General features: G+C 38.7%; 1 protein-coding gene across 1 annotated transcript; it reads left to right on the top strand.

The window, feature by feature from the left end:
* The first annotated feature begins 34382 nt into the window (after positions 1-34382).
* On the top strand, positions 34383-133414 carry LOC146318455 (disks large-associated protein 1-like). Its single transcript, XM_084732732.1, has 14 exons — positions 34383-35916; positions 56072-56286; positions 65651-65846; positions 73324-73606; positions 104667-104791; positions 110519-110644; positions 110735-110890; positions 111300-111382; positions 119049-119094; positions 121088-121369; positions 124418-124550; positions 125673-125764; positions 128343-128495; positions 132243-133414. Exons 1-14 carry the CDS (start codon positions 34492-34494, stop codon positions 132465-132467), a joined length of 3540 nt encoding a protein of 1179 aa, XP_084588858.1. The 5' UTR covers positions 34383-34491; the 3' UTR covers positions 132468-133414.
* The last annotated feature ends 10765 nt before the right edge of the window (positions 133415-144179 follow it).

Genomic DNA, 144179 nt, shown 5'->3' with positions numbered 1-144179 from the left:
TGAGTGCATCTATATAAATATATATTTTATCACAGCTGTAAAGAGCTGGAAAAGCTTGGAAATGCACTCACCAAAAAAAGCTCCTGTTCATAACATTTATTTGCATGATGTTTTGAGCTATAGGCTGTTTCTCAGATTGCTACTCGTACATACAGAGTCACCATCTTAAATACCCATAATGCATTATATTACTACACCACGTGATTCACAAAAAAAACAAAACAGAAAAACTTTTTTTTTGAAGGAGAACCTTTCAAATGTCTACAAATTCAGAAGATCAATAAATAACAATCATAGAATGTAACCATGTTCTGACAGAGTGGCTGAGATTTATGAGGTATTAAAGATCTAGACTTGAATATGGGAGTTTGAAATACATATATTAGATCTGTATTAAATTTGATCTCATGCAGAATTCATGGTACAAATTCTCCAGTGATTGGAACAGTATACAACTACAGTAAATATAGATATATATAGAAAAAAATATAGAAAAATATATTATAGATCTATAAAGAATATGACCTTGTATGAAGCACATGGTGGATATCCATCAGCCTTTTGAGGATAGGTCTGCAGTAAATAGACATGTATACAAAGCTGTGTGATCCAGCACCTGAGCCACTCCACTCAGGGAGGTTTTTCACAAAGCTCTAAAATGCACCTCGAAGATTCTTGAAAAGTGCTTGAATTTGACTTTGGAAAAGGTGAAGACACCCTGATAATTAAACCGCAGTACCATCTGGTTGACTGAAGGAGAACGTACATGCATGGATAAGCTCAATAATAAGCCTCTTATATTTTCATATAGGATGTGCTGATGATGTGCATGTAAATAAAGCTTAACCTCTCCACACACAACACTCATGCGTTGCCTGAGATCTTGACTTGTGTTGCAGCCCTCTGCTGTGACTTCACATGTTCCATACACTGATGTTACCAGTGTCAGCAGTGCTGTTGTCAACAGTAATTGTTGACAAGACTGTAGTGAAAGCCTTGTAGGCCTGTAGGAGGTTTAACTGTGCCACTGACTGACGTCACAATCCATCACTGGAAATCAGAAGTCAACTCGGCTGCTGCAGCCCTGCACAGAGCGCTGACAGATCCAGTAGGCGTTGTACGAATACCAAACGGCTCACACATGGAAATAAGCTTTAGAAAGGAATTCTCTGTTTTACTATTTAAATGAGGATGGTGGTGAAATGAAAATACTAGTCACTCTTCTACAGTGTTGCTTTTAAGCCCACAATGGGAATTCTACACAGTCTAAGTTGCCAGCATTTTGGAATATGATTAAAATAATTGTACACTCCATCAAATACCTACAATAGCAGTTTTCTTGTGATGTTTCAGTCCCTATTGCAAAAACCTGATGCTGCAGTGCCTCTTTAGCATACAACCAACAACTGTAAACATCAAGTTTGCATGTTAAAAGAAACAGTTCACCCCAGAATCAATATACAATACATATATACAGTATCTCACAAAAGTGAGTACACCCCTCACATTTCTGAAAATATTTAATTATATCTTTTCATGGGACAACACTGAAGAAATGACACTTTGATACAATGTAAAGTAGTCAGTGTACAGCTTGTATAACAGTGTAAATTTACTGTCCCCTCAAAGTAACTCAACACACAGCCATTAATGTCTAAACTGCTGGCAACAAAAGTAAGTGAAAATGTCCAAATTGAGCCCAATTAGCCATTTTCCCTCCCCACTGTCATGTGACTTGTTAGTGTTACAAGGTCTCAGGTGTGAATGGGGAGCAGGTGTGTTCATACTGGTCACTGGAAGTTCAACATGGCACCTCATGGCACCTCGTAGAAAGAAAGCTGTTCTTGTAGATTCTACATGAAATTGCTCACAACAAGGTCTGTGGATTATCTTGAATAACTGGGTCATGATTTTTGGAAAGAGACACTGGTTTTGGATTTTAAAAATGTATTTTTGGTGCTTTGAGCACCACAAGCTGAGGGCCAATTATCAATTAAAATGATAATAATAATAAAAAATAATAATAAAAACAATAAAGACAAATACCACCCACCCCATCAGAGGCAGGATAAAACCTCAAACTATAATAGAATCAGTGGCTACAATAAATTGATATGCCAGCTAGGAAAACAGATGATGAATTAAATAAATAAATGAAAAGATAAATACACAATAAATAAAAAGATAAAGTAAAGAAAGCCAAGCTAAAAAGGTAGATCTTGAGTTTGCTTTTATCAGCACACTCTGCGGCCCTCAGGTCTTCAGGCAGGCTGTTCCACTTCTGTTGTATCAGAAGACCTGGAGGTTCTAGAGGGTTCATAGGATAAAAGAAAATCTAATAAATAGGTAGGACGCATTTAGTCCAGTTATATAGGAGAGAAGGCGGACATCTCTACAGCTGATTACACCAAAAGAATCTAGATGGATAAATAGCACCACAGTGGTAAAATATGTATTGACAGTTGAACATGATACATATAATCCATTCACAGACGTGGCGGTGTGTGTATGCAGGTGATCACGTTTCCGGTAGAAGGAAAGCAGGCCGCTGTACATGAACAGCGATCAGCACCACAGTCAGCTGGACGGCTCCCCCTCAGACTAACCAGGGTTTAATATAAAGCCAGGATTAATAGAAACAGAAGCAAACATGGTGGAGATTAGGCAGGGTTATACTCAGCCAGGATTATTATGAGCCAGTTAATTCAAGTGGATGAAAAGACATGTTCTTTGATATTAGCCTCTACTGTAAACATGTGGTTGGACCATAGGGGTTTGAACTTCATGCAGCATATTGCACTGCAGCAACATCTCTACATCATATTTCTAATATTATGTTATTAAGGTGAGCATCACATGTTATTCTTTATTTACTCAATGACTCACACAACATAAGGACTACTGGTACCACTGTGAAAGGTTACAGTATTTTGTTATTTAAGTATTAAAAAAAAACACTGTGGCAGTTTAGGCGCAGAAGAGATTTTTCTGACACTCGACTGTTGTTAATGTTTCCAGAATAATGACAGTATTGGTCATTTATTGAAAGAACACATTTACCTTCAGTCACCTCAAATGGAGCAGGTTGATGTAAAGCAGCAGCGTTAATCAATAATCGATAATTGATTAGTCAATTGACAGAAAATTTTTTGCCAACTATTATGATAATTGATTGATAGTTTCATTCATTTTTCAAGAAAAAATGTAAAACATTTGCTGGTTCCAGCTTCCTAAAGGGACAGTTCACCCCCAAAATCAAACACACCTATTTTGTTAGTTTTGGAGATATCGGCCATGTGCCTTTTCTCGAGGATAATGGAACTAAATGGCACTCTTTCTAGTAAAGAGAAAGAAGTTCTGATAATTTCTGAAGTCATTGTGGCAGATTCTACTGCAGAAAGGAAATTTTTTTAAATGCATTTTTGGTGCACCACAAGCCGACTGCCATCTAGTCCCATTATATTGAAGAGAAGGCAGACATCTCTATGGCCAATATCTCCAAAACTCTGCAAATCACATCAAAACCATCTAGATGGATAAAGAACACTACAGGTAAGGGGAAAAATATGTACTTTTGATTTTGGGGTGAACTGTCCCTTTAAGTGTGAGGAGTCTGTGCTTTTCTTTGTGATTTATGATTGGACAAAAAGAGCAGTTTGTGTTGAGAATTTTCCACAATTTCTTTGACATTTTACAGACTAAAGAATTGATGGTAACAATAATCCGCTGATTAACTGATATGAAAAATAATTGTTAGTTGGAAGACTTTGACACTCAAGACCTCTGATCTCACTTCATCTCTAATCACTGTTGGTTTGTTGTTTCCCTGAACAAAAGGTGTGCCATACCTCACCTGTGACCATCATGAGAAAATCACATTACTATTCTGTGGTACAGTTACATGGCTTGTTAGACAACTGATTTTGTCCACCAGGATGTGTTGAAAAGCCACTACACAGATGATAACCAGTCGAGTCAAATTGGACATTTTAAATCTTGGACCATTTAAAAATCTTTATATTTCTTTTATCTTGGTGTTTTCTTCACGCCTGAGCCTGAGCTGGCAGATCTGGTTATATGAGAGTAAAGGGACTGATGCAGAACCAATATTTCACATATGTAACTGTTGTAACTGTGTGTCTGTGTGTGTTTGTGTTGTTTGTGTGTGTGCACATTGTCTTTTCCTAGACAACTGGAGTTAATGTGAGACCAGTTATACAGAGATGTCAATCCCTTCCAGTTAGCGACAACTCTACAATGATGGGGATTTAAAGGAGGTGAGTGAGCATGGACCTAAACTCACTATCTAACTCATCACTACATTTGATTTCACTGTCGCTGCCTTCATCATGTTTTGAATGTTTTAATCCATACAAATACGCTTCAACACTACCCACATTTGACTTGGCCCTGCTCCTCCATTTTGTGTGTGTCCATGTAGGCTAGACTGGGGTATGGTGTGCCATTTCTTTTTTTGAATCAAGGCCTAGTGATTATTTTACCCTCTAAGGGCCTTTTTCCACCTACATGGAACCAGCCCCATTTTTAGTTCAAGAACCTAATTTTGAATCGTTCTGAGCATTTGCACCAAAAATGAACTAGTTTGGAACTATGTACTTCAAACTCAATAGAAAAGGTTATTTAACATCTGTGACAGGTTTCACCCACCTCACCCACCACCTGTGAGAGGTTCTACAGAGAACCAGTCTGACAATTTGCACCAAAAATGAATTAGTTTGGAACCTGTTGGTTCCCTGTTAGAACCAGAAAAACAGCAGGTTCTCCTTGGAAATCAAAATTGCCACATCTTATTCTACAGGTCCTTGTGGATTGTGCAGCACCCTCTGTTGATAGTGTTCTTGATTACAATAGTTCCACTGAAAAATAACAGAATCATGGCTGGTTCACTAGAGTTCTGAGGATCTCGAATGGAACCAGTTCAAGAACCAGAGCTAATTTGGTGGAAAAGTGCCTCAAGAGAGCTCCATCTAGAACCCAATAGAGAAGATTCTTTGTGTAACTGTCTGTGACAGGTTTCACTCAGAACCACCTATGAGAGGTTCTATGGAGAATCCTTCTGTGGTATAATGGTTCCACCTAGAACTCTCTAAGGCTTTTTCACCAACATGAAACCGACCCTGCTCTGGTTCTTTCACCTAATTTTGAACTGTTCTGAGCATTGCTACCAAAAATAAAGTGGTTCGAAAAGTTGGTCCCCAGCTGGCACCAAGAATATTGGTTCCTAGGGATTTGAAGTGGGTTCCACTCCAAATAGGTGTAAACACAAGCTAAATGGTCCTTCAAACAGAGCATTTTCATTCACACTCCACAGGGAGTGAGGAAGAAAATTCCCAGCACATTTTCCAAACTGAAGCAGTTGACATGAATCATGCATACAAAGAAAGAAATCCATATCCTCTCAAATATTCATTCTAAAATATAAAAATCCATTGCAGTATATAATATAGATGCAAAGCAATATGTCATTCAATTGTTATGACAAGCATTTAAGAACAATCACTATTCACCATGTATATTAATAATGTTACACTTATTTCTATTTCTTACATATGAAAAATTGCTTTTCTTTGCTCATCTGATATTAGTGCAGGAGAGATGTTTCTATTGGCAGGACACTGACACAGCTGATGTGTACACATGCTGTTGTCAGTATGATTCTGTCTTGTTCTGTCCTGTAAAATTGGTATAATAGTTTATAATGTTACTCAAATGTTATACTCAACATTACTACTCAGATCAATGAATTGATTATCAGAATAGCTGGCAGTTAATTTAATTATCAATAAATTGTTGCAGCTTTAGTAAGATTTCTTGTGGAAACCTGTCTGGATTGGTATTGTCTACTGCCTCGTCAGTTCCTTGTGCTGACCTGACGAGTGGTGTCCCATTTCCTAGGTAAAGACAAGGTCCTGAAACCGGTGTGTAAAGGACAAGAAAACTTCTGGCACTGATGGAATTGGAAACTGAATAATTAAGAACCGTGCTGAAAAGTTGGCAGATATATTGTTTCATTTTTACGTGGTCACTCCAACTCCATAGGGTTCCCTTCCTTTGGAAGGATTCTATAATTTTACCGGTGCCAAAAGTGAAAGCTCCAAAGTGACTTAATGACTACAGGCCTGTGGCATGTACTTCTCTCATCATGAGGTTGTTTGAGAAGATTGTGAAGGATGCTCCTCTGAACACAGTTTAAGCAAATTTGGACCTGCTCCAATGTGCCTATGTGTCAGGCAGGGGTGTTGACGTTTTAACAGGGACACTTTTAATATGGTCCAGACACATCTAGAGGGCACCAAAGCCTTTGTGTATCTGATCGGCCTGATTGGTCTGATATGTTAGCTGATGGATGTATTTTAACTGGGGTGAAGGTTAATGGTTTCAGTCTTCTTTCCTTCACTGGCTCACCCTAGCCATGTGTTCTCTTGCTTCTTTTATTCGTGTTGTGCACTAATGCATGTCAAAGTCAACATGCAAGGTGTGACATCATGAAGCTGGCCAATGATTCTGTTACTGTGTCTCCTTTAAGCAGTGGTGACCCTGACCATGGCCCTGTAGAGGCAGATTTCACAATCATTAAATAGACATTAAATGAATGAATGAAAAGAGTTTAGATCTTTAAAAAAATACTCAAACCAATTAATCAGTTATCAGAATAGTTGGTGTTTAACTAAACAATTAACAATTGTATAATTCTTGCAGCTCTATTTTAAATACTACACTGTGATTGTATATATTGCCTAAATTCTCAAAGTGGTGGCATTCAAGCTCCCTCTGGTGGTACTTGGAGGAATGTCAGAAGTCTTTTTTTTTTTAAGTTATATTTTTGGGCTTTTCTTGCCTTTATTAGATAGGACAGCTGAAGAGTAGACAGGAAAGGGGGGTGAAGAGAGAGAAGATGACATGCAGCAAAGGGCCACAGGCAGGAGTCAAACCAGCAACTACTGCAGAGGACTGACAGCCTCCATACATGGGGCGGACGCTCTACCAACTGAGCTAAACAGCTGCCCCAGAAGTATTCTTTAAAAAAGAAATGACCTAAGAATGACTAAAAAATGACTTTATTTTTGTTTTAATATGAGCCTGTTAAGGCAGTCACAATCATGCATAAAGGATGCAAATACATCATCATGATTACTGGTAGTTACAAGATAAACGAAGTGGTGAGACAGAAAGCTGAGGTGCAGTACAGATACTGAAAATGAATGATTCAAAAATACTGCAATTGTGGCTCCAAACTGGAACTATTATGAAGAGAAGTGCAGATCAGGGGGAGAATATTTCAGGCATCTGTGTTGAAAATGAAGTGGATCACAGTGAACTGAGCAAAAGTTAGTAGCGTCAGTGAAGAGTCCTCAGCAGCTCATGGCACCAAACGGCATAAAACAGTAAGGAGATATGACTCGAGTTGCCTCAGATTTGGATTCAGTTCAGCTCATTTTATTGTTAGTTATAATGATGCTACTTGAACCTTGAACCTTGAAAGATTTCAAGCTCCATTCTAAAGAGCCCCTGGCCAGTAGAGGGCACTCCAGATCTATGGGTAGGGCTGAGAGGGTTGGTGTTGTTAGGCTAGCAAGTGTCTTCATGGTCTTTATAGTGACTCTTAAAGTTAGTCAGCAGTTTTAACCTACAGGAGTTTTTGCACTAACTTCTTTTATTTAAATATTTTCCACTCTACACAAACATATAACTTGACATATAGATATGTGTGTGTTTTCTTGAAACTACACACATTTCTCCCCCCATTTCTCTGTCCCAGGTAACACACACTTAAAATACAAGTCATGGCAAGAAAGACAATGATGGTAGTAATAAACATACAAAAAGTTGGGTAACTAGCGGGGTGGCTAGCTTTCCAATTATGCAGAATAACTCCCCAGCAAGGAGTCAAACACAGTTGTGTTCCTTTGGTGACCTTGAAAGCCCTCCTTTGGAGGGACTGTCCCAAGAATATCAGAGAGCAGGTTAGGCTTTACCGTTTTGTTGCATAGTGATGTAAAGCAATCAAAAGTTGAAGGACCAAGAAGCTGGTGAAGGCTGGACAGGACCAGAACATGTGTCACAGAGAGACTGTGGTGCAGTGAACCCTACAGGTTCATGTAACGTTTTTTGATGAAATTAATTCATGTTGAGTGAAAATGCATCGAAAGTACGTCTTTGGTGCAGAAACTGACTTGACGGATCCAATTTGTCTAGTTGTGAGGGCACTGTGAATCATCAGAACTGTTAAACTGCATGACGCAGGCCACTGACTGACCAAACCAAAGTGGACAATGGTCATCAGACTCATCATGATTAACGCAATGTGTACTAGTTTAATTTGGTGTGCCGAAGCTGGGACGTTAACTGGACCTGTTGTTCTGTCTTATCATTTTGGATGTGGATCCAAGACTGAAGTCATTGTTTAACCCTCATCTCAGACACAAAGCTTGCTCTGATATGAATAATTGATAGCTGCAGAAATGCTGTAAAAATAAGCCAAAGACATGCAGTCCTCAGTAATCAGTCTATCATAGTTAGTGGGGAATATGACAGGAGAAGATAGGCGTTAAGATATGATTCACGCTTCTTTCACAGTCAGCTGGTCGTTTTGGTCCCCACCTCCTTCACACATCCCACCACTGAGCTGTTCCTTTCTATCTGTCTGTAGATTGTAGGCTTCTTCACAGGCGTGCACAAACCCAGGATTTAATTTCTGAGTAAGAGAGAGAGAGTGGCTCTGCAGCTCTGTACAGAAGGGAAGCAGGTACTGAGATACAGAGAGAGAGACAGGGAGAAGCAGGTTAAGCCCACGCTCTTCTCTTCTTCTCTTCTCAACACTGCTCTAAAGGCTGAGTTGAATCATAACAGTCAGTGGGCGAAAAGAAAGAAAAAAAATCCTTTCCACGCAGATTCTGACGTACTTCTCTAGTCGATTGGGGGTCGTATGGAAGGGATGATGGGAGAGAGGAGAAGAGAGGGGAAGGATGAAGAGGGAGTTGTTGATAGCCTCCAGCAGTGCTTAGTCTTCTCCCTCTCCCTCTCTCTATGGGATTTTAATGGCTGTTTTGTTTCTTCATCAAATCTATCCAGCTGGATGAGATCCTCACAGCTTCCTTCACTACTCAAGTAGACTCAGAAATAACTTACGTCAACCAATCGACTGTTTATAGCAAATTGCTCTACAGTTAGATTTGTCTGTAAAGGCTCTTCTCTGCGAGGGAGCTCTCAAAGAATCCAAGCTTCAAGAGTGATGAACTAATCCCTTGGCATTAACACCGTGTTCCTGTAGAATCCAGAGAGAGCTGGTTTCACAAGTGACATTTAATGCTAACACCATGACATTCTGTAAAACATCCTCACCTGTCTACTACTGCCTTATCTGATAAATTCTCTACAGAAACGGTGAGTGCATTTAATGGACCAGTGTGTGGGATTTAGTGGCATCTAGTGATGAGTTTGTAGAACACATCACCCCCACTCACCTTCCAAGCCCATATGTGGAACTATGGTGGCCGCAAAATTTGCAAGAAACATGAAGAGCCCTCTCTAGAGCCAGTGTTTGGTTTGTCTGTTCCGGGCTACAGTAGAAACATGGCGGTCCAACATGGCAGCCTTCATAGAAGAGCACCTGCTCCATCTGTAGATAAAAAGGGCTCATTCTAAGGTAATGACAACACACTGGGCCTCGTACAAGAACCACTCAAGCTCAAACTTGTCACATTCACCACTTCTCTCGTATTTTGAATTTTCTTTCAGATACGGACACAATTCACGAGGTACAGACCTCGTAGAGTCATGTGCAGACAGTCTGCCAAACCAAAATCTGTTACTAATGACTGAATATTTCATTATTTTGAAGACATTTTGAGTTTGAATTATGTCAACATTATCTTGTTTGACTACATTTCAAATTATGATCTAATAGTAAATTTACACATAAATCCTATCAACATTAATTTAATAATATATTATTACCTGCTGTCAGGTGTATTGACTGTATATCTGCAAATGCAGGTTTATGAACTTGTTCTTCATGGGAACATTCTTACTTATGCTGTTCTTGATCTCCATGTTGCCATTAACAGCATTCATTTCCCTGTTTCTTGGCATTAGCAGGTATTTTAATTCCACTGCTGAAGATGTCAAAATGACAGATTTTTCTTCATGGATCTCTGAAAGCAGGACGTCAAACTCTGAACTTATAAAGTTCTCCTTTTTTCTCTTTGATGCCATTTTCATGAATGAACACCTTCTGACATGAGGGGCAGGAAGCACAGCCTTATATGGTATTATTGGGGTGTTTATTATGCTAATTTACAAGTCTCATTCATGTGCAATCAAATACACACAGGTGGAACAGTTGTTGAATCTGACATGACATGTTTGTATGAGACCATTGTATGAAAAAAGTAAGAGAAATTGAAGATAAGAATACCAAAATGTTCTTGCATGAGGCTCAAATATTTTTATTTTCAGCTATTAAAATCTCCCTCCTGTGGTGGATGTTCACTTTGACCTCCACTGAGGATGTTAAATATCTTGACATTGAAAACCGGTACGCTGATGCTGAGTTGATGTCATATCAGACTTATTGTGATTACCAGTTTATTCATGTTCCTCTCACAGCTTTGGTGATCCTTTCACTTTGATCTAGTGTCATCATCATCATTGAGTCAAATTTTAATTTGTCCAATACTTTATGTCCAAATGCCTGCAAAACTGATGACATTACATTTGGCCACAGTTGTACTTTGGCTATATGCCAAATCCATACTCATAATTCTGTACAATATATAGCACATACTAATCACCAGTCTGTTTTAGATGGAATACAATGCTATCAATATACATAAACATTTTATATCAGCAGCTAATGATACAATATAATACAATAACAACAATGTAGAGTTAATCAAACTGCATCTTTGAAATGTCTCTGGAATGACCAGACCACTAGCTTCATTTTTTTTCCAGCTGTGACAAGTTCCACCATTTCCTTTGTGCATTGCATTGTGAGAGAATAGTGTGCATCAACAGCATGCTCAAAAATCTATGGTGTTTTTAGTCAGCATGCTGGTTCGAGCATACTTTATTTAGTTACTTTTCTAGTTTGAACACATAGGGCTGTCCCAAACTAAGGTTTATGTCCATTTTTTGTCAAATCAGTTTTGGACATCCAATATGAATATTTGCTGATTCATTCTTTTATTTTATTTTTTCAGTTCAGTGCGCTGCACTAAACTCCCATATCAGCCTACATCAGTAGGTTTCAGCAGTTCGACTCATGTTTTAATGCCTTTCTCCATCATCTGTGGTGTGAGAACATCAGATTTTCACACAGTCAGAGGAAATATTGTGTGTCTGCCAATAGTTCAGGTCTAAAATCAGCGCACTGGCAAAAAAGCAAGTGTTACCTGCCCTGCAAGTTTTGCTGGTGCGTGCAGGTGAAGTGGCTGCTGCAGCGCATCACCTGCACTCTGTTTCTATCAACTTTTGCTTTCATCACAGTTAGTTTTTGTGGTGATTCAGACACTCAATTTGTAAAGTTTACAGCCTGTCATGCTGTTGCATTGCTTTGTGTACAATGACGCAGCTAAAAATCAGGAGCTGAAACTTATTAACCGACCACGTTTCATCTTCTCTGATCAGTCACCCTCCAGCGCATGTTGACATGTGGATTTTGTGCGACGGCTAATATAAAAATATAATTATGATTCTCCTTAAGTCCTTATTGAAGTGTTCTCCCTGTGAAATTTTTAAAAGCTTCTCTCTGTTTTATCGTATTACTGTAATGCACACGATGCACATGCACATGACTGACAATGGAAAAAGTCATCAGTCATCAGTGGGCAACCCTACAGTACAAACTAAAACCCTGCTTAGAATCGGTGATTTGTTTAGATTTGGGACACAGCTGTGGAGTTCAGTTCTAATTAGCAAATGTTAGCATGCTAAACTAAGTTGTTGAACATGGGAAAAGATAAACCTACCAACCAGCTTCAGGTCCTAGTGTGGAACAAAAAAGCTTTGTGTCTTTTCTGACACACTGGGGAAGAGAGGACATGTTTCATGGAGTATTGGGTCACAGCTTAATTTCCAGCTTGTCATTTCTTAGGCAAAGATTCCCTACCAAGAGAAATCTAATTTTGGACTCCCTGATTCCAATTAGGCATGTTTTTGTCTGTGAAGCCCCAGCATGTGATTTCAGTCTGGGTTTTATATTCCTGCAGGTTAATGAACTACAGCGAAGAGATACCAGGTCTTTATTAGACAACTAGATTGACCAGTATGGTACTGAGACCTGGAGACTGAGATTGAGAGTAACTGATTGAGGCTCAGTGTATTTTTAATAGAAGTGTTGCATAATGCAGAGTAACTCATCTCCTCTCCAAGAAGTGAAAGCACTAAGCAACCATGGCTTCTCCCTGGATTCACTTCACCGTGGTCTGCCTTCTTCATATAAAGCTCCAGCATTCATAATGTTGTGCTCACTCCATGTTGAGACCTTGTGAGAGATGCAGTGATATAAATATCTGAGAGCAGTTGAAGAGGTTTCAGTCAGCACCAGCACTCCTCAACTAAGGCAGGTTACAATGGCTTTAGAGGCAGTGATTATGTCCTCCATTCAGTCTGACACAAGTCACGCACAAAAGATCAATAATGGGTGTAGTATTTGTCACAATCTAGTTCCAGTTGATCTTCATCATAGAGGGAAGTCAGAGTCAAAGGGAAAGGCACAAAGGCTTACTTAGATCCAGTGAATCAGCTGTCAGTCACACCACGTCTGTCTCAGTTGAAAGTGAGGTGGGTTTCTTAAGTCCTAAAGTTCCCGAGGGAATTTTTCCCGCAGTGAGGGGCTTCTGTGGACGCAGTGTTAAGAAAGAACAGAGAAATCTCAGGCAGGCTGAGTCAAAGAGGAATCCTGCAGGAGGGTAGATGAGTGTACAGTAGCTGCAGTGATTAATCCACTCAAGTGCTCAAACTGAAGGTGCAGTCAGACCAAACAACCTGGACTTTTCAATCTGTGTATAAAAACACCTCTTAATACTTTTAAATTGAGCACAGTGCGTACCCTAAAACCTAGGGCTGCAACTAACCATTAGTTTCATGATTCATTTATCTGCCAGTTATTTATTGACTAATCGATGAGTTAGTTGGACTATAAAATGTCATAAAATAGTGAAAAATCTTGCCAGTGATTCCCAAAGCCCAAGGTGCCGTCCTCAAATGTCTTATTTTGTTCACAAACCAAGGAAATTCAGTTTACTGTCAGAGAGATGCTGTGCCTTGGATGTCATGAAAGTAAAGGTACTGTTTATGTTGACACTTTGCAATGGACAAAATATATTTTATTCCTCAGCAGCAGTATCCAAAATACTCATGGGTTAAGCTTATTCCAGGCAATAAGAATGGGAGTATAATAATTAAAAGTTGTATTAAATTCAAGTACTCGGTATATAATTCTTTCCTAGGGCTTAAAATCCATACATATTTTCTATTATACCCTTAATGCTTTTGCCAGCATGGCTATGAAGTCGGAGTCATAAAGTGGTATTCAAAAAGTCTCAAAAGTCATAATTTTAGCTTGGAGAGCCCTGGGGGTTTCCTGATCACGTTTCACAAATGTCACCAAATTATGGTTAGAAGAAACTTGGAAGCAGTTTGCCCCCTGTGTACAATGCTTTGGCTTAGCTAAAATAAAGTGATGATATGTCAGTGTAGCGGTTGGCCAAAAGCATCCTGGGCCAAATGTGGTGCTTCACAGAAATGATTTATCATTAGTCATTGCAGATAAACAATACCATCTATAATTCAAGCACATATTTTTTCCTCAGTATTAAACCTAAACCGATTTGTTTGTCAGAAAATATGTCTAATGACCCTGGATCAGTCCCAGCTATAAGTCAAGGTATAACACAACAATGATGCAGTATATAACAGCTGAGCTTACGGACAACCCCGACTATAAGTCAGCGCATTTGAACAAGCATTTGATTTACTTATTTATTTCTATTGAAGAAGAGTATTTCCTCTATCAGTGGCACTACCAGCAAAAGTGTGAAAAATGCATCAATTCACAAAAAAATGTTGTATTTAGGAACTCAAGTCTCAAATGTCTTGTAAATCCAGAATATTGAAGTTCATATAAAAGCCCATGAAACATTCTTTGCTAAACATTTCAGGGTTTTCTATTCTGACAGCACAACCTCAAAATTTCAAGAAATCCTTCCCATTGCCTGTAACTTATATTTATATTTGACATATATTTAACATATTGTTCATGTATAATGTGTAAAGGAATTTTTCTGTCTATTTTACAGCCACCAGTGTTTTTACGATATGTTAATATCATGTTATTCTGTAAAATAGTCTGAATATTATTTCTATGCAGATGATCCAACTTTGTAAGTAGTAGGCTTTATGACCTCTACTTATACTGTAGCTAACCACCAGGGGGCAATGTTAAGTTCTAGCTTCACTTTTATGTAGCTGTAATGTTGTTCATCTTTATATATGTGGATATTATTTACATGCATTCTCCACCATCTACATTTTTCACCTTTATTAATTCAGGGGCATTTCACAAAGAGCAGGAACTGATGATGTTATGACCGCAATCTTGCGTCTCAAACCTTTAGACCACCGCTGCCCCCAACACAGCACTTTTTAGATGTGTTTTTAATCACACCACTCTGGCTTTAGAAGTCATCACTGTGACTTGTATAGGAATGTATGTTGGCACTCTCTGTCTGTTAGAAGAGACTTGTGCACCTTAACTTGCATTTATTCTGCAATATAGACAAATTGAGCATCACTATATCCCAGGAGGGTCACATGTTGGAGGTTTCAGAATTAAAAAAACAGCTTGCTAAAAAGTCATTTAAATCCTGCTTACTGTACATTTATTCCATCTGAATGGAGCAAAAACATTTAGAGTTGTATCACCTGATTTCTCCTGCATCACTATCACGGCTCATTTTCAAACACATCCTGTCTCTGTTCGGAAAAGCCACCTGCCTTTCCTGTCTATAGACAATTTCTATGGTTTCTATGGTACTGACTGAATATATATTTTTAGCAACCAAAGGACTATACATTCAGTGTGTGTGTTTGTGTGTGTGTGTGTCCATGTAGGTGTAACTGGAAGGACAGCGCTGAAAGATGTGGAATGCAGGAGGTATTTTGAGTGTTTTCCATTTTAAATTTCTGTTCACTCATTTCTGTTTCACATACTGCTGCCGTTACCATGGTGACACATCCTTTCTCTTTTTGGTAATGTGTAAGGCAAGCAGAGACAGAGAGAGACAAGTGAAAGGGACACACATACACACACACACACACACACACACACACACAGAGAGAGAGTCACATATGTGGTGTGTTGTTTAAATGTATTTCCTTCGCAGTGGATGGTCACATGGTGGCCATGTTAGATTTATGATGCAACTGGAGTGGGAAACCCTGAAGATGACAAAGCCCACTGAAATTCAAACAGTGTTATATTCACTATAATATTCACTCTAAAATAAATCTCAGAGAGACAGGGAATTTGAGCTAGAGGAGCTCCACATTTCAGACTGTAGGATAATTTGTGGTGCACTGGTAGCACGGGAACCAGACGAATCTGTGAGCTCATGTTTTATTTCCCCTGGCAGATACATCTGCACCCCTTGGAAATAGAAAATGAAGCGAGAGGTTGCAGACTAATTTGCATTTGCGAAGTGGTCTAGCGATGCCAGGCCAGGCATTTCTTCTTTGCAGCCAACAGTGCTGAGGAATGGCAAAGTTGGTCAGTCCAACCATCAGACACCAGGGTGACAGAATTTGTGCATGACCAACACTTTGACTAAAGACATATTATCCAGACAACAGTGGGCTTTCTATGAAATGTGCTGTGCATGCATCAAGTGTTTTTGGTGACTCTGAATCTTTCCTCTAGTGACACTATCCATACAAAATACCCAGTATTAAATAAGGTTCACCCACTGAGCTGGGGCCTCATTGCAGAAACTTCCAAAGTCTGAAATCCTGTTCTGTCTCAGTTAAGGAAGAAGTTTAGGATCCGTTTTTTATTACTGCATTTATGTAAGAATGCTATCTTATCTTGGGATAAGAATTTAGCTATTACAGAGCTGTCTGAAGAGTTTCCTAAGTTAGGAATCCTAAATTAGGATCTTAAAGACCCTTCCCTAAATTGAGTATAACTCCCAAAACAGGCAAGCAGCACAGTTATTGAGCAGGTGACAATGAAGATGAGGAAATATTAGGACTGAAAGGATACTCAAACTATATGATGCTTTATATTTCCCAGACCATGTATTATTGCAGTGGGTCCTAAACTGGGGGGCACAGAGCCACTACAGGGGGGCTCAGATGACCAGGGGGAAATATACAGTGAAACAACACATGAATATTATGTAGGCATAATACACAAACAAGAGTAGACATGCAATGTTTTATTTATTATTATTATATTATACATTCACTGTGAATGATGCAGGCCGTCTGACATGCATTCTACACACAGATACAAGCAGAGACAGAGCATCAACGCATCATTCTCTGAAAACCATCAGGGGGAAAAAGATGGGTGCTGCATTATGGAACCAAATGCTTAAACGCCAACAAAGTGAATGTAGCTCACTAAAAATATTAGCTTTCAGCATGTCAGCAGATTATTTTAGTGCTCTGTGTCTACCAGAGAAGAAAAGTTACACTGACAAACTTTCCAGTAAATATCAGTGTCTCTTCTCCATACCTTACTATTCTGTGAGAAAAGATCCCACTGAATGGCCAGAGGTGAAATACTTCAATGTTGAACAACTATTTGATCGCATCACCAGGTAAGATCATCATTTAACCTGACAAAGATCAAAACCAGGCCTTTTGTAGCTTTGTAGTTTGTCAGGTCAAATTTAATTTAGGCAGAAGATTACTGGGTGTTTCACATCTGGTTCCACTTTTGTCTCCTTAAAGACTCTTTTTTTTTTTTTTTTTTTTTTCGGTTTGGCTGTTTGTAAAAACTTCTTTAACTTACTGGTAGTGCATCCCAGTGCATAACAGCTTTTAGACATTTTTCTGTTGCTTGCTAGACAAGAAGCACCGTCACACAATACAAGTCAACGGAGAGCCATGGATCTTTTTCCCCTCCGGTGTGGGTGGGGATTAAATGTGCTCTGTGTCTATGGCAGGACCACTGCTAATTAAAGCAATATTGTATTTTATATTGTAATATTGCCATTAACAAGTTACCAACACAATAAAAGATATAACCAAAATATATTTGTATTGTGGAGCCATTCGCTCTGAAAATATAAAACTTTTTCCTAGTGATACCTCAGTTTTCCTGAAAACACACAGTGTTTGACTAATAACTGGAAAACAAATAGTCATGTCAATAGAATTCCTATGTAATGAAATCTAGTTCACTCCAGCAAGCAGGTTAGTAACAACCGAGCAACAGAGACTATTTCTAGTCCTTTTTGAATCAGTAGTCAGCTTGAGCTAACGTGAATGCTTTATGGAGATTCTACTGAATAAATACCAGACATATAAACATTAAACTGCTTTATTAGCTCAGTCTTGCTGTAACTAAGACATCCATTGGAAAAAAAAAACAACAAAAGCCACATTTTACATGGAGAGATTCCGCTACTACATACACAAATCTGACATGTATTTTTAGGCTGGTAGTGCTGTGCCACAGACTCAGTGTGGCTCAGCTGATGGAGGATTTCCAGTAACTCAAAATGTATTGAATTCTCAAAATCCTCATATTTCATATTTGTTGGCATTTAGCCTTTCAGAAACATGTTTACTGTGGTCACAGAAATGTTTGCTCTCTGAGAGGAAGCGCCTGTATTAAAGGGCTGGTGTAACAGAAATGTAATGGCACCATAAATTATATTCATTAAAGAAAGTTGATTTAATTGTTCTGTAAATGTTACTTAAACAGCTGCAAGAAATAGCCCAGTAGGAGGTAATATTCTATACAGGCCCAGTCTGGTTTGTGATTTATTTTCATGAATAAAAACATTTCAAAACTGCCCCCTCGGGGTGGAGAAATATTGCCAGTGATTTGCACGATGTGCTATTATGCTGATTTGAGCACATTCTAAATGTCTAGTTGACCAATCAGAATGCTTGGCCGGAACTACCTATTGTATAAAAAAGAATGGACTTTCCAGTTCTAGTTAGGATTTTGTAAGCTAGGATTTGTGGTCTGAGATGGGACATGACACAGCCATGAGGTCAGGAATTGTTTCTGTTACAAGAAGAGAGGATTTTTCCTATCTTTAAAACATAGATTTTTTTTTTCTGTAATGAGGCCCCTGGTCATTAAAATTTCTGAGGGTGTTGAAGCTCCTCAGAGCATCAACCTTCCTCCTTTATTACAAACTTTCCATTTTTAGCCCCACAGCTGACAAGGCTTCTGTTACTTCCAGCACTTTCACATTGTGGGCATTGCAGCCCACAACATGGAAGTGTTACTGCAGCAAGACTAGAGCCCTCAGTCTTATTAGCTTCTGTTTGTCTTACAGTATAATGATATGTTCAATATTGCTGCAGTCTAAGTAAAACATGCCTTTCCATTGGCCAGAAGCTAAACTGTTCCCTGGCCAATGACAAACACTGATACACAAGACAATGAGATAACAAAGACAAAAGCCATCACTGTAGGGTTTTTGGGAAAAGAGCATCAAACCAGAAGAGAGACAGAGAAAATCAATGTATTGTATCAGAGCCCCCCTCTGTGCTTCCCAATGACTTTACCGGGGGTCCCATTTTGTATTGACTTTCCTCCCCTTGCACAGGGATGTCTGAACGGTGACTGGTTGACAATAGCAGTCGTCTAAGCGTAGTCCATCACTACAGACCATTATACCTGCCATTAAACCCCATCCTGCTCAATTAAAGCCTGAATCACACTGAGACGTGTTCTAATCTGGGCTGTGTGTGTGTGTGTGTGTGTGTGTATGTGTGTGTGTGTGTGTCCGAACCAGGTCATTCAGACTGCTATTATAGTTAAATACAGCGGTGGCAAGAGAACTGAAAATCTGTACTCAAGTACGATACTGATACATTGCTAACTCAATTACAAGTAAAAATACTGGTGTTAGAAAAATACTTGATTAAAAGTACAAAGTATTTGTTACTTTTTAACTGTTGATATTTAATACATTATCAATAGGGGTTTGTGTTTCTCTAAATCCAAATTGTTCTCAGTGTTCTGCTCAGTCACATCTTCAAACTAGGGTTAAAAACTGTGTGCATTTTCCTTAACCGATGGCTGAAAACGTTTGCAGTCGATCAGTAATCATTTATAAGATACAGAACATGTTTCTCATTTTAACATTTTGGTCATTTTTTCTCATTTTAAAGTTTCGTTTCTTTATTCAACACATGGCTCAGCCAGACAAAACAGTGTTAAATGAGGTGCAGTTACTCAGTCCCTACAGAGTTTCGTGGGCTGTTTCTGACATTGTTACGGTTTATAGAGCCTGATTTCATGGCAGCTTTTCTAAAAAATTGTGATGCATGTTGTGATGCTTATAGACTTTTTTTTTGCAATGAAATTGCAAAATTAAGTGAAAATAGCTAAATAAAGCTGTAATTTTTTCCCCATATAGAATTCATTACAATCAAAGCAACTTGTTCCAGGGAGAACAAAACCACACTCTGTTCTGAGTGTTCTAAGTAGGGATGTTCCTGGCGACTAATTTCCCTAATGATTAAAAGCAAAATTCATTTAGACTAGTCGACTAGTCTGTTACTAATAAAACACTCAGAAAGCAGTTAAAATTGAGCACATTTTATTAATTTATAATGTTAAACACAGTTTGAAAACAACCCTGTGTATTAAGAACCATTTGAAGCTGTTAATCACAGTCTACAATCGCCAAATTGTACTTTAAATGCTGCTGAAATGTGTGATTAAAATTACACAGAAAATTAGTATTATATACAACACGCGGTTTTTGTTGTCAGAATTAAGAGCCAATTGGAGCCTGTCAGCTCATTGATCAGGTGACAACCAGGCGTTTGTAGTCGGTGCAGAGCATTGCAGCGCCTGGCTCTAAAAACTGCGGCCGCCTTGATCTCATGAGGTTATTGTTGCCCACGTGTGCATGACATCAGAGCAAGTTGAGATCAAGTCGGACACAAATCTAACTGGCATGCACTGTGCAGCGATCGCTGCTGATCAATTCTGCGCAGGCCTGGCTCATCTTGAATGCACCTAGTGTCTGTGGGTAAATAACCCGGAGCTAATGTTAGCTACCAGCCCGACACACAGCGTGGCTAATGTTAGCAGGGTTAGCAGCAGCAGCAGCTGTTCTGCTTACAAGGCACTGTCCATGTCTGTGCTGAATGTGGTCACATGTTGCTCCAGTCGAACGGTTATATACCAGTTTATTTTGTCACAGTCTACATTCAACATTAATTCTATTTTTTTAAATTAAAACACTGCCAAACCACACTGGTTTTATGAGCTGTCATCTGTCCAACTTTGCTGATATAAACATTTGTGGCACATGCGCATATGGCGGGAGGGGCTGCTGTCTGATAGGGCCACAGCCCTGACTAGTAGTGGGTGGCTGCTTTAACAATTAGTATTTCTCGTGCTGACTAGTGAGGGTGGCAACGTTTAATCGTATAGTACCCTCATCGAAAAGACTCACAAGTACAAAAACTCTAACAAAATCTGCTTTATTTGTAGATGAAGAAGTGCACAGAGTGTTGATAAATGTCAATAACAATGATAAACTTTGTGTTCTTTTCAGTACCTGTGACAAAATAGAAAAAATATGACGGCAAAACATTAGTATATAATAAAACAAAACACTGACTGGGCTCACTGAGATGAACATGTAGGATGTCAAATTTGCATAGAAGTTGCATAGCTTGGATGAAATTGCAAGGTCACACAGAGGTCATGGGGATTGGTTGAATTTGCGTGAATTGTCCTGAACTTCCTGGAGGGATTGATTACTGTGATTAATTAATGATTTATTTGTAACATCCTTACCCCAGACCTGTGCTGCTGCATTGTTTAGTTTTATTTTTCATATGTATGTCACTGTTTTCATCGATCCATTGTCAATCAGATCATCTTATTGGCTACAAAAATGCAGATAAATAGTTTATATATTAATTCAAACTGTACTCAGTACTCAATTATAATTTTAAAAGCAACTTAAGTAGATTATGTACTGAAATGCACACTTAAGTATAAGTAAAAGTACAGGCTTGAAAATGTATTAATAAAAGAACAAGTACCCCAAAACAAAAATACCTACTGAATTACTGTAATTTGAGTATTTGTAATTCGTTACTTCCACCCCAGGTTATATAGATGCATTGATCGGTCTGCCATTAATACATTGATGTACTGAACAGTATACGGAGTGTGTAACTCACAAGTGAACATTGAATTAGTGAGCTGACAAATTTCTTGTCTTGTTGGTTTGATTTTCTCACAGCAGAACTCAACACTGTTCAGCAGCCAACTCGGACTCCACAGCTTCTCACCAACACACTAACACACCATCAGTAAGACTTTCACATGAGTGCTGATTTACTTTTAAATGCATGACCACACAACTACCACAGTGTCAGTGGTTGTCATGTCTGTGAGTAACTAGGAGTGGGTGATATGGATAAAATCCTGTTACTCTATGTGTCACTAACATAGAGTGTAAAAAAGATGGACGTAGTCTCTGACATCACACCGAGGTTTCTGAAGAGCAGTTGTTAAGATCACAGCATGGTGTCTCTGGCTGAAGCCATCTTGGCAGCGCCTGAATCGGCTAACTCTCAGATAATCCACAAATAGGTGGAGAGGTGGAGCGTGAATGAAACTGAGGAGGCCGAATAAAGTGGCTACCTAGTGGCTAGCCACCTGTGACGGCACCATGGACCATGTTATGTATTATTAATACCCAGAGGGGAACCTGAGAGCCTTCCAGGCCTTCAGAAGACCTAACATATCAGTGTTTCAAATGTTGTATTTAAATTATATGTAAATTATTATATTTGATTTATTTCATTATTTCATTCTCTTCTAATTCTAATTTAAAGCTCATTGTCTATCAATGTTGCTGCAGAAATGAAAGAGTTACTGTCCTGAAAACAGCAAAACAGAGTTATCCGATTCAATTTTTTGTTTTTGTCTCTAGGTAGAGAAAGGTTAGAGCTGGCTCACTCATTGGTTAGGACTTCTTCACTGGGACAGAAGGTCACAGCCTGTGTGTTTGTTTAGAGAGTGACAGGTGAATTAATTAACCAATCACATTTTGATTTACAGTGGGTAGGACCAAAAATAATCCTCTTAGACCTTCCTGAAGGACAGAGATATCTTGCTCTAGACAAAGTAGAAAAGACCAACACTGTTGCTAGGTGGCTAACCTGATAGCGCTGCCTTTTCCAAGGCAAACTTTCACAGTGTAGCAGAGGATCTGTAAAGGACTGTGTTATTCAGGAGATTGAAATTGCGCTCATCCCCGAGTCTGTTAGAAAACAATTTTCAGACACTTGAATCTTCCTTTTTAAAGCTTCTTCCAACAGTGCAGCACAGCAGACAGAGCTGTGTTGGCAGATGGAAATAATAGAACTGGAGATCTCTGTTACATGTAACTCTGTGTGTGGTACTGAAACAGAGAAATAAGAATGATTTAAAGAAACTCAGAATGATTCATATAGATTATTACAGCTCTTAATGCCAAACACAAACTGAATTATAACTTATCCAAACAGAAGTAACAGAATAAATGGTAATTATCTACTGTTAATACAAGTTTAAGAAAGGAAACTCTAGAACAACACTACTTATTCTGCTATCATTGTGTGGTGTTTGCTGCCCACTACTGTTTTTTTTTTGAATGTGGCAACTACACACCACAAACACATGTCACCAGCTACCTGCTGGCTGACACTTATTCCAGCAAAATCTTTTTCCACTTTTTTTGGGTGGTTTCTGGCTGAGTTCAGGCCAAACTGAAGTCCCAGCTCTAACAGTCACAGTTCACCTCTGTTAATACCATGATGTATTAAGAACTGAATACAATGTTGGATGCAGACCTGCATTTATTCACATGAAAGCTGCTCAGAAGTACATGAAGTCAACATCTGGAAACCCTGTATGTGCAGCTGAATCTTGTGGCCCATAGAGCAAGTGCATTAGAACTTTTTGCTGGTCAAGTTGCTAACTTGCACTTTAGCTCTCCACTAACTTGGAAATATCGGCTCTTCTAGGCCTTCCAGATGTGATTGGAGTGAATGGATCGAATCCTGATAGTGAAATGGGTCATTTCACAGGGTTGAGATGCCCCTCGAAAATGTATCCAGTTTTACAGCTGATTCTTAAACAATGTCAGCCTATGGGGAAAAGTATTTTTGGGCCACTGTGCATTACGTGATGTTGTCATTACATGGTTTGATCACTATCAGGCATCAAAGCCTGGCACAGTTCTTGGGGGCTTGGATGGCACCCACCTGTCACATATTTTCCCCTGGTCTGAAGTACTATTTATCCATCTAGATTTTTTCGGTGTGCAGCGTTTTGGAGATATTGGCCATAGACATGTCTGCCTTTTCTTCAGTATAATGGAATTTAATGGCAGCATTGAAAAGATACATTGGAAAAATTCAAAACCAGCCTTTTTTCCAGGGGAAAAATATGTATTTTTGATTCTGGGGTGAACTTTCCCTTCAATTAAACATAACTTTAAGCCGTGATATAATTTGAATGGGTGAGTTCTGTAAACATCCCAGACAGTTTTTATGACTGAGATATTAGCTATATATTTGTACCAGGTTATAAACGTTTCTGCTGTAAAGTTGCACGTTTTAATGTGGGGGTCTGCCTCAGGAGGACTATGGGTAAAGAGAATGCAGAGCCGGTTAGTAGAGCTGTAAGGAAATAATATTACTAAATAATAATGCTGAACACATTCAGAATAAACACATCCTTGCTACTGAATATGACATTGAGGTATATCCCTTGTGTGTGTGCCACAGTATAGAAGAAAATGCCCATCGGGCTACATTAAACGAGTATCCTGTCTGCCTCCAGTGCTGGTATCCACCCTCAGAGGGTGACTCAAAGGCTTTTTGTTCGCCTGCTTCCATTTAGCCCAAAATAACTTGATCTCAGCCCTATTTTCATTTCTCCTTCCGCCTACACACACAGCATCAACCCAGCCTGCTTGGCACATATGGCTCTTTGAAAAATGCAGCAGGAGGTGGTGGTAAAAGATGGGTTGGGGGGGTTCAGCTGTCAATCTCTCATCTGTTTTTTTTTATCTCTTCTATATAATCTTGTAGAGTTTGTTTCCGTCCGCTGCTTTCCCCCTGTTCCTCTTCTCCTCTTCTCGCATAACTTGTCTTCCCTCGCCTCTCCTCCTGGAGATTTACATTCAAGTGTCAGTTGTATAAATAGCTAATCTCCAGTGCAGAGAATGATGTGTTCTTGCTCTTCCTGATGTATTTTGATTATAGGAGAACATACCAGAGCTCTGTGGAACTTATAAGTAAATCTTAGCCTGCGTTCAGTAATCATATAAACAATCAGGTTTGGATGATACCAGTTGACACTCTGGTCTCGTTCTGATTGGTGGCTTTGGTTCTCTTCTCCCTTTAGCTCTTTCTGAATGAATTTTCCTAATGTCGTGATCCTTCACCAATTGTGCCATGACAGCTGTAGCTGCTGTGGCTCATCAGTTTGGCCCTATGCCCCTCAAAAACATGATCTGCTCTGTGGCCACAGTGGCCTTCATCCCCCGCCCACACTGCCCTTAGATGATTTCAATATTTCTCCTCTGCCTCTTTCATGTCACTACTGCCTTTAGACACCAGTGTCTTTTGATGAGATTCTCATAAGCAACATCGAGTGAAACGCTGCGCACATAGTCAGGGGTGGGTCAGGTTTTGAGCCTGATATGAACTGCTTGAAAACCACCAGCTGTTTAAATATGATGCAGCAGAGACAAAGCGATCACAAGAAGATGAGCACAAGAAAGAGAGAGTGTTAATATGGATAGACATGTTGACGTGATATAAACCTTTGATCATGAAGCCTGATGTTACTCTACAGTTGTGATTTACACTGCAGACTGGAGTCTCTGTTCACTCTCTCTCTGTGGAAGCCCAGTACCACCAATGTGATGAAAAAAAGATGCTGTAAGTAATTTTAAGAACTTAAAAATAACTTTCTCTGCCTCTCTCAAAATAATGAGTTGGTATTGCAAAATAAAGAGTCTGATGTGCACCAAACAACCAGACAGAGATCAATTGAAAAGGTGGGTCTCTCTGCTTTCAAGCAGACTATTAATAAATTCATCTGCTGATCTGAAATCTGTTCAGGAAGTAATCTAAATGATCTGTATAAGCCATGTATATATTCAAGCAAATAATTTTGTAGCCATGGCAACACATCAGTGAGGGTATTTTCCTTGATTAACAGTCAAAAGCTGTTCAAACTGTTTGTATCTTACTCTGTGTACTTTTTTAGATTAAAAAGTTGAAGTCAGGACATGGTTTGCCTAATTTAGCATAAATAATTTCAGAATTGAATGAGAAAAAAAAATAGAACTGATTTGACTGTCATCTTGGCTTCAGGACACCTTTTTGTTGTTCCGCTTTGATTAATCTATTTTTAAAAGGAATGTTTTTGCCTTTGGTTGGCTTTGGTTTAGCCAGAGAAAACATGCAATTAAAAGTAGAAATCTGTAATGTATTTACTGTAATAAATCAGAAAGTGGTAGTAGTATGTCATCAGAGATCAAGGAAACATGCTGACAAGTTGAAATAGCCGCTTCTCAGACAGCAACACTACTGCTGCGGTGTCCCCCTCTGAAATTTCTATTCCGGCCTGGAAAAACTGTAATTTTTTTGCGTGTTTCAGGTTAATTAGAGTTCAGATTAATGCTGAAATTAATTAATTAATGCCATAGATATTTAGAACTGTTCAACTGAGCAAAAATGTTAAAAGAGATTGTCAGGCAGTGAGACAGGCAGCCACTGAACTCCAGCTCCAGATTGTGTTGTTTCAGAGCAGTGGACTTTTGTTTTTGGGATAACAGGCTCAGTGGAGTAGGGCTGCAACATAGTTGAATAAACTAGTCAATTATTTTCTCAATTAATGGCTGTTTGCCTATAAAATGTCAGAAAATGGTGAAAAATGTTAATCAGTGTTTCCCAAAGCCCAACATGACGTCCTGAAATGTCTTATTTTGTCCACAAACCAAAGATATTCAAATTATTGTTCTAGGAGTAAAGAATGCAGAAAATTTTCCCATCTAAGAAGCTGGAATCAGCTTAAAAACGTACTTAAACTGATTAATCGATTATCAAAATAGTTGCTGATTAATAATTATAATTAATTTAATAATGGATTATTCGATTAATCATTGCAGCTCTGCAGTGGAGGACTGATCCTCAATTGTTATCATCAATTTCTGAGGTTGAGGGTGTCCTGCACTTCTGCAGTGTTCCTGCAGCCAGACTGAGCTTCCTCAAGTCTGAGGAGGAAGGGGCAGTGGGAAACAACTTGCTTCAACCATAGATCGTATATTAAATAGGAATTCAACTTATTTCATATACAGTCTATGGTTCAATTCGCTATTTCGACAGCTGTACTTATTTTTGCATGTGTGTTTGCTATATATCGGTCCCTTAAGGATGTCCCCTTGGATGTCAGGATTTTAGGATCTTCACATTTTTGATATATTTAACTGAAAAATAACCAGCTAATTAACTGATAGTGTAAATATTGCTTGCAGCCCTAGAATTTGTGGTTGTTTCTTGACGTGAGGAAAGCTGTAACAAACTTAGTCAGATGAATTGTGCTGGTCAGCAGTGTCCAAGGCCATCAAAGTGTAAGAAATCTACTCAAACGTCACCTTTTCTCTGTCCCTCATAAGTAGAGACAGTTCTTCCATTCAGAATGACTCTCCTCCAGCTAGTCAGAAGCAAGTATTTGCCCAGCTTATTTCACAAAGTCATATTTGATGTAATCAGATTTATATTGCTGCCAGTGGAACAAACCCGTTGCTTATTTAAGCCTCTGTTATTTGGGTCCTTGTACAGTAATGTCTGACTTCACTAGCACATCATTTGAAGTGAATCACTTCCTCCCTCGATTCAGTTCCGTTTTATTTTTAGACACAGTGTTGTGAGTACAATGTCCTTCCAGTGAGACATAGTAATTCAGGACTTCCTACCCATAATTGTCCACAGAAGAGACACCCAGTGTTCTGTGTCCTTTATGTTTGCACTGTTGTATGTGGTGTATCGTTAGTCTTTCCATCCAGCTTGTCACCCTGTGTTAATAAAAGAAACCTGAATTCAGGACACATTCATTCATTCAATCCAAGAAAAGCTAATGATGGTTAATTTATACTCCTTCTTACAAAAGTCTGTTGAACTGTGGCTTTTTCTCTCAATGTCTCTCTGTTCTCTCTGCTAGTGAGTTTAGTTCCTGTTGGTAATGAATGAAGATATAGATGCAATGCATTTTGATTTATGTCTAAAGTCATGGCTCAATGGCAGTCAAAAGAGATCTCATGGATTGCTAAAGGCTGGGAAACTTGTCTTTAAAGACTAAAAAAAAACTAGACTATTGTTGTGTTTCAGTTCTGGTCTAGTTCAGGTTCACACTAACTTACTTACTCTAATGCTTTTTAAATGTACATTCATATTCTCTGTTGTCAAACAGACATTACAGCATTATTATAGACTGTAGATCAACTGAATTTTATGAATAATGATGAGGCAGAAGTAGAGACAGGACGAAAAAGAGCTGTCCTTTACAGCAATATTCACACTAAATGTGAAAGCCTGTATCTAGAGTCAGTGTTTGGTTTGTGCCTTCTGGGCTACTGTAGATAAGATTGGGTGATGTCTACTGAATTGGCATATGATGATGTCAACATCACTAATTTGACTGTTGCAATAACAGAATGAGATGTGTAGGATTTATTCCCTGACTTATTTTTTTTTAAATACAATATTTGATTATTGATTATGCTGTTTTTATGAATGTGTATTTTTCTATGATTTTTTTTTATAGAGATGAACCGATTGCAATTTCTTGGCCAAAATTCCAATTTTTGTATGAGTCTGGCCTGCCGAACAATAATAATTAACAGAATACACAAAAATTTTATGTAACTTTCCTTTAATGTAAATTTAAATTGGATGCTCATAATAAAACACTGACTATTAAACAACTTTTACATTTTCTCCAAAAGTGCTCCAGGTTACAGACAGGTCTTACTATATTATTATATCAAGATTATGCACCAGAGGAAAGCACGATCTTGCAAGATCTTGTAGGAAACATGATTTCATGTGATCTTATGGAAGCAGATGGGTGAAGATGATGCGCAGCAACAGTTTGCTGTTTGTGGATGAGAAAATGTTCGAGGAGACACATCAACACAGGTTGTTTATTCTTCGGTCAGAACAGGAGGTGAGATTTTAACTGTCCCTCTGTGAACAGCAGCCTGCTGCTGGCTAACATTAGCCGAAAAAGCTAGAAGGTTTATCATTGTTAGCTGACATCGTCAGCTGCTCTGTCTCCTTGTAGACTGACTGCCTTCTCTTTTTCTTGTTCTTGAAATCTGTTGATAATGCATGCATGTGTCTGAGTGTGTGTGGCTGTGATGTTACTGTCTGTGTCGCTGCACTCATGAAGTCATTACTGTGCAGAGCATGTGTGTGAATTTGACGGTACAGAATTGGACATGTGACGCCAACTGGTCAGTGGTCACTGGTCAGGGCCAATCACACTGAAAAGTGTTTCAGTGTTAGGTGACATAATCATGTGATCATTTCTCTGGTTATTATAAGTACACAATATGCTAATTTCTCTGCTAAATGTATTCTTCTTCTTATCTTCTTGTTCTTTCTTATTCTTTCTTTTTAAGGGTCACACCCACACATGACACAGTAATGCTGAGGAAAGCCCAGGGCTGAAACACATCCATTGTTTTGCTGCTGAGTTGTATTAAAAGAATTAAATCTCATCAGTGAGTGCTGATGACTTCACATGCACATTGTGAGTTTTTTGGATTAGCAACCATCATATCCTTAAGACACTTGAGTTGAACACACCAGATCTTTTCTTTTAATGTTTACAGTCAAACATTGCAATGGATGATGATATTGTTACTGGGTCTTAAAGGGTCTTTGTTTCTGCACCACATGTCAGTAAGTTAGTTATGCTTAAAAAGAAAATAATAAACACCACATGCAGTAGGTCTGTGCGATACAGCTGAAATGCCCATAACTATAATAAAGTTTCATATCACGTGATATTGATAATTACTGATCATGTAGGTTGTAACTGATGACATGTTTCATACTCCGAGTCATGGAAGCAGCTGAGGTTATAAAAGGAGTAAATATCACAATACTTTTGACCAAATACCTCAATATTGCGGCAATAATGTAGGGATGAACATTGGTACTTTTATAAAATGTTAAACCAATGAGATTTTTTGATCAATAATCATCAGTAATGTGGATACAATGACTCAGTGGGTAAAGGTAAATAATAGAACAGCTGGAACAGTCTAGTAAGTACGTCACTTCACTGTAATACAGCCTTTAAAACCAGGAAATATATTACTTAAATATATTACAATATTACAATATATCTTTACGATATCTAGTCTCATATCATGATACAATATAATATTGATATATTGTCCAGCCCTAACATGGAGATGTAGAGCAGTGACCACCAGCAACAGCTTCCTTTTTATTTTCTCTCTCACATGTCAAAAACAGAACTGGCAACCACTCTATGGTAAAATCATGATGTTACAATGGTGGAGGACACATTAGCTGATGACTCCCAGCCATCATGATGGACGGTGGCATTGTCCATCGTCCCAACCCTAACTGTAGAAACATTACAGACTCTGTGGAGGAGCAGCTGCTCCCTCTGCAGATAGAAAGGCTTCTAAAGCAACAAAAATATAATGATCCTTATTTCTAGGTGATTATACACTAATGAAAACATACTCATGAATATTATATTCCGTTTCTGGCTTATTCTGACAGTAAATTCCTAAATCTGACACAGTGGAGCTTTAACTAAACCAAACCACTGTGTCAGATCAGGTGGTTATGGAGTCATAAAATCTCGCCATGTCATGGCTGAGAAACATGACAGGCTACACGTGGACAGACTACCAATCATCGTAATGTCACCAGAAAAGAAACGCTTGTGATGGACTTCTGGGAGAAAGAAAGTAAACAAACATGGCATCTGAAGCAGCGCGTATGATACTGGCTATTTTGTGCTAGAACTTTAATCGGGTCTGAAAAGTTGAACCCAAAAAGCCCAAAGGCCAACAGAATTCTGTCTGAACCCGACCCGCACTCGACCCGCACTCGACCCTCATTATCATATTTCAGCCTGAACCCAATTACAGCCCAACGTTTTTTCTTAATAAGCCTCCCTCTATGCTCCAAACAGTAGGCATTTTCAGTGGCAGGGGCAATACATGCAGGGCATTGGAACTGGCAATGACTAAATTGGGGAGAAAAATTATAACAGACAAATAAATAAATATTGTATGGCCCGAACCCAACGTGAGTCCATGAAATATGTAAGAAATAAGGCCCGACCCAACCCCAACCTGTCCCATGGAGTCCCATTGGGTTTGGGCACAGATCTCAAGCTCTATCTTGTGCTCTAAAAATCCTTAAAATTTACACAGCTTGACAAACCTTTTCTCTGTTTCACAGTTCCACCTTGCAACACCAACAACATCACTCCTCTTTCCCTTCACCATGTTTCTATTCATGTGCAGATTCATCTCTTCTGACAGAGTGCCATCAGCTGTGCTCTTATTGGTCAACACTTATTTTCCACTTTTTAAAAGGGGGGAGGGGGGCAACAATGATATAATAATAATAATAAGTACTGTTAATGGCCTGGGTGGAAACAGTACAGGAGGTTTTAAGTCACTCACGGATTACCATCTTATATCTCGTTGATTTTATCCGTACAAAATGTAAAGTGTGAAGTAACCAACCCACCGTTTGTATGTGATATCTGGAAGATTTATTCTGATGGAACTCCAAAGGGACAGTGGGGGTTCCACTTATCTGTGTTTGTGTGTGTGTGTGAGAGAGAGAGAGAGAGAGAGAGTCTGCATGCCTTATCTCAGCTCACTGGGAGTTACTGTAGCTTGTTAGCAGCCCCTCTACCAGTGGAGCTGTCAGGTTGTGTTAAGCAGTTGTGTCAAGTGGCCAAGTAGGACAGAGGAAACTCTCTCTCTCACACACTCACACATATACACACATACCTATCCGACAACTCCACCACAAATGCTAGAGCACTTGCAAGTGCACACACAGTCATGCATGTAGCACACACAGCAACACTGTGGCCCTGCATGGCTGTTCATCTGTAAGAAAAGTGCCTTGCGAGCAGTCTGATCCCTGGAGCATTTTCCCACAGTCGCCTGGGATGTTATATAAGGTCAGAGCGGGGACTTCTTCCACTACTGTTACCTGTACTAATAAGTGGATGGAAGTGAGTAGAAATGAAAAAGACATCCACTTTTAATTCTTCTCATCCCTCTGCTGCCTGTGTTAATGTGTAGATTTTCCCTGAATCAGCTGCTCACTTTTTCAGTTTGCTCCAGTGAATTAGAGGTTTGATGTTGCTCAAGCAATGACTTGCTAGGTTAGGGCTGTAAAAATGTTCAAACCGCTTTGATAATAAGCCAAATTCCGGCCCAGGCGAGTAATACTGAATTAACCACACATTACTCAACTGAACCAAACATAATGAGAGCCCATTATTGAGAGTGTAGCAGCACCACAATCAGGACAACTGAGTGACACATCGTGTTATTATTTTTCACAACAACCATTCAACCTTTCTTCCTCTGAAGTTTATCATATCAAATAATTTAACACTTTGGTTTAGTGCAACTTGAGATAATGTTAAACTATTAACAAAGTCCATTGCACAATGCATACTGTCACACACCCAGTCAGAAACACAGACTCTGATTGGTCTACAGTCTCAACCCAAGACATCATGGCATTGCCAGATGTATAATCACAGAAGACATACAATGTTGGATTTATCATTCTGGATTGATTTTTGATCCTATAAAACAATCTCACAGCAATCCTCATTAACAGTGATATTTACATATATCCTATATAACATCCTCAACCCGAGGCGGTTAATCACATTGTTATATTGCTTATAACTAATGCAATACAGTTGACACAGTTTCTTGATGTAGGCTACTTTTGAAATGAAAATTCAGTTATTATCTAGATTATTATAGATTATTATCAGATTTAGTTTTTTAGTCCACAGAACACTGCTGGAGTTTCATGTGTTGCAGAATCTCCCAAACAATGGAAGTGAATAGTGACCAGTTTTCAAATGTAAAAAAAAAAACAGAATAAAAACATAAAATACCTCCCCGACATTCCAAGTTGACAAAAAAATGTTATTTACACCATATTTTTAGCTTGAATCTTCACTGTAGACTGTAGACTGAATTATCATTTTTGGGTGAACTATCCTTTTAAACTCTCTACACCAGATCAGACCAGCAAAAATGGAAACCTACCCAACCACCCACTCAGTTGTGTAAAGGACTTAAGTTGATGATGAATGGTTGTTCACCTTTATTCAACTTCTGTGCACGATGGTGCCAACCAAAACACTGATGCTCCACAGTATGTTGAAAAATGGAGAAGTCATTACTCTGGTGTGTCATCGCCCAGTTTAGTAAAACACTACACCACTAGACTACATTTTGCAGCGTTGTATGCTGCTTAAATGCTGTTGCTTTGGTTAATATTTATTTATTACCTACGTGTGAATCATGACTTCAAAATCATTTTTCAACTGGTGACTGGTGGTATATAGCGACCGAAATCCTGAAAATTACAATACTGCACATGCTGTACAGGAAAATCATGTAAACCTAGTTCGTTTTCTGTGAGTTACTTTTTTATAATCTTATAAGTTTTTTTGACTCCTTTTGTATGCACAAAGTTTAGTTTTAAGATGGGAAAAAGCAATATGATGTGTCTATGCTTCATTTATTCTGAAGCAGGGTTTTTTGGGGTCTCCGTATGGCACTTTAAGTTTTTAACATAACATCCAGACATAACTGTTGAAAAACAGCCGTAGGGCATCATCAGGTATACTGATAAAGGTTGTCCAGAATAAATCAACAGAAAGAGACAGTGTGCAAAAGTCTTTTCTGATTTTCTTCAAGTTGAATCTCCCTCTGACACACTTGTCATACATTCAGGTGTGCAGAGACCTTTTTTAATGTATTTCTCTGTTTAAAATGGAAAATAAGTGTGACAACATATAATTTCTTGACACCTTTTGAGATTATTTTGTCTATTGGATGTAGTGAACGTATGCAGCATGTGTAACATAGTGAATAGCCGCTTGTGCACATCTCCCACCTGAGACTTGAGAGGACGGGAGGAGGTGGGAGTGGGGATGATGATATTGCTAATCGCCGATGGATGAGCTGACGATGATCATTTGGTAAACTTTAATATATTGCCCAACTCTAGTGTCTTCTCAGATTTGTCATAAAGTTGTTACCCAAGTTCCGTTGCTGATATGTAGGGAAGAAAATAAAAAGCTGTTCCTGCTGTTCATTGCTCTTTGTCTCTGTGTCCTGTTTATTCTTTTCCTATTAAACTAAGTTACAGACATGGTGCAGAGGCAAAGACCCTTTAAGGCCTATTGCTATGTTTCACTGTGGACATCATCATATGCCAGTTTCGCAGACATCACCAACCCTAGAGACAAATAACAATTAATGCTTGCATTAACTGTGGGCAATTTAGAGTTGCCAATTAAGTTAACCTCGCAGTGTTTGGACTGTGGGAGGAAGCTGCAGTGCCTGGACGAAACCCATGCAGACATGGGAAAACATTCAAATCCCGCACAGAAAGGCCCCAGCTGGTCAACGGGGTCCAGAATTCAGAACTTTGCTGCTGTGAGGTATAACAGTGTCAGCCACTGTAACACTGTTTGTTCCTCCTTGCTGGTTTTCCTCACCTATGCCCTTCCTATCTCCCAGTTTTTTCCGGTCCCCAGAATCTTAAGTGGATTGTGATACTCGGATGCTTTGAGGATCATCAAGCTCTGAAGGAGGGCCTGGGGCAAGATCTTGGTTCCATTAAAATAAGATTGTGGGGCACACAGGGATGCTTGAATTAAAGGTCAAAAGTTGAAAAGATAAAAGTTCCTAACCTCTACATCATATCTATATCACTCCCATGGTATGACCTGATTTTTGTTGGATTTGTTGCCTTGTATTAACTGTTTGTCCTCTCTCTTCCTGTCTTCCAGAGTCTGCAGCTCTCCTCTCAGGGACAGTCTTCTGCAGCCCTTCTCTGGTCACGGGCCTGCCTGGCATCTCTCATCCATATCATTCCTCTTTCCATCCACCCATCCTTCCCCCTGTCATGAAAGGCCTGTCCAGTAGTCGGAGTCACCATCACGTGGTCTCCTATGAACCATCATACGATCCACTGGGTCACCATGTTGACCGCAAGCCATATCTGATCAGTCAGAATGACATGCCTATACCCATCCCCATGCCGCATCCAGCTGAGCTGCCCTACTACAATGCTCAGCGTACCTCGTACCCCTCTGACAGCAACAGCATCGTCCCATACGGAACCTTCCCAAGGAGGTGCCACTCCACCTCCTCATCTCACCATCCTGAGGTAAAGGATGAGTGTATGGCCATGGTACCATATGTAGGAGGAGGAGGGGGAGGAGGAGGAGGAGGTGGAGGAGGCTATGGAGGTAAAACGCCCACCCGGGTACCAGCAAACTTTGCGGACCCGTTTGAGCGTCAGCCATCCTTTTCCAGAGATGGCTACCATACACTGCAGTACAAACGAGGAGTGTTGGCCCACAGTGGGGGGATGGGGGCCAACAACAACAACAATGACAGCCCAGGGAGAATTCGTCACCTGGTCCACTCAGTCCAAAAACTCTTCACCAAGTCACATTCATTGGAGGGGCCACACCACACACAGTCCTCCAAGGGGGCCAATAATGGGAGCGTTAATGGTGGTGGTGGTGGTGGTGGAGGAGGTGGTGGTGGTGGTTCAAGGGCCAGCCCAGAAGGTGAAACTCCACCAGTGGGAGTGCGCCACCGGAAGCGCAGCAAGAGCCGTGAGCGCTGTCGATCAGCGGAGCCCAAGCATCGAAGCCACCACCACCACCACCACCAGCTCCACGGCTCAGCATCTGCTCCGGGCTCCGGATATTGGAGCTCAGATGACAACCTGGAACGGGAGCTGTGTCTCTACCACCCTCACCACCACCAACCTCCACCCTCACCCTCACCCTCCATTTCCCCCTCGCCCATCGCCATGACAATGGGCCGGTACCCCGGCAATAACCCTGACAAGTTCCCCCAGACTCCCCTCCCCAGTCTCTCCTCCTCGCAGTCCCAGCAGTACTTCATGATGGACCCTTACGCCACACTCAACGAGCACACACACACCCACACCCACGCACACCATGGCCACACACACCACCATCCTGCACTCAAAGCCTCCCGGAGCAACAACGATGTGAAGTATGCAGCGTCCTCGGCATGTGTGCCAGTTAGTGGTAGCAGCAATAACAGCGGTGGCGGTATCGGTGGAGGAAGTGGCCCCTTGCTGCCACTGGGTCTTGTGGACGGGCCCCTTGTGAAGAAAGGGGCATGGTCGTCGAGCCTAACGGTGAGCAGGGCCCGAGAGGTCTACACCAACAACAGCAGCCACAACCAGCTACGAGCCAGCGCAGGATCCGGTAACCTAAACCTAGATAGAGCTCTAGTCAAATCTAAGGGCAGTCAGCAGCAGGAGCGCTCTTGCCATTTCTTACAGGTAAATAATTCCTCCCCGACTCCCATCCAAAACCAGTCGATTCACCCTTCTCCCCTCTGTTGCCTCCCTTTTCTCCACGACTTACTTTCCTCACCAATGTTTCCTCTAAGTCGGTGGTGTCCAGTCCTCTATGAGTTTAGGTTTTCAGTCCTACCAAACACTACCCTGACTGTGCTGAAGAAGAACATCAGTTAGTTGGAGTCCCATTACTCGGGTGGACAGGTGGCCATTGTAAAGTTTTAGAACCAAGAATACCAGGATATACAAGGCTGCTGTCCTTGCCCATTCAGTTCTAATTTTTATGTCTCGCAGGTCAAGAAGTCTAAGGTGGAATGTCCTGTCAAAGTTTTTGGTTATCCAAGTGCCAAAATCATCTCCAGATCAGCCCTGGATGTTCAATCCTTTGAAAGTTCCCAGAATGATCAGTAATATACAGTGAGAATAATTGCCTTCTATAGCAGCAATCATTGGAAAAGATTCCCGTAGCACTTATATCAAATATGCCACTACGTTGTGCATGTAGCTCTTTGAAACATCAGGGACTAATACTATGATAACAAACACACAGAGAAGATAAAATGTGATGCATAGTTAAATATAGGAAACACAAACAAAACCACGTTTGCAAATGATGATGAATGACTGAGCTAACTTAGAATATGAGAGTCGGTAACAGATTCAAGCAAGGAATGGAAAGAAAACGTATGGTCCATAGGTGGTGTCCCACAGCTCATGCAGGTCAGATGGTGGGATGATGCTCAGTTGTCAGTGGTTCAAGAAAATTAAGTCTGCAACCAGCGCAGTATAGTTGAGGTAGCGTTGGCAATCCTACACCAGTTAGATGGTGATTGTTTAGGTCAATGGCCTGAGCAACTCCAACTCCAGCTTCCTGCTGTGAATAGTTCGGTGTTGAGTAGCCAGGTTAATTTGGCCAAGGGGCAGACAAGGCACAGACCTGCTTCACTGCTTCATCTCCAGTTCTTCAGTTCTGAAGAAAATACACAGAGAGCAGAGAAGTGCAAGAATAAGAAGACAATAGAACGATAAAAGATTGTCCAAACCAGTATAAGGGCTGTCCACACCAAGAACAATAACTACAACAAGAACTATAAATATATTGTTTTAAAAAGTGGATGGAGTCCACACCACAACTATAATGACAACGACACTGGAAAACAGAACAATTTGATGAGAGATAGAAACACTGACGGCTAATAAAAAAACCAAACTTAGAGGGTATAGACAACAACATATTAAAGAATTTATAATGTAATATTAGGCAGATTACACATGAATTGATGTCAACTCATACAAGAGTCTGAAAAAAATTTGTCTTCATTAAATGCAAACTCTTGTAATGGAGTGGTGGATTCTCTGAACTCTTTTTTTTCTCTTTTTGAAGAATTTTGTTAACTCATCTTTCTAGTTTGGTCTGGCCACTGTTTGGTGTGAATGGCCCCTTTACACTGTAAATCATTTTATGTAGGTTCATCAAGTTCCTCCGCTGCCTTAAATGTAAGTTAATGTAATAATTGGTTGAATAATAAGTTCAAAATCATCTTATAAGTTTTGAGAATATTAAAGTAATTGAGGTTAAGCTATTTGAACTTGAGAAAAACATATTAAGCTAGAAAATTGTATTAGCTGGAAAAATGCATATATTAACTTAATGAGATGTTAACGAGAAAGAACTAGTTGATTCCACTTAATTTCAGTATGTTTTAAGGTATAGTTTTGGTTGAGGGAGCAGCAATCAGGGAAGTGTTGGTGTGAACCCTAAAGTCTGTGAACAGATGCTCTTCTAGTCAAATTGGATGCATTATAGCACATACAGTATACATTTATGCAGTTTATACATTTAAACATCTTTTATACCACTGTATTAAATGTCACATAGCATGTCAAGCACAGTGGAAACTGCTGCTGTAATATACATCAGAGATATCATTAAATACCAAGTCTTGGGGAAATTAGCATGCACAAAACATTCCAGTGCATGAATTTAGGCTATTAATATCAGAAATAGGTTTTCTGAGGCTTCAGGCAAAATATGTGCAGATTTTGAAGGGAAAGGATGTTGGAGTTACTTGCTTTTATGCCTGAGACCGAGAACCAAGGAATGCTTTTGAAGCTACACTCTTAATGGAAAAGGGATCATCCAAAAAAAAAAGTTTGTGTGTGTTATCAGATGTTTAATTGTTGCACACACACCAACACTCTGTGGGTCACTCTCACTGTGTGAGCAGAGAGGCAGAGGCCAAGACTTTAGAGATCTGTTTAGGCTGTGTGCACTACAGTAATTACCAGTCAGTGACCTCTGGTTGTATTAAAGGGCACAGTGGATTGAAATGATTGTGACCAACTGTCTACTGAACTAGAGAGCTAAAGCTGTGTTCAACCTGGCAAAATGAAAAGGGCTTGTTCAAGATGTAGTGTTCTCCCCTCCAGTCAGTGAGCAGGTATGTGCTTACAGTGTATTCTGGGAATTTTCAAGGCAGCTGAATGTCCAGAGAACTATAACCTTTTTGGCACTGGGACACTCAATAGCTCCTAATTGAGAGATAATACCCATAAAGTCAGAGGGCATGAAATGTTTGGTCGAATGTAATGAAGCACAAAGTAGAAGACACAGGGACTGGACAAATAAACCAGAATAAGAATATTAGTTTAACATTTCAGTGTCAGTATAATTAGGTCATAGTGAGCTGAAAGAGTCAAGTAATTAAAATTAAAAAAAGCTTTATAGAGGTTAGGGCTGTGGTCAAGGGTGCTTAGGGTGTACGCTTCATAAATCAGCAGTTCTATTAAATGCAAACTTTACATAATAACCGTGCCGGGATCAGTGGATCTGCATCCCAGTTTGGAAGGTCGAAGTCCAGGATCATTTCCCTCAAAGTTCCTGCATCCCTTCAGTGTTTGGTTGGAATGACAACTGCAGATTGACACAGTTAGAAACAATGACTGGATATCACTGGCGAAGGCTGGGGAGACACTAGAGCTGGTAATATGTGGGCTTTAGGCATGATTCAGTAGTGAGACATCAGACAGACAGCTTTGAGACATTGTCATGATATTAAAAATATACATAACAGTACAGTTATACCACCTGCTGGGTGCTATCAGTCTCTGTTGTGTCTACAAGCCCAGGATCACACTCTGCCAATGGACCACTGGATCTTGGAGATATATCATTAAATGTATTTAAATCATTCCATATATTCAAAGCAATTAATCAATTTTAATCATTTAACTTAAATAATTTTCTGCAGAAAACGTAACATTAATTAGTAGTAAGGATGAAATAATTTTCATTACCAATTAACTGTCTAGTTTATAAAATGTCTGAACCCTTCAAAATTCCCTGGAGCCCATGTGATGTCATCAGATTGCTTAAACGGGAAGTTAAACTACAAAATAACAGTCATGTTTAGAAGGGAACCCTAGATCGTTTTAACCCAAGCACTTATCTTTCCCAAACCTCCAGTGTCTGTTGTTCATAACCCTACCATTATAAAATATAATTAGTTTGTACAACGTGCACAAAGAAGAAACAATGCATACAAATCTTGCAAGAGTTTTGCGAATCAATGGTTCCCTTCTAGACACAACAAGCCCTTCCTTTTTGCTAATTCCAACATGAATAGCAGATGGTGACATCACCCAGCAGAATTGTGATTTGGGTTCTAGCATCAAAACCTTAAAGATGAAAACTCAGGGTTAGGCATCACATAAAGTAAATCTGAGGCATTAGTAGTAGCTTTTTAGCTAGCATGCTGGTTGGTTAGCACTGGGCCTCCATAATGGAAAAGGACCTGCAGATTCGTCATGGTTCAGCACTTTTGGTGACTCTGGCAGAAGAAAGAGTTTCTTTCTCTTTCTTGAACTGTTGTCATAAATTTCAAATCAGACACCAACATCTGTAGGTGAAAAACCAGTACTGAAGTGACTCTCTGCTATTGGCTGCTCTTTGGTGCCATCTACCATACTCTTATTAGCATGAAGAGATAGTTCACCCAAAAGTCTAAATTCAGTCATTGTCTATTCCTCATGCTAATTGAAGGTCAGGTTGAGTTATTTAAGTCCACAGAACACTGCTGGAGTTTCACAGGAAAACAGTGTTACAGAATCTCCCAAATAATGGAAGTTAATGGTGACCAGTTTTCAAATGTTTAAAAAATAAAAACATAAAATGCCTCCATACTGCTTGTCTGGTGTAATCCAAGTCTCCCAAAGTTCCGACAATATGGAAGGTGAAAGTCCTTTGAGTGTCTTGTGTAATATGAGTGAATATCTGAGGAAAACTTAAAAAAAAAATCTGAAAAACACTAGGGAATTAATATACTTTCACATTTAAAATTGATTGCAATTTTCTGAAAAGAGACTTGAAGGCAACACTTACATTTAACACAACTTAATTATCAAATAAAGTACATTAAACAATAAACTTTATTTATCTATTAATGTAAATATTTTTTTTCTAGATTGTAAAACAACAGAAAAAGATGTTTTCAGACCATTTTTGTGAGGAGCGAAGATGGAGGCTGCAAAAAAGTCATTAAACATGACCTCCAGAGAGTCGTGTGACAAATTAAAACACTGATATTAGTTTCCTCAGGGCCCTTCCTCTTTTTTAAAGTATTGCACCATAATTAAGGATGTACTGTGTGAGTGTAAAGGGCCTAAAATGGGTATGTAACCATAAGGGAACACTGAAATCGACAGTGGCCACCTCCAGCTAGCACCAGAGACCAGTCCAGAGCAGAGAAGCAGTTCAGTGTGGGAAAACAGTCCTTTGTGGTATTAAACAGGGTAATAATGCATCCCAGCATGCCCTCTAACTAGGGTTAATTAATGTCCACTCCACCTGTGTCTGATGTTAGATGAAGTGTTGAATGTTAGGTCAGTGTCAGGTGTTGTAAACATGTTGTAGTGCGTCCACAGCCTTAGAGGGAACATTGCTCCCTACCACCAGTCTATTACTCTGATCTCCCAAGAACCCCACTGCCACCTCCTCCCTCTTCTCCACCACTCTTCTCCCCCCTCCTGCCTCTCCTCCACTCACCCAACTCACCCCCACACTTCTTATCCACCCAACCCCACCCCCCTGCCACCCACCAACCCACCTCCACCTCCTTTACTTCCTCTTGGTTTGGAGAGCCTTCCTCTTCCTTCTCCTCTTCCTCCTCTTTCCTCCTTTTGAGTTGACGAGAGAAGTAAGTGCAGAGCCAGTAGCAGCCTTACTCTCTGAATGCTAGGTAATGACATGAACTCATGAAGAATGACATCCTTTCCTGTTTGTAGACCTCATTTTTAATTTAGTAGTGCTTCCCTTCCTGCCTCTATACCAGTTATCTTGCCTTTCCTCACTGTTGTTGTCTCGATGACTTGGTGTTGTGCTGTGCTGTTCTTTGAAGTGCTGTGTTCAGCTGTGCTGGGGAGCTATTTAACTACATACAGGAAGTAGAAGAGCTCATATATGATTGGTGCTCACCCAGTGGTGCTTTCACCAAATTAAAATTTGACATTCGAGTTTATTGCTTTCGTCTGGCTTTTTTGAGGTCTGATCTGAGTGAACTTTCAGACTTACTAATCTTGTAACAGTGATTACATGACTTCCAACAAAACGATGAAGGACTGGAGCAGTGATTTTGCATGTTTAATGATCCCCTGTGGAGTTATTGATCTCTAATAGTGCTATGGAGCTGTTTTTCTATGAGTGGTTCTCTGTGCTGTTTCTCATGTGGTGTCACATTATTTCACTGAACAGGTTACAGTAACACCAAGATATGCATCAGCACAGGTAGAAAAAGACTGCAGTGAGTAACATGGATGTAAAAAATGTTGTATTTTATTTTAAAAATGTCTATTCAACATTTTTGTTAGACCTCAACGTTTAACTTCAGTTGTTTTGGTGAGAAACCCTGAATGAAAACGTAACTTCTGTTTGTTAAGAAGAACTCCACTCAGGACCTTTAAGGCAAAAGACAAAACTACTTTCTTTCTATTTTCCAAAGTATGCTGCCATATTTTAGCTTACATGTTAGTTTGTCAAATTTAATTGCTTAAAGTGTCAAAAAGCAATATTTGGGCATCCTCAGGGCTAGGTATTGAACTGTGATACTATTATGATACCAGCTGAATTATTTCAGTGCTATTGAGTATTGAAAAATACGCTGTCATTCAATACCAAATTGTGAAGAGTTTTGATAGTTATTTATATTTTTTATAAAGTACAGCAATGCTAGGGGTGGAAGTAACTAATTACAAACACTCAAAATACTGTAATTAAGTAGTTTATTTGGGTATTTGCACTTTTATGAGTAGATTTTCAAGTCTGTACTTTTACTCATAACAAGATGTAATCTACTTAGTTACTTTTAAAGTCATAGTTAAGTACTGAGTACTATTTGAATTCATATCCAAACCTGTCATCTGCAGTTAAGTAGCCAATCAGGTGATCTAATCACAAACAGACCAATGAAAACAAAGATATATAGACAAGAACAAAACAAAATGCTTTGATAGCACACAATTGGAGTAAAGATGTTTATGATTAAGCAGTTATCAGATAATTTCCATTTAGAATTCAATCAATTACAGGGCTGTACGCTTACTTTTTTAGGTGGTAGCACTGGTGCTAGCAAGTTAAAAATTTTAGTAGCACAAAGAAAAATTTAGTAGCACACACATAGTTGAATAGTTAGTTAATGTGTTTATTGGCTAAATTCGATAGTGATCAGAAATTCTAACAATGTTAACCCCCTGGCTTCGTCTTAATTTCCATCCTAATTGGTTGTTAAGGACAAAAATGTCCACCTCCATAAAAACTACATTAAAAAAGTACAGATTCATATTTTTTCTACTTTTTTCTGCATAAATCTCTCAAAGAACTTTAGTCCTGCCCCCAAAACTAAACATTCAATCATTTTGAGAAGTTTAACCCTTTAAATGCCTGTTTGATTACTCGATATCACTGTTATTATTTATGAAAAAAAGCAAAGAAATTTAGATATTTTCCATACAACAAATGTTGGGTGGCTGGGGCATTTTTTTTTTTATCAGTCTTGGATATGTCAAGGATTAACCAAAATATTGACTTTGATGCATTATTAGTTTTTGTGTAGCATCAGATTTAGACGTTAAGGACAATTAACTCCCATTCAAACCACATTTTTTGATCTCAAAGTTGCTGATTATAATCATGCATTCTGTAATGTTAGGGTTTCATCTTTGAGAAAAATAGTAAAATTAGTCAGGCGATGTGTCGCTTTGTAATACTGTGTTTATAAACGTTGTCACGTTTAAAGATTGTACTCCCTGTGATGTATGGTGTATTCCCTGCCATCCGTTCACCTGCCGCCACACAATATTTACAAAACAGTGCTTTTTTGGTTTGATCGTAAAAAAGCCAGGCGAAGTCTTTCAACCACTGAGGGTTCAATCGATACATTTTTGTATCAGAGACTGCCCGGTCCGATGAAGATTCTGTAAATGCTGTAGGCCTAGTGAAGGATTTCTCCAAACGGCGTTTTTTATCCTCGTCGTCGTGACCGACTGAGGTCGAAACTACAGAAAAATACCTTTTCATTTTGCTTGAGTGTTGTCCTTAGCTGTTGCGGCTTGTTTGTCACAAAACTATACAAATGTTGCGGTTTCAGCGGAGATCAGCGAGGGCGGGAACGTTTACCTGGAAATGTAGTTCTTTTGTATTCGGATTGAGAAGGACGGTACACACTTAGAACTACAACTCCCGTGAAGCATTGCTACAACAACTGACGTATAGGACAAGAGACAGCCTATAGCCTTGATTTCCCTACTATTTTTTTTTTAGACATGATACCAGCGCAACTCCTTCGCACTTGTGCGAGTGGACATGTATTTCTCTTCGCACAGAATGATTTTTAGTAGTAAATGCGACGAAAATTGTCGCACTGTACAGCCCTGAATTAAAAATGTATTCATGGATATTTAATAATTAGTCATGGCAGTAACTGCACCTCATTTGACATTGATTTGTCTGGTGTGGCTAAATATAGACTTAAAATTAGAAAAACAAATTGACAAAAAATGAAAATAAGGAAAACAATGTGTTTTGTATCTAATAGATTATTAATGATTAATCATTTGTTAGCATTTTCAACTACTAGTTGGGAAAACGCACAAAATTTGCAACCCTAGTTTGCAGAGATGACTGTGACATCAATGGTTAAAAGTAACTAATACTCTGAGTAGTTTATGCAACAAATACTTTGTACTTTCACTTAAGTATATTTCCAGCAGCACTACTTTTACTTGTAATTGAGTAATATTTTAGCAAGGTAACAGTGCAGGTAACGTGCAGATTTTCAGTACTCTTTCCACCACTGAGTAATACCATATAGATATTCTGTCAGTTTCCTCATATCAGTTCAGTTGTCGAGGTTACAGCTTCTTCCTTTAACATGAGTAGTTATACCATAATGTGTAATACAATTTTCTTTTTGTTGAATTAGATTTTCATGAAATTGGTATGAAAATTATTGTTCAGGAAATGGTATCAAAGCCATGGTATCTGTTCAGGTATCCAAACTTTTTGAACAGTACCCAGCCTTAGGTGCCCTTTAAATTTAGTTCTTCATGCACCAAAACACACGTCCACATTTATGACATTTACCATCGGAACACTGGTCCTTCTGTGTTCCATGTACAATCAGTCAGCCAGCCTGAATAAATTCTATATGTGGGAATAATGTAGAAGTCAAATGATGGCTGTTGTTCCACTGTGTCGTAACATGGAACTGTAAAAAGTTAACTGGCCTCCCCAGCACCTGCGGCTCTTGTTTATTTGTTACCTGTACTGTGGTGTGTGAGATAAGCTTGTGTTTGAGTGTGTGGGTGTGTGTGTGTATGGTTAGGAATTCATGTACAGTACACACACATATGACATACATCACAATTACTACTATTACTAACAACACTAAGAGTGAGCCTTCAAATGAACAAGTATACCATCAGATCTGGACTGGTGGCTGCAGAGAGGAGCAGCTTTTTATTTCATTTAGCGGGTTTGATGCTGTTTGCTGTCAGTGGACTTTCAGCAGTTTCCTCCATGTTTGTTTAGATAAATTCTGTATAATGTAATATCACTAAAAGTCATGTCATACTCACCACTCTGTTCTTCTTACTTTCTTCCTGTCTGGTGCTATTTAATCAACATTAAAGGGAGAATTTGCTGCTTTTTATGTGGATGTCAAGTCAGTGTTGATGGTAAATGTAGTCAGCTGAAGCAATGCATTCTTGCTGGCTGTATTGACAGAGAAAATGCTGTTTCATCCTGCTATGAAATCTGTGGTTCTTCCTGAATCCTGTGTTGTCACTGATGTTGAGGTGCTGAGGAAGAACTACTATTCCAGCTTGGATTCCTAGTCCTAGATCAGTATTATGTCACCCAAACCTGTGTTTTGTCCAGTGAAGTTAACAGCGATAGCCTGTTGTGCACAATGCATCCTGGTACATGTAGGCACTGCCGGCACAACTATGCGAGCAGGAGAACTCAGCTTTCTCAGTAAATATAGCAGCACTGAGGAAATAGTGTTTCAACTAACTACATTTACTATCAACACTGACTGGACCTCCACATGCAAAGTGGTGAATTATACCTCAAAATTTCTGTCAATAAATGTCAGCACATCCTGCACAGATTTTCCACATTAAAAGCCTTCTAGCACCTCAAGGGACATATAAAAGCAAAGATGAGTGAAACCAGCAGTGGTGAATGTGACATGACTATTGTAACTTCATCATAAGAGCGATTATAGCACAGACAAGTCCACTCCCCTCAGTGTTTTCACAGGGCCTTTATTACAGACAGGCTTTTATTTGTTTGGTCTGATTACTTCCCCAGACACTTTTTCAACATTCGTGTTTAATTTGAGATTTTGTGGCTCCATAAATATTGATCAGAAAGATCTGTAGTTCTTTTAACTGGGTCACCCATTAATTTATTGATTGGTTACTGATGAAACATGTTAATGAAGCATATCTCTGGTGTAGTGCTTTCTACAATCAGTCTGCTATCAGTGGGTCATTTCTGATGTTCACCCAAGTTTGTGTGTCAGTTTACATTCAGGTCACAAAGGTAACCACGAGTTTCTATAAAATAGAGTCAACCAGTGATTCCTTGTTGATTTGCTTGTTTTAATAAACCTGTTCATGTGACTTTATTTCCACAATCCCTAAAGACTCCTCTAACCATCTAGATGAAAAAATATCCCATCCGCTACATGATAAAAAATGTTTTAACCTTTTTTGGGGTTTTCAAAGATGTTTTAGAGAAATCAATGGTTACCTCTGTGCCCAAATGTATGCTAATACATGAAAAGCACAAACTGGTGGAATGGCTGAACAGAAGTGCTGTGTATTTCAGGATGCAGTGGACCTGAGTGGGCAGGAGACAGAGATCATTTAGTGGCTCAGACGTGTTGTTTCACATCCTCTTGCTGCTCTCTCTCTCTCTCTCTCTCTCTCTCTGCCTTCTATCAGTCTCAACAAGCAGCAGTGTGACTCATTTATTAACTGTGATACAGACATTTATTCCAAACTACTGACAGACAGTGAAAACACACTTTCTGCTCACTTGTGTTCAGCTCAGCTTCTGCTGATAAAATTATGTAAATATATATAAATGAAAGTACATGACGAACATTCATGTTAAATCAGTTTTCATCTGGTGTGGGTGTTAAAAACCTCCATCACTTTTTATGGAAGATATTGCAGCAGTGAGATGTAATGAGAGAGTAATAATATATAAAACTAAGAAACTGTCCATGAATAAAATAACCAGATACCAGTCACCTTAAAGGGTAACTTCAGGTTTTTTTTCATCCTGGATCCTATTTTCTCATGTTTTTCTGTCTAAGTGACTAATGGGGGGGGGGGGGGGGGGCGACAATTTTTGATGCTTTCCCAGTATTGAGCGAGAGCGCTGCAGCTGTCAGCCGTGTAATCAAAAAACCAAAACCCCCAGACAGCATTTATAGAAACAGGAATATTATCATTGTAAACATGTCATTTAAACTGGACAGAAACAAAATAAAACTCACCATTAGCAACACGCATCTTCCCACTGTTCCAACAATCACCAACTCTGGTTTGGTTGAAATGAACCTTCAAAAATGAAAATTCAGTCATTTTCTACTCACCCCCTATTTCAACATATTTTTAGTCAACTTAGCATGTTGGAGCTTTAGGAGACTTGGATTACACCAGACAAGCAGTATGAAGGCATTTTATGTTTTTATTCTGAAAACTGGTCACCATTTACAACCATTGTTTGGGAGATTCAGCACTGTTTTCTTGTGAAACTCCAGCAGTGTTTTGTAGTCTAACAAAATAAACCCAACCCTCAGTGATCATGAGGGTGAGTAGATAATCACTGAATTTTCATTTTTGTCTGAACTGTGTTTGGTTGTTGAGTTTGAATGAAGTGTGTTTTAAGATGATAAATGACTGGTGGCTTTGGCAAGAGTAGGGTTAGGTACCAAATTCATTACTTTTAAGGATGCCAGCCAAATTATGTCAGTTCTGCTTAAATAAATTGGTTTAAAATTTTGATACTTGGAAGTGCATCTAGGCAAGAGAGTAATAGTGAGTATAGAGAAAAAGAAAAGAAAGAGAGAGAATAGCAGTGTTAGCGCGAGCAACAGTTCGGTCAGTCACAGAGTGGAGTCAGTGAGTCAGGTCAACAGAGAGCTGAAAGCTGTCACAAGTGTGGTTAAACTTTTCAAAGCTCAACATAGACAACACTCACTGCAGCATATGTAACATGAAATGCAAAGCTGGCAAGAGCAATATGTCTAAAACACAAAAAATACATGACATCTGAAAGCTAAAGAGTGCAGCATTTTCATAGCTTGAAAGTCCCCCACAGCAACTTCAGCTAACAGTGTAACTTAAACCTCCATGGACAACAAAACTTGGCATCAGTGTCTTCAGGTGATTAATTAGCTTGCTGGATAAGTTGTTTTAGATATCTGGACTTTTTTACTGTGATAACTGTCCTGGTAGGCTTAGCATTAGCCAATACTCAGCCACTGGCTGCATCTGAAACTCCTCACCAACATGATATAACAGCGTGAGTGATTTATTAGCATGTCCAAAACCTCAGTATAAACCAATATTTGTGAATTGCAAACTATTAACAGGGAAATATTACAGTATTCAAGATACAAACAACTGTGCTACCCTGGTGACAGGCTGCAGGTTGTAGAGACAAATCTGAGAGGGGAAAGAGAGGGATTTTATTTAGTGTGGTGTGCAAAATAAGTCTTTCCCTGCCAGTATTTTTTTAAGTTGCTAGCCAGTGCCAGCATTTTTGACAAAACTAGATGATTTTTCAACACCCACAGAATATTCAGTTCTATGAGTACATTAACATGGAATATATCAAAAGAAAAAACAGATCCTCTGGTTTCAGACACACAAAAAAGTTTTACTCTACACAAACATCATCTTCTTCTGCTGTTTAATTCTGGTAGTGCTCTTCTTCTTTGCATGACAATTTTTTGTCAGATGATCTGTCACAGCGTACTCCACCACCCAGCAGTGAAATCAGAACCCGACGGAATATCTCGTTAATGGCGAGGAATGACATGATATCTTATCAATGGTGGAGAAAGAGTGAATAGATAACAAATATTCAAAATTAGTAACAATGTTGCATTGCATGTTGCATGTTACATTTTTGTTGTTACAGGGAGACTAAAGTAACCACAAAAGGTGCCATTGGGTACTGGTACTGAATTCCATTCACCGATTCAAATGTGAACAAAACCCAACCCGAGGCAAGAGTTTTAATAGTCTGTTTCTGGCTAAAGAAACTATATCTTACTCTTTAACAAAAGCTCTGTCTCTGTAAGGATCCTTTCCATAATGCTGTCGGACACTTTGAATAACAATCTAAGCCTGTCAGTGGCAAAAACAAGCACTTTTTGTGGACTCACTCTGACAGGGCAAAATTGCCTCCAAGGATTAGGTTGCAGGGCGTTTTGCAGCTGAAGGCTGCAGCTCTCTATCTCAGTACTGGAACAATTTCAAAAATTGCCCCCATTAGTCAGCTAGACACAAAACCATGGAGAAATAGGATCCAGATTGAAAAATATTAAAGTTGCCCTTTAAAGATCACTGCACTTCATCAAATTGATGCAGAAATCATATAAAAATGCAATATTGTCATAAATCAGTCCTGCTTATTGACCCATAACAGCCTAACACAGCCAGAGATCTGACAAGAAGAGCTACCACTGTCCAAATGGTATATCAGAATCCCCCTCAACCTAACCAGTGGAACGCCTGTTACCCCAGTAAATCTCAGCAACTCATATTCTGGCAGTATTTTTATGATCTTCATAAACAACAAGTCATCATAGCTAAATGACAAAATTATATATATATAATCAGTTATTTCCAGAACACCTCATATGAATATTTTCTTATCAGTCACCTCTATTGTTAAAGCCAAAGACAGAATATGACTTTTAAACTAAGAAATAACACGTTTACCTTCTTAGAGTTTAAATGTTAAATTCATGAATAATAAAATAACTGTTGCTGAATTCAGTATAGTCAGGGTTCAAATTACACAGCGGCTTTTAATTTATTATTCTGCTACCAACAAGTTTAATTTGCATTTACTTATATTAATAATTATATAGTAAAAAGTTGATAATTAGCATATGTGTATTGATATACAATATTGGCATACAAAATATCACAATGCTATGCTGTAATGATCCCCCCCATCCATTAAACAGACCACAGACCAGCAACACATCTTGTGAGAATGATGATTTTAACCCAAAATATGATTAAGTTTAACAACAAATCAAGGGTTCCCTTCTAGATGCGACCATTTCAGAAGGAGAAACTCAGATCAAACTGTCAAACTGATCAGCGTTGATCAGAAATGAATCAATATTCTGTTACTGCATCACCTATTTCTACTGAAATGTGTTCAGAAACATATTTTAGTGACTATTTAGCGGTAATACAGGCTGCCATGTTAAAAAAAACCTGAGAGAGCACGAACATAAACATGAACAGAGAAGACTAAAGAAATAAAACGACGGGGAGTGTGATGTCATTCTCTGCTCAGGGGGGCGTTCTTCCACTTTATCTTTATAATACAAATAGTTCTTTGCTGACATCTAATGAGACTGAATGTTTTGTATTTAGCACTTGTAATGTCATGACAGTGGTGAAAAGAGTGCTGAAAATCTGTACTCAAGTACAAGTACTGTTACATTGCTAAAATATTAATCAATTACTAGTAAAACTGTTAGAAATATACTTAAGTAAAAGTACAAAATATTCATTGTAAAAACTATGAGTATTAGTTACATTTAACTGTTGATGTCATAGTCACCTCTCCAAATAAGGGTTGCAAATTTTGTGCATTATCCTGAACCGATAGTTGAACATGCTAACAATCAATCAATCATTAATAATTAAGAAGATACACAACACATGTTTATTTCTCATTGGTCTGTTTGTGATCAGATCACTTGATTAGCTACTAAAATGCAGATGAAAGGTTTGGATATTAATTCAAATTGTACCCAGTACTCAACTATGATGAAGTAAGTAGATTACATACTATATTGCATACATGAGTACAAGTAAAAGTACAGACTTAAAATTCTACTCATAAAGGTACAAGTACCAAAAACACTACTTAATGATAGTACTTTGAGTATTTGTAATTAGTTACTTCTAGCCCTGAGTCCTGATATACTCCAAAGTCAACACAGAGAGGACCTACACAGGTCGGGGTGTTCGGCAGGTGCTTGGAAGTGTAAAAACTATTGAGTTTAGTTCAAATACAACACAGATGATGATTGAACAGCAGATTAGACAGCAGGTACATTTGACTCTAGTAAAAAGGTACTTTCAGACAGAGATTTAAGTGTTTGTTTAAAACCGGAAGCACAGAGACAAAGTCTAAAACACAACAGAGTGAAGAAGAAAACAAATTCAAAAAAAGGACAACTGAGGAAAATCTGCATTTCCCTTTCAAACAATCTATCCTTCTTTGATTGCGGCAAACATCAGCTACAAGCAGCACATCAGAGCTGCTGTATCAGCCGTGTCAAGAGAACACATTAAAGCTGTCCTCGATCCCCTCGGCTGTATACAGTGTGTTCAATCTGCAAGTGATTATCCGCAGCATCTCAACAGCACAGCTGCTGGCTGCATTCTCACACTACCTGTTATTTCTAATGCTGCTGCCTTAAGCCATCAAAACAGCCCAGTGTTGCCAAGGAAACCATCTACAGGCTGTAATATAAGATACACAGTAAATACTGTGGACATACTGTACACACACTGAGTCACTGTGCATGTCACATTCACAGGGACGGTTCAGAAGACATAGAGGTTTGGATGTATTGTTAAACCTCAGAAATGCATCCGATCTTGGCGGAGCAGCGTGTGTGCAGCACTAATGACAGTGTGAAGCATAGAAAGCAAAGCTCCGCCGCTCCTCAGCCATTACAGTAGAATGAGCGCCGAGCTGCAGTGGAAGTGAGGCCTGTGCGTGGGTGAGAGCCTGCTGATGCTACTGCAGCTGGTCCTTTCCCCGCATTCTCTTTTTATAGCCAAACTGCTCATTTGTGTCTCTTTGACGTCACACACACACACATGCACAGAGAAAGAGAGAGAGAGACATAGAGCCCAGCAGATCTGTTCAGCCTCTTTCCCTCGGTGATTCATATATAATTAGTCAGAGTAGCGGTGCAATTCTCCTGCTGTCTGTCTCGATTATTGTCTGTCAGACTCTCACACCCTGGCCTCTGAAGGCTGTAAACGCTCGCAAGTTTGACACACGGCGCTAGAATCGCTCCAGTTGGCACAAACGCACTAAAGAGGTGTGGCTAATTAAAAATAATGAGCTGTGGTGGGTTGTATACGTACCAACTATAGACCATAAGCTACATTTATTGACTTAATAGAGCTTCATCACAGTTTAACAGACTAATATTACAACACGGTCTCACTCTCAGCTGGTCAAATACAGCAGCTTTCTGAATATTACACATTCTTCACAATTAGGACAAATCATGTTCTATCAAAAAAACTTAACTTTATCAGTGACAACACTAACTAATTCATAAAAAGTTGTTTATAAAAAAGAAAAAAAAATGCGTGTGTAACAACACTCTAATTCCAATTTTTTTTTGGTGAAAATCTATCCTTTAAGAATTCATGTATATAAAATACATATAATTTATGAAATGTGTTAAAAGTCTTCAAAATCTAAAACTAACAATACCTACTTATAGCATAGGAGTAAAAATGTGCTATTATAAACATCTTTCTTCTAGTCTATTTTTTATGAAACTGGCCAGATTCCCCACAGCTCTTTCAATTTTTACAAAAACATGATTTGAACATGAAACATGAAAAAAGAAAAGATTTTGTCAACTCTGTCAGATTTTCCTTCCAATGAAGTTGATTTAATCAAAAATGTAATCACTAGGAGGCTGGCCTCTTACAAGGTGTGATAGCCAAGAGTTTGATCTTTTAAAATATATTTTCCAGTATAATTTAAAACCCCCTCAAAATGCAGTTTGTTCCCACTTCTCAAGTATATATGAACTTATATACAGCATTGCCTGTCAGCTTTGCTTCCAATTTTTTTCCTGGTGGCCACTTGGAGTAGAAACTTCTCCTGAAGCCCAGAAAGCATTTTCCCTCTAAGCCACTGTGATAAAAAAGACATCAGACTGTTGTCAGGACATCTCAAACTGCAAACAAGTTCAAATCTGACTCTTTCTGATGACTTTTTGATCGATGGAGGTTTTCTATTTGTAAAACTTTCCTCGAGCTGAGAAAATCTATTTTAAAGTCTGTGACATCATCACAGTGTAAAGTCTCTGGGCCAAGAAGGAACTTCTATCCTTACATCCTGTATGTAGTTAATTATAAATACATCTGTGGGCAGCTGGATCAGTGGCTGTATTCCAGTACAGAACCACCAGTCCTAGGTCTCCTGGTCTTGTGTGTGTGTGTGTGTGTGTGTGTGTTCTTCTATAATAGGACTTTCCACACTGCATATTCCTCAGCCCCTCTTTTCACACACACTGTTAACCCTGGGTTAATTGCAAGATTCACAGTGCATGTCTACTAGCCCTGCCGTAAATGTTCGTTTGAACACGCGACTCATGTTAACATCCTGGAATGATGCACAACTTCTTTGTAACAGCCTGTAGCCCCAGGGTAAACGTTCTTCAGAAGCCCATTGCAGAAAACCCTTTTAGAAATCTCTTAGGCTGAGGCTAAGAGAGCTGTTATCCCTGGGCTAAGAAAACTGTCACACTGGCACATTCACAAAGTGGGCTAACCCTGATGTTAGCCTGGAGCTCACTGGCCCAGCTCTGGAGCAGGGTTAGCCCAAGTTTGCAGGGTTATTCCCTTAAAATTGACTGCAGTGTGAGTCCTACAACCCTGGGCTCAGGTTAACACTGGGTTAACAATGTGTGTGTGAAAATACAGGATACAGATAGCCTTCTTTGATCATTTCCATCTCATGTATAATATGATCTGAGTATTCCTAGAAGGACTTCTAAAGCATGTATATGGTAACACACAGTGTAAAGATTAACATATCAGTGACTTCACATATCTCATGTTGTTCTGTTTTTCTCATATAGTTATATAAGGCTTACATATAATTTTAAGGACTGTTACATTCGTAAAGTATCTCATGTTTTTCAAATTTGTTATATTTGAGCAGGACATTTCCTTGGTGCCCATGCATGTCAAACTCAGAGAAAACAGTTATTATAAGAAACTAGTTATTAGCCAATTGCACCAATTAACCGCCCTCAAACTACAGGCCTCTGCTCTTTGTCTTTACTGATTCCTTTTAGTCTCTGTATTCTCTGGATTGTCTTTGTATTATTTCTCTGTGAGAAACACCGCCTGTAAAGACAAACACAGTCTACACACTCTGTATATTTATGCTATAATATACAGTGAATAGTTAGAGTATTCTTCTATAGCTGTACTGTTTTAACTTTAAGTTTTAAAATAGCATTTCTACATATAACCTTAGTCAACACAAGCAAGTCTACTGTAAAACTCAAAGTCATAAGTTTGGAAATAACTAAAAAAATAGTTTTGCCAGCCTGTAATCTTCAGTTGAGATTATTTACTTTTCTTCTTTAGATAAACTTGAATCTTTTAGTTTTTAGTTTAGTTTTAGAAACAAAAACAAAGTTTTATTTCAAATATTGTTCACAGTGAGCTGTGAACAATATTTATCATTATTTGGTTGCCTGAAAATTAAAAGCTTTTAATTGAGAAAAAAAAAAAAAAAAAAATATATATATATATATATTCATATATATATATATATATATATATATATATATATATATATATATATATATATATATATATATATATAAATCAACCATTTTTACTCTCACTTCATTGAGTTTCCTCAATAATTTTTGAAATATGATTTTTTGGGAGTTTCTCAAAGATTCAAGTTTATCTAAAGAGGAAAAGTCAATTAACAAAAGATTAATAGTTGATAAAAACTTAAAAAAAAAACAAAAAAACAAAGAAAACTAAAATCTAAATTGAATCAAAAATGTAATGCAGTTAGTTACCTTGAGTTTTCTCCACATTTTGGTTTTAACAGTGTCCCTGTTCAAGTCCTAAGTCAAGGTTGACAAGTCACAAGTAATGTTCCCTGACCTAAACTTTGAATTTTGAGTCCTTAACAAATCATCATGTAACAGTGAGTTTCCAGCCTTATGTACTTACAAAATAACTGAACTATTAAGCTAGCATTACTTTAGCATTAGGTCACTATCTAGCTTAATTTACTTACCACTCTTCGTGTAACTTCAAATACTGAATGAAGCTGGAGGTCGTTGCATCTCCGTCTGTAATTTTCAGCCAAACAATTTGCCTTTTTGTTGATGACCATGCAGTTTTTGATCTTTGATCTTTAACATCATTTTCTCCAACGGGAGCTGGAGCAGTAATGTAACTTTAGTCTGATTGGTTCAAACAATGTCAACTTGCTGAGAATGAAAAGTGTCATATCATCAGTGTTAGTTGATTCAGGAAATGAAGGGAAATGAACTGATTCATGGATTCACTCTTTCGATCATTAGTCCGTGTCAAGTTGCAAGTTTTTAGAAGATAGTCTAAAATCATTAGTCCACACCTCTGATTATTACTGTGAGGATACAGACATTACTATGGACATTCACAATTTTGTATTAACTCATTATGTAGAAAGTTTTTCAAATGCAGCTTATATCTATAATACATTTTAAACCTACTTAGAATTCATTATGCTCTACTTATATCAAAGTCTGATTACAGTTAAAAGCACTTGTAAATATCTGTATGCTTTATAACAGGAGGCATAACACATTATAAAACTTTTTATAATGACTTATAAGGTCAAGTATCACAATACATAATTGTTTCTCATTGACCAAATTGTTTGAAATTATAGCTGTAATACATTATAATAATTTTATATTGCATTATAATCACTGTTATAATGAATTATAATGTGGTTTTAAGTTACCTACATGATTTTGATCAGTACATTTATGTATCTTTGTGCAAAACAAATCTCAGCCCATATAACAAGTCTTTCTTTAGTAACAAACACACCCTCAGGTTGGATCACTGCAGACATATGAACACACACACGGATGCACACACACACACATTGCACACTTAAATTGCGTATGTATGGCCACAGTGTGTGAACCGAGCTGACTCCTGGAAAGCAGATGTATGAATTAGCCAGAGAGAAACTTCAGACCCGTACACACACTGTTCCATGCTAATTAGCCGACAGACTGTGTGTGAGCTGTGCATGGATGAGTGTGTGTGTGTGTGTGTGTGAGAGAGAGAGAGTTGGAATAAGAAAAATGCCAGCCATCAGTTTAGTCTAGTCTGTGTTCCTGGATGCTAGCTCCTGTTTTGTATGCTGATTATTGTTGTTCTGCATGTTAGCTGTGTATCTGTAGGCTCCATGTACCATCAGGACAGTGTAGTTAGCCAGTTTGGTGGCTGGGACTCAGACAGCAGTGGAGTGGGCCCTCCTGATGGCGTGTCTCTGTCCTCTCCGCCCGGCCATCAGGTACCTCAGGATGAGTGGGGAGGCTTCTCTCCTCTGGGGAAGGAGGACGACATCCCCTGTCGGAGGATGAGGAGCGGCAGCTATGTCAAAGCCATGGCTGAGGACGACAGCGGAGACTCGGACGGGAGTCCTAAACCCTCCCCCAAGATCCAGGCACGTCGGGCCAGCTACCTGAAAGCCACACAGCCGTCACTGACTGAGATGACCACTCTACAGTAAGACCTCATTTTCTAACATTCTATATTAGCCTGAATCTTAGACTTGTCCACTCATGAGATGGTTTTCTTCTTTAGTTTGTTCTCACCTATCATTTTAAATTAGGCTGTGAAGTCTCGATTAAAACTGTACAATTTCTTGAATATAGTATGGTGGAATTTCTATGACTTTTTTATAAATGTGCATGTGTTAATGATTCACATGGGCAGGTCTACTACTTTAACTTTTATTTATGTTTTAATTTGAGTTAACACATTAATACTGACTGCTGAGGTTCATAAGCGATAGTCTTAAGTCTCAAGTCCCAAGTCAAATTTCAAGTCATCACAAGCAAATCCACTGTAAAAAATATTAAAGTAGAGACAACTCAAGATTTCAAGGGAACTCACTACAATAGATTTTTCAGTTTTGAGCCCAACTCGTCTTAAGTTTTGAAATAAACTAAAACAAAGTTTTACCAACGTGTAGTTATTAGTTGAGATAATTTACCTTTTTCTTTAGATAAACGTTTAGAAACTCAAAAAATATATTATAAAGAGAGTTTACTCAATAATTTTCAAAATACAATTTTTTCTCTCTGAGTTTCTAAAACTCAAAGATTCAAGTTTATCTAATGAAGAAAAGTAAATTATCTTAACAAAAGAGTCATGATTGTCAGAACTTTTTCAAAACTTAAAAGAAAAAAAGTTTTTATAGTGTCCCTGTTCAAGTCCCAAGTCCCATGAAAAGTCCCATGATCTAAACTTTTGAGTCCTAAACAAGTCATAATGTAACAGTGAGTGTCCAGCCTCATTTATTTAGAAATTAACTTAGCTGTTAAGCTAGCAATATCTTAGCATTAGGTCACAAACTAGCTTAATATACTCATTGTTCTTTCTGTAACTTCAAATGTTGAACGAAATTGGAAGTTGTTGCTTTTCCATTTGTAATTTTTGACTCAGACTGCAATTTGACATTTTGTAGGGCAGCACGTGTTTTTTGTTTGTGAATGAAATGATCTTTGGTTTCATTTTCTCCAACTGGAGCTCAGTAACTTAACGGAAGTTCTTCATGGTGCTCCACTGTCAGATTGGTTCAAACAAAGAGAATCTGGGGAAATAAGTGCCATCTCGCTGAGAATGAATAGTGTTAATGTCAGTTGATTCAGGAAAAGAAGGGAAATGAACTGATTCATGGATTCACACTTTTGATCGTTGGTGTTAAAGTCTGAGTCGAGTTGCAGGTTTGATAAAAGTTGTGATTAAAACTGGACAATTTCCTGAAAATGGTGGATTTCTACGATTTTTTAACTGCTCATGTGTTAATATGTGAGCAGTCCAATTACTTCAGATTTTATCTTTGTAAAAATTTAAGTAAATGCATTAATACTGACTGCTGAGGCTCATTAGAGATAGTCTTATCAAAGTACAGAGTCTGAGAGCAGCCATACTTGCAGTTATCCTTTTAATACTGATGACATGTGGAATCATTAACTCCAGCATGTACAGATGGCATCTTGACAAATGTAGCAACTGATTTGAACACATTATATGTAAGTTCTGCTGCTCATGGTCTCTCACATTAACACTTAACACAACACACTTTTTTTCAAACTAAACTTATAGGATTGACTTTTTTTGGAAATATTTAGGATAATGTAAGTACATAATTCAACAAATTCTATAATTTTTTTAGACATTTTAATGCAGTAATTGGACATATTATAGATTTGAGCTGAAAATGTCGGATCAAGGAGAACCCATTATTGATCAGCGTATCAGACTGTTCTTGAGTCAAAGTCCAACAGGCAGACAGTGTCTTTCTGTAGCAGATAGCATGTAGATCAGTCCTCGTCATTTACAGAGAAAACAAGCCTGGCTGCAGCCTCCCAGGTGAGTGCACTTCAGTGATCGCTTTCTCATGATCAGTTATGTTGTTATCTTGAGAAATCAGCCTTTTGTTTCCCCAACATAATAAGATCATTAACTTGTGATCTCGAGTTAAATGCATTAAAAAAAAATAACTGTAGGGCCGTGCTTGGCTTCTCTATCAAAGACACCCTCCACTGGAACAAACAACAGACAGAGACAACATAATAGAGATTTGTGGATATGACAAAAGAGAAAACTACAGAAGAAGAGACTACTGTTAAACGCTGAGATTGAAATTCCCATTTCTTGTGTAATCCTTATGTAAAACTTTATACTTTGTTCAAAAACAATGCAGATACAGAGGCATAGATTTTTTTTCAGCAAGGCATGAGGTTTTACATAACGATTACATGAGAAATGGGAATTTCCATCACAACACGTAGCTCACAGAGGTTTTACAGTGATCATTTTATCATGATGACTATAAATTCTTTAATATTTTTAGTTGACTGTAGACAATGAAAAACAACATTTGGTACAGTGAGTTCAGTCCGTCTGCACAAGCAGCTTATTACAACCAGTATTTACTTTTATTTGGCAGGTGGTGACCTCTAGTGGCTTTAGTAATTATGACAGGAGCAAAAAGGAAGTCGAGTGATGCAGTACAAAAAATGAGAATGTCTGCACTGGCAGGTGGATTGGGTGGATGGATTGATGGATGGCGCAATGAAGCGTCAGACAGGGCTCATCAATACGGCAAGTAAATTTCCATGTTGGGCTAGCAAATCTGGCGACTCACTTGCCCACCTGGAAAATGTTTTTATAATCAATTAACTGTAGTAGCAATTTTTCATGCAGAGAGTCTTAAAAATGCTGTTTCACCATCTCACAAATGGGATTTCCCAATTGTCTTCATTTATTGCCATATTAAAGTGAATATCTTTGAGTGAACTGACAACACAAGATATTTAAAAGACCTCACCTTAGACTAGGAAACTGGGATGGGTATTTTTCACTATTTTCTGACATTTTATAAATGTTGCAGCCCTGGATTAAACATAATAATTAACTTTAGTATTTGCTGTTATTTGATAACCACCAACACATTAAACAATTGACCCTTTGTGAAACCCCACCTCCAAACATCAACTGTCCAATTACAGCTTAGTGACCGTAACTAGAGTTGCCAAACTTTCCATTTCTCTCCATGTTGAAGGTGTGCAGGAGGCTCTGAGAAGAGCGATGCTCTGTGTTTTATGAATCTGGACGGTGGTGTCTTTTTGTCTTTTTGGTGTCTCTCAATTATGTTAAACACAGGAGCACACGTGGGGAACAGGTTAAACTCTGTCTTCATCTGATATGCTAATGTTTGCAGCTTATGTTAGACATAAGCTGCAAACATTAGCATATCCGGCTAACTAATGTTAGTTTACTAGCTGCAGTAACTTTACCGCCAGACAAACTTGTTAGATCCCACTGCATCTGCATTTGTTCTGTGGGGGTTCGAGGAGGAGGATGTGGGCTGATGAAGAATCAAAGTGGGTCGACAACAATGCATCTATGGCTCACTCTCTTGGGTCTAAGCCGAGTTAGCTTAGCTCTGTCTGACTGGGTGACTGTCTAAAGGTCTGTTGCACTAATCAAGTCCCTGCACCTCCTTTTCTCACATTAATGAGTGTATTTCTGTCATATATCATGTCAGTGTACCTGCCATATTTCACCATCTGTCCAATGTTTGGTGAGATGTATGCTAGCTTTAGCCTCAGTCTTTTAGCATTAATGTTGCATCATGCACACAGCTGTTAGCTAACTTTACATAAACACGTTCACGGGGTTCTTGTTTTAAAACGTGTCAACTGAAAACTTCTCAGCTGACTCAGAGAAAAAAATTGACTTTGTGCAAATAGATTTCTGACCCACTCACCTGACCAAGCAAGTGAGAAAAATGAATCATGCTGAACTCTCGGTTACAGACAGGACTTCCATTTTGCACTTATGTAACTTATTTTAACTCAAACCAGATCGTTTCCCAAACATAACCAAGTAGTTTTGGTGTATAAATCTAACCAAACTGCAGCTGTTTCAAGACTGTAACCACGTTTAACATCACATGACTTACTAAACATATTCAAGGCCTCGTACACCTGTGGCTGGTTCTGTCATTTTGGGAGTAGATCTAAGGATGTGTTGGTGAGTTGGAAACAGAATACTCACAAAATGATGACTGTGACCTTAAATTATGAATTCAGTATAATCATTTTATTTCACACTGTGAACCTTATTTAAGTGTTGTTATGATTAACAGCTCATTTGGTGTCTTTGTCACTGAAGCCATGTTCCAATCACATGAAGCCTGCAGCAGGATGAACATTACTCTGATTATCTAATTAAGAAACAGATGGGGCTTGTTGGGATGAACCTGAACTCATGTGGACACAACAGTAGTTGCTCATTATAATTATGAATCAGTTTTTATTCCTCTTCTTTTCATACCTTGGCAGAGTACTGTAGGGGAGGATCGTTTACCACATCCAGCTGAATCATTACCTGCTACTCTATCAATATTTCACATTTCAAATATTCAAATGCATGTTGTTCCATTTGCAGAAAATCCACCTCTATAGTGTATATTGACACAATGTTTTTCCTGTAAACATTGCTTAAATATTACAATCAACTTGATAAATTAGGGCCCGAGCAGTGACCTCGGTATGAGGGCCCTACTGAAAGTGAATCAATTATTATTATTACGACAAAAGTCAATCGCCTTTTTGGGGGCTTTATTATATTCAGAAACTCACCAAATTTGGTACGTGCATCAGTTGTGGTGAAAATTTACATGTGATATGGTTTTTGGTTTCACCACTATGCATGAAAATCAGTAGTATTGTCCAGATGCACAAAAATTTCTCTTGGACTCATAGACTTAACCCAACAGGAAGTCGGCCATTTTAAATTTAATGGTCCATTTTGGCATTTTCCACATTGTGTATTTTAACCAACTCATCCTGCAGAATTGCTCAGATTTACTTCAAAATCAGTGTATTTAAACAAATTTGTGATCAAAAGTTTTTAAAAGATTTGGTCAGCACTGAACTGTGTGTTCAGTGCTGAACTGTGTGTTCAGTGCTGGGAAAGTTTTTATGTCTTGCCATAAAACATGAAATTGCTTTAACTTTGCTGTAAATGCTCCGATCTGGAACAAACTTAACATGTTTGTCAAGAGTCCCGGTCTGAACACATCTACATGACAATCGGGAGTCGTAGTGATAGTGCCACCTAGTGGACACATGAAGTGACATTGAATTCCTTCTTGTGGTGTCCAAAGCGGAAGCGCATGAAAATTCAATGCCTTGTTGACCATTTGGCATCTGGTGGCATGGTCGTAGCACACCCCAATGGACGCGGGGGTGTGAGGGACTATCCAATGGTGCTTGACTTTCAGTAATAAAAATTGTTTTGTGAGTGAAATAATTATGCAATCTCTGTATTAGATTAATGTTATCGTCTTTATGTCACTGTAGATGTGGTTTCATCTGGGACAGACATTCAGTTTTACTTCATTAAAAACTTCTTCAAACTGACCTTTAATCTGATTAATTTAGTGTGTTAATGTCATATTCCCTGTCGATTTATCAGAAGTTTTAATTTAGACTAACTGACAAGTAAGTAAGCACAAACAATGTCATGTTGGTTTGCCTCGTGTGGCTAACATTAGCAGTACTAGCAGCAGCAGCCTACTCTCCTTGCAGGTTAGCATCAACATGTCTGTGCTGAATGTGGTCACACATTGCTCTGGTCAAGTGGTTAAATGCCAGTTTATTCTGAAACGGTCTATAACCTTATTTCATTTCCTAGATTAAAATACATCCAAACTGTGCTGTTTTAGACATCATGTTTGCCACACTTTCCAACTTGCTGCTGGTTTACATTAGTTAGTAATCAACATTGTACAGATACAAGTCAGTATAGTCGAAATCAGACATTTTAGGATAAAGAAACAGAAGAACACATTTCTGTGCAGAGGGGATCTTTAAAATGACTTTCTAGTGTTGACCAGCGAGGGTAGCGGTGTTGAATCAACTGGATAACTAATCAGGGACATCCTTAGTTAACACCTTGAATGTGTTAAACCCAATTTTAGCTTTAAATGTAAGTCTTTGTGAGGAGGCAGAGTAGCCCTGATGTGGCTGATAAAGGTAGACTTGGTAAGTCTGTCCCTGAGAGAGGAGCAATCTTTAGTCTGATCTACTGCAGGAAGCCAGAAATATAATCACCTTTGTCTAATTAAGCTTTGACAGCTCTTTAAATAGATAAAGGACTTGCAGAGAGGAGTCAAGGGACTCGCTCTGTCTTGGTCTAGTCATGTATGAACTGGCTTCCATTGTCCTCAAATCAGAACACATGTGGCTAAAGATGGACACTTGCTTGAATAGGCTCCACTTTTCTATACACAACTCAGTTAACAGTGTTTTGTATTGAAAATGTTGGAATATGTGTCTTTTGGTTTCTGGCACTTGCAGCTCAGTTCCAGCAGGAGAAGCTGTTTTGTAAAGAGCTATTTGAAAAGAAAATCAAACACTGACTGATCCCAACCCTGGGCAGGACTTGTTTCTCTGTGTTTCAGCTGAGTTTCCTGCGCTCACTGGCAGAAACATTTGCTATAGATGTAACATGTCTGCTCATTCAGAGTCCCAGTGTGACATAACCGCTATCCGTGTTCATGTCAAGGATCCCCAAAATAGATGCAAGTTTAGCCGTGGTATCGCAGCGTCTGCAAACTGTGTTTTTAAAGTCCCCGGGAAACAAGAAAAGTCTTCAAGCTGCAACCTACACACTGAAAATGGGAAATTAGCACCCGGGATTGGATAAAATATTCTATTTTTCCATTTGCTCAGGACCCCTACATCACACTCAAGGACCCGTTTCGGTCCCTGAACCTAATTTTGAAAACCCCTGGAATATATTTATAAAACATCCTCTTTGCCAGCATGTCATTTTCTGTCTTTTCATCATAATAAAAAATGAAACATTTTAGTTTGAAATGTTCTTTACTTAAGTGTTGTGGATGTTTCTTTTCTTGTACCACATCATCATGTTGTTGATGCTCAGACAGACCATGGTGACAGGAAATACATGTAGAATACTGCCGTCAACACAAACGGCTTGTAAAGTCCTCATTATAGAAGTGTGTGTGGGAGAAATTCTGAACATATGCAGAAGAAAATTGGTCTTCATCGTCCACTGTATACACACACAAACAATGATTAAATCCCACACATTCTACATGTATATTACTTTGCATGACCATTTACAAAATTACATGTCTCATATAAGTCATAGCCTGTATGGTAACAACAACTGCAATTTAAAAGAGCCTGTTAGATTGTCAAGAAACACATTATGACAAGCAACTGTTCCAGTGCTTTAACATCTCTGTCATTTTGGAACCTTCATAAGTTACTTCAAAGCTTTAATATGTCAGATTTACTAAGTGTGGCTCTGCCAACCACAGTGGCTTATAGTGCACATGGAGATCTAAACTCTGAGGAAATCTGTGATTGCTGGCATTCGGAATAAACAGCTGACATCACTGTTCACTCAGGGGCCTTTCACACCTACCATATTTGGTTTAGACTGAAGTTACAGGAGTGAAACCTTCACTGGACCATGGCCTGGACTAAACAGCTGAAACTATCATCAGAACCAGAAAAAGGAAAAACAATGCAACAAAACTAGAGGGTATTTTTTCCTTACCAGTACTTTGTGTATCAGCTGATACAGACATAAAAATTATATTATATTACATTATATTACATTATATTATATTATATTTGATTTCTTTCATTTAATTATTAAACTATTATCTCCTACTTTTATTTTAACCCCATCCCTTCTCAACTTTGCTTCAGAAATGAAAGGGTTACTGTCCTGAAAACATTAAACCAAGTGAATGGATTTTTTTGTTGTTGTTGAGTACAGTGAGAACTGGTTCACTCATTGATTAGATTTCATTACAGAAACAGAAGGCCGCAGCCTGTGTGTTTGTTTGGAAAGTGTCAAACACATTATGTTGTATGGCCTGGCTCTGGTTAAATAGAATGGTGTACACTGCTAGTTTCCAGCAGCATCCTATTTCAGAGTTAATAAATCACGTCATATTAAATCCATGCATAGACTCACATACTTACCAATACTGAAATAAAATGAGCCTGCAGGATGGGGAGAACACACCAAAGGTTTAACTGACATTTGTGTGGCTTGAGACTAGCTGCACACTATAATAAAACATATTTTTTGCAAATAAAGTTGTGCGCTTAATCTGAAATTTCCACAGCCATATTGATAAAACCATCAAATGAAAGCACTGACTGAGCCACTGTTGCCATTGTGCTGCAGAGTTTTAAACCAAAGATCTGACTGGATTGTGGAGTTGTTCTCATACCATTTTTTTCCCTTCTGATAACAATTCCGATGCCCGAATTTTTGCAGTATCAGCTGACACTGAAATCCACTGTCAGTGTGTCAAACTCAGAATTCAGTCTGATCCGTAAAGAATCTGATTTGTTTTCCCCACAACCCCAAAACTTTCCAAAATAACAGCATCTGTATTTGCAGTTTGATAACAGAGATTGATTATACAAGATATATACCAGGTACTCACTGTCGATCAGTCAGTAAGTAACTTAATCAGGTTTGCAGCATCAGCCTTAGTTCCACTAAAACACCAGCAACTCAAGCAGAAACTGACTAAAATACACAGTTGACCAGATCATTCCTCCTCCTGACACCGACTCCAGACGCCTCCTGTTTACTGTGAGCTGCTACGACAGCGTGGACGGTACAACGTGATCTGATGCCAAGTTAAAGCTGGTGTTTCTCTCCTCCACTGACCATAAAATTTGGCGCACAAGACAAAGAGCTGCAATGATTAATTGAGTACTCAGTTATTAATTGACTATTTACTATTTTGATAATCATTTTTTAATGAAACATTCCAAATTCTCTGATTTCAGCTTCTCAGGTGCATATTTTCTGACTTATCTAATCCTCTATGACAATAAACCCAATATATTTGGGTTGAGGACAAAACAAGACATTTTAGAGTTTGGAAAACAATGATCAACATTTTTACCATTTTCTGATATTTTATGGAACAAACAACTCATTGATTATTTGAGAAAATAATCACCAGATTAATTAATAATGAAAATCTTTTAGTTTCAGCTCTATACTAGATGCTGGTGGAAAGCAGCAGGGTCTGTTTCGAGGCTAAGACACATGGATGTCATAAGTTCATATATTTTCCACAGCAGAGATTGTGGCTGCTGTGCTTAATGAATTTTTATGTGCTTCTTGAATAAATGACTGAAGCACCATGTGTGTCTGATTGAATTCTGTTGTTTTCCATGTAACATGGATGGTGACAGCTGCTGAGACTGAAAGAGGGAGTTAAAATGATGGCTAACGTCAGAGCTAACCTCATGTATAATTCTGCCTCCCTGTCTGCCAGGATCTCCACGGAGCACTCCCCCAAACTGCAGATCCGGAGTCACAGTTACCTGCGTGCGGTGAGTGAGGTTTCAATCAATAGAAGCCTGGATACCCTGGACCCCAAAACCCTCCTCGACCCCAAATCGCTGCTGTCCTCACCCCAATACCGCTCCCGAAATGAAAGCTACATGAGGGCCATGAGCACCATCAGTCAGGTTGGTTGCCAACACAGCTGCCTTTATATTCACAGTATGTCCCGCCCAGTCATTTCACCATAGATACATAAAGGCTTGAATAGATGTCATAGTGTTTAAACTCATTTTCATGAACTCTTGTGAAGTGGAATCTGTGGGGAGTGGTCTGTACCAACTGAAAAAAACATTTTTTTTTTACTTTAACTTAAGGCATTATTTTTCAGTTCTTTGTCTGATTAATTTCCTCTGGAACACGCCTCCAAGTACATGCAACCTACTGACATAATATCCAGTATGACTAGAGGGGTATACTACGAAGCAAGCTCAACACAGCCAGGCTTTCTTTGCATGATCTGGATCGACAAAGCCTAAAACAGAGATAATTGGTATCACAATGGTGGTTATCAACTCACTTTGTTAATCCAGGTTTTCGTCTTCAGACTCTGTGCGCGCTCACATAAAAGGGGCGTTTGTTGCGTCATTTGACTCTTCTTCCTCATGAAATGAAGCGATCGCGAGCCACTTACTTAAGTCAAAATCATCAAGCTGTTATAATTATGAGCTGTGGAAAGTATACTAAATACATTACGGCAAAAAAAACATTGTTGCTGCAAATAAAGCAGGAGAAGAAGAATGATGTCAGAAAATGACTGATGGACTAAATGTGGTCTTAATCCTGCTGTTTATTCTAACATGAAAACTGCACATTAAACAATAAAACTCCATACAGCAGATTTAAACATGATGAAGTCTGTCTGACACTGTCCTATGATGACAGAGACGTGGACATCACTGAAGTTTTTGACCAAACCAACGTAAAATGAGTGTAACTGATTTAAGATTGTCTGTGATAAATGATGATGAATTTTCTAATCAGTGATCTGAGCTGCAAAATCACCAAGACAAAACAGATAACAGTAAAACGTATTCAAAGTATCTGTAGTTGCTTTATCATTATTTTACTGTGTGGATTAATACCATGTAAATTTAAAGTGTTAATATGATCTGGAGCAAACGGGAATAATGACTCTGCATCACCAAACAGAGGTTACCATGACAGCACGATGCAGACAGTTTGTGCCGCTGTTTCATTTTTACATTATATGGATTCGTTCGGTGATATTATGAACATACAGCTCAGCAGCTTTTTATTTTTAATGTCTTCCCTCAGTTTAAAAGCTATATCGCTCATAAACAACCTTGTTAGGACAATTATAAGTTAAAGAATGGCGCTTTTTACAGACAATTTAATCTGAAACTCTGAATATAACCTGCTCCTGACCAGGTTATGAGTTTAGCATCAGTTACCATGGTGATCTAGCCAGGTTTAAAGAGAGCCTCCATCATGACACTGAAAATCCTGGCTTTAGACTCAACATACCTGGCTAACACATTACTGTTGCTTTGTAGTACATCCCTTAGTTGTATTTGAAGGACATGTTCATTGTTTTCCAACACAGACCTTATTCAAATAAATACCACCATTTAGAAAGCACTAATTCTTGAGAATTGGGATAAACTGTATTTTGAGGGGATTTAGATTTTTACTTTTCAATTATGCTGGAAAATATATTTTAAGAGACAAAAACTCTTGGCTGTTAAACCTCATAATGGAACAGCCTCCTTGTGAATACATTTTTATTAAATGTAGAGAGTCAGATTTTCCGTCTGATGGAGTTAATGTCTTACAGCGTTGACAAAATGTTCAATTTTTGCATTTCACAACAGAGTTGTAGAGAGCAGCAGTGAGCATTTATAAACTATAATTCTTCTTTAGCTTTGATTAAGAAAGACTACCAAGTCTGCATATTATAGATAAGACACATCTGATGGAAATATTATTTTATAAATTTGTCTAAAACTTTGAGGTAAACCTTTTTCATGCCTGATTAAATTATGTTTTTGTAAAAATCTGACAGAGTTGATGGAAATTTGGGCCAACATTTTAATAGAAAATCTATTTTAAAACAAAGATGATTATAATATCACATTTTTATTTTATCAGTAGGTATTGTTAGTTTTACATTTTGAAGGCTTTTAACACATTTTTAAATTGTTTGAAGTTGTGAATTCTTGTCTAAGACAAGGTTGTTTTCTGGTGCAGAGCAAGTTTAGAAATTAAAAACTTTGAGGCAAATGAAAACATTCAATAAATTACATGTATTTCATATTCAAATTCATTAAGAATACATTTTCACCAAAAAAACTGGAATCAGAGGGTTGGTGTTAATAATTTTAAAGTTTTTTTTTGATAGGACATAATTTGTCACAATTCTCAAGAATGAATGGTAAAAGTCAACTTTATTGTGATACACACAACCATACAAAATGTGATTATACAGTTAGATTCAGTCTCTGCATTAAACCCATCGTAGCATCAGCAGCAGCAGGCAGCCACTGTGAAAAGTCCAGGGGCCAACTTCAGTTCTAAGCCTTGGTCAGGGGTGCAGTCTGGAGAACTGACCACTGTGAGGAAACCCACACAGGAGAGTGGAGAACATGCAAACTCCACACATGATACATAATGCAATTTCACCATACCTTCATTTTTGAGAGATGTAGCATTTTACTGCAACTTCATCACATCACATCTGTAATATTCTGTATTTTTCCTCTTGTCAGTGAATCCCTCGTGCAGAGACAAACCAACAATGGATCTACACAATACATCTTTATTGTGCTGTATAGACAACTATTGTTGTCCAGAAACTATTAAAACACATCAATTCCTTTATTACCATTAGCACACACACATACACACTACTACACACTCCTGTATGCATTTATGAGCCATAAAGCTGTAAAGTTTTGCATCTTCAATAGGAACCAATTATCTTGGTGCTGAGAGCCACAGACATAAAGAAGTCATATTGATGAAAACATTGTTAGTTTTGGTCTTTTCATGGTTTTATTGACAATATGAAAAATCCTGAATTAAACTAGAATAAAAGGCAGTGCAGCCTTCCATCTGATTTCTGTGTGAATATTTATCTAAATGAATGTTAGTTATGTAGGAGATAGTTCATGATTGGCTGTGTGGTCATCATGGCCACTTCCCCATGATTAAAATGTTAGTTTGTTTGCTTTTAAAATGAAAACTTTGTCTTGGCATCATGTTTGGTTACCTTGGAATGAAGATATTTAATAAATAAGTGCACTGCAGCAGTTGGCAGCACCTACAGTGAATGTTACTCTACACGTCCTCCTGGCAGGAGACTGTTGAAGCTTCTCTTCTAACCTGTGCCCAATAAGCCTTCATTTGTCCCACCTTCACCTTACCTTGAACCTTCACTTGTATTAGTCATCCTGAACATGCCGCTAATTCCCATTACCACACTGAATTGCCTCTACTCCTGGTTTAATGTCTTCCTCCGCATGGATCTAACCATAAACCCCCCTTTAACAACTTGCCACAGTATGCTCTGTCTTGCAGTTGAGATCCATTCAATTACAATTTGTTTTCAATTTAAGTCAATGTGAAAATTAAGCTCAGTGATTGGAAAATAAAAAAGAATAAAAATGAGTCCCAATAATGGGATGTTGCTGTAGGCATGCTGTTTGTATGTGTGTTAAAGCGAGACTAAGATGGCAACAATTTGTACCCAGCTGAAAGAGAACAGATTTGACACCAGAGTCCAAAGACCTTGAAGTAGAAACAATGGGCCTCATGCGAGAACTACTCATAAAAACAGATTTGTTCTTAAGCGATGTGAACGAGTGATTTAAGAGAACCTGTCACACTCAACAGTTTTCTCATATTTTGAATTTTATTTCAGATCTGAATACAATTTACGAGGTCTAGACGTGTTGTAGAGTCATGTACAGTCAGTCTGCTGGTATCCAAAGTTTTTCCACTAATGACTGAATATTTTATTAGTTTGACTTTGAAAAATAAATTATCATCAAAATTATGTCCTGTTTGACTGCAAATCAAGTTAAACTATAATTGTAAATTTAAAAATAAAGCCCCATCATAAATTTCATGATGCATTATTACCTGCTGTCAGGTGTATTGGCTGTATATCTTCACATGCAGGTTTATGAAGTCTCTGTTCAGAGGAACATCCTCACATGTTCTCTCCTCTGTCTTCATGATAGAAACTTGCTGCGCTCATCATTCTCAGCGAAGCGTTTTTATTTTTCCATTGAAGCCATTTTGATATCAAGATATTTCTTCTTTATTTCAGTGACCCTCAGGTGACACAGCATTAACAGCCCTCTTTTTCCCATTTCTTGGCTTTAGCAGGTCTCATAATTTCATTGCTGACACTGTTAAAGTGACAGTTTCCTTTATGGATTTCTGACAGCAGGATTTCAAACCTTGAGCCTGTAAAGTTCTTTTTCATGGATGAACACTTCCTGACATGTGGGGCAGGAAGTGTAGGCTTATATGGCATTACGGCATTAATTATACTAGCTTATAAGTCTCATACATGTGCCTCAAATACACAAATTTGGATCATTTACAGAGTTATCTGAAGTTAGGAGTGTTTGCTAATTCTGATATGGCATGTTTGACAAAAAAATAACAAAAATTTAAGATTAGAATATGAAAGCGTTCTTGCATGAAGCCCTTCATGTTGAGTTGAAAATCTAACTTTTATGCCAAACTTCTTACATCTGCACCTGTCTGACCAGGTGCCTCTAGGGTTCATAAAAAGGCTCAGTTGTATATTTTCTGTTTCTGTTTAAGCTTTATGTAGCTATATAGCAATACCAAAAACTACTGCTAAAAAATCAAGTTAGCTTTAAGTTTAAATACACTTGATGTCGGTTTGTTTGTTTAGCTGTATTACGCAGTTCAAGATGGATATCGAAACGTGGTTTTGAAAAAAAAAAAAAAAAGACAGAGAAATAAGAAAATACAGTAGAGACTCCGCACCTGCAGCAGCGGTGATGTCACAGATACTAAGCTAGCTCCACCAGCTACAGAAGATGTTACTCTGATGATGGGCCCTTCCACAACAAGCATAATCAGAATCAGAATTCCACACCTCCCTCCAGCTCCGCCTTCGACTGTCAGATCAGGCATCAGCCAGATCAGGTTCACCGACAGTCTTATCTTGCTTGGATATTTAATGGACAAAAGTGCTCATTTAACAAAAATTAGTTTGCGGGAAGAAAGTAGCTTGACTACCTAGTGGTTGCTGATACTGCCTTTTCCTTTCTGTGTCATTTTGGTACGAAATTGTGTTTGCATTAAAACCTGCTCAGATAATTTCTCATCACAAACGCAGAGACAAGGCAGTCAAATTTTAGTGACTTTAGAAGTGCACTCTCACAGACCTCGATGATATGTGGATCACAGTGCATTATGTAATATGACTGATGTGGCATTCATGTGGATTCAGGCAGACTGCAGACAGATGAATGGGAAAAAACAGCATAATGAAACACACATGATGCTATGTTGCTCTGGTGACTTCATACTGTTTACAATGATTGGAATAAAATAAATTAAATTTAATAATATTGTGTATTATTTTACGTAATTATAGCAATAATTTATATGGCTATAAAATACTGCTTTCTCTAAATATTGTATCACAAACTTAAACTTTGTAAATTCCCTCAAAAAACGTGACGTTATTCATTCATTTTCAACATGGATATAGAAAAAAGAACTGCACTTTGTGTGTCCTGTCTTCCTGTTTGAATGTCTCAGCATTTCTTTGTGCAATTTTTAAGTTCTGGTGATATAATTTTGGGTGTTTTTGCACCAAATTGATTAGGTTCTTGTTGTCCAGATCAGCCATGTTTTTTTCTTGTGTGAGATATTTTAACTTCGGATAGAAATACTGTCTGCCGTTACCGTACACAATATTCTCTGCCAGCCTCATCTCATCAATCCATTTGAATGCAACTTGAGCCTTACCAATAATGTCCCAAGTGTGACCCAGAGAAACGTCAGTACTGATGTTCTGTTTGATAAGTGAGATTTGCACAACAGCTTGTAGAATGCTGGATCTTTTCTGTGCCTTTGATTAAATACATGAAGTCATCACAGCAGCAGCAGGAATGATACATGTTTCATCTACAGGCTCTCTTGGCAACAGGATATGTTTTTCTAATCATCAGATTGGAAAGCTTTTACTCACAGATTCCAGGTTTAACAGTCAAATCATTTGCCACACAACTGTCCCCTGGATGAGTCCTGAGCTTCAGCAAATCTGTCTGGATGTTTTGATTATAAGCAAAAGGACAAACTCTGGTTGGACAATCTTTTTTTGTAATATGGAGAGGATTATTAGTTTTTCGTTTTGCCACTTGCAGTCATGTCTCAAAGTATTTAGCATAATAGCCTCTGCATGAAGAAGTGTATTGAAATAATCAGTCTGTAAAGTACCCTCTGACAAGCCACGAGTCCAGTGCCGTGTGAGGCCCATCCAAAACAGAGCTGGCCTATATCTGACTAGAGACCTGCACGGGTGATCACTTATGTTTCCTTTGGCTCAGAGCAACTAATCACAAAGGACCACACTACATCACCCAAAAGCCCTGCTCAGTTTGCCAACAGCTGGCACAGTTCAGATACTTTGATTAATTATCACAGACGGCCAAAGAGGAATCACCAGCTCTGGTTTGGTTTAAATAAACCCTTGAATCCCTGAGATAGATGTGAAAATATTCCAGCTCTACATGCTGTTTGTCTGCAGTGCTGACTGACGCCTCGCTTCTTCATATCTCTTGTCCCTGTCTGCTCTGTCTTCATTCCTGAAGTCCTTTTCAAAGCTGCTGTAAATCACCTTGGTTCTGTATTCCCTTTCATCAAACTGGCCTCATAAACTGTGTTTTGTTCCCATCTGACTGTGTTCACTGAGATACGGCTAAGCCTGGTTCCATTGCCCGCTCACCTGGTTCTGGTCTCCACTCTGGTTTTGCTTCTTGTCAGTATTCCCTGCTGGTTTTGTGTTATTTGAAATTTTGACTCTATAATTTTCATTTTTAATGCAAATGGGTTTTGATTCCAAGAGCCTTAGCCCTGAGAGAAACATTTCATCGACCCTTACTCTGCACAAAGTGAAGGACTTTGTCTTGCCCCATTCCACAAAGTCTGATTGGAGTGTGGCATTACTGAGGACTGCAGCATGTTTGCACTAATGCCTGTGCTAGAGTCCTGCACCAGTTCAGGTACCTGCGGGTATCTGACAGGTGACCCACAAAATGTTGTGTAATGGGTAAAAAGCAGGCTTCACCCTTGCACTGCAACCCTGTCTACTACTGTCTATTTCTACAGACCAAAATCAAAGTGCCAGCAGACATGCCAATAGAAGTACCAGTTGCCATCAAGCATGCTCTCATTGACTGCCCATCTAAAGAATCTCTTGCAGCTTAAACTTAGACGAACAATAGTTTGCCTTTTGTAAGAAATATAATGTTTTCAATGACAGCAGTCTGGAAGTTTCCAGTGTCCGCCCTCTTCATTGTTCCCTCTGATTTCCCCTCTCCTCTCCCTGCCTGCTCCTCCTCTCATGTCCCCCCTTCTCTCCTCTTCCAGCTGAGTGAAGTGGAGGTGAACGGGCAGATTGAGCAGGTGTGTGAGCAGGTCTACAGCGAGCTGCAGTCCCAGGCCATGGAGGCTGCCATGGACAGCATGGACACCATGGACACCCTGCCTATGCCAGGATGCTTCAGGATGCGAAGCCACAGCTATGTGAGGGCGATCGACCAGGGCTGTGCCGGAGAGGAGGAAGGAGAGGGAGGGAGACCGCTGCTCCTGCTGCCATCCTCCCCACCACGCACATCGGCCACCACCGTCAGAACCATCCAGAGCAGCACAGGTAAGACAGGATATGCAAACTGAATGTGTCTTTTTTTCCTTTTTAACACAAGTGTGTCTGTGACCCCTTTAATTTGAAAGAGTATGAGCAAGTTTATTTATTTTATGCTGTGCTTGTACACCTGGTTTTGTTGTAAGATTATTGTATCACTATGAACTGTAAATCACAAGTGAATCATTCCTAATGGGAACAGTAGTGGCGGGCCTTGGACTGAAATGTTTGCTGTCAAGTGTAAGTCTCACAGTGGAGGTCTGCAATAAATCAGGAGGGACATCTTGGACTTTAATCTGAGCACAGTCAAAGTTACACAGAAATATTGGTGTCTGGGAGACTTTGGGATTCTTTTTCAAAGAGTTGGAAAGTGTGCCATCACTTAATGCCCCCTTAAAAAGTCGAAGGGTATCTTGGGTATCAGCGGTAATGCAGGCTTTGTACTGGACCTTTGTGGTAAAAAGAGAGCTGAACCAGCAAGCAAAGCATTCAATTTACCAGTTGATCTATGTCCCACCTAAACTCATGAGCTTTGTGTAGTGACTGAAAGAATGAGGACTGCCGATACAAGTTACCAAAATCAGTTATCTCCATAAGATGGCTGGGCTCAGCCACATTCAGAGGAAGCTAAGAGTAGAGCTGTAGAGGAGTTAGCTGAGGTGGTTCGGGCATCTGATCAGGATGCTTGCTGTAACCTTCTTCTGGAGGTTTTGGGCATGTCAGATCAACGAATCATATGACGTAGTGGGAAAGTTACGTTGTGAGGCAGCTGTATTTGTGAGATCACGTGAAAATGTGTTAGTTCCGTGTAACAAACCATCTGGCAGGTCAGGTTACTACAAGCAGAGCCTGTTGGTAAATCAAATTCCTGCTGAAGCCAGTCAGGAGAAGCCTTCAGTCCCGTTCTTTGCTTTCCTTTCAATGAGGATATACTCCATTTCTGATATAGCTAATGCTATTGCAGTATTGCCTCCATGGACGCTTCTTGCTATCGTCATGCCTAAAACCACACCCGTACCTGCCAGTAGTCCCTCCTAAAACCTCTGAGTAAAAGATACCCGGGGTAGACCTGGAACTCACTGAAGGGATTATATATCCCATCAGGGATCCCCCAGCAGGAGTTGGAAAACATTGCTAGGGAGAGGGACATGTGGACTACCCTGCTTGCAGCCACCACGACTCTACTGATCACACCACCACAGTACTTATCACGTCACCCAGCTGGGCGGCTCTGGCGCAGAGTGCTTCCTGATACATTATGATTTCATGGCCTGCCTTCCATGCTGCCTCAATTTAACTACACACTAGGGATGATGTCACTCCATTCTGCTCAGCTGTCATCGCTGAAGCACCATCAATTGGAAATCCTCACCATTTCTCAGAAGGAAGATTGACTTTGACTATGACTGGTAAAGTCTCTTTCTCAATCTACACATACAGCGCAGAACCTAGTGCTCACTATAGGAACTGCATTTTAATATAGCCAACGGGCCAAATGTCATAATTAGAATTAGAATTTAAAAAAAAACTGACAGGTCATATAAATTAAGTTGTCAGAGCGTACGTGACCCACAGACCAAGTTTTGGACATTCCCCATGTTATGTACTGTATGTCCTGTGTGACGATTCAAATGAAACACCTAACAATCAAACACAATTCAGCAGGTAACAACTTCTCATTCCCTGCAACATGTCTAAAAATGGTGAGCGGACCCATTTGACCTCGATTTACATCAACATGGCAAGAGGGAAAGATCTGTGTGACTCATTAAGGCGAATGCACACATGGGAGTTCAGCGGTGCAAAAACCAACAGCACTGCTCACCACAGAAATGCGGGAAAAAAAATGATATTGTCAGATGAGTCATCAGTCACCATATTCTCAAGTGGGTGAGTGAATGTGTGATGTGCAGCAACAGTACAGGCTTGAATCTTTGACCCCTTCAGTGGAGTCCTCTGGTAGCACTGTGACACTGTGGGGGGGGCGTTCCTGTCCTGATGGGAGTTGCTGTTCATTCCTCCAGTAGAGTTCCACACACTTCTCATCTACGACTGTTCTGAAGGCTCGAGGTGCATTTTAACTGCATTTTATTAACACATGGCTGGCTGGGTTTTTCCTTCATTTGTCATCCATTTGTGTCCACACTACCTTGAGTAGCATCACAGTCAGTGTTGCCATGTGTGCTCACACACATTTCTGCCTGTGCTGTTATTTTACACACCAGTGCAGTCTTAATGTCTCTGTAAAGGAAAAGGGAGTTTTTCTTCTAAACATGTTATACATGTTGGAAAATAGTTGCTGGAAACATAACAAGACTGAGAACTACATAGTACTGAATTGTGGGGTTAGACCATTAAATGATTTCTGTGTTCAAGATTTTTTGTGTGAACCTGAAACATTGTGATGCAGCAGATATATAAGCCCCACAAACCAACACTGCCTCCCCCTCCCCTCACCCTCACTAATGGTCAGTTACCTTCAGTGACTTCAGTGTCCAAATCAGCCTAGCAGTTCACTTCAGAAGAAAAAAAACACCATTCTGTCACCATCCTCTGGCTCTGGTGGCTCAAACGTGTCTGGACATGTCCATGTTTCAGGTTGTTCTCAGGTCGTAGTGATGTTTGACACTGAGACAGCAGAGCAGACATGTCCCCAGTGTTTCAGAGCAGAGAAAACTGCTCATTTTTTTCATGATTTTGAGGCCTAATTTTTCATACTTAGCTATTTTTTAATCATTCAGATTTGGTTGGCTGGTTGGTTTCTGTGGCGTGAAAATCTACAAACACTTATAGTTGCTTTACACAAACTTTGAATATTAGCATTAGAATTTTAAACAGTTTTAACATTTTTATCTTTCATTTCTGCATTATGTTTTCAGGCTCTCCTTCTGTCCATCCCATTCTTGTGAACATGATATCTCAAGAAAACCTCTCCAAACTTGGCACAAATATGTAACTGGACTTAAGGATGAACTTATTAGATTTTGGTGATCTGACCTCACGTCCATCACATTCTCGTGAATGTGATATCTCAGGAACACCTGGGGGGAATTTCATTACATCTTCAAAGTCTTCACAACATATATGAGTCTGGGCAGACTGACTGGTTGGTAGTGCACACAACCACGAGGCAGTAATTCTAGTTTCACTGAAATGTAAAGCCAGAACAGAATGGAGTACTGCAGACCTGCACTCTAGTCAGTGAGAGGAGAGGAAATTATCCATCTGTCTGAAAACATACACTCCATCACTGTATGTCATGTTTTTCTTACACTGCATATGCCTGACATCAATGCAAAACTGTCAGAAGTGTCGCTGAGAAGGTCACCTACTGGTGGGACGTCCACGTTTAAAAGATCCACCCAGTTCAGAACTTACTGTGCATCAAAAAAACAAACATCTGATTGGTCTGACAGAACCATGATTAGTAGGAAGGGTCTTGCATCAAAGACACCTTCAATCACTTGATAAAAATTCAATTTAGATTCTACTTTTTTAACCTTTTAAGCCTGACTCTTTCTATTTTTGACTCCCTCACTTCTCCTGTTGTCTCTGTCCTCGCTCACTGACTAATCATTGTGAGTAACAAGCACACTGCTGCTTGAATAATGTTCAGATCTGTGATAATATGAGGAGCCAAATTAATCACCTCCCCTGTTCTCTCTCTCTCTCTCTCTCTCTCTCTCTCTCTCTCTCTCTCTCTCTCTCTCTCTCTCTCAGAGAAACTGATAATTATCTGGCCTCCATTTTCAAGTGACTTCTTTCTCTGCAGTCCCATGAGACAGACAGTCACATTTATCACATGTACAATTCCATACATGATAGTTTTAATGCAGGTCCATGAAGGAGCTGCATATTCAAAGGTCCAGTTTGTCAGATTTCGTGGGGTTCATTGGCAGAAGCGGAATATAATTTTCATAAGTATGTTTTCATTAGTGTATAATCACATGGGGAAAAAAGATTGGGTGTTTTCCTTAGAATGAGCCCTTTGTGTCTACAGAAAGAGCGGGTCGTCTTTCACAGCCATGTTGAACAACCATTTTTTTATAGAAGCTCAAAACGGACAAATCAAACACTGGCTTTGCAGTTTTTGCGAGTTTTACAGCAATGGTGGTTTATCCTAAATGCTCGTAAGGGGAGAGTGAGGTGAAGCTCACTGCTAGATGCCACTAAATCCTACATGCTGGGCCTTTAAAGTCCAGATAAAACAGCATTCTGAGAGTGTGTATTTGTATAATTTGTATAATACTGGGAGGAGGGCTGTCATGATATCAGCTTTTCACTACATGATTATTGTGACCAAACAATTCATGATTATAATGTGATCACGATATCTATAGACAATTTGAAAAATAAAATTCTATCAGTTATATTAATCTTTAACTTTTTTTTATTGAGCATTTTGTCACAGCGGTCCATTTGTGTGTGTGGGATACATTTGGAAAGGGAGACAAAGTGAGAATGGAAAGAAAAGGAAATGATTTCTGAGAATATAGTATATTTGTGAGGCACTGGATTATTTACACAGTATCATATGTGTGTTATTAAGATGATCAGTATCATGTTTTTAATTGACTAGTTATGATAGTTTTAATAGTTTTGATTTTGATATAAGATGAGAAAGAACTGGTCTTTCTGTGTTTTTTTTGTTGTTGTTTTTTTTGTTAAACAGATGCAAAATACACATGACCACGAAATATGACCAGTTAAAAGGGATTAAAAAGGCATCTTTCATTTCATCTCAACTTTAATCTCTGTCTTTCAGAGGAGAATATTTGTATCCTGTACTGTAATCTGAATTATTTGAAGGTATGTGCATAGGACTGTCATTAAACAGCCATAATCAGGTCATGATGAATGTGAAGGAGTCTTAATGAATGTTTATGATTGTCAGCTAATTAGGCAACTAGCTCCATGGCTAACTGAACTAACTACCTGATGCCAGCTGCATCAGACAGCAGTTAACCTACTTTAGCAACAAATAAACTAGCTAACGGCTATCTATCCATCAGCTAACTTTGTAAGCTAAGTCACCTCAGTGCTGTACTCTGTCATCACACTGGCCTTATAACATTTAATGACATCTTTGAGAAAAGTCAAAATGCTAATGCTTAATGCTAATGCAAAATGTACCACTTTACTTGAGGTTTTGGAAAATGTCATGACACATTTATAAAGGTCTAATGACAGCCAGTGTCAAAACCAACCACATATGACAGCTAAATGTCATGTTAAAACAGAAAGCTAAACAGTTTCTTATGTCAACAGTCAAACAGTTTGTTAATATCAGGCTGTCATAACAGAGACATTATTGGCATGATTAATGTTAGGTTGTCATTACAAAGACATGATTGGCTTAATTAATGTCAAGTTGTCATAACAATGATATCACTGGCTTAATAATGTCAAGTTGTCATAACAGTTATATCATTGGTTTAATTAATGTCAAGTTGTCATAACAAAGACATTATTGTCTTAATGAATGTCTTGTTTTCATAACAAAAACATCTCAAACAATGTCAACTTTACATTAAAAATGACATAATTGACTGAATGACACTTATTGAGGGCTGTAAAATTTCATAAAGACTCTTTAATGGTCATGACAGGTGTCACAACATGGTTATGAGTGTAATGACAGGCATATGCACACCCCTTCAGATGAAGTGTTACCCCTGAATGTTGTTGCACAGGCTGTTACATGTAAAAAAGTCTGAAAGCAGAAACACTGACAGCTTTTAAAAACATATGTAGGTCAAGAGTTGAAGAGTTCCTGTTGAAACAATGTAAGCCAGTGGTTTAACAGGGATCAAACCTTATTTTGTTATTGTCCCTGTTTTAATCTGGACTACAGTTTCATAGATTACATGAGTAGATGACTCTGCTCACTGCACAGATCCCTTTGGGAAAAAAGCCAGTCACTATTTTTATTCTGCTTGTCTGAGTCTGACCGTTATTCCAAATGGGAAAATAGAAATACAGAGATTTCACTAATATAAAATATTGCACAGATTGTGCTCACCTCTTTAGATATCTAAATTGTATCAATCCATAACCTGACTATACTGATTCATAAATGCCTCTGAATGGTGTAGCTCGGTGCTCCTGTGTCTGCAGAGGCAGTTCACAGTCCAGTACAACATAATGCCGTCACACACAGAACATGAGAAAGAATTAGAAAACGCTCGGGGTTGCAGTTACGTGCATAACTGCACTCTGCTGCGCACTGTAACAATGAAGCAGAAATCTCACAAAGATAATCTTGTAAAAGCCAAAAAGAGGCTGTCTTCATGCATGGTATTCAGATGAGAACATGCCAGAGTGGATGCCACGGGGGGCTTACTGTAGTGTCGGCTGTTTGGTATTAGGATAGTCTTCATTTTCAAAGTGCTCAACCGCACATGACCTACATTTTCTTCTCCTCTGGGAATTCTTATATAGTTAACCAAGAGGATACATGGGCACACACACACACACACAGATGAGCACAAATGTATATCCAGTCATGCACGCTCTCACACATTCCCCTGCCATCACACAGTACAGTAGATGGTCGGCTCCACTTCCACATGACTGGACACTGCTGATAAATATTGGTCCAGTGCCCACTGAACTTAATTATCCACTCAGGCTCATTATGCAACTGAATTATCACCATTTTAGTCATTTGACTCGTCTGCAGCGCCGTATATTTGATCAAACATGAGTTTGGACCCACGAGGCACACAAACACAGGAGGAAATATGCTGTCCCTCTGGAAGCATAAGCCACCAGATGACAGAACAGCCAGTGGGGCATTTGTTGTTTCAGCTTCTCGTTGTTGTTTCCAACAGGAAATGTCATTGACCAGGCAGCATTTAGCCTGCTGCAAAATCATATACTGGGCATTAACATCACTGACCTGTTATGTAAAAAATATTCCCGTTGGCTGTTGGTCAGAACACTCATGCAGTTTGGTTTGACCAAAAAAGTTTTTTTTTTATTTTTAACAATAAGTTGGAGAAAGTTTTTCTTTTTTACAAGACTTGGAAAGGGAGTTTGGCACAGAGGCTTTGGGAACTCAATTAAAGGAGCAGTGGGTAGGATTCCAAAAAACTCACCTTTCAAGTGTGTAGGAGAAACCATGGTGACTGAGACACTGCCACAAAACGTGAAAAGCCCTGTCTAGAGTCAGTGTTTGATTTGTCCATTCTGGTCTAGTGTGGAAACGTGGAGGTGCAACACGAGACTCAATGGAAGCGACAGATAAAGGTTAAAAAAAAACACTGTGATTCTTATTTTCATAGTCCATTTACAGCTGGTATTAATGTGAAGGTGTATCAGAATCCTGGAGATGTATTAGCAGTGACACAAGATGGGTGTGTTCAGTTTTAAATTATTTAACCACATCATGATTTTTCCTTATCTTAACCAAAGTGTTTTTTTGGCCTAATTCAACATGGATGTGCCCTCTGGTGTCTGACTTTCAGGGACCGCGTTTTGTACACCTGTCATCAGCCGTAAAGGTCTGTGCAAGCAGATTATTGCAACCCATACTTACCTTTATTGTTAGACAGTGACCTCTAGAGGCCATGGAGCAAAGAAGAAGGCAGGTGACAAACTATAACTAACTATAACTACTAATGTAAAGTTACGTATGTTAGGTATGTGACTGATGTAACATATGTACTTAAAACCCAAATCATGACCAAAACCAAGTAGTTTTAGTGCCTAAACCAAAACAAACCGAAACACAACATTTCACAACATTAACATTATTTGAACATTATATGAATTGACTTATGTGTTTTTGGTCTGGTACACTAACAGTCATATAAGTTGTTTCTGGAGCCATTGGCAATCGAACTGTTCTGTTGTTCAGGTATGAAGACGTTTTGATCGTTTTAGGGATGAGCATGTTCACGATTATCTGTACCTGTACTCAGAATGGGCGGGGTGGGTGGTGCTTAGATCAGAACTGGGCAGGACAAACAAGAAGTTGTTAACTTTTATTTAAAAGAAACAAAAGAACAACCCAACACAAAACAAAAACTTGTTCTGTAACTTCTGATCAACCCATATCAGTTTCAGACTTAAATGGTTAAATTTATTGTTTATTAGAAAACTACAAAACAGAGCCAGAAATGAGCCTCAGAGCAAAATGTTTCAATCACAAGAGTAAAAGAACTATTACAGCACTCATTCTAGAGAATTTGGACAAAACCTGCTGCTGGAAAATATAATTTAAAAGATTAAACTCTTGGCTATTAAACTGTGTAACAGGCCAACCTAGTGATTATATTTTTGATTAAACGTAAACATAAACTGTTAGCTAGAAATTCTGACAGAGTTGACGTCTTACAGATTCAACAAAATCTTCATTTTTTTCATTTCACAGCAGAGTTGCAGTGAGCAGCCATTTTTTAAAGTGTCTCAGAGTCTCTTAATGTTAATCAAAATACACATTTTTAAACCATCATTCTTATTTAGCTTTGATTTAGAAGAACTACAGTCGACATGTTATGGTCGAGACACATCTAAAAGAAATATTATTGAATGAATTTGTCTAAAAATAGAAAGTTTACTAGTATTTGAACAGTATTCCTGCTTTTTTTAAACCAGGAAGTGAGACAGGGGTCCTTTTTATGCCTGATTAAATCATGTTTTTGTAAAAATCTGATGACAGAAATCCTTTTAAAGGGTCAACATTTACAAAAAAATATAGATTTTTTTTAGAGCTTTTAACACATTTGTAAACAGTTTGAATTTGTGAATTCTTGGGTTCTGGGTTAAGGCTGTTTTCTGCAACAGAGTTTAGAAAGTTTAGAAAATAAAAAAAAAATAAGCAAACCAAAACATTTCATAAATGTGATATATTTCATGGATATAAATCCTTCAAAAATACATTTTCAACAAAAAAAAAAATTGAATTTGAGTGTTGATATTAATTTTTAAGTTATTTTGGTTTGATACGATTTGTCCCAATTTTCAGGAATAGGTGACATTCATTTATAAACTTAAATTAATTAACTTTACTGATTCAATCAGTACAACACATGTAATATTACTACACATACTTGTCCTCATAAAAGGTACATTATGCATAGCAGAAACCTGTTTTAGGTGAGTACTTGCTCAATCCGACTAATGTTTGAAGTAATCTTGAAGGAAAAGTTGGTCATTTTGGGGGGAATGTTTATTTGCTGCCTTGAAAGCTAATATTCAGACTGATAACTTTCTCATGTCTGTACATGAAATATGAAGCTACAGCCGACAGCTGGTTAGCGAAGCTCAGCAGAAAGACTGAAAACCCATCACCTCTAGAACTCTCTAATTAAATTGTAAATTAAGTTATATCTTGGTTGTTTAATCTGCACAAAAAACAAAGGGTAAAAATATGAATTAGCCATTTTTCTGTGGATTACTTGCTGAACTGTTTGTTCCCAGCAGTTGCCCGCTGGCCGGACACCTGTGGCCAGCCAAAAATCAGTCTGGCACATAAAAACCCACATAAACCAACAACATTGTGCAAGGCAAAAATATTATCTGGATAAATGAAAACTGAGTGAATTTGTCTGCAGTAAATGCAGGTTCATCCTCAGAATGACTAACTACGCAGAGTGGCTTAAAGACATTAGTATGTGGGAGAAATCTGGTGAAAGTGAATCCTCTGAATACATGTAGCTGAGGCATCAGTCCCACACAGAAAGGCAGAATTGTTGCAAATTGTTCTTTTAAATTGGATGATTTGACTCGGGTGTTGACAGAGCAGTCCATTAGAGCTGAATCAGTAGAGCCTGTCTCATCATGCATTTTTAAAGAAAGGTTTCCTGCTGTAGTGCTCTGCTGATGTCCTTGACAGAGAGAGTGGTGTAACAGCTGAAGCATAATGATGTTTGTGCTTAATGAGAGAGAATGAATAAAGATCAGCCTCACAGAGGAGACAGACAGACAGACAGACAGACAGACAGGAGGTGCGCAGGAGGAAGCTCAAACACCACCATTTAATAAAATTCAGAATGAAAATACATATAGATACAGACTGTAGCACAGGGAGAGAAGCACTGAACACCAGTGTGAGCACCAGAGTGAGCAGGCAGTCAGAGGTTCCAGTAGTAAAATGCAACTTAAATGAGGTCAGTGTGAGTTAAGAAGCAGAGCGGGCTGATGAGCCGTGTAAGCCCAGTTAATCACCTCCTCTCTTTGTGCTCCCTCATAGATCCAACTTTCCCACCAGCCTCTCTCTGTGTTTTCCATTCAGCCGCTGAGGACACACTTGACATCAGACATATAACTGTCTCCATATTCACATAAAGAGCAGAGAGTTTAGCCCTCATGTAACACACTCGGAGGAGCCTTTTTTGGAAAGCTTTCATTCACCGTGATGTGATTTATAGTGGCACTCTCTCTGGTGATGGGCCGATCAATTCTGTGGGATCGATACTCTGATACTCACGAGCTACTCGTTTAGTATCGATTTCTTTAAAAAAAATGTATTGATAATATCATTATATGAACACAAAACATGAATGGAAACATTTTCAGTACTTTTGTGTAATGTTTGTGCCAATAAACAGCCCTGACATATTTAGCTGCCCCTGGAAAACCTGAGACGTGAGATCTGAGCACGCAGCCGCACACAGTCACACACCTCAGAGAGCAGGCAGAGAGGAGAAGTGGTGTGGTGTGGTGCTACTTTTCACCTGTAGATAAAAGTACAAAATGCACAGTTTGTGATGAGAAAGTTGCAGACAGCAGCAACACGAGTAAACTCTTGAAACATTTAAACTGAAGGTTATACAGAGGCTGAGCAAAAATGAGATGATTATTTATTTATCATTTCATCACAGTAGGGATGCAACAATATTAGAAACTGATCATATGATAATACCACAATAAAAATCCATTTAGATGAAGAAAATGGTTTGAAGAAAATGCCTTTTTAAATAATAAATCTGATGTGTAACAACATTTTTTGTTCATATGAAATTTGTATTGGTATGGTATTTCTGTAAAATACTAGACTATTTTTTTTTACACATTTTTATTTACTTAGAATTGCTTTTATCATATACATATACATCATGTGATTTTCCTTGGTTTTGTTTTTTTTTTTCCTAAAAATGACCATTATTTTGAAAAATGACATACCCATTTTAGAACTGATCAATACTGTTATTGGTGAAATTGTAATAAAAATTATAGGTATCCTTTCAAAAAACTTTTGGCATCATACCTCTAATCACTCTCCACCGTAGATAATTACTTAGGGTACAATAATACTACACTGAAAAGTCTGTGATACAACATTTAGTACAATATTAAAAGTAAAGAAATATGGCCTTTAGTAAATAATAAATCAGATGAATGATGTGCACAATATTTTTTGTTTGTATAAAAGTGTTTTTTACTTTTAATCTAAAGTGCGTCCACTTTCCTTTTTTAATAAAATAAAATGAAAATAGCAGCCTCAACCTGAGCATGAACACATTATTAACACAAACATTTTTATTTAATTACAGTCAGAGTTGCTTTTGTCATAAATTTGTTGTCAGTAGCTGGTATACATCATTGGTGGTTGTTGTTGTTTTTGTTTTTTTGTTTCCTGAAAATGACATACCCCTGTAAGAAATGATCAGTGATCATATCCATGTGATCATATCCAATTTAAAAACGTTGGCATCTTCACTATTAGACTGTCAGATCGATACTAAAGGTAACAGGTATCTACTGTACAGTTTTAAGATGCAGTTTTGCAGAGCTGTTGCTTCATTGTGGAGGCTGTAGTTTGTTCTGTTGTTGAACTGTATTTTACTGACAGCTGCTTCTGATAGATTGTTCACTCTGTGAGCATTATATCAACTCAAGTATAATTGGTAAGTAGATTTTAACTTAACTCTACAAAATAATCTTAAAATTATGTCCAAGTTTATTCATCTCCATTTCATTTTATATTAAGTAATATAATTACAAAGTAATTACTACATTATTATGTAAAAAAAATATACATACCCATTTAAGAAATGATCAGTATTGGTATCAGTGAAATTGTAATAAAATCTATAGGTATATTGAATTTAAAGGTTTAGGCATTTATGGTTGTGCTGGACATGTTGGTGTGACAGGATATTGCTAGAAAACGTTCATTCTGTTATTTATTTATTTTTCATTCATTCATTCATTTTCTGTAACCGCTTATTCCGTAAGGGTCACAGGCTGCTGGAGCCTATCCCAGCTGACATTGGGTGAGAGGCGGGGTTCACCATGGACAAGTTGCCAGTTCATCACAGGACTGACACATAGAGACAGACAACCACTCACACTCACATTCACATCTACGGGCAATTTAGAGTCACCAATTAACCTAGCATGCATGTCTTTGGACTGTGGGAGGAAGCTGGAGAACCCAGAGAGAACCCATGCAGACATGGGGAGAACATGCAAACTCCGCACAGAAAGGCTCTGCCCCAGCAAGCCGGGGGATCGAACTCAGGACCTTCTTGCTGTGAGGTGGCAGTGCTAACCACTGCACCACCGTGCCGCCCTTATTTATTTTTTTATTACTGAAAAACTTTTAAAAAGCTCCTTGTTTCATGTCCACTCAGCTGCAGGGAGTTGATCTGTACATTTGAACTGTAAGGAGCTGCTCAGAGCTGCATTTCAACTGTTCATAGTGTGCTTTAAGTTTTACTGCTGGCCACTGATAGCTACTTATCCGGACACGGAGGTGGCAGAGCGGCTGACATTGACCTGACATTGATGCTGGTGCTCATGCAGACCGGTTGAGCTGATGGCTCATGGCCAAAGTTGAGATAAATGGATGTGAGCAGTGGAGAGGCCAGGAAGTGTAGCTGGTACAGATGTCCACTGCACAAGGTCATGCCCCATACTGGGAGACTCATGCAAGTCAGAAAAGAAAATGGCATAATTTAATAATTAATAAGAATAGATCCCATAAAGTTTTGCTTGTCATATATGTGAAGTCACAGAGTTCACTCCCCCATGTGTGGGAGTCGGGCAAAAGTTTTCACAGACTGCTGAAGGCTTAAGAGAAGAGAAGCAATATGAAGTGATACTTTAAGTATCCAGGCTTAAGGAAATTAGGAGGTGGAGAGAAGCTCTGCTGCAATGGCAGCATCAGCCCGTTCTCACTCCCAACATGTCAGATACAGCAGCGTGGTCAGTGTCCCTCTGCTCTAAACTCTGACACTGTAGGGACCCCGGTAGCATCATTTCTGGAGTGCCCGTCTAATTGTAATGTTTTAATGTGACATTTAAGTCGGGTGATTTGTATAAAAAGTGAGAAAGTCTGTGTAAGGAGGAGATGTGGTGGATGGATGGGTCAAATAAACACAGGACTTTCACCCAGGAAGCCAAGGTTCATGTCCTGTGTGAATCCAAAAGTCAGCGTTGATGTTTTCTAAGACATTACATAACTTACCTACCTCACCTGTGGGAACTTATGTACGTAGCAAATTGTTTTTGTTGCTTAAAGCTAACCAAGTAGTTTTTGTGCCTTTATTTTGAAAGTCTACGGGGATGTTTCATATTTATTATTGCTATTTTGACTATGGAGTCTGTTTTTAAGTTACACAACATAAGTTACATGAACTTACATAAAAAAGTTATTTATTTAAGCCCAAACCTGATCTTTTCCGACACCTATCCAAATCATTTTTGCGCCTTCATTTTGAAAATCTACTTGGACATTGCATACTTATTATTGCCAACTTGAGTACAAAGCCCTTTTTTAAGTTACATAACATACCTACATTAACTCATGCAAATGATTTACTTCTTTAAACTAAAACCATGAGCCTCCTAATTCTAACCAAGAAGTTTTGTTGCCTTATTTTGAAAGTTTCCTCAGACATTGCATATCTGTTATTCCTATTTTACTTTGCAGCCCTTTTTTAAGTTATGTAATGTTCCTGTAACGCTAACATGTAATAAATGTACTTATTTAAACTCAAAACATGATCTTTTCCAAATTCTAACCAAGTAGTTTTGTTTCCTAAACATCACCAAGTAATTTCAGTGCCTTTATTTTGAAAGTGTACCCAGATGTTGCATGTTTATTATTGCTAACTTGACCTGCAGGACCAGAGTTTTTGTAAGCTCCTGTACTTGATGAGTTGGGAGTGAGAACATGTCAGTAACAGCTCAGACTTCCAGGTCCCACACAGTTAGCTCTGACAGTGCAGTGTTGATTTATGATGCCAAACTGAAGCATAGAGGGGATGATTTGACCTCTGTGTCAATGTGTAGAACATTTTTCACACAGTGCATGTACACTAGTCGAGGACCATGGTTTGGACTCGTTGAACTGATCTCAGGATGTGTCTCAGCTGAGAGGAGAGTCAGCACCTGCTGGTCTGAGGTCAGGTCACTCTGTTGGAAAACACTGACTGCTCACTTTGGTCTGAGAGCAGGATGTTGGGGTCTCGTTGCTGTTTGAGGGTAAGATGGTATTGACGGGTGGATCAGTGACCACCATGGCTGACACTATTCTGGACTATCACTGTAAAACGGTAGCTGACTTTGAGCTCAGTAGTTCTTGATTTAACAGCGCAAAAAGACTGAGGGACAACAGCCAATCTTTTGGGGCTGACAGTCTGATTAGCAGCTAGCAGCTTCTAATCTTTAGAAACAGATATCTGTATATGAAGGCAGATAAATAAAAGAAAGATAATAAAAAGCTAATACAACTAATACCACTGATAAATTTGTTTTCTATTTTCCAACAGCAGGACTTCAAAGTGACAAATTCATCTTTTTACTGCTAACAGTAACATTTTCCCACAAACACAGGGGAACAGGGAGCCTTTTATGGCAAAAGATTTCATCTTTTTTATAACATGCATCCTTCTTTCTTATCAAAATTTCATGCCTACATTACCTGCAATGCAACTCAACCACGAAAGTTTGGCTATATTGAGGTGTATTATACTCACAGGGCCTGATTATGCCTCCGCCCGCCGAAGGTACGGACCGGAGGCATACTGTTCTCTGGTGGTCCGGCTGTACGTGAGTCCGTGCATCCGTCCTTCTGTCCGTCCGTCACAGAACTGATTAAATTTTGGAGACCAACGCTTTCGAGATGGCCGCAAAATGGCCACCTGACAGACCTGTCTCTAAAAACACATTTGTGCCACTAACTTGGTCAGTTTTAAAGCTTTTTTATATTTGACTTTGATATATTTTTGAATAACTATGTTGGATACTATTAGGTAATAAAGGTAATAGCACTTTCTCTTCAATCTTTTCTCATTAACTGTATACTGTATCAATAGAGCCATAATTCTCAAACTCCTGGGACACTTGCAAATAGGATTTATAATGAATCAATGGTTTCAATCAGATGTAGGGAACACAAAAAGTCACAGTTGTATCAAGCTGTTGCAGGCAGAGGCATCAGAATCGACGCTCGACTTCTACCCGTTTTCATTTACTAAGATCCCATATAAAGAGTGCTAAATGTGCATTCTAACATATTGCACGTTTGGCTGGTGTGCATATTGCAAGTGGTCAGCTGAGAATAATTGCGTAAATGACAACAGGTGCAAACACTGTGGAGACAGCAGGATTTAAATGAGGGGTTGTGCCACTATTTTAATAGCAACAGCTGACGATATGACAAGAAAGGGGGTAGAGAGAGGGGATGAAATGCAGCCAATGGGCTGGAGGTGGGAATGGAACCAGCAGCCGCTGCAGAGGACTGTCTCAGTACATTGGGTGCATGCGCTACCAATTGAGCTACAGGGGCACCGTAGTTTTGCTTGTTTTACAGGTTTCTGCCATGGGGAGTTTGGAAGATGGCAAGATATGCATCCTCCAAACAGCTCCTGAGAAGAAACTTTACATCAGAGTGTCTCCTCCTCACCACAATAACAGCAGCAATCTGTGCACCGCTTTACCCATTATCACCTTCCTTGCAATCCTAAGTGCGCAATGTTAGTAGATCAGTTTGCACATGTGTTTGCGGCTGGTATCATGTTTGCACACGAGTGGCTAATACAGCCTGGAGCCCCCAGCCTGCAGTAGAGATAAGGAGCTGGCTGCAGAGACATGGTGCAAGGCTGCAACTATTTTATTATCAGATAATTTGTTGATTATATTCTTGATTAACTGATTAGTGTTTGGTCCATAAAATGCCAAAAAATGGTGTAAAATGTTACTGTTTCCCAAAGACCAAGAGGACATCCATATTCAGTTTACTGTCAGGGAGGAGTAAAGAAACCAGAAAATATTCACATTTTACCAGCTGAAAAAGAATTTGGGCATTTTTTTAAATGAAAAATGACTCAGAACAATTCATGAATTATCAAAATAGTTGGTGATTAATAATGGATTAATCAGGTCTCCTGAATTCCCTTCTTTCTAATCTTCTGATGGTACAGCTAGACTCAGGTCAGTGCTGACAACAGATTCAGATATGGCTGTATGTGTCAGAGATGATTGAGGTTGTGTAGTAGTGTGAGGGTCATAATCTGATATTAAATGTCAAAAAAATGTCAAAAAAATGTTGTTTGATCCCAGAATTGGTGGTGATCACAGCCCATTTTTAATCAATGTGGAGAGAGTTGAAGTCCTCAGGTAGTCATTTTTATTCTCAGTTGAAACAGGCTCATCAAGTGGACTTTGTTTGTTCATCGATCAGCCAGAGTCTGCATTGTCTGTGAAGGCTCAGGGTCCCTGGAGTGGATGAAAGCATGATGTTACTGTTGTCCAGGGCAATCTATTATTCTTTCCAGCATCACAGCATGGTTTTGTAAATTGACCCTTAAAGTCTGCTCAAAACCTGATCAGAAGGGTTGGAAAAGGTCATTGAAAAGCTGCCCCTGTCTCCTCTCCAGGAGATATTTGAGGAGACAGTGAAGAAGCAGGGCCTTAAAATCACCTGTCACCCAAAACCACATCTGTAACAAAGACCGAGAACTGATACCTTCAGGCAGAAGGTTCAACTTACCAAACTATAAGTTTAACAGGAACAAATTTTCCTTTCCACTATCGATCAAATACTGAACAATAAGAGATGAATGTTATGGCTCTTAGTGGGAGGAATGTGCATTGTGTCTGTAGGACACTTGGATGTCCTGTAGTTTGACTGTACATGTGTGTTTCCATGTCACCCATGTTCCCTTGAATCCCCACAACAAATTTCTCCTGAGCGAGACAATTAAGGCTAATCCAATCTAATACAATTTTATCATCACTTAGGGCAGCCATTCCTAAATTGCCAGCCAGCATTGGCTTTTTTGACAAAATTCATTGATATTTCAACATCCACAGAATATTCAGTTTTATGAATATGTTAACATGAAATATATCAAAAGAAAGAACAGATCTTCTTGTTTCAGACACAAAAAACGTTTTGTTTGAGCTTCATTAATTTTTTTCATAAGCACTTGAATATTGGTTGGTTATATCAAAAAAGGTTTCAGGCAAAAAAAAACTGAAAACTGTGAAAACAGACATTTTTAAGCAGAATATCAACTTCACGTTTTTATTTATTTATCACTTCATATTATGAGTGTGACATCATTGTCACCTGGGTGGTTGATGTTAGCTGTGTGTCGGCCCAAAACACTATCCCAGGCCCAGGGGCTGGAGTGCTCTCTGTCTCGGCTGTGGTGTGAGTCCCAGGGGCTGCGGTGTGAGCAGCCTCACTGTGGAGGTCTGGCGACTGCAACTGCCGTTCCTTTTTCTGGTGGTTCTCTTCTTCTTCCAGTAACAAATTTTTGCCAGATGATCCATCACAGCGTCCCCTACCGCCTGGGAGTGAAAACAGCAATTGACAGAATATCTCATCAATGGCAGGGAAAGAGTTAAGATCAAACTTGATCACAAGTCCAGTTCATAGATGAGGACCCTAGAAACACACTTTAATGTGGGATTCCCCTTTAAGACAGATGAGAAAAACCCTGAGCCTGTCCTTTGACGTGCAGTCCAGCAACCAAGAAGTTTCTCCACACATAACATGTCAGTCAAAAGAGTTGACTTCCAAGAGCAAGAGGCTACAGATCCGTCTTTGAAAAGAAGCCCCAGTGAACCTTTAGCATTCTGCTGATGCATCAGAAACTGCGTGACGAGCTGCCCTGACCCTGTCCAACAGCAACCTGAATATTCTGCTGAAACACTTGAATTACGACAAGCCGGCTCTGTCTGGAGACGAGCGGAGGGGAGAGGAGACGGGCTCACCACTGTGGAAGACTGATTTAACAGACAGGGAGGAGGAGGACGGCTTTCCTCCCTGCAAACTTAGAGGGTGAAAAACCTCCTTCTTTGAGGATTATCCTCATATTCCATGTTTAGCCCTTAGGCACCCTTACAGCCAACACTCAAAGTTTGTCTCTTAGTCAAAGTATTACAGAGACAGAGATGGAGGAGGCTGAAGACAGATGTGCGGTGACAACTTTGATTTATCTGTCACAGCAGAGGAGGGTTTCTGATGATGACAGCACACTAACACTGTCTCCTACAAACTGCATTTATATCTAATATAACTAATTTACAACAGCAAATATGTTTTGATGGAAACAGTTCTTATGTTTCTATGAACATAATGAGGAAATATTGTTAATTAACGTATCTGACAACACTGAATGCATTAGAAAAATGTTCACTGACAATTTATTTCATTTGCAGGTTCAAGACAGATCATAGTCTAATTTGTCACCGCAACATAATTGAGAAAACAATTTGGCACAATTTATACATCATTTCCAGTAGACAGGGTTGAGTACACAGACATTTATTACTGTTAACTTTTTTATTTCTTATTCTGCGTCATTACAGAAACCTCCTGAGACTGAAATCCTGTCTTATCTCAGTTTAGGATGACATTTATTTTTGATTTTTGATATATTATATAAACCTGTTTCCTAACTGCATTTAAGAAAACATCCTATTGTATCTTAGGTTAGGAATTTGGCTGTTACAGAAGAGTCCTAACTGAAGAATTTACTAAGTTAGGAATCCTATGTTAGGATGGCACAGACCATGTCCTAAATTCAAAATAATGAAAACAAAATATTTAATTTGAAAAGCACCTCAAACCTCGTGTTGATACATTATGTGGGTATATCAACTGCCAAGATGGTTCATTTTGAATTTGATGGACACGCTCTGTCTGTTCAAAGCCTTATCCCCCATCGAGAACTTACCAAAAAGGTGGTGTTTCCTCTCCTTCAAGAAACAACTAATTCCTCTGACTCATCAAAGCTAAAACTGAACAAGAGAGAGAGACAGCTGTTGTCATGGATACAGGCTTGTGTCTTGTGTACATTTTAAACACAGATACAAGATGAGCACCCGTAGAAGAATCAGCTCTAGTTTGGATTTCCTAGGTTAAGACATGAGGTCTGAGACAGGGTAGGACACAGTCATGAGCTTAGGAATTTCTTCTGTACCAGGAACATAGGATTTGTCCTATCCTGGTAACTTTTATTAAGAAAGACGAGCACTTATCAAATCTTTCTTTAATAAGGCTGCAGGTCTTCTGATCAGCGGGAATCAGTGATTAATTTTAGTCCTTCACTATTAACACTTCAGTGGAGAGATGTTCAGATGGTGTACTCATCCAGCCTGCCTTCACTCCAAAGGCATCAAATACAGCAGTTTGGTCAGTGCCCCTGTGCTTCAGACTGTGACACTGCAGGTTCTCCTCTAGCATCATTTCCGGAGCACCTGTCCAGTGTTATGTTTTGATGTGTTCATGAAGTCATGATGTGGTATGAAGAGTGAGAAAGTCCGGGGTTTGTGCCCTATGGGCAACCAAAAGTCCACTGCTTTTGAACTTGTGTAACATACATAAGCTCTGTTATGTGTGTTAACTTATGTAACTAACCTTATTTTTAGGGATATGCGCGATTAGACAACTACACGATTAAATGTAGCAATCCCTACTTGTTGGCACCAGAGGTACTAGTCAGTTAAACTATTTATCAATATTTTATTCATGTACAATACCAGTTAACTGTTGCCTCTAAGGTGTTATGCAGCTGCCTGCCACTAGTCGGGACTGCGGCCCCTCTCACCCAGCACATATGTCCCAATGGTCCACCCAACCCTGGATGTTGTTATCAGCAAAGTGGGAGAGATGACAGCCTGTAAAACCAGCACAGTTTGACAATGTTTTTATATAGAAAATGGAAATTAAACTTGAATAGTTTGAATCAAGAACCTATGATGGTAGCAAAACATGAAAGGTTGTATCTAGAGTTTGTTTTGTCTGTTCTGGGCTACTGTAGAAACATGGCGGTACAACATGGCAGCCGCCATGGCAGAGGACCCGCATCCTGTGAAGATATAAAGGGCTCATGGTATCAGTGATGTTGTTATCGCAATAATGAACACAAATTCAACCAATCCCTGTGAATTCTGCCCGACCCTTTTTCCAACTTTTTCACAAAGTTTACCAATCATCACAGCTTTCTGCACTTCCAACAATCATAGCAGTCTCCCATGCTAACGCCATACATGTTTGTTTCAGTGAACTGATCAATGCTTTTATTTTATTTTATTTATTTTTTCGTATTTTTATTTATATATTTTGTTATGGATACTGAAAAGAACACAAGGATTGTCACTGTCATTGCCACTTATCAATGTTCTGTATACTTATATATATTATATATTCTATAATTTTGCTTGTTTGAGTTTGAGTGCCAGAAAGATTTTGCTTCTTTGTGTAAAACTCCTCAGGTGCACTTCTTCATTTACAAATAAAGTAGATTTGTTAGAATTTTTGACTCTGAAGACTCAGAACATAATACAGTTTTATTCTCTATTTATGACTTTTTTTTGTTGTTGCAATTTTCACTTGCTCCTGCAACTTCATTGCAAAAAAGACCTACAAGCATTGCAATGTGCATTGCAAATTTTTAGAAAAGCTGCCGTGAAAAAGCCTGGAGGGGCTGCCTAAGGTAACAAAACCACAACAGTTCTTGTTTTCAGGTATTAATGAAGACATACCTAGGAATATTATATTCAATTTCTGCCATATTCTGCTTGTGAAGGATCTTAAGGTGGATTATACTTCTGCATTAAGGGGCTAAGCTGTACCTATACTTATAGGATGTGTGTCCTATAAAACCTGCACTGTCCCTTTACTAAACTTTGAAAATGTTGGTCCAGGACTGACCTTCAGTCCTCAGGCTTCATCTTCAAAATATCAGCAATAATAAGCTGGTCTCAGCTGGACTTTACAGTAGAGCTGCGAGCATGAGCTATAACTACAGTACAACTCCAATAACAATGTTCAGCATTAGAATAATTGTACTGTGCTCAGTCCAGTGTTTGGTTGTAATTTGCTCTGCAGTCCCAGCTGTTACTGTGGTTAGTTTTCATTGTGAATCAAAGTCTTTAAGTGGAGGGGGGACTCATTCTCAGCTTAACTGCCCCTCTGAGGTTCCTTCTTTGATATAAGCATGCATGGTGGCAGTTTAACCAACGTACTCCTTTTAAACTGTGGTGCATTTCAGTGAAAAAATTACATTAATGGTCCCCTGCAGACAAACGCATTGGGTGGATGCAGCAGCCTGTTTAAAAGAACAAGTTTAAATGTAGAAGAGGGACAGTATTGTAGCTGTGTTATTTGTGCCTTTCAGAAGATGCTCTGTAACTTCCAAAATCTTTAAGCAGTCAGAGGCTTGTAGTATCATCAGAGGCAGGGGAGTACAACAGTAGTGAGGGAACCAAGTACCCAAAACAACATTACAGTTTTTCAGAGTCATGCCAGGCTCTGATCTCGTCTTTCAGCTTTAACACTGGCGGAGTTAGGAAGTACAAATACTTTTTTTCTGTATTTAAGTAGATTTTTCAGATATCTCCACTTTAGAGTATTTTGCTTTTAGACAACTTTTTACTTTTGCTTCCGACACAAATATTTGTACTTTCTACTCCTTACAGTTTCAAAACAGGTGTGTTACTTTACTTTTAATGCAGGGAGATTATCAATTGTTTTTAATTTACATTAGAGAAAAGACTGAAGACCAAACAAAAAAAAAAAGACTATTTCTTGTGTATCCGTCAGTGCATATCATGCACAACAGACGCAGTGTGACGATTTTAAAGATGAAATAGAAGAAAACAAAATAACAAGACGGAAAATGCCATAAAAGACTTTACTTTGAGCACATTTCAGAGCCTGTACTTTTTCACTTCCTCTTGAGTAAAGAAGTTGAATCAATACTTCTACTTTTACCAGAGCCTTTTTTACACAAGTATCAGTACTGCTACTTGAACAAATATGTGTATTTCTGCCACCTGTGAGTGCTGGGGCTACATTCTTCCTGTGTATTTGGATTGTGCCTTTTAATTTCTAAAGTCTTATCATGCTGCTTCTGTGGTGCAACAGACTGGGTGAGCACTTGTAACATATTCCTAAATGAAACATATTTCCATTCTTACTGAGTTGAAATACAGTAATACACTGAACCAAGAGGTACAGATAAATTGGCTTCCCTTCATTATTTTATGCTCCAGATATAATGAAGACTTCAACAACTGTGATGAATAATGTCCTAAAAAATCGAAGTAAAGCTCCACACAGTAACTGCAGTGTGTTGAGAGCAGGTGGTTAAAATATGCACTTTTTAAACACTACAGATGCATTTGTTTACTTGTTGATGGAGTTATTTGTATGGGAGTGACATTGAATGTATTAAAAGAGGAAGAGAACCCACCGTGGCTGTATAATGCACAGGACCCAGATTTGTGTGCTGATCATGTCGGTGTGTAAATTACATCTCATGGCAGATCCTGTCACTTCCGACAAAGACATTCCAGCAATCAGTGAGTGTTGCTGAAATTTTTCTTTGTATTTCTTTAAGCTCCTGTTTAGTTTTGTCTCTTTTTCTGTTTACTCATGCTCTCTTTTTCTGTCGTCTTTGAATGAGATTGCGAGGCTTTTGTGTGTTTGGATTCCTGAAAGAAAAAAAGTTTTAATGAAAAAAAGTTTTTAATGGCTTTGGCTCAATCAAACATAGGTTTTAGCAGGTGCTGCTAATTTTCCATTACAACAACCAAGACACATGATACACAGATGTGTGGAAAGATCAGACTTTCACTTCACACAATAACATATGCATTTTATTTTGTTTCTCATCTATTTTTTTTTATCTTATCTAAGACATCTTTAACATATCACTGTCACGGGAGAGTGTTCCCACCTGCTTCAAGACAGCCACCATCGTCCCTGTGCCTAAAAAGTCTGCAGCGTCTAGTCTAAATGAATTCTGTCCTGTGACTCTGGACCCCCATTCTGATTAAGTGTTTTGAGAAACTGGTTCTCCATCACAAACAGCATAAACAGCATCCTAGCCAGTCTGGACCCTCACCAATTTGCATTCAGAACCAGCAGATCCACCGAGGATCCCGCCTCCACTGGCCCCCGCTCAGTCTTCACTCAGCTTGAGGAGAACAGCACCTACATCAGAATGCTGTTTGTTGATTTCAGCTCACCATTCAACACAATCTCCCTGTGAAGCTGATTGTCAAACTGAACACTCTGAGCCCCAGTACCTCACTCTGCAACTGGATATTGGACAAACAGACCCCAGACAATTTGGACTGACAGTCTCATCTCCTCCACTTAAGTGCTCAACACTGGAGCCCCCCAGGGCTGTGTAGTCAACCCCCTCCTGTTCACACTGTACACCCAAGACTGCAATCTCCAGCAAGGATAAAACTCTGTTGTAAACCACCATCATCTGCCAGATTTCAAACAATGATAAGACTTAATCAACAGTCTGCAGAGTGGTGCACAGAAAACAACCTACTGCTCAACATCAGCCAAACCAAGGGATTGACTATTCATTTTTAGAAAAAGGATTTAGTGACACACACTCCTGTCTACAACAGTTGACCATCAGTGATATCAGGGCAGAGCCCGGAGGATACTAAAAGACAATATTCACCCCAGCCACAGCTTGTTCACCTGCTGCCATCTGGCAAGAGATGCAGAACTATCCGCTGCTGTATCAGCAGACTGAAGAGCAGCTTCTTCTTTCCTCAGGCTGAGAGACTCTTTAATTCATCCTCAGCACTGCAACAGGGGTGAACACTGCAACAGAGACTAGAGGTGTAAATCAGAAGTTTCATCATGATGCAAAACTGTGTTGACTTTTTGGACAATACAATTTCAATTCAGGGGCTTTCAATTGATATCAGACCATATCATATGTCCACTTAACACATTCAATTTCATTTATGTCAACTCACAAAAAGCAGCTAAATTGTGATTCAATAATTTTATGGCTGAATTTCTCCAGATATTTGGGACACAGACCTGTCATGGAGATTTCAAAACAAAGACTTATCTTAAAGATGACGATATAGATTGATATTTTCCACTTTGCATCAATCATATTGGATGATTGAACATTGAATCGATATATTGATCAAGACTGATGTATCATTACACCCCTACTAGAGAATACCAAGGATCCACCAGACCTTAAGTACGTAACATAGATCACTTGACATTAGATCAGTCTTCAATGTTGTGAAACAGCAGCAGTTTGGTTAGGTTTAGGCATGCTAAACTACTTGGGTGTGTTTAGGTTAAAATAAGTTTAAGTTACATATGTCACATGATGGAAGTGATGTAATGAACTAAAGTAACTTAAAACCTTAAATAACTCAGTGTTGACTCTTCCTTTCACAAAAGACAAAAAATATCAGCCTCCTGGATGAAAGTCTTGTGTTGGACACATCCATCTGTCCCAGCCTCCTCCCTGTGTAGACTCTCACTCTTTCTACTTATCCAATCATAATTACTACTGCCACTCGAAGTTGCGGCCAAAAAGTAAGCTGCTTGTACAGATGACCTACCGTTCTTCTGGTAAGAATGGGTCTGTTGAATGAATGAATGAATGAACTAAACTGGTTGTCTTGGTGTACAGCACACAGTCCTGTAAAGAACTAATGATTTTTCTCCTCAGTACTGAATGTTAAAGGGTTAACATTTGTTTGTGAGGGAGATCTAGAGACAGTGTTTTGCTGTGTGTGTGGCGGTGTATTGTTTTTCTCGCTGGTTTCCTCCTAGCTGGGCACTGATATTTAGATATATCAGCAGCTAGCTGCATAGCTAACAAGCTGGTTTATTCTGCCCTCAGGCTGCGTGTTATTTATGAACACACAAGCATGAATAAATGTCATTTCATGTCTATTTTTGGATTAACTGGAGCCACTGGCTAAATAAGCAGCATGGCTACAGTCAAACAATGCAGATATGGATCACATGGAATTGCTGCGTTCCACTGCAGCGTGCAAGAAAGAACTGTATGTTCTGTAGATGGTGTGCATGCTTAGTGACAGCTCCACCAGTGGGACTGCAGAGGACAGCCTCCAGTTTCAAAGCAACAGTAATCCAACAAGGCTTTCACTCATCCACACTACAAACTGGATTACAGTTCAATTGAGTGAGGGTAATTATCATGAATTTAACTTTGCCCTCCTCCCTAATCTCCTCTACTATGAGATGGAAATTGAAAATCAATTAAAGTAAATTGAATTCTAAGCTGTTTATTAAAATCAAATTTAGACCTTGAGTTGGCAGAAGAAAAGAAAGTAGGACAGAAGGATGCCAGCATGTTGGCCTGCTCATCTTTACAGCAAACAAGACTTTGAGGGAAAAAAGAGGATTGTAGATAGAGGAAGAAAATGAGTAGACAAGTAAGAGCTGAGGAAGAGGAGAGGTGAAGATGATTTTGGTTTTGCTTATAAGGGTGGAAGTCCTAAAGGGGTCATAGGCCGTCATTTCAATGAGTAAAAACTCAACTGACTTTGTGCGACAGTGCTGGGAGAAAGACTTGGGGGTGTTAATACCTGAGGAGACGTGGTTACATGCCTTGAAAAATCAGTGTTCCACCACTAACTCACTGATTTTGAAGGATTTTGACTGGAAGATCCTCATTGGATACTTTATTATACCAAAGCTGAAATCCAAGTTAACAGGGACCCAGGGAATGTGGATCAATACAAGGGGACCATGCCAACATAGTTTGGTTGTGCTCATGAATTCAACACTTTTGGAAAAATGTGGGTCACTTAAAGGACCAGTGTGTAATAATTACAGGAAGTCATGTACATAAATGAGATATATTATATATAAGTATGTTATTTATTATTATCAATCAACGTATACATATACGTATACGTCAACTCATAATCTATATGTTCCCGTTACTTTAGAAATAGCCATTTATAGTTACATACGGTCGGGTCGACTTACGGAGATCATCATCCTGCGCCGTCTACGGCAGCGCAGAGCGGACAAACTGCACTAACAGTGAGTCTTGGGAAGCCCATGGCGACCTTATGTAGACGCCACAGCGTAAACACGGAAGTAGACAGGGAGGATAGACGCCGGTGATTGCTGGCAGACCGTTTAGCGTTGTGAACCTTGACTGGCACAGTTTTGACAAATGGAGGATCATACATACACTGTACCAGAACAAAAAGCAGCAGACAGTGAATCCCCGTCATCCAAGAAGAAGAGACGCGAAGAAAGTAAATGCAAGCATGACAGGAAATGGCAAAAACAGGAATCAACATCGGCATAGTGTTTACATGATGGAAATCGCTGATGGAGGACAAACGTTTCACAGTGATGCCGAGGTTGCCTGTTTTCTGCTGCACAGGTAATTCATCCTACACACATAATTGTAGTTTGTTGTGAGATAGCTTTCGCTCGCCATTTTGTCCGCTGGCGGCCACCGTACTCTTGGTGAGAGAGGGGCGGTCTCAGGGTAAATCCTCTTAGTTGCAATCTAAGGTTTGAACGCTAGATGCCACTGGAAATCACACACTTCTCCTTTAATATCCGGGATCCTGGGCCTTAACATTGATGTGTCATTTACACTCTGCTCCTCTGTGTTGCTCCTAAAAGCTTATGTAAAGGTGATGTCTACCTCCTAAAGATCTGTTTGGCAGCATGTAAAAAAGCTGTCACCAAGCTGGTTTCAGGGAAATCCCCTACTTTAGACCTTTTCATGGGGATGGTCAACTATATATGCTATGAGCTGAAACAAGCTTTCAAACTGAAGCACTTACTTGCACCCCCTAGTGGTTGGTTAAGTCAAATTCAAGGTGTGCTTGAGACATCATGTTCTCAAGAATGTGATGACCTGAAAACATAATGCCTGTAGCCATAATATAAAGGCATATAAGGCATAAAAAATGCTTTTTCAAGGGTTATGTATCACAGAGGTCCTTCAGCATGCAGTCATGCTTCAGTAGTATTTGAGATTAGCTCCAGACAAGACACAGGTTCATTGATCAACGGAAGTGTTCGCATGATCCCCTTGCAGGGATTAAAAAAAAACAAAGTTGAGCAGGAGTTAAAGATGTCCACAGTGTCATCAGCTAGAGATGTGTCAGTGAGTCTTGGGAAAGTTCTAGTGTAATTTAGAGGTAGCTATCTATTTAAATCTTACTGGTTCCTTATGAGTGAACACACCAGCAGCAGACACTGGCAGAGTGTCAAGGAGTTCTTCTTTAGTGTGAATATCCTTGTCTCGAGTACAGCGATCTCCTGTAACAATTTATGACAATAAAAGAATTATTCTGTGGGTAACAGAAGGCAGTTCAAGGACATGGTCTCAACCTAGAGTTGTCATAAATTACTTGGTGAGGAAACCTCCCTAAAGGTGTTGTAGTTGGAAGTTGTTTTACAAAAAGTGGCAAAAATAACAGTTAGACAGAGACCAGGCAAGAAGAGCATCTTCACTGTAGCAAGAGAAGAGGAGCAGCTACAGAGGTCTGCTAAGTTTACTTCTTTGTTACTCCACACCCCCAGATTTTGTTCATTTTCTTGTAGTCTTCAGCCCCCACAGCTCCCTCTGGAGACACAAAAGGCTTCATACAACTTTCTTCTCATGCTGCAGTACTCCCCAAACACCTGGGAACACACTTTGATGTGTGAAATCGGTGGAGTTCCCCTTCATGTACTGTACTTTAGCCCAAAATGCAGAGTTTTGCATTCTGTGTGTGGGGGGAAAAAGCTGTCAAGCATGATTCTAATAATTGAACTCACCAGTGCATCATCATTTATTATTAACTTCCAAAACATTTTGTTTGTTACAAAAATGATTCATGTGGTGAATCATGTTCCCACCTCTGTGGTTAAGGGAAAGGTCTTGGTCATGGTTAAAGAAACTAACATTTATTGTTGGTACAAGATGGGATGTGAACTGCTGTCTTCAGTGTCAAATTTTAGCAGTTTGTACACCAAACCATTCACCTGAGAACAACATGACACTACACCTACCTTAGCTTCTGACAAACAGGTCATTCACATGACCTTGCAAGGAAAACATAACCATTGGTTGTTTGAAATGTTTGAACTAATGAAACATTTTTTTTTCTGTTAAGGTCTCTCCAAATGACCTTGTTTCTAGAATATCTCCAATAATTCTCCTCTGCCTGTAGATTTGACTGGTGTAAACTATACACAATATACAGCATTCTATTCAGCTGGATGAATTTGTTTCATGATCATCACGTATTAAGAGAAAGCAAGCATGATTTCCAACTTGTTGAACAAATACTTAATCTGTATCATCTGCATTTAGTGGCTAATTAAAGCTGTGTGACATTTGACATAAAAAAAAAGTTTTAATAGTGAGATGGAGCCTTGCAGTAGTTCAGACAGGCATGGAGGTAATTTATAGTTCCATGTTTCATACAACCTCCATCACATATGTTCAGGACCTGTCGAACTGTCTAAAAGGAATCTGTGTGTGTGTATGCTTGTCATTTGCATATCTTGAGAAGTGTTCATCTGATCTACTTAACACTTGTTGGGTGTGTCAGGGGGACATGAGGACATGTATTGAATTTGGTGTAATTTGGACACATGGCACATTTGATATTAATAAACTTTTAATAAATAGGTGAGCAGCGCTCTGTGCAGTAGCAGGGGTGGTACTTCAGGATCATGCTGCAATGATTAGTCAATTAATCAATTAGCTGAACGAAAGAAAATTAGTTGCTCATTATTTGGATAATTGGTAAGTTGTTTCAGTTATTTTTCAAGCAAAACTTGCTGCTTCCAGCTTCTTAAATGTGAGGATTTGCTGCTTTTCTTTGTTGTTATGACAGTAAATGAAGAGTTTTTGGGTTTTGGACTGCTGGTTCGGCAAAAGAAATAATCTGAAGATGTCACTTTGGGCTCAGGGAAGTTCTGATGACCATTTTTCACAGTTTCCTGACAATTAAATGATTAATTGTGAAAGCAGTTTGCAGATTAATTGATAATGTAACTAATCTCAAGTTGCAGCCCAACTTGAGGGCACTGTGCACATGTGTTTATCGATGTCTGCAGCTGGCCTTCATGGGCTGCAGTCCCCTATAGGGCTTTTCCACTGGCCCTTCGGCTGTGCTGAGTCAAACTGTGTCACGCTGATTTGCATTTCCATTACCACTTCTATTGCACCGAGCTGCACCAAGCCATGCCTAACATGAACCTACTCTGAAGCAGGGTGAAAACGTGCCTGACCCACCTCCAAGTGGGATGCGGCCAACCTGTGACGACTCTCCTTTTCTTCCCCTTGAACAAGCGAGTGTTGTGGCAGACAGCTCATGTGTGTGCAGACAGAAATTTCTTTTTAAAAGTCTCTTTATGTTCAGCTCTGAGTGTTTCTGTAGATTGACACTGAATCTCTGCTTTGAAATGCAGTTTCTCTCCTGTGTTGCTGTTTGTACTTTCAGGTATCTGCATTATTTTACCATTTCATATTGGCTTTCAGCTGTGTCTGAGTCATGTTAAGTTACTGCTGATCAAACCCTTGAATGAAAACATTTCCTGTTTATGTTGCTTCATAATAAAAACATTTAAATAATGAAAGAACAAGTGACTTTTAATGTGAGGAAATTAAGGAAACTGTGTGTTTAACCCAGAGACGTACATGAACACTTTATCCTCCACTATACAGCGGCTTGACACAAACCTCCTTGAGCTCGTTGTCAATTAAAAGACACACCTTCAAGCAGGTAGCCCTGTTGTAATGGAAATGCAAACCGCTGCCATGCTAGACTGATGAGCCATGAGTCCAACCGAGTTGAGGCCAGATCGGTGTGTGGAAAAGGGCCATGATACTGCTGGATGCTCAATATACTAACATTACAATCAAATGTCCCTAGAGTTGGCAAGCACAAGTAGATAGCCAACAGGAAGGGCTAACAGCGCTATAAGCAGCAATACTATGAGCCTAGAAAGCAGCGTGTTGGGAATGGGCACATATTCCATACTTGCATTGCACTTAATCTCATGATACCAGACATATGGAGATCTCACCATCTACCGATCATCAGGACATTTCTAGTTGCTTGAACAGGACAGAGTAAAGTGGCTAAAAAACCCCTTTACATTGTTTCACACTGTACCGGAAACAGTAGTAAGCAGGCCATGTCACTGCCCCAATATAAAGGGCAGTTTGGCAGGCCGTGAGACAGGCATCCAGAGCGTTGTGAGTGAGTAGTGGGCTTTTGTTTTCAAGGTAATGGGCTGAACATTGCACTGACAGACAATGTACAGCTAGAAACTGATCAAATTACGAGCAGGTGGAGGACTCATCACTTGTTATTGTCAGTTCATGAGATTGCACACATCCTGCACTGCTGCAGAGCTCATGCAGCCTGTCTGTCTTTGGAAACAACATGGTTCAACCATAGATCATGTATTAAATAGGCTTTCAACATATTTAACATGCAGTCTATGTTTCCAGCTCATTATTTGGTCTGCTGTACTCATTGCTGGATGAGCAGTGGCTACATATTGCTCCTTCAAGATCAGTGTGTCTGATAACTTTTGATGATAATGTGTGACTGAAGTCAGATCAAGTTATTCTGTATACAAGATTCCAACCAGCTGAATGTCACTGTACTTCATATGCAGTGTACATTTCATGTGTCTTGAGTAAAATTCAATTTTTGAAAAATCTCATGTGTCAACACCTGTACAATTAGAAACCAAGATGTTAAGGTTGTACAGCTGTTTGTTGAGCAGCTGGGTGCAGTAACAGCTGGTTCAACTAATCTTATTTCCTCTCCTGCTTCTTCTCTTCTCTCTCATTCTTTACAGTTTCATCTTGCATCACCACCTATAAGAAAACCCCTCCACCGGTGCCGCCCCGGACCTCCACCTGCTCCACAGCCTCCAAACCCTACATCTCCATCACAGCCCAGAGCAGCACAGAGTCCGCACAGGTACTGCACAAAGACTACACACCGGTTTAATCTGCCACTCATGTAGGTACACAACATCTATCCTTGAAATAATGTACATTATTGATAAAAGGTAAGCTGCCTTGAGGCTGAGTCACACATGGAAGCACATACTTTGTAATGCTTAGGTTGTTTGGACAGGAAAGAAGAACAGCCTCAGATCTGGAGGTACAGACACTTCACCAAGATGATGGTGTTCTCTTCCAAGAAAACTGCCATAACACAAGGTTATGTTAAAGGGTAAGTTTGGTATTTTTGAACCAGAACCTTATTTTCCAATTTTTTGAGTCTAAATGACTAATGGGGACAACAATTTTTGAAACTGGTGCAGTACTGAGGGAGACTGCTGTGGCTGTCAGCTGTGAAACAGGCTGCCACATAATTCCTCCAGGCAACTACACACCATCAAAGTGCTTTTTTAAAAAAGACCCTTTTGTTTAACCTGAAACCACTAATAAATTGTTCTGTTCAAAGCCACCAGACTCCATTTACAGAAACATTAATTTTATCATTTAAAACAGTCATCTCCAAACACTGGGTCAGGACCTACAGGTGGGCCACAGGTGATTTTATTTTGGTCGACAAATAAATAAAAAGACTATGGAAGAAATGTACTAATCTTCATTGTATTCTTACTGTATAATTCAGTAGTTTAAAATGTTCTATATCATTTTCCTGATGAGAGGAAATAAAACCATTGAGATGTCCTCTTAACTCAGACTAAATGCATTTATTTCTCATTCTAAAGTATATAAGCAATAACATGCATCAAGATTAGGACTGCAAATAATTTACTGTCAATCAATCTGTACATTATATTCATGATTGATCAGTCAGTTGTTGGTGAAAAATGGTGACAAATATTGATGTGGTAATAATTCTTCCACTAATTGATTAGTTGTTTGGTCCATAAAACATCCGAAAATAATGATCAGTGTTTCTTTTTTTGTCTGACAAACATATTCAGTTTACTGTCAGAGAGGAGTAAAGAAACCAGAAAATATTCACACTGAAGAATTGAAATCATAGAATTTTGACTTTTTTTTTCTTTAAAAGTTACTCAAACTGATTAATTGATTATGAAAATATTTGGCGTTTAATTTAACAGTTTATTAATTATTGCAGTACAAGACAAGATAATATAAGGTGATGCAGAAATGGAACATTCATTTATGTACAAATTAAGATTTCTTAATAAGGTCTACTGTGGGTTATCATTCTTCAAAAGTGGGTCCCTAGGAAAAAACGTTTATGAAACTCTGATTTAAAACACTCTTCCTTCAGACTCAACAGAAACAAAATAAAACCATCTTGGTTCGTCTTTCCACTCCTCGTACAATCGCCAACTCTCATTTGGTTGAAATAAAAATAAGTTAGATGTGAAAATATTCTGGTTATACACACTGTTTCTCCCCACTTCTTCTCTGATGTCCGACCTCCTTCTCAGTTCCCCTTTTTTACATCTAACTCTGTGAATTAAGAACTTTGTCAAGTCAAACTGTAATTCCTAAAATTCATGGAACCTAGGATATGGACTGTATGAATGAAATAAAGTGATCTGGAAGGAACTAGCACATGATGACCCTGTGTGCTGCCCGGCCGGACCATAAAAAGCAGCACACACCCTCAGCAGCAAAAGACCAGAAGTGAAAATATGGACACTGACAGAAAGAGAGGATGTTTGCTCGCTCGTTTGTGACCTGTGGTGCACCTGTGCAGAGCAAAGACATCTACAAAAGCCAGAGAGACAGCCTGTCTTTCACCTAATGGCTGATGGCTAATGGCAAGTGAAACTGGTTGAACTAAAGGAACTGTCAAAATTAAGTGTCAAACGAAACTGATGCAACTTCAAAATAAAAGAAGAAAATACGAAAAGCTGTTTGGTCATTTGAGTCCAGTTTGACCTCTGGGTAGATGACTCCATCCCTGAGCAAGCTTATTTCAACTAAATCAGAGTTAGTGATTGTTAGAAGAGTTGAAAGATGAGTGAATATGGTTTTGTTGAGTTTTAGTTTCTGTAAATGGAGTCTGGTGGTTCTGAATACAGTGATAAAACAACTGTTTCTGGTTAAACAAAATGATCTCTTTGAGCTCTGTCTCTGTAGGGATCCTTTCCATAATGTTGTCAGACACTTAGAATAACCCGAGCCTTCAGTGGTAAAACAAACACTTTGACTGGCCACAATTGCCCATAAGGATTACAGTGGAGCCTGTTTTATGGCTGAAGGCTGCAGCTCTCTCACTCATCACTGGACCAGTTCCAAAGCTTGTTCTCCCCCTTTGTCACTTAGTCACAAAAGCATAAAATAGAAAATAGATTTCAGGTTGAAAAGTACCAAAATTACTCTGTAAAATCACAAGACAGACACTGACAGATTTCCTTAGAACATCAGTAATAGGTAAAAAAAAACAAAAAAAACACTGATAATGTTAGTTAACCAAAACTCAAACTTGCTTTCAAAATAATAATAAACAAAGTTTAATTCATAATCAATGACAGCGTTTCAGTTGAACACACTCAGGGGTTTGATTATTGCATCTTTACTTCTGATATGAGCAGTAGTTTATGATGTTAGCAGACTGCGGTGTGTTACTGACATCACTGAGTCAGTCCACTGTGGCCACTGTTCAGCAAAGATCACACCGTCTCACTTTAAACTCAGTGGACCTTGTTATCAGAAAAGTTTTGAACTCCATTACATTTGTCTCCCTAAGGAGACATTTGTCTTGGATAGAGGGAAAATGCCGCCTCAAACCAGACATTAATGTATAAAAACAATAAATTGTAGGCTTGGCCTGTGTTTATTTTTTCATAACTTCATACCTTTTTTTATATTTCACACGATATGATATTATTTACATGAAAAAACAAATTCTTAAAAGCTGGTGATAGAAGTCATTCTAACATATATGACATTGTCTATCTTACAGTGCTTTGTGTCTTACATGCAGTTATCACTAGAACAGCCAAGGCAGTCTTTATGACAGTTTTTAAATGTATATGTGCAATAACTTTGTTGAATTAAAAAATAAAATGCTGCTGCTACCTGACTTTTCCAAAAAAATGTCTATATTTTCATTTTAAATGTGTCTTTTTATAAATTACACAAAAGGCAAAGAAAATGTGATCATTTTGATCTATTTTAGCCACAGGCAGTTATACTGACCACACAGCAATTGCTACTGTGATATTGTTGCTTTGTGCACAATTGAAGATACATCTTGGTTGCTTAGCAACTATCATTGTATCTGTCAGTAAAACTGCACAAGTGATCTCCTTTTTTAATTTCTCAACATTGGAATACAAATAATTAATTAATTAGACTCGATTAACAATTAAGTAGGGGAGACCAGGTACAGTTTTATCACTTTTACAAACGGCAATGTTTCCATTTTTTTATTTTTTATTTTTTTGTTTTATTTTTGTACTCATGTTAATAATCTTATAAAATATATTAACTGTTTCTCACTCTGAGTAATTCTATATGGATCTAAAATTTGAATCAGATCACTGATGGTTATTATCCTACAGAAAAATACTACTGAGAATATATTCAGTCATTACAGTTTACTGCATGCAATGCAATCTATATTGATAAATATTTAAATAGATTTTACAAAATTTACATGTTCGTGTTATTTCAGGTTTAAAAAACTAACAGGATAAATGCATTAATCTGTTAGTCTGGTATTTATCATGAGAGATATTGCAGTTTGGAAGTCAAAGGTCAGAATGACCCTCTGGCCGGGTTTAAATACTTATGGCTCATAGATTAATGAATACAGAGGAAATGAGCACGCTTATTCCATAGATTCTTGCTAAAGGGCCCCATGGCACTTGTTGCCACAGATACCAACACATCATTTGGATGAACGGAGATAATTTATAGACATATCATGTGGCTGATAACATGCTTTCATAGTTGGAAGAAGTCATGTCAAAATAAAGTTAAATGTGGCAATATTTTTATGATTCCACATCTAGTTATATTTAATTATTAAGCAAGGAGACACAGGCTATAGAGCAGAAATAATCAGCCAATTATTTCTCTTCTACATCCAAATAATTCTTCTGTTCGCTAAGTTCCCTATTAATGCAGCAACTTCAGTGTTTCAGGTTTATTCATAATGATGGTATTGAAAATCATACCTTCAGGATTTCTAAATACCTTGGTACACCATAATACCTTGATACTGCCTAAGCCTAACAAATAGAAACATTAAATAGGTCACATGTGCAAAACATCAGCTTCAGATGATAAAACTAAAAATTAGTCACCCACATCCCTCACATTCATGCTGAGACTCAATACAAGGGCAATACTACTTCCACCCATACACTTTCATTTTCACACACTATTACACAATATATTAACCACAACTCTGCACATTCACTCCTGTCCTCAGAGACTGACCCCAATCCTAACCCAGTCTTGTACTCTTGGCCACTGTTTTTGGTGTGATGGTGACAGTCTGTTTTAATTAAAGTTAAATGTTTTGAGAAATAAAGATTTGACCCTTGGCAGCAAATACTACTCATGTGTCTTCATAAGTTTTCTTATAGTATCATACAATTGCTAATATCTATAAACAGTAATGTCACTTTACTTAACGCTCACAAAGTCATGCTCTAGAGTACTACTGATATTTTTAAGACATCATTCCATTTAGCTTAGCCTTTATAATCTATTATGATGCATTAAAGCAGTTCTCTTGGTGATGGTAGTTATAATATGTTGTGTAATCCAGGACTCATTCTTCATTCAAACAAGTTGCTCCAAACCACTGTTCTGAACATCAGTGAAGGTGGAGACACTGACTTAATAAAGTCATTCTGCATGTACTTTACTAACTCAAAGTTGATTTAGTGTTAAGTGACTCTTTAGAGGAGGCAGATTTCTAGGGCCGCAATTAACGATTCTTTTCATGGTCGATCAATTGGTCAGTTATCCTCTTGATCAATCAGTTAAGAGGTGTTTCTTTTAAAATGTCAGAAAAGTGTGAAAAATGTCAATCAGTGTTTTCCAAAGCCTAAGACAGCATCCTCAAAGGTCTTGTTTTATCCACAACCCAAAGATATTCAGTTTACTGTCAAAGGAGAAAAGAAGCCAGAAAATATTGACACTGAAGAAGCTTGAATCAAAGAATTTGTTACTCTTTTTCTTAAAAAATTACTAAAACAGATTAATCAATTATCAAAAGTTGACAATTAATTTAATAATCGAGTAATTGTTACAGTTCTACAAATTTCACCCCAGCATTATTTATCTGTTGATATTTTTAGACTACAGACAATTTTTACTTTCTCTATAGAAGAGTTTCTCTGTACAACTTTAAAGTACTTCAGGTCTCATGTGTTTTATTGACTTTATTTAGTCACACAGTGGCCGTACACAGTGTTGTCACAGAGCAGCTGGGGTGGCTAATGCTACGAGGACGTCAGCAAAGCAGATGCTAACAGAGGTCTCAGCCAACACATAAATACATGGATGAATTCATGAATAAATAAATAATATTTACACACAAAATGAGCCATTTCTGTGTCTTAATGTGTTTCATACTCCAACTATGATGCATCGCAACACAATAATAATGTTAGCTGTTCTGGCATCAATCAGCCGGCAGTGTTTTTTCTTTGTTTTCACCTAAAACGCTCACAATAATAATTTGTCTTGAAAGCAATGTCCCATGTTTTCTCAAACTACCCAGGACGCATACATGGAAGAGGAGGGACCCAGAGGTGACATGACCATCCAATCAGGGCTCAGTAACTCAACAGAAAGCATTGACAGCATGAAGGCCTTGACAGCTGCCATCGAGGCTGCTAACGCACAGGTCGGTGCTGTTATACTGTTCAGTAAACTTTTTGTAAAAGCAGTTTTTTTTTAAGCTTTTCTGAATACTCACAATGTTTTCACTGTGCAGGTTCATGGACCAGCCAGTCAACATGTCAGTAACAGCACCATGACAGTCAGCACCCCCACCCCCATCTTGAGCAGGATGCCAGTAGTTGAAGACCACCGGGATGACTACAGGAAAGAAGCACTCAGGAAGGGCAAATGTCTCTCCATAGGCATCCAGGTATTTCTGAGACAGCAGTGGATGTGGACGGACCAAAGTATCAAACTACTTTCAAGGAACTAAAAGGTTCCTTCAGTCCTGTGCTCTCTGTGTTTTCATTGCGGTTCAAAGACATGTGGAGATTAGTCAAATTACACATCACTGTGCAAGACTATACAACAATGATGACTCCATATAAAGTGATGGACGGGCATCAATATTCATTTTCGGACCATCTGTCATGTGCTTTCTTCTTTGGGTTAGGGTTAGGGTTATCAGTACTGTCTTTCTTATCAGGTTATGCTAGTTTTAATTAGTTGTAGTTGGTACTCTCAGGCCCCCTTTACAAACAAAAAGAAGACAAAAAAAGAATTTTCTGAAATACTATGGTTTAATGTTACTAGAGATTTATGCTGTCTGTCTCCCTTAGGTGGATGGACCAGAGGAGATTCCAGATCCAGAGGACCCGTCCAAGTTCACCTCTGTAGGGGTGCAAGTGGAGGATGACAGAGGGTGAGGCACACACTAGTGGTGGGCGGATCAATCTTAAATATCGATGGTATCGGTATTGATCAATTCTTGCGTGATGAGATCAATACTTAAGTTTTAGTTTCTCCTCTCTACGTTCAGTACACACCTCCTGTTACATCATAGTGGTTGTGCAAACACCGCTCCTCTCACTTCGCTCCTCTCACTTTGCCCCTCCCCCTCCTCCCCTCCTATGCTGTCAGTTGTTGCCGGCGTGGAGATACACGCCTCAGCAGTGCGCTGCTGACTATATGATGGCAGAGAGGAAGAGGAGCACCGTTTAGAGTTATTTTACAGCTGCAGACAAATACTGCAAGCTGAATGAATTTTCTCAAAGGCAGGACAGTTAAGTCAGACAAGAAGTGTAATAAAAGGGAAAAATGCAAACATGTTATCATTTCTGAACAAAAACCTATAAATCTGTAGTTCTCAACATGGGGACAGGGCCCAATAGGGGACCTCAGGGAATAATTCCTTGGACACAGGAGGGCTTTGGGGGTTTGAGGGTCGTACTGAAAAAGTAAAATTTAAATTTAAAACATTTCTCAGTGCTCGGTTCTCCAGTAATAATTTTGTGCAGATTTCATGTTTGCAAATTGAGTTTGTTGATGAAATTGGAAATATTGAGTTAGTTAATACAAAGTATTTTTTATTTGCCTAAAATCTTTGTCCTGTGTTTTATTATGATCATAATCATGATCAACTAATTAAAGGAAAAATCACAAATTCATTCAATGATCATGAAAATAAAAATGTTCAATTTTCATTCAAGTTTACACATTGATGATGCATTCACTTCATAAACTATGATGCATTGCTCTCCCCTACACAAAAGTAGATAAGCTGCTTTTCTAAGTAAAAAGTATCGGTATCAGCAATACTGGCCCTGTATTTACTACCAAATTTTGCAGTATCGCACACCCCTTGCACACACATTTTTCTTTTATGGACCTTTTATTCAGTACTTATTGGACCATTTAATATGTGTACCATTCTTTAGAAGTGGGATAAAAGTGTATGATTTTCACTGTTAAATTATGCTGGAAAATATATTGGCTGTTGGCTATTAAACCTTGTAATGGGCCAACCTCCAAGTGATTACATTTTCTATTAAATGTAGACGTCAGATCACAGATTTGACGTCTCCATTTAATAGTGTTGAGATGACAGAATGTTTTTCATTTCACAGTATCGTCATAGTGAGCAGCTAATTTATTATTTAAAGTGTCTCAGAGTCTCTTAATGTTAATCAAAATACACATTTTTTAACCATAATTCTTATTTAGCTTTGATTTAGCAGGGCCATGGAGTTGACATGAGATTGTTGAGACTCTCATATAAATTTTATTGAAATAATTTGTCAATTAGACTTCCTGTCAAGGGACAAGGCTGTTTTTTGGCACAGAGCAAAATTAAAATTTCAAAAAAATGAAAGCAAACCAACATTGTATGAATGAGATATATTTAATATATATAAATTCTTAAAGAATACATTTTAACAATGTTTTCTTTATACGGTTTAAAGTGTTTTTGTTTTGGCAGGACAGGATTTGTCTCAGTTTTCAAGAATGGGTGACACACACTACTCATGATCTGTGTGTAGTGGGTGCTCTAAACCAGATCAACTCTAACCTCTAAATCCTGACACATCTGCTGTGGTGATAAGATGAGCTTACTCTGAGTACACACCGGAGAAAAGTACAGCTATGCACAAAACTGTGGAAGCCAAGGTACATGCTTATGTTCTAACATGTTCTGCTGAATTTTACACTCAGAAGAACACTGTGTAAAAGATCACATCACTGGCTTCTAGTCTGTGTTTTTAGTTAGTCACATATTTTTGAACAGTAATCCGATTCGATGATGTGTTGAGTTTGTTCCTGGTGCCATTTTTTCCGTCAGACTTTGATTTTAGAATTGAGTCGAATCTGAGCTGAGTCACTTCCGGCTGTCGTGTAATTATTTCTCTCTCTGGTCACAAACAAACGCCCACACACTCATCTGCCAAGGTTATCCTCTGCTATAAACCGTAATAACTGCAGCTCAGGACAGTCACACTGACTTCTAGACAGTCAGTACAGGTTTGTCAGACCCCTGTCTGTTCAAGCTTCTCTACAATAATGTCAAAGACTGTAATAAATGCAAACTATAAAAGATAATTGGTGGCTTAGTGCATATAAAAACATCAGGCCGTCTAGCCTGTGTTTGAGTCTGGGTTACAGTGAGAGCAAAGTGAGACATTCCTGACATCCTTCTCCTAAACCAGCTCCTCCACATCCCAGCTCTGGGCAAGCTGAAAACATTCCCAGGGTAGATGGGACATGTGGTCCCTCTGGCGTGTTCTGGGTGTGCCCAGAGGTCCTTTCTCTGTTAGATGTACCCAGCATATACAGCCTGAACTGCCTCAACTGACCTCCACTTCAGAGTAGCAGCATGTTTAGTCTCTGCTCTGATCTCATTGCCCTGTCCTTATTTTTGTGGTCGCAACTCAAAGCTCATGACTGTGGGGAGTTATTGATATACTGAGCTGGGGCTGACACCTTTATGAAGGTTGAAATGTTCAGTTTTTGTGGAACACGTTTTAGAGAAGGTCCAATGTTTTTTGTAGCCAATTCATACTGATCAACATTTTTTGCCCTTTTCTGTAATTTTATAGATCAAAAAAGTAATGGAGAAAATGAATCAATCATGAAAATAATTGTTGCTTGAAGCCCTCATAAATACATAGTGTTATTAAACACATTGACATGAAAAATAATTTCTAAATGATGTAATTTAATGAAGCAACACTTTTGTTCATGTCCCCAAACTGTGGTCTCAATGTTCAGATATGTAAAATGAGTTAATAAAATTACAGTGCACTTTTATGTCCTCACCATGAGCCTGAACAAATTCCAATGTAAAAGTTTTTTCAAAGCCAAACAGATCTATGTCTTTTGGAAACAGAAGTTTGCAGTGAGAACATGTTTAGCCGCAAGGAAATCAAGGCAAAGCTCATCATTTCTCCTGTGTATCCTTAACAAACAGCTTAGTTTTGAACTACATTTTAAAAATAAATTCATATTACTATTTAATTGATGTATATTAGGTGCTAAGAATTAAAGCTAGCTTAGCAGACTTTGCTAGCTGCCATTTATCTCCAAAATAGGTTGTTTCGGCAACATCTGTCCTGCAATTGTTTTAGGTGTCGCGGTAAAGAACTTGTGTTGTGTAACTTAAGTATTATCCAATCTGAAGTTTAATTTCCATGTTTTTGTGTCTAAGTGACTGATGGGAACAACAGTTTTGTAAACTGGTCCAGTACAGAGTGAGACCACCATGTAATCCAGCAAATCTAAAAAGAGGTTATTGTCAGAGGTTACGTTATTACCATTTACCATTAACTTTGTGTCCATATAACACAAGATGTCATGAATATGACACAAGTGACATAGAATGTTGCTGTCTAAACTTTCCATTGGGCAGACAAAATCATGAAATCCCCTATTTCTTTAATTATGTCAGTGTTTATAATGATGCTTGGTGAAAATACATTTTAAGTTTATAAAAATTAAAAAAGAAAAACGTACTAAATAAATGTTTGTTCTTTCTGCAACATTACATTACGGTATTGACAAATGTCTAAGCACAAATGGTGAAAACCATGAAAAAATAGATGCAGTTTTGGGTGTCTGGGGCTCTAAAGTTCATAGGGGTAGATTTTTTGTAATGAGGGCGGAACAAACATAACAGTCCACAGACTACAGCTTCCATAGAACTGAATCAGCACCTCTCAGGAACAGTGTCGGCAGGGACCGAGCATTGTGGCCTTCATGAAAGGAGATTTTATTGCAGAGCTGTTGTATTGAACTGCAGTGAGTGACCTGATTAATTCAACAATGAGTGTATGCTTCAAAAGCTGTATTGTTTCATGTTGAACATAAAAGAATTAAATGACAGAAGTGCATACAGACATCAGGCAGGACTGTTTCTAAACTCAATCCACTACAAGTTAGATTTTAGTGTAGTTATTCTAAGCCCAAAAAGACTGATATGGTAATGATTTGCTTCTAGTTAAATGTGTTAATTTTGTTGTGTTGACTGGAGGAGTCACCAAAGAGCAATGCCTTGATAAGTAGCTCAAGGGTCATTTCACAACAGTGCTCTGTTGATTAATATTCACTTCTATGTAGAATCAGCAAAGAAACCCAACTTTGACAGAGGTTCATACTGACAGAGATAGTTTTATACAGACAGAGAAACAGAATGTCACATTATACAGTGTTGTCAGACTGACAGCTGATTCAGTAATGTGGAAGGCAGTGACAGTCACTCTGCCTAATGGAACGCTAGGACATGTGAACGCTGTGTGGGATTTTGTTACTCTATGTGTGAAAAACCCACACAGATATTTGTGCCTATATAAAAAGGACACTGGGGTTGGAGGGACTAAGTCTGTGTCCTGGGTTGAGTATGCACATATTCATTTTTCCACTTCCTATCCACGGCCTGGTTGGTGGGCTAAGCAAGGTAGTCCAAATGTCCACTTCCCAGCAACATTTTCCAGCTCGTCCTGGAAGATCTGAAGGTATTCCCAAGACATGAGATATATTATCTCTCCAGCATGTTCTAGGTCTGGAAAACCCCCAGCAGCCAATCTTATCAGATGCCTGAGCCGCCTGAAGTGGCTATTTTTTACTCAAAGAAGCAGCAGCTCTACACCCAGCTTTCTCCGGATATCTGTGCTCTTTACCGTAGATTGCCACCCTCTGGAGGAAACTCATTTAGCAGCTTGTGTTCACAGTCTCGTTCTTTCACTCACCTCTCAAAGCTCATGATCATAGGTGAGTAATATGATGTACATTGACTGGCAACTCAAGAGCTTCTTCTCTTTTCACCACAACAGTCCAGTACAATGCCTGCATTACTTCTGATGCTGCACCAATCTGCTCCATTTTACCCTCACCCTCACTTTTACCCCGGGGAACTTGATCTACTTCTCTTGGGGCAACAACCCACTCCTAACCCAGAGGGAGCAATCCGTCATTTTCCAGCAGAGAATCATTGCCTTAGAGCCAGTGGTGCTGGCTCTCAGATTAGATTCCAGCAGGCACAGCTGCATCACGGTATAGCTGTGCTGTTAACCAGAGCTGATCGTGTTCATCCTACACAATGTTTGTGATTTCACCAACAGTGCTATCAAACAGCAGTTGAGTCTGTTTTTGATGGATGCAGCGTCAATCTGCACAGAGCAGATTGAGCAGGCAGGAAGTCAGACATAGAAAAAAAGAGAGAATATAGTCAGTTTCAAAAAATAATAGACCCTGTGCAAAGTTGTGATCATAAAGACAGACATAAAAGAACCTGAGCAAGTCAACATAATCAGCTGGGCAAAATGGTCCACTTCTGAAACAGGCATGCAGCTGTGTGGAGGAAGGATCTAAACTGTGGCACGGACATGCTGTGCCCAGTGGAATCCACCGGTCAACCTGACTGCTTCGCATTTTGCCCCAAACCACCCCAGTGTGCACTAAAGAGGTTTGTCTGATAAAACCAACAGACCCACATCATCTGCAAAAAGCAAACAAGGGATTCTGAGCTTGACAAAGCAGACAAACATGTTGGACTTCCTGTTAAGGATGCAGACACAGCTCTCCATCCGGTTATATAAAGACAGAATGGAACAGCCATGCTGCCCCATCCTCCCGCAGCATCCTGGTTAGGGTTGGGGTTAGGGTTACATACCAGAGACATGGGGTGCTTTTCATTCCCATGAATTATGCCTCCACACCTCCTCTCTCTTCCCTCAAACCAGAAGTCATTTCTGGTCCACCATCATGAAGAATCTTCCAGTTCTTTAAATGCACCTGGAGGAGCCAAGGAGCGAGGAGAGAGGAGGCTTCTGGAGGAGCTCAGAGTGAGGACACAACAGTGTATCCTACGCAGAAGTCTTTTATCAAGAGGAGCGATGTTGATTGAACAGTTTGGGCAATTTACATACTGCATCATCAAGAGTCACACAAGGAAATCAAAGTGCAGTGACTGAAAGAAGTTTCTGCAGCACTTAAATTATTCTGATGTGAATATTTATGTGCTTTGGTGCCACAAAGAGTGTATGAAGAAATAACAGATTGTAAGCATTATTAGTGATTTTAGACTGCAGATTGCCACCTGTTCTGAAAAATGACACAAACGGATAGAAACAGGATGAAAAAAGGCTTCTGGTACAATGACGATTCAGAGCTTATTACTGTAGGATCACTGTCACACACTTTTTAATGGACTAATTGGGGAAATACCTGTGGTGTATGCTTACTTTGTAGTGTCATAGGGATCTGTATATAATAAAAAAACACAGTTACATGATGAGAAGTGATGTAATGCACCATCATCTTGTGTGCCAGCATCTAACACTTATCATTTCATTGCAAAGAGGCATCACACAGAGCAGCAGATTGTCTTTTGTTTGATTTTATTTCACAATAAAATCACCACACATATTCTCGAACAGATGTGTGTGTATTATTGTGCAGATAACAATAATGCAAGTAAATAAATACATAAATAAACAAATAACACTGATCCATAGCCTGTATAAATGAGAATATTTAAAAGGAATATTAAATGATGATTAAAATCAACATTAGTAAGACTCTATTTAATCTATTTTAAACAGTTTACAGATCTAAATGAAGACTGTCAGCTGTTGGAATTGTTCTTAGTGTTTCTTTGGACACTCGTACCAGTCAGTCTGACAGCTTTTCATCAGTAACTGACGTCGCTTCAGACTGATGCTACAAGGAACTGAGAATTTTTCATCACACAGCTTTGTCTCCTCTGTCCTCATGTCTCTACCTTGCATCTCTCTCTCACATCCTCGCTGGTAGGAGCTAAGAGGAATTAAGTGGGGAGACGAATTTACTGAATGAAAATCACCCGTAGGCAGGGCTATTGTTCAGGCTTTTCTGGAGTCATGTTGGTTGGGTTCAAAAAGTCCTTAAAGTACTCTTTCCACTTCCTGACAATATCCTGCAGTCTGCAGTTCTCCTCTCCTGCTGAACACAGCCTGAGCCAATCCCTGATACCCCTTCCTGAGATGTCTGGTAGTTTGCCAGAACAACATTTTGGTCAACAAACAATCTTTTTTGGGAACACCCAGGATATTCCATGATTACAGAATTAGCCAGTCATCAGGTTACTACCCCAACAAGCACAGACAACCTTCTGACCACATCTCTGAGCAGCCACTTCAATAATGGAGGCTTCAACCACGACCCAATTCTATGTCCCCAACACAATCCTTCAAACTTTTGGTGAAGTGTTATTGTTGGCAACTGGACTTGTTGGACGTTTTGCCTCTCATCCAAGAGACTTCTTCAGTTCTAACCGGCTAGTGGGGAGTTTCAGGTATTTAACCTTACTGTTTGGATGTTAAATACCTAGAACTGCCCACTAGTCAGTTAAAACTGAAGAAGCCTCTTGGATGAGAGGCGAAACGTCTTGAAGAACCTAACCAAGTTCAGTTGCCTATAATGACCCTTCTATGAATGTCATAACCTGGATGAATGAGAATCTTCACAGACATCATAAAAATTGAAATTCAAATAACTTTAAATCTTTAATCTGGAAGCAGAGATGGTGTTTAGTATTTACTGTTTGTCTTCCTCTTCAGGTATCGTCGGTTCCAGCGCTCCAACAGTGTGACAGCAGCTGTACAGGTAAGCTTCCACTACTGCTGCTTTGTTATCAAGTTGTTATCACACACTTTATTCGTCAACAAAATATTTCAAAAAAAGATTTCAAATGAAATTCAGTGTAAATTTGGCCGTGGGACAATGAACAAAGGGTTAGTTTCTGGTGTGAATTCAGGTCCAACATTTGTCTTTTAGACATAGACCACACATTTATTGATATTGTTTTATGGGGCATTTAAGACTGCTATTTTTCCCTTTAACCACCTGAGAACTGTGCAGCCTTGGCAGAGGTTTTCAGTCTCTGATCATTCTCTAAAACAGGGGTGCCCAATACGTCGATCGTGATCGACTGGTCGATCGCAAAGGTAGTGTGGGTAGATCGCATGCCATTCAACAAGAAAATTAGATGTTAGCCTATCATCCATCCCCAGTATGGCATTTGCCACTTGACTGACGTACAGGGCAGCCAGTGTGAGACGTAGCCGCGGGAACATATTCTCAGCAGGGGGAGGCTGAGAAAAAAAAGCTCTGCGCTGCACTCGCAACTCCCTGCATTCATAATAATGATTAAAAAAATACCCGCACAGTAATTAAGACTGCAAAAATCTATTTGTATAACTGTCCATGGTGCCAATCACCTTGTCAACCATAAACAATTTGTCACGGCTGCTGTCCATGTCACTGTGGTGCTGAACTCTGTGTGTAAAGGCGCCGTGTGCTGCGCGGCGGCAGCATTAGAAAAGAAAAGTGTCTGACCGGCGTCACACAACTCCAAATGTGGCTTTCCTCTCCGGGTTGGCGCTGATGAAGCTCCTCATTAGGCTGCCAATGTCCAGACTGTCCAAAACATCTCCATGAACATGAAACAAACAACGCGATCGCCGTCCTCAATATAATGGAGCCATCTCCATTTGCTAAACCAGCTCGCACTGAATGACCGACAAAACGTTTCTTTACCAAATGACCTTCCCGGAAATGTGAAGCTAGTTGTTTGATGCGGTGCCTCTGAAATACTAGCATTTTTACCTGGGACGTTAGCTTGAGTTGCAGGTGCACAGCTGATGTCCCGGTCCCGGGGGTCACAATCTGGGGGTGCTGCTGCTGTCTTGATCATTTTCGGGGTGGGTGGACTGGGCTGTGAGTCTGCCTCCTCATTTTTAATGTAGGTAGATCATTTTGACTTGGTCATTTTAAGAGTAACTCGCAAGCCGAAAAAGTGTGGGCACCCCTGATCTAAAATATCTTTCCACTAATGTAATTTCAGGAATGTAGCATCTCCGTGTCTCTTCTTATTTTTGCGAGTTAACCTCTGTATGGGTCTTTTCATAACATTTAAAGAATGAGGATATTTCACTGAAGTCCTTGATAGTAGATACAACACAACCTCAAAGATGACCTTTTCTTTCTGAGCAGACATGACACATTTCCCTCATTGTGGCAACTCTTGAGAGATCCCTTGAAACGGCTTTTGTGATGGACACATTTTTCTTTTAAAGTTTTTTAGACTGTGTTTATGAAGGTGAGGTCAGAAGGGGGCCAAATCCAAATCCATTAATCCAAAATCAACCATGCAAAACCTACCCAAACATGTCAAAAGAAACACTAATATTTTTGGCTGTCAGTGTTTGAAAGATCACATAGTTGTGAGGATTTAGTGAACTAATTCATGCCTGTGCGAAGCAGGGCCAGTGACAAGCATCTCTGTATTTTTTCTGAATTTAGAAGGAGAAAGTTGTATGACTTTCTGTTTATCACAGAAGCCAAGCAAGCAAGCTTGTAATTTTCTAATATCAGAGTGATCATCTGCCTTTACAGGCACATACAGCAGAGTATCATCAGTGTAGCAGTTATCACACACCTCCAGATCAGAGCACATAGTCAGCTTGGATCTACTTGAGTGGATTCAATAAGCGAGTGAAACTCTAGTGGTCAGACAAAGACTTTACAGACCTGCAACACTCAAACAACCGTTTCCTTTTTCAGTCCATTATTGAGATGTCTCCATTGTTCAATCCAGGCAGATCTGGACATGCCGGACCTGCTGGACACCCCTCTAGACTCCCCGGACACTGACATGGAAGTCCTGTCATCTGGTGCCATCTCTCGGCAATACTCCCGTGATGCCGCCACCTCCACCGTCAGCATCCAGGGCTCAGGGAACCACTACCACGCCTGTGCCTCTGATGACTATGAGGATGTGGGCTTTGACCCGTCCATCCTCCCCCCTCCAGACCCCTGGATAGACAGCGTAACAGATGACCCACTTGATGTCAACTTCAACAGCTCTGCTATTCTGGAGGTATGTGGGAGCTTATTTAGTGAGAACAGCTCCAGGCACGTTCAGCAGCATTAATCTTGCTTTCCAGCAGTGATCTCATTGCTGTCTTCTGCTGTTTGTGCTTCCATTTGCATTTGCACTGGTTAGTTAGACAACAGTTGACCCTGTTTTTCATAGCAAAGGGGGCCAATTGCCCCGGGTGGTCCACGTTTCATTGTCAGGGATGTCTTTTCTGTTGTTTTCTGCTTGTTTTCTGCATCAATGCTGTTTGGTGCTGATGATAAAAAGTAAAATATTCAAGTGCTCTGTTAGTTCACATAATCAGAGCATAAAGAAAACATTAATAACAAAAATAACATTAATGAGACTGTTTTAAAGACTCTGGTTAAGTGATCAATTTACCAATTAGTAGTTTTCAGCCACAAGCGTGGTAACCTGGAGGCCAGAACAGTGGGCCAACACAGCAGCTCACACAGGACTCTCCATAGAGATGCAGCACAACCCGGTAAAATTTCCCTGTTTGGAGCCATGAATCTTTGGATCCCCTCCTAATTAAATAAAAACAAAGATATGAAAACAAATTTAAAGTTGTAGGCACTTGCGATCCATATGCAGCACCTGCATCTGTATTTGAGTCACTAAAAACCATCAAGTCCCTGCCAGAGCTCCACTTTGGCAATGTTTATATCTATCTTGTGGAGAATCCCTCACCTCACACTGCCACCAGGATGAACCCATACAAAAGTACAGACAGTTACATATATTTTTGATCTGAATGGGTCAGTAATGCTGCCATTTGGGAGGTGAAGGACAAGGAATTCTTCATTGTCAAAAACAAAGGTGAGCAGTAATCAACTGACCTGAGCTCTCTAACATTAATCCATGCGTTTAAGTTAGTTTCAGGGTCATTGTGGTCACTGTTGTAGGGCAGTAACGACAAGTCAGTATCATATTGTTAAGTTAACATAATATCGCATAACATAAATCTTATCAAAACTTTGATCAAGTGTTTACTGCAAATTCATGTGGACTCTGACAGCGGTCGTTGTTTGCCCTCCCTGGGGACAGAGGCATGTTTAATGGCACAAATCCACAATCTCCTCCTTTCTGGGTTTTCTTTGTCAGACAGGATTCTTTAGACACACAGCCTGGGCTTGTCTCCCCATCAGTTAGTGCGTCTGATCGCACAACAGGGGCGGCACGGTGGTGCAGTGGTTAGCACTGCCACCTCACAGCAAGAAGGTCCTGAGTTCGATCCCCCAGCTCCCCGGCTGGGGCAGGGCCTTTCTGTGTGGAGTTTGCATGTTCTCCCCGTGTCTGCGTGGGTTCTCTCCGGGTTCTCCGGCTTCCTCCCACAGTCCAAAGACATGCACGTTAGGTTAATTGGTGACTCTAAATTGCCCGTAGGTATGAATGTGAGTGTGAGTGGTTGTCTGTCTATGTGTCAGCCCTGCGATGAACTGGCGACTTGTCCAGGGTGTACCCTGCCTCTCGCCCAATGTGAGCTGGGATAGGCTCCAGCAGCCCCGCGACCCTTACGGACTAAGCGGTTACAGAAAATGAATGAATGAATGAATGATCGCACAACAACTGTTCAGCATTTTGATGAAACATCTGAGACCATTCAGTTTGTAAGCTGGCTGGCAGTGGAAGATAGCATTGTTTCGCCCTTCAAGGGGGCATTCCCATATGAACATGACATCATGTGAAAACTATGAATAGCAGATATGAGACCAAGTAATCATTTTGCAAGTCTCAAATCTTTGCACAAGTCCAGAGTTGTGCCAAGACTGACATATTGCAAGTCACGTCCCAAATCCTAAACTTTCAAGTTCTAAGCAAATCAGAATGTAACAGTGAGCTTCCAGCCTCATTGATTTACAAAGTTATTTAGCTGTTAAGCTCATGTTTGCTAAGCATTAGCTCACTAAGCATGTTAATATTAGCCTCTGCTAAGCCTTCTTTATACAACTTCAAATGAACAAAGCTGGAAGTTGTGACATCTCCATCTGTAATTTTCAATCCACACATTTTGCATCCTGCAATTCATTTTTATTCACCACCTGGTAGTTTTTGCACGTGAATGAAATTATTTCAAATATTAGTTCTTCATGCTTCTCTCCTGCAACTTGATTGGATGCTGTCTGACTGGTTCAAACAAAGTGGATCTGGGGAATTTAGTGTTGACATGCTGAGAGTGAATAGTGTTAATGTCAGTTGATTGAGGAAATAAAAGGAAATTAATTGTCAAGTTTAGTGAGTCACAAGTTATTGATGTTAAAGTCTGATTTTTGTCAAATCAAGTCAAGTTAAAAGATCTGTGGCTGCAGTCTGTCTGGAGTATATACCTCAACAGCAAGTATTTATCTGCACAAATGACTGTCATGAAAACATGGCTCTATAGCGCTACTAGTGGTGTAAAACTCCTCAGAGTACCTCTAACAGACTCTGAAAACTTGTGTGAGTTAAAGCCACCAGAGTGAATATCACGTCTGCACTGATTTTTGTCAGAGTTACATTATTGTAAATGAGGTAATGCAGTGCAGTTGAACTACATTACCATGCAACAATGATATCAAATGGACAAAAATTCATTCTTGATGTGGGCTGTGATGGCTTGTGCAACTCGAACAAGTTTGATGAGTCAGGCAATTTTCATAGATTGGTGAATAGGAACCAATGGAGAGCTGGAACAGTAGATCTTCAGAAGACTGTATACCCTGCCTTTGTCCTTAAAATTGTTTTTCTCCCTTAACCAAGACAGTAAAGCAGTCATGTCATCAAAGTGAACTATGCACAGTAATAAATGCCAGGATTCTGAGAAGATTGTATATGTGATTTTTTTTATTCTTGAAATGATATTTTATGATAGTTAATTTAGCACCACATTAAACTTGCAAACTGATGTAAAATCAACCATAAAAGTAATACAATATTAACTTTTAAGACATATACGACATTTATGATTGTTCCACATCACTAGCTTTGTTACCTTCAAGTGAATATACAGACTGTCTCTGCAGGTGTGTCTCTACATGTTGTGAAACTGTCTGTCTGTCTGTCTGGCAGGTGGTGCAGCGGTCAGTGTGTCAGAGAGATGGACGCTGGTTCCTGAAGCTGCTGCAGGCGGAGACTGACCGCCTGGAGGGCTGGTGTCGACAGATGGAGCTTGACCAGCGGGAGAATGCCCTGCCTGAAGATAGTATGTCTTTGTGTGTGTGTACGTGTGTGTGTGTGTGTTCGTCATGTTAAGGCTCCAAGAATGCATGTTGCTACACTCTTAGGGATCCAAAAGCGTTCTTCTTAAAGGGATGAGGTTCTACCCAGAACCATTTGCTTCTGAAAACCCCTTTTTTTTGAAGAAAGGATTTGTCAAAGGTTCTTTGTAAAACTACAGGTTACATTAAGAACCCTTTCTGTATCATAATATCAAAGCGTTCTCAGTGGACCCTTCTGGGTGGGTTCTAGATAAAACCCTTGGAATATAAAATGGTTCTCTGTAGAACCCCTTCACGGTGTTCTTGATCAAACCATTGAAATATATAAATGTTCTCTGTTGAACCCCCTGAATGTGTTCTGGATAAAACTCTTGGAATATAAATATGTTCCCGGTAGAATGCCCTGAGTGTGTTCTAAATAAAACCCTTAAAATATATAATGGTTCTCCATATAACGCCCCAAGTGTTTTCTACATAAAACCTTTGGAATATAAAAACATTTTTGGTAGAACCACCTGAGTGTTTTCTAAATAAATGGAATATAAAACTAGATAAAACCTTTGCAATATAAAAAGGTTCCAGGTAGAACCCCCTTGAGTTTGTTATAGATAAAAGCCCTGGAGTATAAAAAGGTTCTCTGTAGGTTTTTGTTGGCAGCCTTAGAAGGTGGAAAGGTTCTAGGTAGAACTTCCAGAGAGGGTTCTGCATGGAACCATTACCAGAAGGGATCTCTGGAGTACCTCTCATAGGTGATTCTGGGTGAAACCTTTCACAGGTGGTTCTTGGTATAACCCTTTATCTTGGGTTCTAGGTAGAACTCTGAAAGGGTTCCAAGTAGAACATTTACAAAAGGTATTAAAAAAAAGTCTAAATGTGATGTCAACTTTTTAGTCCGTTGCCTAGCGATGGTGTTGTCATGAGTTGGCAGCCATAGTTGATGTACTTTACATCAGCACACGGTGATACTGTGTCCTCGGTAAGCAGGAAAATAAAATGTACCTCAGCAGTATGTACATTTTCTCAAGAACAGACTGTAACAGATGTACTGCAGGTCAGTCACTCTGTCTGAACTCTCTGTCTGTCTTTCTGTCTGTCTGTGCTCATAGTCCTCGGGAAGATGAGGAGTGCTATAGGAAGTGCTCAGCTTCTCATATCCCAGAAGTTCCAACAGTTCAGGGAGCTGTGTGAGGAGAATTTGGTGAGTTCCACCTTTCACTCCACTGTAACAGACTTTTCAACAAACTAAGATTTGCTTTACAAACATATTCCATTTCTTTATCAAAATACGTTTAACCAGGTTTACAGCATGGCTTTCAACATGCCAATTACTCCTTTTCAATACACGTGCTGGCCTGATATGACTCAGATTGACTCGGCATGTCAGCCCAGCTTGGCAGGGATTTGTATTTCCATTATGACAGGGGTACCCCCTTCAAGGTGTGTTTTTTAACTTAAGACAAGCTGGGCTTGAGTCATGGCACTGTAAAGTGGGGAACAAACACTTTTTCTTATAAATTTTTCACAATAAAAGTCCCCTCTTATTTTACCATAAAGCTGAAACCAGGAAGTGTTTGGTTTTCATCAGCAGTGATTTGATGCAATTCTTCTGCAGCTCAAAATGAATATGAAAGTGTAAAATAAAGCAGAGACCAGACTCCACTTAGGAGAAGGTCCATCTCAGGTGCAACTTGGCACAGCTCGTGTTCAAAGTATTAATGGAAATGCAAATCAGCACGGCACAGTTTGACTTGGTGTGGCCAAAAATGACAGTGGAAAAGCCTCAAATGTTGGTCTGTCAGTAGGTCAGTCCTGGCCCCCTCTCTCACCCAACACATCAAATACAGCAGCTTGGTTGGTGTCCCTATGCTCCTAGCTATGATGCTGTAGGTACCACTCTAGCATCATATCTGGTGGCGCCGCTGAAGCATTGCGTTTTGATCTGCCATCAAAGTCACATTACATAGTAGAGCGAGAAAGTCTGTATGGGGGAGGTGGGGAGGATAGATGGGTCAATAAACAGGACTGTCACCCAGGAAACTGGGGTTTTATGTTATAAGATATTACATGAATCCCACATGTAAGTTCATCAAAAGGTATCATAATGCTTATTTATGTTGTGTTACATGAACTTATGTATGTAGCCCACTTATTTTAACCCAAACCATGATCTTCTCCTTAACCTACCCAAGTAGTTTTGTGCCTTTATTTTGAAATTCTACCCTTATGTTGCATGCTTATCATTGCTAACTTGACCACATAGTCCTGCACATGCAAACCTGACACTAGAGGGGTCCCTGCAGTGTCATGGTTTGAAGCATAGGGCTCTGCATGCAGTGAAGATAATATAACTAATTTCCCAAACCTGTATATAGGGCTGGGCAATATATGCTTAGAAATATTATCTCAGTATCTTTAGGATATGCAGCAATATATGATATATATGTCAATATAAACATTTTCTCTAAAATTAGACTGTAAATTCTCAAATACTGTGAACATGTGATATTATAAAATATGATGCATTGCTATAGATTAAAATACTCAACAGTAGAGGTGGGCAAAAAAAAAATCATAAATCATTAGTAATCTTTATATAATGACTAAGTTGGTAAAGATAAATAATAGAACAGCTACAACATTCAGTGTTAAGTTAGGAAAATGATATCACTTTACTGTAATGTAGCCTTTATAACCAGGAAAAGACAATGCTTATGACATATCACCATGCAATGATATTAAAGCAGCAAGTTTGCAAATCTGTTGTATGAATTTAAATTTTCATGACTGTCAAGCTGCTTTCTGCACCACCCAGCATCGTTGTTCTAGAAGCCTCCATATGTAGAAATGTTCAAGGTGGTTTGAAAGCTCTTTAGCTATCTATAAGATATGAAACCATACAGAGCAACAATATGAACAACACAGTACAAGGATAAATATCTCACTATGATGTACCAGTAAATGAATTACCCATTCTGGAGAACTGGGACAAATCATGCCCTACCAAAAAAACTGTAAGAAATTACTAATACCAACACTTTAATTCTATTATTTGGGTGAAAATGTATTTGGTCTTTTAAAGTTGTGTTCCAGATTTCCTTTTATAAAAACATGATTTAATCAGGCATACAAAGGGTTAGCTATACCTGAAGGACCCCTTTCTCACTTCCTGGTTTTAAAAATAGGTGGGAATACTGTTCAAGCACTGGTAAACTTTATATTTTTAGACAAATTCATTGAATAATATTGTACATATATATATATCAGATGTGTCTCAACCATAACATGTGGACTCTGTAGTCCTTCTAAATCAAAGCTAAATAAGAATTATGGTTTAAAAATGTGTATTTTGATTAACATTAAGAGAACTCTGAGACACTTTAAAAAGTAAAATTAGTGCTTACTATGATTATGCTGTGAAATGAAAAAAATGAACATTTTGTCAATGGTAACAAAATGTTACATTTGTATCTGAAGGAGTTTAATATGTTTTACAAGGTTTAACAGCCAAGAGTTTGATCTTATGAAATATATTTTCCAGCATAATTGAAGAGTGAAAATCAAACCCCCCCCAAAACACAGTTTTGTCCCAATTCTCAAGAAGGAACGATGCATATATTCATCTTTTTTTATGTTTAGTAGTATATTTTTTGCAACACATTTTGAGCTTCCCTCCATACAAAGCTGAAGATGATGCAATATTTAAAACTACTTTTCTTAATTCTCCTCTTCACCGGCTGCTTTCATCTCTTCCTTCTCCTCAACTTCTCATGTTACAGAACCCCAACGCCCACCCTCGTCCCGTGGCCTCAGACCTGGCTGGTTTCTGGGATATGCTTCAGCTGTCTATAGAGAACATAAGCCTCAAGTTCGATGAGCTTCACCAGCTCAGAGCCAACAACTGGAGACCCTTGGACCCCCCTGAGAGAAAGGTACACTCACAAGCTTCCAGTGTGACACCAAGCTGACTTTGACCAGGGAGAACCCCATCATCTGAATGGAACCATTTAATGTTGTGTTAGTTCTTTCACTCCATGGCCAGTATGAATGTGACTCATTACATGAGTGTCTCATTTGGCAACAAACTGCTTTTGTCCGTGGTACACAAAGGGATATTTATAGCAGATTTTTCTAAAGTTACTTTACTCTAAAACTGAGCAGTCTTTCCCCTAACCTCTACACAGGTAAGACTCAGTTCAGGTAAGGTGAACACCCAGTGAAAACACAGATTTTATATATTTGTATTTAATATTTGATTGACTTGATATAACATGAAATATATTTGATGTACATTTACTTCCAAGAAATCCCCAGTGATTTTTTTAGTAATGCTATAAAGTAAGCTATAATTGTAACTCCAGTGACCATAGCAACACATGAAATATCCCTCGGTTATGTCTAAAGTCATGTGTTGCACAAAAATGTCATGTTGCCAGTGGTCTAATGAAACCAGATGTGATTCTGTCCTTTTGTGACCACTATTCATATCTGGTTTACTGCTTTACAAAAAATTGTTTATTAATGTTTATTTGTTTCCAACCAAAATTAAGCCCAACCTGCCACAGTCATCCATCTCTGTAAAGTGTAAACATCAGACTACTAATCTTCATCTAGATACCACACTGGTATCTTGATGTACAAAAAAGCACCACCAGATCTATGGCCATAGCTCGCTTTTAGTTGTATTATCAAAATGTGAGACCATTCAGATGGATGATGTAAGTTGATGTCTTTTTTTTCATTTCTGTTGTTAATGACTGATAACCAGTCTGACATGCCTCAAACTAGAGATCATAGATTTCATTTCACCATCTCACAGTTTGTCATGACATGAACCTGTTATCACATAATGTGTAGGGCCTTAACATACACACCATGATGTTTCTGTAGTAATTATATAAAATATGTCCTCTCACTGAGCACTTTAAAAGCTCCAGTTTAAAAGCTCTCTATTTGCTTATAATGACAGCGTAGTCACACCTGAGGTTGTTGGGTGGAGGCCTTCACTGCCCGTTCTCACTCCCAACATGTCAGATACAGCAGCTTGGTCAGGTCCTCATGCTTCAAACTGTATTGTCATTGGTACCCCTGAGCATCTTTTCTGGCCCCCTTCTAGTGTTACATTTTTATGTGCTGTTGAAGACAGGTGACATGGTATGAAGAGTGAGAAAGTCTGCTTTTATGGAGGAGGTGGGGTGGTTAAAAGAGTCAAACAGTTAAAAGACTGTCATCCAGGAGACAGGAGGTTTGTGTCCCACGTGAAACCAAAAGTCAACATTGATTTCTTTTTAAGTTATGTAGAGTACATAAGCTACATAACATACATAAGTTATGTTACACCTGTGAACCTCCACAATAAAGTTACTTATTTTAAACCCAAACCATGATCTTTTCTTAAACCTAACCAAGTACTTTTTGTGCCTGCTCACACATTGTTTATTTAGTATTGCAAAACTGACTTTGGCTCCCCTTTTTAAGTTACATATGCAAACATACATATGAAAGATATTTATTTTAATCCAAACTATGATCTTTTCCTAAACCTAACCAAGTAGTTTTCTATTCTATTCCTCTTATTTTGAAAGTCTTCTTGGACAATGCATACTTATTATTGCTAACTTGACTGCAGATCCCCTTTTTAAATTAAATAACTTTACATTTCGTTATGGTATGTATTTGAATTCGATAACAACTTAATACATTTATTTACTTAAACTAAAACCTTAATATTTTCCTAATTCTAAGGAAGGAGTTTTGTTACCCAAATATAACGAAGTAGTTTTTATGCTTTTAGTTTGAAAGTCTTCTCAGATGTTGCATATTTTTTATTGCTACTTTGACTGTGGGTTCCCTTTTTAAGTTAGGTAACTTTCCTAAGTTGCATTACGTACATGAACGTAGATAGTAACTTTATTTGTTTATGCCCAAACCATGCTCTTTTCTTTTCTAACTAATTAACTAAACTAACTAACTAAACTAAAACTCAAACCATCATCATTTCCAGGACCAAACCAAGCAGTTTTGTTGCCAAAACTTAACCAAGTAATTTTAGTGCCTTTATTTCAAAAGTCTGGCCAGATGTTGGGTATTATCATTGCTAACTTGACCACAGAGCTCTGCATGTGACAAAACCGATGCTAGAGTAGTGCCTGCAGCATCATACTTTAAAGCTTAGAACCATTCCTGAATCTGACAAGTTGGAAGTGAGAACGTGCTTCCATGCCTGTTTGACATACAGGTGATAATTCCTACTTTAAAGTAGTAACAAGACATTCTGATTGATAAAACCTTTGCAAATTTCCTCATTCTGCCTTTGCATGGGTGTTTGGTGATCAATTCATGTTGCAAGAGAGCTAAAATATCTTTTCTTGAGGCAAACGGAAAATCTATACATACAGAACCATGACAAATCCAAAGAAAGGCTTATTTTTAGTCTAGCAGTAGCACTCAGCTTTCTCTCATGGTGCTGCATTAGTGCATGGTTGTCTGACTTGGTCTCTATGGTGATACAGATACTCTTCCTCCTACATATCTTTAAGCGTATCTGTAACTCTTTTTCAGATGTCTTCTGCCTGCTGTCTTTCAGCTGTATCTGTTGTGGCTTTGCATCGTTGTGAATACTGACTCTGCTCTGCTGGCTTCCTCATTTGCTCTCATTGCTATCTTTTTCTTTCTTGTGCTTTTTTTGTGTTAACAGTGAAGGCGCTTGCAAACAGCCACGCATCAATCAGCATAACTGCAATGCCAACAACACCACAGGGCCTTGACACCTCTGGGCCTCCGTAGATCCATCATGTCTGTCTTTCCATCCATGTCTCCATGCTTCCTTCTGCCCTTCCTTCCTTCCCTCCTTGCTTCCTCCTGGCGCCTGCAGCCACCTCACTATGTGTGGTATTTTGTTGTGTGTTGTAGCTGCCAGTGTCGAGATAGATGGACAGGGAGAGTGATGCTGATGTTCCTTCTCCACAAATACATTTTACAGTATGGAGCACACTGTTTACACAACAGTTTCACAGGAGATACAATTAAAATGACTATGCTATTATATACACAATACTCCAGCCATACAACACCAATAAAACCTTGAGAATTAGAAGGCAAATAAAACCAGATACATTTAAATAGTACAGTGTTGACTTAACTGATGGATAAATAAAGAAAAACAATTATTTCAGGACATCTATGGTGTCAATAGAAAGATACAGCATTGTGTCATCTGCAAGTGGTGTTGTACGCAGGAACAGACCCTGCCACAAGATAGACTTCCACACAACTAACTAAATATAATTATTATGATAGTAAAATACCTACCCTGCATGCATCTGAAGGCCTCACACATTTGACACAAATGTACAAGTCTTTTAAATAACAAATGTGTGAATCAACACAAGTAGGGAACAAGTTAGGATAATATAAGAGCATGTAAAGTAGCTGCAGTATTATGATAAAAAAAAGAATGTCTAAATGATTTTACCTCTTCTTTACCTACAGTAAACATGGTCACATTTAAATGCACAAGCATACATTAAACCAAAAGCCTACTAGATTGAAAGTGGCAGTTTCAATGGACATCACAGTCACATACAAACATACACATGTACACAAACACACACACAAATAGATGTCTGTCTTTTTCCTGAAATGTTCTCCCCTACCCCCCTACCGTCCTCTCCCACCAGGAGAGGCGGCTCCCACCTCCAGTGCCAAAAAAACCACCCAAGGGCCCCCACCACCACCCCCCTCTGGCCAGAGACCGCTCACTGGAGAGCTCAGAGAAACAGCGGCAGGAGGCCAGGAAGCGCCTGATGGCCGCCAAGAGAGCTGCATCCGTACGGCAAAACTCAGCCACGGAGAGCGCTGACAGCATCGAGATCTACATCCCCGAGGCTCAGACAAGGCTATGAGGACACTACCAGGGACACACACAGGGTGGACATGCAGTACACACACACCATATGGAACACAAACATAAAAATGTATGGTTGTCCACACCAAGGTTACAATATACAGGTGTATTATTTGGAAATGCACAGGTCATGCACTCCGAAATTATCTCTAGATAAGAAAAAGCATGAAACTCAAGCACAAGTTACATTACAAGTTAAGAGGTTGACTCCCCCCCCAGATATGGACAGTAGCTTTGCATGACACCCTTACCAAGCTATGTGCATTTGAATTTCCAACACCCACAGGATCATAGATATCGGACTGTTTAACCTTGACCGTGACCTGTGAGACCTGTCCAAATCTCTAATACTCCAAGATTATACAAGTGTAGACTCATGATTTAGACACATGCAGCACACCTGTAATGTTAGAATCCTGTCATCAAATATATGTGCCCAGCTTCTATAATTGAGGCTAATTATCACTTTTTAGAAAGCCACCACTGCAGCTATGTCATAGTGGTTCTCCAGAGCATGTGTACTCCGTCATTAGAAAAAATCATCACCTAAATTTAGCTGAATTAAAACACAAATGATTTCAGTACAAAGATTCACCCAGGTCATGGTCCTCCAAGAAAGGGTGAATCGGAGGCAGCTAGATCTTTTCAAGGATCTACAACCAAGTCAGTTTGCCCTTGATTTAAGCCTTTAAACTTAACTGATAGAAATGATGGACAAAATTGGGATCCAATAAAGCAAAATCATTTTTAAGGACATCTGTGGTGTCAGTAGAAAGATAGAGCATTGTGTCATCTGCATAGTAGTGAAACTGGTGTTGTGTGCAGGAACAGACCTTGCCCCAAGATAGACCACACAATTAACTAAATGTAGTTATTATAATTCTAAAATACCTACACTGCATGCATCTTAAACCACCTTAAACTTAAATTTTCCTGAGAACTTAAAGGACTTCTTGTCCATCTGCTAAAGGGAAGACATGCTCAGACGAACTGGTGGGATTATTTTATCACCTACTTGACTGACTTTTGGTTGATGTTTGGAGGTTTTTTCTGTCTGTCTTTTACAAGTGTAAACCCATCATGTCACCTATTATGAAGAGCATATTTGGGAATTAAGGCCATCCCTGTCTTGGTTTTTTGGAATCAGAGGTAACAATATTTGGACTATAGCATGAAGCTGGTGGGTGAAGTGGTGCTTGGTTTTGGCTCATCTGTTCAGCAGACCACAAAGTGTCTAGTATGACAGCTAAATGGTCACTAAAATATAATTTTGAAAACATCTGAGGCAAGAAATAGTCAATGTATTAAAAGAAAATTGATTCATAGTGATGATTAGCACTGCCTAGTTTTGACAGTTTGAGTTTCTTGACCTGTCACTCAGAAGGTAGCCCCACCCAAAGTATTCCCTGTTCTATTTTACTCTAAATGGGACCATAATTTTCCAAAATGAGCTTCATGCTGGATTGAAGAAGGCTTGACAATAGTGATTGAGGCCATAAACTCATTAGGAAACTGTTTCCTACTGTAAGCTAAGGAATCAAGTGAGAAATAGAGTCCAGGTCACATACAATTTGGCTTCTTTTTGAAACCAGTGGAGTCGCCCCCTGCTGGCCAGTAGAAAGAATGTAAGCACTCCTGCATTGGCTTCAACTCTGTCCACTATTTATGCAGTCTGTGGTCTTGTAATATTACACCATGTATATATACAGAGGTGATGGACAATCTTACACATACACACAATCATTAACTTGTGTCATATGAAAACACTGGTTTACACTCACACACACTGAACACATCAGCACTCACAGATAATTCTTTCAGGTCTCGTGGCTGTATGAACACTGCAGGCTGTTGTAATATAAAAACAGTGTATCTCTCTTCCCTCTGGAGAGGAGAACGCCATGATCACTGTTTATCTTTCATCTTCCTCTCCGTCTCCACACACACAGTTCTTTATTAAACATAGGGACTTCATGTAATGACCAACTGGTATTTTCTTCCTCTATGGTGAAACCTCTTAAAAATAAGGACAGTATTTTAGGAAAATTCTGTTATTTTACAAACTTAGATGTATTTTCATAGTTTTGGACATCACTCTTTTTTGTTGTGTTTCATAGCTGCATTATTGGCTCACAGGAACTCTACGGGGCACAAACAGCAGTCATCGGACATGTTTTAAGTTTTCTATACTTATTCATAATCAAAATGGAGATTTGTCTCAAAACTGTCTTTATGGCTCGTGGGTCGCCCCATCCATATTTTAGCAATTCAGCTTTTGGTGACCAAAACTACAAAAATCCAAGTTAAGTTGTAAATAAACAGATTTTTTTTTAACCCTGCTTATGTAACATAGAAAGCCATCAAGTTGAATTATAAAGTGCTGATGCTGTCAGAGCCACTATGTTATTGAGGAAACGATGCCTAATACTGTTGAGGAATGAACTGATTTGGGTGTTTGTATGATCACCACCTGTGCATAGGTCGCATATTTTCTCCCTCTTTGCTTTAATCTCCACGTCCCCTCCTTGGATTTGATGGTGATTTTGTCTCTTACAGGGTACATTTACACTTAAGCAATACTTAGTGGAGATAGTGACTTTTATTGAAGTGCTCAGAGATTTACTATGTAACACAAGACCCTATAATTAATAAGATGGAATAAGACTGAATCGGATATGCAGTGTAACATTAATCTCATGGCATCTCTTAAGGAGCTACTCTACTTAATTGATCCTTCTAATTTTAAGATGTTCAAATACAGATGAGTCTTGCCAAGATTTGAAAAGGTTATACAAATATAATTTGATACTGGCACTAACACCGATTTGATCTTCTGGCTGTTTAAAGAGCGACAAATATCAAAGCTGCATTTCTCTTTGTGTAGACAGCCATGAGATAGATTTGGACACAAAGGGCTATGAATCTAGCCATTAGACGTAATCCAGTGGCTGCCAAACAAGATCCTCCAGGGAACTGGAGGTCATCTAAAGGTGGCTAAACAAAATGAGAAATGGTTGATTTTTAGCTGCATTGTTTCAGTACTGCAGATAGAATTGAGTACTGGGTTTGAACTGTTACCAGTACCAAACTGACCCTTCCTAAGTCCCACCTCTTTTTGCTCTGTGCTCCAAAAACAGTTCTAATTAGCTAGCTAATCTACATGAATCCTTAGCTAGCTAGGTAGCAAAATACTAGCATACTATCTAATCAGTCTATTTTCAAAGTTAGCTAGTTACTTCCACTAGCCAATGTTAGCAAAATGGTTGTTAACTAACTATACTATGAATTGTATAATATGAATGAGACAGAACATTGCTACTCAGCTTTGCTGCCAATTTTTTCCAATATTTTCCCTCATTTCCCACTATTATAAAGAAGACGTCTGTCAAACAGTTGACAGGACACCTCAAACTGTAAACAAGGTCAGACACTTTCTATGATGATTTTTTTTCATCATCACAATGTAAAGTCTACGGCCCGACCGGGAACTCGAGAGTGAGGGCAAGGAGGGAAACACTGCTGTGCATATTTGGATGGCTGTATAACCAGGAAGTAAGCCCAGAAGCTAGAAAACCTTTCTGGTTTATGCACCAGGCAAACAAATCTCATTGGAAGGAATGATTCATAAAGTTCATTATAATACATATATGGATAATATACATCAATGGTTTGTTTGCTCAGTGGTTCCCAAACTTTTTCTGTTCACGTCATCCCACCCCACAATTATTATGAATTACTGACAATAATTATGGAATGAACATTTAAAAAAGGATTCAAGTGAGCATTTTAGTAAAATAAATGTCAGGATCATCAGCAAACTCTTGTTCATTTCCCCTTCATAAATCATATACATTCAACGACGTCTGCATCATTAGTTGGTGTCAAGAGTCATAGTCGACCCCTCGAGGGATTGTTGCATGACCTTTTTTTTTCCCCGCACACTGCTGTTAACTGTGCTGTAGCTGCTGTTAGCAAGTTAGCTCAGTTAGCAGTTCTATGGGATACAGCCTCTGAGATCAGTGGAGGCCGATATGACAGGGAGCACGGCACCTGAGGGGATTTAGTGTTTAGCGGACGATGAAAACACGGCGGGTTCGGGTGGGGGGACAGGAGATGGTCGAAGAGCAAGTTTTTAACTTAGCATGTTAATTTGTAAGTACACATCATCCATAGTGTCGATATATCTGCTAATATTTTTTTTTTGTATAGTCAAAGGTTATTCCACTGTTTGAAACAAAGCAACAAAATGTTCAGTCTCCTGATGGTTGCTCAGACATATTCAGAATCATCTACCCTTTTGCAGTTCGTATTTAACAGGCAGCTCACTCTGTGCCCCAGAAATGTATATCTAAATAATTACATTAATATCAGAAACATGCAACAGCTAGTTGACTATTGGCTTAAACCTACGACTACTGGTCGACTAAGAAACTCTTTAGTAATTTATTCCACTCTGTATTTCTCCCTTGGTCATCCACACCGCCCTACCCTCAGTTTGGGAACCACTGACTTAGCTGGTTAGCTAGTTATGCTACACATTGGCTAATGTGATGTTACTTTTACAGGTTTCCCAGCACCATCTTTTAAGCTACGCCTAGCTCATAGCATATCTAGCCTGCAGTAAACCATAAAGGATAAGTTTGACAGTGGTACAACTGGCTGCCAAGCTTGCTCAATTGTTATTGGAGCACATAGCAAAGAGGCGGGACTTAAGGAGGATCATTTCCAAGTACCCAGCCATGTTTCAGGTCCGCCCAAAAAATTCAGTTTACTAGTCCAATTCCACCATTCAGTGCTACATAGTTCTCAGTCTTTTCACATATTTTCAGCAACTATGTTTTAATGTTTATAATTTGTTTAGAAGAAAAACTTCTTTAGCATGATGTTTAATGTGAATCATACGTGGTAGTACAGACGTAATTGGCCGGTACACCTAAAAACAACAAGCTCAGTACCCAACCCTAACTACAGACTGTTACAATAAGACAAGACATGAGAATCAATACAGTTGAATACAGCATTCATTGAGAACTTTTTGTCAACCAATGAGCTGCAGAGAGATAACACCATGTTTAATCTGCACTGCATCTTTGACTCATTTTAAAATCTTACATAAAGTCATTACATGGTGATATGATGATGTCAGAGATGGCCTGATGTTATTATCTGCTCTATACTATCTCACTTTTTGTATACTGTAATGGTTTTAGCTCCAGGTGGCTGTTGTGAGTGTAATATTCACCCCCAGATGTTATTGAGAGGTAACTAAATTCTATTGGCTGACGCCGGTCACATCAAGCATTAGCAAGTGGACCTTCCTTCACATGTCTTGCTTGCTGAACTACAAACATGGCCTCCTTCACTTTGGAATCTGCGGCAGCCTCCTCAGAGGTTGCAGACATTAGTGCATCTGTGTTGCTTTTTTATTTCACATATCAGAATTCGCCAAAGAATTAAATATGAAAAAAGTGAACAGCTATATCTTCTGGTCCTAATGAACTAGATTTAGTGGAAAATGTCGCTCTCTTACATGTTAGTGTGACCAGGCTCTCAGTTACATAGAAAAACTGTGAAGGGTGATATGAGTGTATGCTGACGGTTTGCCATGAATGATTTCTGGGTGCCATTTTAGACTAAAAGGAATTGTCCTTTTTTTCTACTTACCAAGAGTCCTTTTCTCCTGCACTTGCTATTTGAAAGAATGGGAACCACTGTTTTGCTGAATCAGCAGTTCCATCCAGAAAGGATGTATTTAAAGGGTTAAAAGGTTTAGAATTGTAATTAATTAGCAATTGATGATTTGTTCATGTTGGTGAGGGTGTCATTTTCATGTAAGAAAGTGTTTGTGTGACTCTGGCTAAGTAGGAAGGATAGTTAACTCCACCAAAACTGTCCATGCACTATTTAATTGTCTTGCACACTGGTCACCAGAAATGACAATACGGCTGGATGACAGAGATACAATGTGAAATATTTTGTTTATAGTCATAAAATATATCTTTGAGTTTTGAGCAGCTATCAGCCATCCAGACATGACATCTTTTGATTTGGGCTTGTAGCGTTAAAAATGAAAACACAAATATTTCAGTGTTATAAATACAGTCAAACTGTTAGAAGCAATGACATTAAATTTAGTGTCAAAATGTTCTGTGACCCTACTGATGAATTTCACTGTATTTTTTAGAAACATTTTGGCAATGTTTTTGCAAAAAGTCACAGAAAGGAAATATAATTTCTTGAACACTACACAAGCCATGACTCTATATATTAATATTCTTATATATTATTATTATAACATGTTATCTCACCCATTCTTGAGAATTTGGACAAATCATGTACTACCAAGAAAAAACTTTTTTCATGACAATGTATTCTTTAAGGATCTTTGCTTTAAAAAATATTTTTGTATGGAAAATGTTGGCCCAGATTTCCATCAATTCTGTCAGATTTTTACAAAAACATGATTTAATCAGGCATAAAAAGGGTTAGCTATAACTCAAGGACCCCTATCTCATTTACTGGTTTAAAAAGGCAGGAATACTGTTCGAGCACAGGTAAACTTTCTATTTTTAGACAAATATATTAAATAATATTTCTATCAGATGTGTCTCAACCATAACATGTCGACTCTGTAGTCCTTCTAAATCAAAGCTAAATAAGAATATGGTTTAAAAATGTGTATTTTGATTAACATTAAGAGAACTCTGAAACACTAAGAAATAAAATGTCTGCTCACTACGGCTATGCTGTGAAATGAAAAAAAAAATCATTTTGTCAACTCTGTAAGTTTAATAAATAAAATGAATCACTGGGAGGTTGGCCCATTACAAGGTTTAATATCCAAGAGTTTGATCTTATATATATGTATGCTGGAATATATTTTCCAGCATAGTTGAAGAATTAAAATCAAACCCCCCTCAAAATACAGTTTGTTCCAGTTCTCAAGAACGAGTGACATACAATCACACATCATGGTTTATTTTATTAGTATTCTTACAGTAAATGTTAATCTTAGCTCTCCATATGTGACAACCCAGTACAAATGAATCCGTTTAAATGTATTTGTATGTGATATTTAACTTAAATTTTCATGCTTTTACTTTCAATTTTGGTGTTATTTCATGTTATTTTTATATTACCATGGCCACCCTACCTAGCATTTATTTTGAATGGCAGTATATTACTGTTAAGACAAAAAAAGAAAAACAGTGTCATGTTACTGTGATAAGTTTTTCATGTTACGACATACAAACTTATGACATTAAACAAGAAACCTTTCTTGTTATAACAATATACTATTTATCTTGTTATAACATGAAACATTTCATGTTAACATGATAACTTACATTGGTAACATACCTTGTTGTACAACATGGCAGCAATACACTTCCATGTGATCATTTAAGTATTACTAAGTATAAGTGTGTTATATAAGTAAGTATTAGTAAGTCTTTAGTAATTTTGTTACTATAAATCAAACAAAATTATAAACCATATTCTGGATTCTGGAATTTTTTTTTCAAAGTCCAGCCTTGTCGTCATTTCTGCTGCTGTCACTTTAAAGGGGCACTCCAGTACCTAAGTCAGTTTACTTATCTTTTTAAATCCCCCCAGCCTGTAAAAACAGCATGTAGTGTCCTCTGTGTGTTTGGAAGATCTTTTTTAGGTCTCAGGACATAACTCTGATGATGTCACAGTGATGTCATCAGGGTTATGTCTCAGTTTGGGCTCAGAGACTATAACAGTTGATGAAAGATGTGGATGTTTACCCGGCACCTGAGGAACGGTCCAACAAAGAGACACATCCAAGTTGCATTATGGGAAATGTAGGATCTTGGTGTCCACCTTTATGCAAGTGTGAACCTGAATTGCTGGAGTACCCCTTTAATGCAAAAAAACCCCCACAAAACAAGCAATTAAAAAGCTCATCACACTTAACTTCAACATAACACCAACAGCTGGATTGAGTTTGGTTACAGAGGTGAATCAACAGTCAGCTGATCAGGATGGACAAACAGCTGCTGGTCGTACTTGCTCCTCTTTTTGGGACTCTCTGACTAAAAAAGTGCCATAAGAAGACATTCCAAATCCATCTGGATTATCATACTCCATTTTTCAAGTCCACAGCTGGACCACAGCTGGTCTCGGCAGTGACAAAGAAAACATCTTTGGGGCCAAGATGATTTTCTTGGAGCCACTTCATGTCGTTTCTCTGTGATAATTCCATTTATACTACAGTACTACTACTTATGCCAACAGTTATTGTGATGACCTCTTATATAACTGCCATCTGTTTCTCCAGAGCAACACTCTGGCAATCAAACATAAGACTGACAGGATCCTACAGACTATTATATGATGATGATGATGATGATGATGTGTTGTTGATGAAAGTATTCTGTATTTATTTTCTTCTTTTGTAAAGATTAGTTCTCAGTGCGTGTGTGTGGGGAGGGGATGTCATTTTGTACAGGAGCTGATTACCTCTGTGTTTAAATGATGATGACAGTGACAATGACAGTGAGCCATATTCAATGTGAAATACCCTTCTTATCAAGAGGAAAGGGCCATACAGATGCTGAAAGTTTAGTTCTTTTTTTTTTTCTTTTTGCCATTTACTGATTCATTTTTTTAGTGTTCCAGTAGCAAGCTTACTGTCTGTGTGTTTGGGAGGAACAGTAGAGCAGGAACAACAAAACACAAATGTGAGTCGGGGGAAACAGGAGGATGTTGCACGGAGGTGATCTTTAATGTTTTAAATGAGGCTCTGGAAGCTTCTCAACTAAAAAAAAAAAAAAACCTGGATGAGTCACATCAGAACAGAACGTCTGGCTTCCAAGATGCAACATGTTTGCCAGAGAGAGGGCAAAACTTTGAAGCTGTGGTGTCAAAAGTGACAAATGTGAGACACAACTGCAAAAAGGTAGAAAACTATGGAAGAACAGGGTTGTAAATATTGGATCAAAATTTTATCCAACTGAAATTTCATTTTGTTTGATCTCTTTGTGTGCATACGATATGTGAAAAATTTAATTACAATTAAAAAATTCAAATTTCATATTTGAAAATGACTTCCTGAACTGAGAAGGACTTTCCTTTGATAAATATTTTTCAGTGTCCTCCAAAGCCTAACAAGACTCTAATGAAAATGAAATAAAATCTGGACTATACATCTTCAAATTGGCCAAAACGGTGCCACCAAAACTTTAATTTCTTTCTTTGAGTTCATAAAAAAATACAACATATTGAAATGTGAGCTGTGACATGAGAAGCTTAAAGTACATTTTTAAAAAATTCCATTTGCCGACAGTTTATAGAAGCGTATTTCTGTGATGCCAAAAAAAAAAGAAAAAAAGACATTTTCACATTACAATATACAAATTTATCATGTTAGAATAAGAAAATTTTTCTTCTCATTACAATATACTATTTATCTTGTTATGATGTCAAAAGGTTTGTGTTATAACTTATATTACAACAAGACGTTATAAAGATAATCGTCATGTTTTAACAATATAAATTATTACATATATAACAAAAGTTTTCACATTATAACAGAATAAATAGTATATTGATGTAACAAGAAAGGTTTCTTCTTATAATGAGGTAAATTTGAGATAAAAAAATTGTTGTTATAATGTGAAAAACATCTTCTTATAACAAACCACCGTGTTATAATGCAATACTGAGGAGTTTTTCTTTTTCTGTCTTGGTAGCAGTGTGCTTCTGTACTGATGCATCACCATCACTTTCACTTTTTCCTGCAGAATCTAATGAAATTTAACATTTTGCTGAAGAAATGTTAGAATTTGCAAGATGCTGTCTTTATATATTAGTTTTTTTATTGGTATTAAAAGTCTGCATATGATAAAAATCATATTTATTATCTGCAAACAAAGGTTAACTTTAATGCAGTTTTTCTTTTATTTGAAGTTTGCCCTGAATTACATTAATTCACTGTAAGAAATCATCCAGGAATTTCATGGAATCAACTAATCTTTGGTCATTAACTTAACATAAATATACAAGTTTTATTTATTCATGTTAATTAAAGTTAAAATTTCTAGTTTTTATTTTCAGAACTTATAAACTCAAGTTATTCTTTACTTAAAGTCACAAAGTGTCTCCAACAGGAGTTCTTTGTGTGAAATAAAGATTTTCAACCTAAGAAAATGTAAAGGGAAATCAAATTTGTTGAGTTGTTGTAATGTTTGTCAGTATGACTGAAGAGTTGTTGGTTCAGCTTAATAGTAATAAGTTGAACATGTTTTCTCAAGTGCAACTGAATTAATATCAACTCTATTGTTTGACTAGAAAAGTTTGTTTTGAATCATTACAAAAATACCTTTACTTGTTTTTTTTTTTCAAATTCAGTCAACTTAAAATTTTAAGGCAGCTCAGACACTAACTTTTTTAATTCGAAACAAACAGGTTTTTTAATCTAGTGTTTCTAATTAAAACAAAATGAAAATTGCAATTGTTATGGTAATTATCCAAAAGGACATATTTCAAATGTTCAAATCCCAGGCTGCAGTTAATTGCTTGCTTTGTTTTGTTTTGTTAGTTTAACTTTAAAATTTCAAAACCAAAAGTCAAATTTGCACTCAGTTTCATAACAATTAGTTGTCAATAGAACTGTTGGCACTAATTATACATTTTCAAAACTGAAAATCAAACAGGATTTTTAAATTTCTGATTTTTTTCATACATTATACACACAAATTGAAAATGAAATGTCAATTTTCCATGATGGTTTTATTTATTTATTTATTTTTAAACTGGCAGTCCTGGACTTCCATAGTGGACAACCTTGGATGTAACGCTGCTGACAGCCCATGTAATTCCAACCAATGGTGTGCTTGAGCTGGCTTTGTGTGCTTTTATTTCCTCAGGACGAGAGGGGAAATGTAGTCTATAAAATCAGGGTCTCCCAGACATGGTTGTCTGTTATTCAAATGTGTGTGTGTGTGTGTGTGTGTGTGTGTGTGTGTGTGTGTGTGTGTGTGTGTGTGTGTGTGTGTGTGTGTGTGTGTATGCGTGCGTGTGCATGTGCGAGAGCCTACGTGTTCTAAAGTGTGTGTGCGTTTCATATGTACATATTACCATGATGGAAGATGCACTGTGGGTGTGTGAGGTCTCTTTAAAGTGCTTCCTGAGTCCCTTGTTTTCTATGTCGGGCCTTTCCTCAGTACGGTCTAGTAGCCTCATAGACTCATCCTGTATATTAACTCTCCACTCATCCCTGCGACAGATCTTTGTGTTTGTACAGAAACTAGTTGAGGGTGTTTCATGACGCATGCAGACACAATATTAGTACTTATGAATCTATATCTCAGTTGAAGACATGTATTTGGTTTATTTATTCTCTTATTTATTGATTTTATAAACTATGAGATTCCGTTGAAGTGGTCTGTCATGCTCTTCTGATCTTATGTTGTATTGTAAAGAGATGATTATATGTCCATAACTATTGATGAACCCATAATAAAATTAACTATCAACTCTTCTTCCATGACTGATGTCTTTTCATATGGAAGCCCTAAGAGGTAAGTGGCAAAATAAATCTAAAGGAGCAATAAGTAGACATTGCACATGCAAAAATTTGCAGTCCACATAGTAAGATGGAGCCATAGACTGTATATTAAATAGGTTGGAATCCTGTTTAAAATATGATTTGTGGTTGAAGAGTTGTTTCTCCTCAGACATGGCA

Source organism: Lutjanus erythropterus, chromosome 12 (assembly GCF_056507025.1).
Source record: "Lutjanus erythropterus isolate fLutEry1 chromosome 12, fLutEry1.hap2, whole genome shotgun sequence".
Classification (NCBI taxonomy): Eukaryota; Metazoa; Chordata; class Actinopteri; order Lutjaniformes; family Lutjanidae; genus Lutjanus; species Lutjanus erythropterus.
Note: the sequence above shows the minus strand (reverse complement) of the source record. Positions and strands in the feature narration are given on the sequence as shown.

Bases quoted from the DNA above. Each gene is read 5' to 3' on its own strand.
- LOC146318455 (XM_084732732.1), top strand. From the start codon at position 34,492: ATGAAAGGCCTGTCCAGTAGTCGGAGTCACCATCACGTGGTCTCCTAT. The intron at 73,607-104,666 runs GTAAGACAGGAT...CATTCTTTACAG, and splicing joins AACCATCCAGAGCAGCACAG to TTTCATCTTGCATCACCACC. The intron at 121,370-124,417 runs GTATGTGGGAGC...TCTGTCTGGCAG, and splicing joins ACAGCTCTGCTATTCTGGAG to GTGGTGCAGCGGTCAGTGTG.